The sequence below is a fragment of the Haematobia irritans genome, chromosome 2, assembly GCF_050003625.1.
Source record: "Haematobia irritans isolate KBUSLIRL chromosome 2, ASM5000362v1, whole genome shotgun sequence".
Lineage (NCBI taxonomy): Eukaryota > Metazoa > Arthropoda > Insecta > Diptera > Muscidae > Haematobia > Haematobia irritans.
In genome coordinates, this window is record NC_134398.1 from 109617818 (window position 1) to 109731744 (window position 113927).

At 36.1% G+C, this 113927-nt stretch overlaps 3 protein-coding genes and 4 long non-coding RNA genes across 8 annotated transcripts in view; 4 read left to right on the forward strand and 3 right to left on the reverse strand.

The window, feature by feature from the left end:
- Nucleotides 1–4928: 4928 nt before the first annotated feature.
- On the reverse strand, nucleotides 4929–6251 carry LOC142223734 (uncharacterized). The gene is made up of 2 exons (XR_012718879.1): nucleotides 5243–6251; nucleotides 4929–5175 (listed from the first exon to the last, which is right to left on the reverse strand). It is a non-coding gene; the product is annotated as an uncharacterized LOC142223734 (long non-coding RNA).
- A 3590-nt stretch (nucleotides 6252–9841) lies between these two features.
- On the reverse strand, nucleotides 9842–54641 carry LOC142226028 (uncharacterized). Of its 2 annotated transcripts, none has more exons than XR_012719578.1 (3): nucleotides 54553–54641; nucleotides 53925–54184; nucleotides 9842–10226 (listed from the first exon to the last, which is right to left on the reverse strand). It is a non-coding gene; the product is annotated as an uncharacterized LOC142226028 (long non-coding RNA). The 2 variants fall into 2 exon arrangements; XR_012719577.1 differs by lacking the exon at nucleotides 9842–10226 and adding an exon at nucleotides 16848–17057.
- nmd (no mitochondrial derivative) lies at nucleotides 14724–16227 on the reverse strand. The gene is made up of 2 exons (XM_075295880.1): nucleotides 15843–16227; nucleotides 14724–15729 (listed from the first exon to the last, which is right to left on the reverse strand). Exons 1-2 carry the CDS (start codon nucleotides 16022–16024, stop codon nucleotides 14796–14798), a joined length of 1116 nt encoding a protein of 371 aa, XP_075151995.1. The 5' UTR covers nucleotides 16025–16227; the 3' UTR covers nucleotides 14724–14795.
- Nucleotides 25705–26610, forward strand: LOC142223735 (uncharacterized). The gene is made up of 2 exons (XR_012718880.1): nucleotides 25705–26000; nucleotides 26085–26610. It is a non-coding gene; the product is annotated as an uncharacterized LOC142223735 (long non-coding RNA).
- LOC142223736 (uncharacterized) lies at nucleotides 50714–52006 on the forward strand. Its single transcript, XR_012718881.1, has 2 exons — nucleotides 50714–51412; nucleotides 51478–52006. It is a non-coding gene; the product is annotated as an uncharacterized LOC142223736 (long non-coding RNA).
- LOC142226026 (uncharacterized) lies at nucleotides 53757–55774 on the forward strand. The gene is made up of 2 exons (XM_075295884.1): nucleotides 53757–55225; nucleotides 55291–55774. The coding sequence occupies exon 1, from the start codon at nucleotides 53828–53830 to the stop codon at nucleotides 54164–54166; it is 339 nt and encodes a 112-aa protein (XP_075151999.1). The 5' UTR covers nucleotides 53757–53827; the 3' UTR covers nucleotides 54167–55225; nucleotides 55291–55774.
- A 57546-nt stretch (nucleotides 55775–113320) lies between these two features.
- The window catches only part of LOC142224972 (uncharacterized), a 1626-nt gene continuing 1019 nt past the window's right edge, over nucleotides 113321–113927 (forward strand). Inside the window, exon 1 of the mRNA XM_075294749.1 lies at nucleotides 113321–113927. This exon is cut by the window's right edge and continues 1019 nt beyond it. Coding sequence (XP_075150864.1) covers nucleotides 113321–113927 — 607 coding nt within the window.

Genomic DNA, 113927 nt, shown 5'->3' on the forward strand with positions numbered 1-113927 from the left:
TCCAACAGCATCTTTGAAAAAATACGGTCCAATGATTCCACCAGCGTACAAACCACACCAAACAGTGCATTTTTCGGGATGCATGGGCAGTTCTTGAACGGCTTCTCCAAATGCGGCAATTTTGCTTATTTACGTAGCCATTCAACCAGAAATGAGCCTCATCGCTGAACAAAATTTGTCGATAAAAAAGCGGATTTTCTGCCAACTTTTCTAGGGCCCATTCACTGAAAATTCGACGTTGTGGCTCGTTAGTAAGTCTATTCATGATGAAATGTCAAAGCATACTGAGCATCTTTCTCTTTGACACCATGTCTGAAATCCCACGTGATCTGTCAAATACTAATGCATGAAAATCCTAACCTCAAAAGAATCACCCTTTACAAGAATATGGGTAATATGAGTTATGTAGAATATAAAAAAAGTGTACAAATAATGCAAGAATTTATCCTCTGTGCGTTCTAGGAATCTTGTGATAGAATCGCTGTGTATTGGGATGGTCTGGATTATCGGATGTGTTTTCATTGATTATGGCGATTGATGACAAGTAGGTCGAACCAGACCAATGTGTATGTTTTTCCAAGTTATGCGCTTTACAGACTATCAGTTATTCCGGACGGAATGTCGGTGTTTGTAAAGAATCTTACAATGTGTCGAATCGGTACGACTTGTCGGCGATGACTAAATAATCGGTAAATGTGTTATCGATACCATAAACATGCAGCAATATCGATTATGCCTTCGGACTTAACTTATAATGTGTCCAATATATGGGATATGTCCGACACGAGCACTGTCGTCCGGAATAACTGTAAGCGCATTATAGATTTCTTTTAAAAGGTCATTTTCATGAGTGGAAAGTTTCTGCACGAACGTCGTATGGAGGTTAAACGCATATTCACTGAAAGGCTTAACTTCGTCGTAGATGTATTTATTGGAGAATTTTTTGTTCCGTGAAGCATAGTGTTTATTTATGCATCTCGGCAGTATTTTACGTTCAAAGATTTCCAAATCTTTGATCACTATCGGCGAGATTGTAAACCAGAAACCAGCTTGTGTTATTATTTAAGGTTTGTTGGTCCTTAGATCGACCTTGGAAACGAGGGAACAAACCTCAGCCCTCCAGACTAAAAAAACACGTTACGAATGCGGGAAAACAGTACCAACCTCCAGCGAGGATGAAACGAGTTCAGGAAACGTAGACAACCAAAGGCAAATGACACGGCGAACACTGGAAGTGGAATCGCTAAACTGGATTTACCTCCTAAGGAAAGAACAATTAGTTGCCGAATGTGAGAAGGCAGGAATCACAGCTGTTGGTTATACTGTGGATTACCTGCGGAAGCAATTAAGCGACCACATACGGAAGAAGCGGTTGCGCGCCTCATCAGAAAACCTCCTAATGGATTTAGAAACAGAAGTAAAAGCAATGGAGCAGAAGGTAATCACCAACAACCTTATACAAGAAGAAAGCCAGCAGCCAAAGAAACCCCCAATGTATCAACAAGACATCCGCCTCATAGAACCAACGCCAAATGAATATCCTGCACGGCAGGAACAGAATGCCCGATCTCAGCAGCAGGAGCAGAACGCTAACCTCCTGGTACCAGCACAGAGAAGACGAAATGAATTATCAGATTACGAGGTCATGAATATAGTCACACGTTAGAAGCTAACATACTCAGGTGGCGATGATCTACCTGAATTCCTGGAACGTTTCGAGGAGCTGGCTGAGTCTTATCACCAAAGATTATCTGATTTCCCAAGATGTCTAAATTCTTCCCCTTTTTTTCTAATAGGCTCATGAGTTTAGGTTCATACATGTATGAGAGAGTTGGAAAAAAATGGGTATGATGTTATGAATTTAAAAAAGAAAAGAAAATGAAGAATTTTCAATTTGGTTAATAGGCCTGTTTCTGCACTCTTTTCATGCAACATTTATGCCAAAAGAAATTACTTCAAGTAAATTGTGTTTATTTTTATTTTGTTGGGTCTTTATTGGTACCGTATCTTTACAAATTGCATTGCCATACAAGACATAATGATAAAAATGACAATTTTAACTGCTAAACTGGAACTTAATACCCACCTTAAGTCATTAAATCATTAAGATATGTCTATCATGCTCCCTGGTGTTCTTTCTGCGTTAAGTTTTCTACAGTTTTTCTGAGAAAATTGGAATTTTTTACTTTACACTTTTAATTTTGGTTTAAACTTATGAAACACGCACGTAGTAGCGGCCAATTCAAAATGTTTCCCTCTTTCAACTTTTTTATTTGCCAATTATTGTTTTTTATCTCTTTTTGTTCATGCTTTTGTCTAAACGAAACATTTAAGAGCCACAAATTGTTACACATTATTGGTCCCCCGAACACAACTATTTACACATATGATTGCTACGAATACAATTTTAAAGAGGAATTGGAGAAAATGTTGCAAAGAAACCTTCCAACAAGCAAAATAGATAACGAACGTGTGTGAAACTAAAGTCGTGCACTTTTATCTATTCAAGAACAAGAGGCAATTTGGACATCTTGTTATAATTACAACGTCTTTGCTTATCACATTCAGCTGGAACATCTGCTACCAACGCTGTTGGGAGTACTAAGGGAGAATGCTCTCAAATGGTATAGGGTAAAACGCTCAGAAATAACATCATGGGCACATTTCCGGGCAGAAGCAGAAAAATTCTTCTTGCCGAAAAGACATCTGTCTCGTTTGGAAAACACCTTTTACAACCGACGCCAGCAGGCTAGGGAAAAGGCGAAAGATTTTATTATGGCGATGCTCACTCTCGCACGGTAACACCCCAATCTATGAACAATGGACCATCTGGATCGCATATATGAAGGCCTACGTGTAGAATATCGTCATTACATACGAAGGGGCGATATAAAAACACTAGATGATTTAATAAGTCTTACTGAAGATTTTGAGATTCTCAAACGATGTAAAAGCCGCCAGGAACGCCCGCATACTTCACATATGGTCACCCAGGTATCAAATGGGCCGACCAAAAAGATCATGTGTTGGCGATGTAAGCAACTTGGGCACCTGCGGTTCTTCAAGATGCGGGCAGGATAATGTTATCTCGAAGGACTGTACATGCCAATCAGAAAACAACTATTCTGGGACTGCGCATCAGCGTTATTATATAGACATAAAAATCTAGGGCGAAACATTTACCGCTCTTATAGACACCGGGGCATCTTTAAGCTACATTGGTCAGACTGTACGAGATTTCTTGAGGAAGCAAGGAATCCAACGGATTCCCACTAACCGGATTGTCGAATTTATCATATAGATGTCAATTACAGTAACAAAATAACTGCTTTAGAAGTATCCTTCAAGCCCTCCTTCGCCGAACATATAATCTTAGGAATGGACTTCTTGGCGACACGACATTGTGAATTAGTTCTGGATGGATGGATTGTCACAAGACCTGGGCACGAGGTAGCCTACAATAGGCTGTACACAATTAATTCTCGAGAAGAGAAAAACGTAATAAGAGAACCACTGGAGAGGCAAGAGGCCACTTTTAACCAGAGTTCAGAGCGGAATAATGAATCCTCAGAATTGTCTTCAGTCGAAGCATTATCCGGTCCGAATCGCCCTAACGTCACCACTAACGAGCTAGATTACCCTGCCATTACATGCCGGGTGGGGAAAGTTAGGCTCCATCATATTCGAAAAATATCAATAATAAGACTCAACCGACCACAGAAAAACAAGAGAAATATTGTACACTCAGGCGGAGGGAATCGTCACGGCAAAGCCTTCCTCGGAAGGTAACAAAATTCAACGCCTTCGAGAAAGGCTTCTCTAAGCAGGGGGAAGATGTAACGCGACGCAATTATCCATGACGTACATTTTCCTTTGATATTAATAATAATAAGAATATATAATAATAATAATAATAATAATATAAGTTAAAGGGTTTCCCCGGCACTTACCGAAACAAAAAAGTAAGGCGCGACCAACTGCGCCAGAGAAACACCGGGAATTAAAGTTTTAAAATTAATAATTATATTTTTTCCAAAATAACAATTGCAATAATTGAAAATAATTAATCATTAACGCGACTAATCCGTGCGACTTCGTGGTGTAGCCAAGACTGCTCCCTCCTCCAAGTTCTCCCTGGCAGCAAACTTCATATTCGTGGTCTTCACCTGCTGATTGCTGCTGGTGTCCGATGGCATGGGAACGTTTACCTGCAACGTAAGCGTCTGGCATTCATGGGAACGCTTAAGTTGCAGCGTAAGCATCTTGTGGTCTTCTCGTGCAGACAATTATGCAGACACTGCGGAGTATATCTTGCCGTTAGTGTCGTCGGTATTGTTAACTCCTCCCTCTTTAAAAATCTGCGTCCCGCAGATCGTAGGATGAGCAGGGGAAGGATGCTGGCGAATATGACGTCATCGGTCAATGGTTCAATTATTGTTTCATTCGTGAATTTGTAATCACATTTGGCCGAACCACCTTTATGGATCCTGAAGAGACAGTGGTCCAGTGATAATTTGGTCAATGACGATTTTTGACAAACTGTGGAGTTGTTTATGCACACAAAATTTTTTTTTTTTTGATTTCAATCACGAAAATAGCGGATTCAATCATTTTTTTAATTGAAATGTCTTCAATCACGAAAATGATAGTATCAATCACCCATTTTGATTGAAAACCAACACGATTTTCAATTAAAAATTTGATTGACTTTTGTCACGGAATCAATTAATTGTGTGATTGAATCAATTAAAAACGTGATTGATTTTTAACATAAAATTCAATCACAGTTTTAATTGAATCAATTAAAATTTTAATTAATATCGCCACAAAAATCAATCAACTATTTGATTCATTCAATTAAATAATTGAAATTGGCTATAAATTTCAATCAAATAATTTATATATTGCGCCCCCAAAAAGAAAACATGTTTTTCTTATAAAACATATTCAATATTTTATTTTTTTAATTATGCAATAGACAAATAAATTTGGTTCTTGTATGTTGTGTTCTAACATACAATTACTATCAATAACAACCATAGGGTGAAAAAAAATAAACTATATCCCTTATAAACTATCTTCCTTATCATAATAACCATGTCAGCATGTTCCTTCTAATTGTAGATGCGCCTAGATTTCCAATAAATCAGCAGCCTGTAAGCTAAGTTAGTTTTTCTGAAAGTAAACAGAATAATTAGAAATTAATTTTGTTCAATTAAAAGTTAATTTTGGTAAACATTACCTGCATAGAATATCAAGTTCAGTTCTTAGTTCCAGGTTGCAGATTTATAATCTTCTTTTGCAGTTGTAGTCTTTTAGCATAAAAAGGTGTATTAAGGAGCTCGGTAATTTAATTTTAGTAACAATTGCTTTCCAAAATTTCCACACATTGAAATCGTCTATTAAAATTTGAACCAATCAAAGACAAAAATAATGGGAAAGGAATGTAATATTTGGTATTATATTGATGATGCTTTGCAAGTTCTGGAAATAGAAAAAATATCAATAGAAAGAAATAACTTTTTACCATTACATAATTCAGCTCATTAGTTTTATATCAGATATACTGCTCTCTACTTGGGTTCAAACTGAAAAAGGCAGGTAAAACAAAAATGCAATTTAATGCCAACGCTACTTCGCAACTTCAAGGTGAATCTTCCAAAAAACTCATACCGCTCTTGTTTTTAAGGAAGAAATTTATAATTTTAAAAGATCAATACGGTACCCACCTTTTGATTACAAACATATTCTTATATATTTGATAAAATGATGGAGTTGATGGGATTGATTGGTCATTTTTACGAAATAAAATTGGTCACTAAAAGAAATGAATAAAAAATATATTATTTTAGTCCGGTTAATGTAAACAGACTTCAATGGAAAACGGTATTCACATTTCACAATTTCTTACCTTCAATAAAAGTAGATTGTTTTCCATTTTTACAATACCACAAAACACAAACACAGCTAATTTCAAATGCGTTCTTTCATATATTTTTTCAAACCTTTACCACGTGGACATTTGTTGTTGCACACTTTATTTATTTCAACCCTTTGCTATGATTTGTTGTTGCGTTCAAAATATTTATGCACACATTTTTAATGCAGCAGACATAATGTCGCCAATAATGTTTTTCAATTTACACATTTCACAATTTCTTACCTTCAATAAAAGTAGATTGTTTTCCATTTTTACAATACCACAAAACACAAACACAGCTAATTTCAAATGCGTTCTTTCATATATTTTTTCAAACCTTTACCACGTGGACATTTGATGTTGCACACTTTATTTATTTCAACCCTTTGCTATGATTTGTTGTTGCGTTCAAAATATTTATGCACACATTTTTAATGCAGCAGACATAATGTCGCCAATAATGTTTTTCAATTTACGCGAAAAACAAAAACCCGACCGTTCGTTACGAGTTACTTCCACAGACTGATTTATTTAACATTATACATTGTTGAATAAATACCCGTTCTCTTGTTCTCTTTTCGCTCTTTCCATCGCTCAAAATTATTCAATTTCAATCACAAAGGTGATTGGATCAATCGCATGTGTAATTGGAAACGGAAAATTTTTCAATCACGTTTGTAATTGAAAATTATTTCCGAATTGATTAACAAATTGATTGAATCAATTAATATTTTAATTGGAAACGTAACAAATATCAATCATTTTTTTAATTGGTTTTTATTCGGATTTGATTAAATAATTAATTGAATCAATTAACATATTAATTGAATCCGTTTCCAAATTCAATTAAGTGTTTAATTGAAAAAAATTTGGTGATAGTTTTTTGAGTGTATGTACCAAATTTCAACTCACTCGGATGAAATTTGCTCCTCCAAGAGGCTCCACAACCAAATCTCGGGATCGGTTTATATGGGGGCTCTATACGATTATGTACTGATATGGACCACTTTTGGCATGGTTGTTAAATATCATATACTACCAACAGGTACCAAATTTCAACCAGATCGCATGAATTTTGCTTCTCCAAAAGGCACCGAAGGTCAAATCTGGGGATCGGTTTATATGGGGGCTATATATAATTATGGACTGATACGAACCAATTCCTGCATGGTTGTTAGAGACCATATACTAACACCATGTACCAAATTTCAGCCGGATCGGATGAAATTTGCTTTTCTTAGAGTCTCCACAAGCCAAATCGGGGGATCGGTTTATATGGGGGCTATATATAATTATGGACCAATGTGGATCAATTTTTGCATGGTTGTTAAAGATCATATGCTGACACCATGTACCAAATTTCAGGCGGATCGGATGAAATTTGCTGCTCTTAGAGGGTCTGCAATCCAAATTTGGGGGTCCGTTTATATGGGGGCTATACGTAAAAGTGGACCGATATGGCCCATTTGCAATACCATCCGACCTACAACAATAACAACTACTTGTGCCAAGTTTCAAGTCGATAGCTTGTTTCGTTCGGAAGTTAGCGTGATTTCAACAGACGGACGGACGGACATGCTCAGATCGACTCAGAATTTCACCACGAATATATATACTTTATGGGTTCTTAGAGCAATATTTCGATGTGTTACAAACGGAATGACAAAGTTAATATACCCCCCATCCTATGGTAGAGGGTATAAAAAGGTGGCATAATTCCCAACAGTGAGGCCTGTCGCACACAGACCCCAGGGAATAAACGTTATGTAGGTTTCTACAGATGGACAGGCTGGCGAAAAGATTACCTAATCACTGTAGTCCTTTTCAGGCTGAAATATTAGCAATAAGAGATATGGCGAATTGGCAGAGAAGTAATGTTCCATCTAATGTTGAAATTAATATATACTCAGACAGTCAACCTGCGATAAATCCTTAGACTCTGTGTTCCTTAACTCGAAAACGGCCATCGCAAATCGCTCAACGAGATGACTGAGCAGTACAATGTTCACCTAATATGGGTGCCTGACCACAGGAACATACCGGCGAACTGCAAGTGGATGAGTTAGCAAGGCAAGTGGATGAGTTAGCAAGGCTTACATATTCAAGGGGAAATCGAATCTGTTGCAAGCTCATATTGCGTGAAAAGGCTGTTATGATGAGTATGGTTGTAACGACACCAAGTAACTATGGCCCATTTAAACTTAAACCGCACACTAGAAATGCTAGTGTTTTCAAGATGTCAAATTTCACTTCTTCTTGTCCTGCATTTTGTGTAAGGCGTAAGCGAATTTTAGGGCTATATAGCTTTAGATTATTGGCGGACCTGGAAACATTAACTTAAGTAGTCTGTTAATGCTTTTGGAGCAGTCTGCTTGGTTCAACAGAAGAAAATAATCGAGAATAAATGGGGCTACTATTTGTTATCCGCAGCATTCCGGTCGCAATTATTAACCGATTTTGATGAAATTTGATGTGTGGCGTTTTTTGGCACAAGGACGAACGCTATTGAATTTGGGAAAAATCGGATCAAATTTAGATATAGCTCCAATATATATGTATCGCGCAATGGGGTCAGATTGCGTTCATTTACTAACCGATCCGCGCCAAATTTGCTACAAAGTAATCCAATTGACCACCCTTTAAGTATGACCAATTTCATCGAAATCGGCTCAGATTTAGATATAACTGCCGTATATATGTATCGCCCGATTTTCCCAAATTTGGCCATAAGTCTCTTAGTTATCAACCGATCTTACTCAAAGTTGGCCAAATCTAATTTTTTATAGTACTTACTATATGTGCAAAAATGAACCGAAATCGGTCCAGATGTAGCTATAGCTCCGATATATATGTATCGCTCGATTTTCGAAAATTTGGCCTTAATAGCCTTATTTATTAACCGGTCTTACTCAAATTTGGGTGAGATGTTTTTATTTTGGTTTTGGTCAAACAGTTTTTAACATTCATACATTAAAAGAAATTTAATTATAGTGGGCATAATTAACTATTCTGTTAAGGTTTTTCTCATTTGTATTGCTTAAATATTTACAATAATATTGCAAACAAATTTTCTATCGTGGCGGCCTCCATGTGCAGAAAGATATTGGCGGCGTTAGTTTTTTTTTAATTTGCTCAGTGATTTGTGCACCAAGAACACTTTGCGGAATTGAAGATGCCATATTTTTCATGCAATAAATTTGGTAAAATTCACTTTTCTTAGCCCATTGATTTTGTAAAAGTTATAATTTAATTACCTTATATTTTCAAAAAGACCTTTGATTTGTTTAGGAAAGCGGATAGTACTCACAAAAATCAAAGATAATTTTGCTTAAAACTTTTTTGTGTGACAACATTAGGGTTGTGTTCTGTTAGCACTGGATACCCTAAGCCGTGAAGGACGAAAAGAAAACAGAGTACTCGTTTATCCAGGACATCTCAAAAAATATGCAACACTGTCATCAGCTGTTTAAAAACAATTACAGAAAAGAAGTGAAATCTTGCATTTTTAATGTATGAAATGTTCAAATAGTAATAAATATTTACTGCCGCGATTATTTATGACACTGTACCACTTTGAATTTCATGTTTTTCGATAAATTAGTCACAATAAATTGCTAAAGAAGCGTCACTTTATCAAAATACAATCTGGCAACATCGGCGCGACTTGCACTGATGAGTTGTCCTGGATAGAACACCAGTGCAACAATGTTCTGGATAGTCCATACAAATGTTGCATCCAGTGCTAAAAGAAAACAGCCCTATTATACTTTCGAACACACTGAAAATCAGCTGACTAAAACTGTTATGGTCCTGGGTCATCCAATGCGCAAAAGCAGAGGAAAGAGGAGGCGAGTGATATTGGTCTGCCTTATTTCACCACCCGGCTATGGGTTTGACTCTCATCAGGACTATAAACAAAAAAAAATAAACCTACCAGTCTTACCTGTCACATCGTAACACACATTAGTCCAGTCACTTTAGGATGTTCGATGGTGTCATCCATAGGTCTACCCACCCCGTATAGGCTCAAAACCTATCCTTGGCTATCGATCGACCTGTATCTGCAATAGCCCCAAAATTCTGACCCCACGTAGGATTTAGGGTACATATGAGTTATCAATCATATTTCCCAAAAATAAAATAAAATCAAGGAATTAGTACCATAGAGTAATCAAAATATAACTTACATTTTCCGATCCTTTAATTTGAAGGATAAGTCATTCATTAATTCTGCAGCCACCTGCAGCTTGATCTAAGCTAGATCTTAGACATTGGTGTCAAACAATTTAATTTGTCTTTGATTCCTCTAGGTAAAAAGAGAATAATGAGATTTAAGTTAATAATTTTAAATACAATTTTCTTAGTACAATAATTAATTCATATTCAATTAATTTGATTGATATTAAATAAGAAAATAAAAAAAATAGAAAAGAAAAATATAGTAAGGACAACTATTTTAGTTTCTTTTTTTCCTTTAAGGTGGGTATTAAGTTCGAGTTTAGCCGCTAAAGGTGGGTATTAAGTTCGAGTTTTTTCACTGAAGTGAAAACTAAATCAGTAAAAAAAGGTATAAAATTATACATATTTGTTGCAGATTTTATTATAACTTGATGGGGAATAGCCTATAGCAAGTTTTCGCAAAGTTTATATTCCTTAAAAAGTATTATTAAAGAAAAGTAATCGTGAAAGAATGGCGATTTTAGCCGCCAAACTCGAACTTAATACTCACCTTAAAAACGTCATTTTTTCACGGTTACTTTTCTTTAATAATCCATTTTAAGGAATACAAACTTTGTGAAAATTTGCTTTGGGCTTTTCCCCATTAAGTTATAATAAAATTTGCAAAAAATATGTATAATTTCATGCATTTTTCTTACTGATTTAGTTTTCACTTTCGCGATTTTAGCGGCTTAACTCGAACTTAAGACTCACCTTTATGGTTGAATTGAAAGAATTGAATAGTAATCTGTCATCTCGGAATATGAAATGGAGGTTAGCTTCTTTAATGGAGGTTAGCACACGACATCAAGATCCTTTGGGTTTTAGGCATAGCGCAGGACTTCAAGCAAGATGTTATTTGTATTCAGGCTTCTTATCGATCACTGTCGCACTTTTTGTTGCATGTCCAGAATAATAATGTTCGTTCCGGGTTTAATACAAGCTATCGTGTCATTTCTCGGAATTATTTAGCAGATTAATATGGGCTGCTTACACTTTGGCCACGAATTGTAATAAAAGTTTAAAAAACGTGTGGCTATCTTGGTCGAATGATGTTTTAAAGTTTTACTGCAGTATCGCCTCTGCTTACAACCAATTGTGTTTTCAACAAGAAATGATTTCAAGGCTTGCAAACCCACTTGCCCAAAAGTTCCGAATCTTTTTGATTCTATTGGAGATAAAAATTCGATGTGCAGTGTTACTTCTCCTTCCACACGTGGTCCAAAATACTATGCCAATCATTGATCAATTTTCTCTATCTCTCATCTTTTTATGATAGTGTAATAGAAACCGTTATCACAAATTATTTTCTATCAAAACCTGTTCTTGAATTCGCCGTACAAAAGAATTAGTATACCAAAAGAAAATGTCAAAGTCCATGCAATTGTCCATTTTCAGTCGTCAGCTGGGCACAGTTGTCAGTGATGTCAATGTATCCTCAAACCATACCACTACAAAACAAACCCAAAATTTATACACCAACCAGAGAAAATTCCGGTTCAAATTTTAGATGGATTTTTAAAATCGTGGTTTCTGCCATATATAAGTGACTTTCCCAATAAAATTCGCAAATATTTATAAAAAACATATTCAAGTTTCAGAATCTGTTATTTATTTGTTATAAAAACTTCTAACTTGGCATACGATGGCTGTACACTAAGCCTACACAAAAGAAATGTTCGTGTACATTTTTCAGGTCTATGACGGTGTATAGTGTTGGCCAGAACACCTTTTAAGTGTGACATCGCACGAAAATTGGACATGTTTGTACCAGAACAGACACGATCATGGCTGAATAAGGAGGTTGAATCACGATAACAAAAACTACAAATTTCAATATGTTGTTTAAAATTTTAAGAAGTCAAAATCAGCTGATAAAAGAATCGTATGGCATTGGTAAAAGTGGCAATTATTTATTCTTTCAATTGTCCTGAAAAAATAATTCAAATCTAGAGAAAAATAAAGGTTCAAATTTAATTGTGTCACCTATGAGTGATTGTGAAGTGGATAATTCATCCGAGGAACGCCGATATGAGACAAATAAGACTATAATACCCACCACAGTTAACAATGGAAGTCAGTCAAATGGATCTTCGCCATCTATTAACAAAAACAGTTTATGATGCAGTTTAAAAACTGATGTGCGTGGTATTTTGGGTCTGGAATATGTTATCAAGATACTCAAGTCATCTTTGAACAATTCTCCAGCTATAAATGCGCGAGTTTGTTTGAGATGCCTTTGCTATGCAGTGTCATTTTGAGAGCTGCAATCACCATGAACATATGATTTTGACATCTTAAAATTTTGTCGAAATAAAAAAATTGTAATCATATGGGCCCATGATTTAACCTTCTTGTTCAGCCATGGACACGATTATTTGCACTAATACATACGTACAATTCGATTACAGGGATGTTACAATGATGAGTATTTAAACTTAACGTAAAACTAACGATAAGATCAAATCATATTCAAATACACTTCAACTATAAATTCATTATCCAACATATTCAGTCCATTGTGATACCACAGTGGTGAACTTCTCTCTTATCACTGAGTGCTGCCCGATTCCATGTTAAGCACAATGACAAGAGACCTCCTTTTTATAGCCGAGTCCGAACGGCGTTCCACAATGCGATGAAACCACTTAGAGAAGCTTTGAAACACTCAGCAATGTCACTGGCATTACTGAGGTGGGATAATCCACCGCTGAAAAACTTTTTTGGTGTTCCGTCGAAGCAGGAATAGGACCCACGACCTTGTGAGGGCATGCTAACCATTGCACCACGGTGGCTGAGAAAAATTAAGCCTTGATTTGTAATCTTAAATCTGTCTATTTTTACCGCTATTATTAAATGATTACTTTCAGTTTCAAGCAATTTTTATGATCAGTGCGCCTGCTATATCCTCAAGAAGTTAAATCCTTACCAAATGGACCGGTAAAAATAAATGCGATACAGATTTTTGAGGGTCTAAAATACCAGTATATTTACATTTTCCGGCAAATCGGACAAATACTACGATTACAAGAAGCCCAAGAAGTTAATTTGGGAGATCGGTCTATACGGGTGCTATACAGTGTTGCCCGCTTAGGGGTTTCCTCCCCAAATTTAGGGGTTTTTTCACGTTTAGGGGGATTTTTAGGGGTAACATTTATTTAGGGGGATTTTTGGTGGTAAAAAAAATATCTTAGACCTTATAAAGTATAGCAATTCTCAAGCAAATTCGGAACAATTCTGGCATGAATTATGAGAAAAAAGATGAGGGAAGTCAACAAGAAGATCCTAACTACAATCAAGTATGCAATAGCATTATTTTCGTTATCTTTTTTAAACGCTTCTGTTGAAAGGGCATTTTTAATATTTGACACAATTAAAAACAATCATATTTTAACTTAGCAGCTGAAAGCATTTTAAGAGTAAGCCTGCTTTTTAAATTGATATACATATTGTATTATTACATCCAAAGAAAAATAATTTCTTCAGGCACGAAATTTTAAACAAACGAAATTGTTTTTGTTATAAAGTATTTTCTTAAAGAGCAATTTTATTTTTTATTTACTTCAAAAGAAAATTTTTTCCGTTCAAATGAAAACTTAGTTTGTCTGAAATTTCGTTTCTCAGAAAAGAAAACTCATCTTTCAGTATATATATTTGTGTTAAATTTAATTTTTAAAGTGTATCACTACGGGATTTTTTTTTCACGAAATTTGGGACCCCTATTGTACTTTTTACATTCTTAAATTTTTTGGGAGTTCTTGAAAAAAGCCCAGACCAATTTAGGGGTTTTTTCTTAAGAATACCTTTAAATTTTCAATTTCAAGCAAATCAGATAGAAAATAGACGCCCAAGAACTAAAATCGGGAGATCGGTCTATATCAAAAATCGGTCTATATGGGGTTTATTCCAAAACATGGACCGATTCACCCCATTTTCGATACACCAATTTTTGGTCACAAAATACCTCTAGATTTTCAATTTCAGGCAAATCGGATAGTAAATACAGTTTCTAGAAGCCCAAGAAATAAAATCGAGAGATCGGTCTATATGGGGTCTATACCAAAACATGGACCGATACGGACCATTTTCGACACACCTCCATATGGTCCCAAAATACCTCTAGATTTCCAATTTCTAGAAAATCTGATTGTAAATACAGTTTCTAGACACCTAAGATTTTAAATCGTTATATATGGGGGCTATACCAAAACATGGACCGATACACCACCATTTTCGACACAGCAATTTTTGGTCCCAAAACACCCCTATGTTTTCAATTTCAGGCAAATCGGATAGTAAATACAGTTTCTAGAAGCCCAAAAATCAGTAAAAGCAGAATAACAATATAACTTTTATGGAAAAAATTGCTTTGTTTATATTTCCTTCCTTTAAAACGAATTATTAAAGAAAAACAACCATGAAAATGTCAATTTACCGACCAAATCTTTGATGGCATTTAGCATATATTTCTATTTTTTGCCTTTCCCTACTTTCAACCCAATATTGTTGGGATTCAATGGCAAACATCGCCGGAAAATAACTTACCTTTTTTAGGGCCTATATATAAAGTCTAACAAAATCGTAATTTCAAGCAGTAGCACCAAGCCAATGATTTTATTACTCAAAATTAATATAAATAGCCAAGTCCGTTCTATTATTAATCCAGGTCTATTCTATTCTCCATAAATAATTGACCAGTGTGAACTTTAGACTCCTGAATTTTATCGAAAGATCTGAGCAAATCATCCATTGTAATTGTAATTACACAATCCACATTTGATATTGTCTCTAAATTCTTCCGATTCGACAACATATATTGCCTCATCCTGTATACAGAAGCATTTCGACACATCTCTCTCAAATCGGACCCTGAAAAACCATTCGTTATTTTAGCAAGACGATTGAAATCTACACTTTCGTGGACACTTTCATTTTCCATAATTAACTTTAAAATCTTTAGCCGTTGCTCTACATTAGGCAGGTTGATATGGAATTGTGCCGGCATTCTCCGTATTATAGCTTTATCTAAATCTTGCGGTCTGTTAGTGGCTCCCATTACTAAAACTGTAGCATCAGTATTCGTATTTAGTCCATCCCATAACATCATGAACTGTGTCTTCATCATAGCTGTTGCTTCATGGTCATTGGAGCTTCGACTTCGAAGGAAAGAATCAATCTCGTCAATAAAAATTATACATGGCTGAATCTTTAAAGCTAAAGAAAATACTGCTGATGCCAGTTTTTGTGACTCTCCATACCATTTATCTGTAAGAATGGCAACATCTAAATTTATGAAACGCATATCGGCTTCCTTGGCTGTGGCTTTCGCAATCAACGTTTTTCCACAACCCGGTGGCCCGTGCAAAAGAACTCCTTTGGGTGCTTGCCAGAGTTTAGATTGGCTGAACAAATGCTTGTGTCGTATGGGCAACACAACAGACTCGCGTAATTCTTGTATTACGCTATCTAGGCCAGCTATGTCATCCCAAGAAACAGAGATGTCATTAGGTACTACAATATGGGAAGCAATCACTAACTCATAATCATTGAACTTATGTGAGTCTACGGCAAAATTTCCTTGATCACATAGTCTGAAAAACATACACATTAAAAACCATGCATACATTTCGGATGCGTCCTTCTAATTTTAAATAATTTAAGGACATCCGTATTTAAAAGTGAATGTAGAAAAATATCCTGGTACCTTTTAAGCTGCTCTTCCGCACGAGTCTTCGCCTTTTTCTTATTTTTGCTTGTAGGGTCAATTTGATCCATCATCCATTTCACTGAGTAATATGTTATCACCGATGCTATTGATACTCTCATTAGCATTTGAAACAAATCTCCTTTGGAGATTTGAGAACCATTCAAATTAAAATTATTCATTATGCTCTAAACGCTGAATGCACAAAAGAATTACTGATGGCATAATCGTATATAGCACAGTGATGCCAGAATTTTTGAAAATTCCCCACGCAACTTAAAAAATTCCTTCTTTTCCCCTATGCCCAGAAAATGTTTTCCTACGACAAAAAAACAAATAAGGAAAAATGTTGTAAGAATAGATTTTTTAAATTCAATTTCGTTACAAATATCCACACAAAGGGTTAAATATAAATCGTTTCGGAATTCAGTCTGTCATACTTAAGCGCTTTACAGAGTATCTGTTATTCCGGACGACAGTGCTCGTGTCGAACATATCCACCTGCGTGAAGATAGCGACGTCGCTAACTTTCGATAACAGGGTTATCAAACAAACAAAAAATAACAGGGTGACACAGAGACTACAAAAACTGGATTAATATAAGACGGACAGACAGAATATATAATGAAATTTATTTATTTCCGTGCTTAAAAACAACAATTTATAGACAGAATATGGTAGAGAACACCTTTACCTACAATTTGGAGTGCCACGTGTGCCTGTTCAATGTTATTTAGCTTGGTTATTACTGCCCTGCCAACATTTTTTGAATTTAGGGGCGCTTCTGAGAATCCCTACTACGTCGAAAACAATCATATACGACATCAAAAACTCGTCGGAAACGCGCCGTCACTATTGAGAAGTTGTACCACGCCAAGTTACTACGAAAAAGTTTCTCATGAGTGCAATTATTAGGTGCCTATTTAGATCAATTTCGAAGGACGCCAATAAGAACCCCGCAAACTATCAGAAAAAGTGCATTTTAAGGTAATTGTAGAAGAATCATTGTGGTCAAGTAAAACACGATTGTGTAGATGTTTATTGATTTGATTAAACATTTATAATTTCTTATAAAAATAACATTTTTCGGTTTATCTCATCACATTTAACATAATTTTTTGCATTAATAAAAGAATGATGTTGAGTTTTAAGTAGCAAGTTAAATATTGTAGCGTCTATCAGTCAGTTTGTTTATTTTCGATGGAGACAGCGTGCCTGGAAAAATATTTGAAAAACGATCACTTTATTCTATTTGGAAAGTCGCAAATAGTTCACCATATACCTTTCACAATTTTAAGCGTAATATCTATGTTTTCAGAACTTTATTTTCGCTTTTATTTAAATAAAATATAACAAGCTGGTTGCGCTTGGCGTTTCACAAAAAATAAAATGGCTCTTCTAACAGTAGTGATGGCAAAATACTTTCATGTACATTTTGTACTTTTTGATATGCTTCCCCCATCACAGTTCGCGGTGGTTGTGGTGACATTTACGAGTCTGTGGTAGCGATGAGGATGAAATGGAACTTTGAAATGCTGGCAGGGTGGGTACTGGTGGTCCTGACCACCCATGTGGAGTCCAGGAATGGACTTCGTACACAAAAGTGACAACGGAACTTGGTAGAGGACATCAATACCTACAATTTGATAGGTTAGGTTAGGTGGCAGCCCGATGTATCAGGCTAACGTAGACTATTCAGTCCATTGTGATACCACATTGGTGAACTTCTCTCTTATCACTGAGTGCTGCCCGATTCCATGTTCAGCTCAAGGACAAGGGACCTCCTTTTTATATCCGAGTCCGAACGGCGTTCCACATTGCAGTGAAACCACTTAGAGAAGTTTTGAGGCCTTCAGAAATGTCACCAGCATTACTGGGGTGGGATAATCCACCGCTGAAAAACTTTTTGGTGTTCGGTCGAAGCAGGAATCGAACCCACGACCTTGTGTATGCAAGGCGGGCATTCTGACCATTGCACCACGGTGGCTCCCAATTTGTTATACCACATGTATCTGGAAAACGCCGAGTGTAGAACAAAATTTTCCAGAAACTGTTGGACGCGCACTGGTGGTCAGGACAGTATTTCCAGCGCTGAGACCAGGAATGGACTTCGTACACAAAAGTGACAACGGAACTTGGTAGAGGACATCAATACCTACAATTTGGTATACCACACGTATCTGGGAAACGCCGAGTGTAGAACAAAAATTTCCAGAAACTGTTGGACGCACTGGTGGTCAGAACAGTATTTCCAGCGCTGAGACCAGGAATGGACTTCGTACATAAAAGTAACAATGGATATTGATAGAGGGCATCAATACCTACAATTTTGAACTTTTTATTCAACCGTCGAACTGAACGGATGTGATTTCTAATAGCGGAGGATTTCATCGTAATAAGTAAAGGGTGATTTGTTAAGAGCTTGATAACTTTTTTTTTTAAAAAAACGCATAAAATTTGCAAAATCTCATCGGTTCTTTATTTGAAACGTTAGATTGGTCCATGACATTTACTTTTTGAAGATAATTTCATTTAAATGTTGACCGCGGCTGCGTCTTAGGTGGTCCATTCGGAAAGTCCAATTTTGGGCAACTTTTTCGAGCATTTCGGCCGGAATAGCCCGAATTTCTTCGGAAATGTTGTCTTCCAAAGCTGGAATAGTTGCTGGCTTATTTCTGTAGACTTTAGACTTGACGTAGCCCCACAAAAAATAGTCTAAAGGCGTCAAATCGCATGATCTTGGTGGCCAACTTACCGGTCCATTTCTTGAGATGAATTGTTCTCCGAAGTTTTCCCTCAAAATGGCCATAGAATCGCGAGCTGTGTGGCATGTAGCGCCATCTTGTTGAAACCACATGTCAACCAAGTTCAGTTCTTCCATTTTTGGCAACAAAAAGTTTGTTAGCATCGAACGATAGCGATCGCCATTCACCGTAACGTTGCGTCCAACAGCATCTTTGAAAAAATATGGTCCAATGATTCCACCAGCGTACAAACCACACCAAACAGTGCATTTCTCGGGATGCATGGGCAGTTCTTGAACGGCTTCTGGTTGCTCTTCACTCCAAATGCGGCAATTTTGCTTATTTACGTAGCCATTCAACCAGAAATGAGCCTCATCGCTGAACAAAATTTGTCGATAAAAAAGCGGATTTTCTGCCACTGATTTTGGTAATAAAATTCAATGATTTGCAAGCGTTGCTCGTTAGTAAGTCTATTCATGATGAAATGTCAAAGCATACTGAGCATCTTTCTCTTTGACACCATGTCTGAAATCCCACGTGATCTGTCAAATACTAATGCATGAAAATCCTAACCTCAAAAGAATCACCCTTTACTTATTACGAATTTCACGTGTGGTGGAAATAATAAACCACCATGCAGCGAAATTCAAAGTCATCCACTGGGTTGCTAACTTCAGGGCCCAGTGGACGGGTAACGACTGAAGTTATAAATTTGGGCAGCGACCAAGAGTCAGGCCCAATTAGTCGACCTGTAGACGGGTCGACTGGCGGTGACACTTTGGCAAGTCGAACCTTTTCTAAGGTGACGACATCAAAAGGAGGCAATCCCTCTCGAAAGAGATTCAAGGAACGAAGAAATGCTTTGTTTATCCTAAAGAAATTAGGATCAGTCGACCCAAGCACGTTGTCGGCTAAGCAAAGCGATTCCTTAAAATGGGCTCAAGGAATTCTTGAAGCTGGAAAAAGGGAACGATCACCGGATGAGCTACCATCCTCTAAACGGGATCAAAGATCGTTTGCCTCAGTTGCAAAAGACAGCCTTGTGATGGCTATTATTAATAAAGGAGCATTGGACGGTATGATTCCAAGGCAAAAATGGGGGGAAATTGAGAACGCGATGTCTGGTGTCTACTCAGAGGTGCGAAAAAAGTTTCCCGGACCAAGTCCTCGACGGCAAGATGCTGGATGGTATCAAGGACGATATAAGTTAATAGCTTTTGCAGACCAGAGGTCTATGGATTGCTTTAAAGCTGCATTGATGCTAATTGGTGAAGTTTGGGAAGGAGCCGCTTTGGAGTTAGTCGATAAAAAAGACATACCGGCTAAACCTAGAGCACATGCATGGATACCGGCAAACCCTCCTGATCCTGAGTCAATACTAGAGAGACTAAAAGAATGTAACCCAGATCTTCCAACCGCCGATTGGAAGGTTGGTCGTTTGGATGAGGTGGATGGACCAAGACGACATGCGGTGTTTATATTAAACATAGAGTCGCTGCCACATCTAGCCCAGACCCAAGGACGCGTAAGTTATGGCTTTCATGATATCCATATGAAGGTATACAAAAGCGATCAGTCAAAGGATACCGAAACGGACAAGCCTCCGGTAGAGTCAGCAGTGAAAAAATCTCCTAGCGAAGCCGAAGGAGACATAAAACCTGCAGACTATGGCGAAAATCATATGCGGGAAGTTTCTACAGGCTCAAGCCTCACCAAAGCTGAACCGCGGATTGTTGCGAGAGTCACCGAGATCTGTGAAGAGGAAGCCCTTGATGACTCAATTGAAGCGGCTGATGTGACGGTGGTTGAAAATTTGGATGGTTCTACGGTTCCTCCAGATAAATCTTCACCATTGTAAGGCCGCTTGTGCTGCCTTAAAAGTTCTCCTGATGAAAGGAGACATAGATATAGTTCTTATTCAAGAACCATACATATATAAGAACAAGATCTGTGAATTAAGCACTCCGGGTTTCAAACTTTTGCATAATACCGGTAACGATATAAATCGGGCATGTATAATTGCTAAAAACGAACTAAACTTGTTTCTGCTTCCTTCATTGAGCAATGCAGACACTGTCGTAGCCAGTCTAGAGATATCCACATGCAAATATTGGGTATCTTCGGTCTACATGGGACATGATAGGGATATGCCACCTTGTGCCGTTAAGACCTTAGTTGAGGAGTCACTAAAAACAAAGACAAAACTCATTATGGGATGCGATGCAAATGCACATCATAGTATTTGGGGAAGTAGTGATACTAATGCAAGGGGAGAGTCGCTAATAGAGTTTATTTTGCGTACTAACCTGGTAGTTTGCAATAAGGGAGATGCACCAACCTTCGTCACCAGGAACAGACAAGAGGTTTTGGACGTAACGTTGACCTCTCCGGAACTGAATGATAAGATATCTGAGTGGCAAGTTTTGAGGGAACATAGCTTCTCAGATCATCGCTACATCAGTTTCAGATTGGCTGTTCGTACTTCAAAGACCATATTTCCGCCAAATGTTAGGAAAGCTGATTGGAATAGGTATAGGGAATCGTTCAATTTGATGATACCGGAAGTGCCGGAGACAAATATGAGCACTGTGCAAGATATCGAACACGCAGTGGAGCGGATTACTAAGGCCTTCAACATTTCACTGAAAGCTGCATGCCCTAGAGGAAAGCCAAGGGGAAAAAATCGGCCGCCATGGTGGACTACGGAGTTAAGTAATATGAGGAAATCCTGCAGGAAGCTCTTTAACAAAGCAAAGTCCACAAGAGCTCCGGAGGATTGGGACACTTACAAGATGAATCTGAGAGAATATAAACGAGAACTGAGAAGGTCTCAACAAAACTCTTGGGATGATTACTGTAGCAGTATTGAGAATACGTCAGAGGCTTCCAGACTACGGAAGGTACTAGCATCCACTAACACCGCTCCAGGTTTCATTAAAACATCGGAGGGAAATTGGACAACGTCCAGTGAGGAGACGTTGGAAGTACTTTTGGACACACACTTCCCTGGAAATCAGACGGTTGAACCATGTTCCGGCGGTGTAACAGAGGCTCAGCGATCATTTCCTATCGAGGAAATTGTGTCGGAATCTAGAATAAAATGGGCTTTAAATAGCTTTGGACCATTCAAATCCCCCGGACCTGATGGAATTACTCCGGCGGAATTACAAGCAGTGGCTGAAAGAATTATCCCCTGGTTGACGGTGATATATAAACAATGTGTAAACTTAGCATATATTCCAGAAAAGTGGAAGCTCACTATCTGTCAAAGAATACACAATCGTGGCGTTTCTAGACATCGAAGGGGCGTTCAATAATGTCCATCCGAGCTCGATATTAAATGGACTGAAAACTCTGAATGTTGATCCAGGTATACTTAGGCTGTTAGACGAACTTCTAATGAAGAGACGTATTTCAGCCACACTAGGGCAAGCAAACATACAAAGGTATGTGAACAGAGGCACTCCCCAAGGAGGAGTTCTATCACCTCTTCTTTGGAATGTTGCTATAAACAACCTTTTGGTTTCTCTAGAAAAAGAAAGGATAAAAGTAGTGGCATACGCAGATGATGTGGCGCTAGCAGTCAGGGGAAAATTCCCATCCACAATCAGAGATATTATACAGAGAGCTCTCCGGATGACTGAGAAATGGGCGAAAGATAATGGTCTTGGTGTAAATCCAGCAAAGACAGAAATAGTCATGTACTGCAAAGATCGCAAAACTCCCACGGTTAGGCCCATTTCCTTAGGGGGTACTGAAATTCCCTTTGGTGAGTGTGCAAAATACCTTGGCGTTATTTTGGACAGGAAGCTGAATTTTAGGCTTAATATTGAAGAGAGGGCGAGAAAAGCCACGGTGGCTTTGTACTCGTGCAAAAAGGCAATAGGGAAAAAGTGGGGACTAAGACCAAAAATTGTGCATTGGCTATACACGGCAGTGGTTAGACCTATAATGCTATACGGTGTTGTAGTCTGGTGGCCGGCACTTCAGAAACCGACTTGTTTAGATAAAGTTCAGCGTATGGCGAGCATATGTATCTCAGGCGCATTTAGTAAGACAGGAACAGACTCCCTTAATGTCATGCTACATCTATTGCCTTTAGACATTTTGGCCAAACAGTCAGCTGCAACAATGGCTGTGCGGTTGCGCGAGCTATCGCTATGGTCGGAAAAAATGTACGGTCATAGTTCGGTCCTCAAAGTAATGCCAGATGTGCCTAACGTAGTGGATTACACACTGGCAAAACCACTTTTCGACAAAAAGTTTGAAACTCTAATTCCCAACAGTGAGGCGTGGTGTACACAGACCCCGGGGAATAAAAGATATATAGATTTCTATACTGATGGTTCCAAATTGAATGGACAAGTGGGGTTCGGAGTATATTCTAAAGATCTGGAAATTCGAATAGCAAAAAGATTACCTAATCACTGTAGTGTTTTTCAGGCTGAAATATTGGCAATAAGAGAGGTGGTGAATTGGCTGAGAAGTAATGTTCCAACAAATATTGGCATTAATATATACTCAGACAGTCAACCTGCAATAAAATCCTTGGACTCTGTGTTCCTTAACTCAAAAACGGCCATAGACTGCCGCAAATCTCTCAACGAGATGGCTGAGCAGTACAATATTCACCTAATATGGGTGCCTGGTCATAGGAACATACCGGGGAACTGTGAAGCAGATGTGTTAGCAAGGCTAGGAACTACCTTACATATTCCAGGGGAACTAGAATCTGTTGGTATGCCTCTGGCCACCTGCAAGCTCTTACTGCGTGAGAAGTCTGTTATGATGGCCAATATTCGATGGGAAAATTGCAAGGGTTGTAACGACACCAAGCAAATATGGCCCCATTTCAACTTAAACCGCACACTAGATATGCTAGTGTTCTCAAGGCGTCAGATAGCACTCCTAATATCTGCTATAACGGGTCGCTGCCTGATAGGCGAATTTGCAAAAACTATAGGTGCGAAGTATAATGACTATTGTATAAGCTGTCATGACGTGGAGGAAAAGGAATCAATTAAACACCTCTTGTGTGAGTGTCCTGCTTTTTGTGTAAGGCGTAAGCGAATTTTAGGAGCATATAGCTTTAGATTACTGGCTGACCTGGAAAACGTTAACTTAAGCAGTTTGTTAATGTTTTTGGAGCAATCTGGTTGGTTCCACAAAAGTAAATAATAGAGAAGGTTCAGTGGTTTAAGACTAGAAGTGTCCATATGTAATAGGTACTTTTAGTTAAATGTGGTATCACAATGGACTGAATAGTTTAAGTGAGCCTGAAGTTTTATCGGGCTGCCACTTTAACCTAACCTAACCTAACTACCTACAATTTGGTATACCATGAGTATCTGGGAAACGCAGAGTGTAGAACAAAATTTTCCAGAAACTGTTGGACGCACTGGTGGTCAGGACAGTATTTCCAGCGCTGAGGCCAGGAATGGACTTCGTACACAAAAGTGATAACGGAACTGGGCAGAGGACATCAATACCTACAATTCGATATACGACATGTATCTGGGAAACGCCGAGTGTAGAACAAAATTTTCCAGAAACTGTTGGACGCACTGGTGGTCAGTACAGAATTTCTAGCTCTGAGGCCAGGAATGGACTTCGTACACAAAAGTGACATCGGAACTTGATACAGGACATTATTCCCCACAATTTAGAACAAAATTTTCCAGAAACTGTTGGACGCACAGGTGGCCAGGACAGTATTTCCAGCGCTGAGGCCAGGAATGGACTTCGTACACAAAAGTGACAACGGAACTTGATAGAGGACATCAATACCTACAATAAGGTGTACCACACGTATCTGGGAAACGCCGAGTGTAGAACAAATTTTTCCAGAAACTGTTGGACGCGCACTGGTGGTCAGGACAGTATTTCCAGCGCTGAGGCCAGGAATGGACTTCGTACACAAAAGTGACATCGGAACTTGATAGAGGACATTATTCCCCAATATTTTGGTGTACCACATGTATCTGGGAAACTCCGAGTGTAGAACAAAATTTTCCAGAAACTGATGGACGCGCACTGGTGGTCAGGACAGTATTTCCAGGGCTGAGGCCAGGAATGGACTTCGTACACAAAAATGACAACGGATATTGATAGAGGCCATCAATACCTACAATAAGGTGTACCACACGTATCTGGGAAACGCCGAGTGTAGAACAAATTTTTCCAGAAACTCTTGGTGCACAGGTGGTCAGGACAGTATTTCCAGCGCTGAGGCCAGGAATGGACTTCGTACACAAAAGTGACAACGGATATTAATAGAGGACGATATTCCCTACAATTTGGTATACCACATGTATCTGGCAAAGCCGAGTGTAGAACAAAATTTTCCAGAAACTGTTGGACGCACTAAAGAGCAAGACACAATTTGGGCGCGAAATTGTCAGCGCCTTATAAATTGTGAACGATGATAATTTGGACAAAAGTTTCCAAAGTAACATTTTAATAAGTGCTTTTTGTTTAAAATAACAAGAGGCGATTAGTATTATTAACAATATTTATGTCGCGACATTTAGTATTCGTTAACAATATTTATTTGGCGACATTTCGATCGGGTGCATATTAACCCTCTAATGCCCAATTCCGCCTTTAAGGTGAGTATTAAGTTTGAGTTTAGCCGCTAATTTTCACTAAAGTGAAAACTAAATCAGTAAAAAAAGTTATAAAATTATACATATTTGTTGCAGATTACATTATAACTTGATGGGGAATATCCCAAAGCAAAATTTCACAAAGTTTGTATTCCTTAAAATGGATTATTAAAGAAAAGTAATCGTGAAAAAATTACAATTTTAGCGGCTAAACTCGAACTTAATACCCACCTTTAGGCGGGCTTCGTTATATGAGGAAGCCTTTAGTAAAACACACCTTAAGCCAACAAAAAAAAAATAAAAAGAAAATTTAGTTAAAACTGTTCAAGAGGTTTTGCAGCATATACTGAATTTTACCGTATAATTTTTTCTTGTGTCGTTTTCTTGATTTTGTATCGTTAACATTGAGTTTTTGGTCAGCTGGCAAAAAAATTGGGGCATTAGAGGGTTAATAAAAATGAGTTTTGTAGGTTGCCTTGGTAACACTGCTAAAATTATAATAACAAAAGGTGAGTATTAAGTTCGAGTTTAGCCGCTAAAATCGCTAAAGTGAAAACTAAATCAGTAAGAAAAATGCATGAAATTATACGTATTTGTTGCAAATTTTATTATAACTTGATGGGGAAAAGCCCAAAGCAAATTTTCACAAAGTTTGTATTCCTTAAAATGGATTATTAAAGAAAAGTAATCGTGAAAAAATTACGTTTTTAGCGGCTAAACTCGAACTTAATACCCACCTAAAGACGAAAATGGCGGCGTAGTGTATAACAGATTGTTTGTTTATTGTGTGTGGAGTTATATGTAAACTGGTAAGTAATTTAAGTAGAGCAAATAATATGCATTATCTTTCTCAAATAATATGTATTATCCATCTCTTAAATCTTCCTTTGCAGAAAATCTTGAAATTTTATTAAGCGCTTAGAGCAAATGGTTGAACGTTCGATAAGAGCTGGTGATTTGGATATATTGCCTTTGATACTATTTTGGAACAGAAACTTTGTAGTGTTGAATTATCGCCACCTTCAGCGGGATTGGTGGAAAATTGAGCGTTAACCAACAAACAGAAGAACCTAATCAACGCATTGAACATATTGAAGAGTCTTTTGGTCGCACTAACGAACGTCACAATCATTTGAAGATAGTTTTGAAAATAAACCCACGGTCAGACGATTTTTCTTCAATTCCCCCACCACCACCTCCTTTAGAACTCAGTATGAGTGTTTTGGGTTATCAAGATATTATCAATGGTTCGTTGGCCCAATATTTGGCTTTGTTAAGTAAAATTGGAAGAGATTTTGGCAAACACGTCGAATTTGTGAAAAAAATGCTTTTGAGTGAGCTTTTCAGAAGTAAGCTGAGTACTATGTTCAGTTTTCATTATTTGATAAGACTTGATAAAAATATAATAGTCTTCATAAATATTTGTGTACTTTTAGCTTAGTGCTTTGGAGTAAAGGCCGAAACATAATGAAAAAAAGAAGGCGTATGCTTTAGCTTTTTTCTTTGCTCTAAAGCGGCTTTATTTTTTCCAACACACATAGAAAAGCGCAATGCTTGCTTCATAAACATAAACAAATTTATATTTCCAATTACAAACCTGGAAGCAACAAATGTTTCTAACGTCAAAAACAAAACAGCCTACCAAAGCCCAAAAAGTTAAAATATTTTAAACTTTTTTTTTGAAGCTTCGCCGCCAAGCTTACATTTGTTGTGTGCAGGCTCATATAATTACGTGTGCTTCAACTTTTTTCAAAGCAAAGAATATAGCGAAGAATTAAGCGGCATGTTCATTGTGTGTCGGCCTTAAAAACCGAACATAGTACTCACCTGTAGGTTTCACAAAAATATTAGTCCAAAGACTCCATGGGTGTTGAGGTTGTAAGTTCTAAATCGTCTGAAATGAATGTTTATAGTTTTTGTTGCACAACTGATATATTTGTTAGCCATATCCATACACTTGGTTTCTCGTTTTTATTTTACAGACGGAATTGCCTTTGCCAGAACAGTGTGACACCACAATTAGTGACAAGACATTGTAGTCTGTTTGTGTCGATAGCCTTGGTTAAGACATCAGACATCTGAGATATGCACACGCGCACTATCAGACTGAAGTTAGAGGTTCAATTAAAGCTTTTATTTTATAAAATAAGACTTCAACATAACTATACAATTAATTTGTAATAAAACAACTAAAAGTTATTCCACAATTGTAGGGAATAACGTCCTCTATTAATATCCGTTGGCACTTTTGTGTACAAAGTCCATTCCTGGCCTCAGCGCTGGAAATACTGTCCTGACCATTTGTGTGTTCAACTGTTTCTGGAAAATTTTGTTCTACACGGCGTTTCCCAGACACATGTGGTATACCAAATTGTAGGTATTGATGTCCTCTATCAAGTTCCGTTGTCACTTTTGTGTACGAAGTCCATTCCTGGACTCCACATGGAAAATAGTGTCCTGACCACCAGTACCCACTAATAACGTAGCTAAATAACATTGAACTGGCGCATGTGGCACACCAAATTATAGGTAAAGGTGTTCTGTACCATATTCTTTGTATAAGTCGTTGTTTTTCAGCACGGAAAACATACATTTCATTAAATATTCTGTCTGTCGGTCTTATATTAATTCAGATTTTGTCGTCTCTGTGTCACCGTGTTATTTGTTCGATAAATCTGTTAGCGTCGTCTCTATCTTCACGCAGGTGTTTTAATAACTGTAGGAAATTGAGCTACCTTTAAGTTAACAAATGGTTAGACAAAACTGGCCCTGTCGTACATGTAGTAAACTTTAAATTAATTTACAGCTAGCTATTTCGCAATTAGTAGTGGTTGACACTTCCCAATAAACACAAACGTTTGAAAAATACTAAAATTCAATAATTTTTCAAACATTTTTTCAAAGGATTAGGGTAATATTCAAGTTGAGAAATTGTTGAGAAAATCGCGTTCTCAATAAAAAACAGACATTACCCTCAACAGTAAAATTCAAAACATCAGCAGTAATTTCTCAATTGTAATCCTCAAATTGAAATGTATCGCTACTCAATAATTTCTCACAGTTTTCAATGTGAAACAAATTATAAATTAGCATTCTTGCGAATATTTTCTAACCACAATTTGTATGAAATTCAATCCCTGTTCTAACTGAAAGTCAACACTAAATTTCTAGGGATATTGTATAATTTATAATTTTTTTTCGTTAACAAATATAATAATATTAAAGATAACATTAATAATATATAAAAATAATATAATACAAATCAAAACATAATTATCTTATTAAACGTATTAATAAATAAAACTATCAATACAACTTTAAATATCTTAAAAATTTTTACATGTATAATTCGAATTCCTCCATAATGTTGGTGTCACATATCTATTAATTAATTTGATATGGATGGCAACCCACTCCATGAGTATCCAGAAGAGTTAGACAATTCGGTTTCTCTCACGCATACATACTAGCCATACATACAATTGTCATTACATATTGTAACGGTATACATTTATTTCTATTTGTTATATACTTGATGTTAACAATATGCTGATCTTAGAATCATTCCGTTTTGAGTACACGCTCACAAAAAATCGCTTCTGTAACATATACTCCCAAACATATTTTGCTTCAAGCATATATATTTTTGGGTATTGCCCAAACATTTATATGTTTGATCTCTTCCAATATATAATATGTTTGAAAGCATATTGGTCTAAACAATATATGTTTGGGTAGTCTAAGTTCCAAACATTTTGTATTTTTGCATCCAAATTCAATAATGTTGTCTTCCAAAAAACAATATGTTATTATGTGAACATATAATATGTTTGGAAGCATTTTGCACCCAAAAATATTATATGCTTAAAAAATTCTCCCAAACAATATTGTGCTCAAAATTTTATTTATTTATTTATATATTTACAATCATAATGAATTATGAAAATAAACCGGTAATATAGGTGCTAACAACAAAGGTTTTCGACCTGAATGCTCAAAATTTTGTTTCTGCCCAATTGTATATTCCCCCACATCTTTCTCACTTCCACGAGATTTTTTAGTTCTTAGCACCTTTTTCTGTAATACAAACATTGTAGAAGAAATTATTCAATTGTATGATTTTTTTTATTTTAATTTTACCTTTTGCCGGACGGGGATTCGAACAGCGGACCACACAGTTTGTAAGGATCAAAGAAATAGCTGATCAATTGCCCAAGGAAAAATAAAATGTTAATTTTGTAATAACAAGCAACAACCACCAACTTAATTCAATATCGCTCCCTGTTAAATAGCGCTCCAAGCTACTAAACACATATATGTTTATAGGTTATTTCTAAATTAATATATGTTTGCATCCAAGCATATTATATTTACAAACATTTTATGTCCCAAACATAATATGTTCTACATATTAACATATATGTCCCAAACATGTTATGCTAGTTTATGAACATTATATGCTTGCACTCAAAAATATTGTGTTTAAAAATTTGTGTTCCAAACATATAATGTTTATAGCCAAACATATGAAAAACAGTCTTTTTCATCCGTGTAGTCACGTTGAGAAGAAGCGTACTTAGGAAATAAATAAATATATTGTTCTACCAGTTAAATCATTTACGCCTTGTTATTTGCATAGTGGTAAGGACATAACAGTGGCGACGAGGACTGGTTTGTCTTTTAGTAACCACATTGGTAAAAAAAATATGGAAGCGGTACTCGAAAAATTCCTCGACAAACAGCAACAACAAATGGAGCAGCAATTGGCGCAAAAACTCATCTGTTGCATCATCAGAGGTGGTAAATGGTCCACCAACAAGCAGTGTGTTTGCCGCTCCATCAACAAGCTCAGAAGCAGTTATGATTATGATCTCTAAAAACGTGAGCGAATTTTCGTACAACCCAGAATCTAACCAAACTTTTGAAGCCTGGTTTTCTCGATACGAAGTGTTGTTCGGTGAAGATGCTGATAAACTTAACGATGCTGAAAAGGTTAGGTTTGAGGAAATTAGAACCCCAAGTGTTTGACAAATACGCAGATTATATTTTGCCAAAAAGACCACGTGACCTTGACTTTCAAACAACAATTTCTACGCTCAAAACCATCTTCGGAAGGAAGGACTCGCTTTTTAGCGAATAAATTGTTTCCATTATATAAAATGTGATGATGTTGATTACGTAACATACGGTGCAATGGTAAACAGGAATTGCGACAATTTTGAATTCGGGAAACTTAAGGAAAATCATTTCAAGTGTCTCATGTTTATTCGAGGTCTACAAAATCCTGAAGATGGCGAAATAAAAGCTCGATTGTTAATTTTTTTTGGAAACTGATACTGGAGGCACAATTACAATTGACAAGATGGTAAGGGAAATATAGTGTTACGGTCCAATCTATTATACATTGGTATCATCTAACAGTGTTTCACTCATTATCTTCTTTTGTATCTATTTGCAACAATGTAAAAATAACTCTCACTCTTACTCTCAATTCTCATCTATTTATATGCTTGCATCTTTTCGTTAACATACACATACACACATGTACATATATAAATGCTTTAACATATCTAGTTCTAAGCTTTGTATTGAGTAAATAAAAAACACTCTGCATTTTGAAGTAAAGAAGAACGCATCGTCGTTTCTCATTTGATTAGTACACCACAATTAATGGCGACGAGAATAAAAGAGTAAAACTTAATAAGTTAATAAATTAAATAATTTAACAAATAAAACAAAACAAACAGTAAAAAAAAAAGAAATGCCTGCCAAGATGGATGAAGCAAATCAAAGTTTTGCCGCTAGTCAAATTGCTGTGTTTCAAACATCGAATGTGACGGAATTTAATCCTAATGTGGAGTCATGGAATGTATGGAAAGAACGTTTGGACATACATTTTTGTGAAATAAGTTGCACGGATGACAATGTGAAGAAGTCGATTTTATTAAAATCAATTGGTGCCGTGGCTTATAAAATGTTACACAGTTTGTGTAGTCCGGATGCTCCTGTAACCAAGCGGTATGATGAATTGTGCATTATATTGGATACCCACTACACACCACCAACTATTGTGTTCAGTGAAAGGAAAAAGTTCCATGTGTCAACAAAACACGACAGTGAGACCGTGGCTGAGTGGTATGCCCGTGTTAAGACATTAGCTCTTAATTGTAAATTTGGTGCAAACTTGGAAGCCTTCGTTCTAAATCAATTTGTGATGGGTTTGCCAAATTTCATTTTCGAACGACTGTGTGAAGAGGACGAAAGTCTAACGGTGCAAGTGGCGTTGAGGAAGGCAATGATTTTAGAGACGAAGAACATGACAAAGGAGGCAGAGAGGGAACAAAGTTCAGTGAACCTTGTTCAAAAGCAAAAATTAAACTTCAAACATAACGGCAATGGCGGTAGTAGCAGAGGATATGGCAGCAGTGGTAGCAGAGGTAGTGGTGGCAGCAACAACAGAGGCAGTGGTAACAATAATAACAGAAGCAGTAATTTTAACAGCAACAGAGGCAATGGTCATAACAACAGAGGTGATGTGGAGAAGAAGTCTGCTTGTTTGCATTGTGGCTGGAAAAATCATAACTCCCAATCTTGTAGATACAAGGATAGTAAATGTCATGCTTGTGGGAGAATTGGTCATCTGGCTTCTGTGTGTCATAACAAAAAGAGAAGTGTCAATTTTGTTAATAATAATTTTGATAATTCTAATGATGATGATGCTAATGATGATTTATTTAATTATTCAATTTTCAGTGTGGCTGAGCGCAATTCTAGTGATGTGTATTCTCTTCAGATTGTTATTGATGGTGTTGAGCTTTGTGCTGTGTGTGATACTGGGGCTCCTTGTACATTAATGCCCGTTTCTTTTTATAAGGAGAACAACATTAAGAAAACACTTCGTCAATGTAAGGTACCATATGTAGACTACAGTGGTGACAAATTGAAGCTGGTAGGAGAGTATGATGCGTCGGTGACATTTCAAGGTAAAACGAAAAAAGTTGTTGTTGTTGTTGTAGATTCGAAAAATCCACCCTTGCTTGGACGTTCGTTTTTGCGATCATTTAATTTTGAATTGCTGCAAGTAAATAGTATTGATTCAAAGAATTCTTATACGGCGATCGTTGAACAAATTAAAAATGAATTTGCTGAAGTTTTTCAAGATAAGTTGGGCGAGTATAACGTCAACAAAATTTCTTTAAAAATTGCTGAGGACCCAGTTCCTGTTTTTTGTAAACCAAGACCTTTACCGTTGGCATGGAAAGGCAAAGTTGAAGAGAAATTGAGAGATTTGATAAATGCTGGTGTTCTGGAACCTGTTGATAATTCCGATTGGGGAACTCCATTAGTTCCAATTCTAAAGCCAAACGGAGATTTGAGAATATGTGGTGATTACAAAGTCACTTTAAACAAATTTTTATTGGATTTCAAATATCCTTTACCCAGAATTGATGAGATTTTCGCATCATTGCAGGGTGGTGAAATTTTCACTAAACTTGATTTATCTAACGCTTATAATCAACTTGTTTTGGATGATGATTCTCAATTTTTATGTGCGTGGAGTACACATATTGGTACTTTGAAAGTAAAGAGGTTGCCATTTGGAGTTAAAACGGCTGCGGCCATATTTCAAAAAACAATGGAAAATTTACTTCGTGATATTCCGAATGTGGTTGTTTACCAAGATGACATTACTGTCACTGGAAGGAACATGCAAGAACATGTCAGAACTTTGAAGCGAGTTCTTCGAAAATTACAAACTTCAGGTTTGAAATTAAATATTAAAAAATCAGTTTTTTTCCAATCCGAAATTTCCTATTTGGGATTTAATATTGATAAACATGGATTGCGTAAAAATAATGATCGGATTTCATCAATAATTTCGTGTCCCATTCCCAGAAATATTTCTGAGGTACGAGCTTTTGTTGGCATGGCGAATTATTATTCAAAATTTATAAATGATTTTTCAAAAATTATGTCTCCACTTTATAACTTATTGAGCAAAGATGTACCGTATGCTTGGTCGGACGAATGTCAAAAGTCATTTGAAGATATCAAGAAGTCAGTTACTTCAGATCAAGTTTTGGTTCATTTTAATCCTGACTTGCCAATCATTCTAACTACTGATGCTTCGAATAATGCAATAGCTGGAATTCTATCACACCAATTTTCTGATTCAACAAAACCAATTGCTTTTGTTTCACGTGCTTTAACGAAAAGCGAGAAAAATTACAGTACACTTGAGAAGGAAGCCTTATCTATTGTGTTTTGTGTTACAAAACTAAGGCAATATTTACTTGGAAATCATTTTACATTAAAAACGGACCATCGTCCTTTATTGGCTATTTTTGGTGGCAACAAAGGTTTACCTCTCATGGCATCAGCAAGAATGCAACGTTGGGCGTTAATCCTTTCTGGATTTAATTATTCCATAGAATATGTGAAAGGAATCCAAAATGAAGCTGATAGCATTTCGAGAATGCCCCAAGCAGAGATTCATTGTAATTACATTGAGAATTCTTACATAAATTTTATTGAACAAAATGAACGTGAATTTAAAATCAATTTTAAAGATATTTCTCGTGAAACAAGGCGTGATACAATTTTGTCCAGAGTTTCAGAATGTATATCTGGTGGAACTTTACAAAATTTGAGAGGTGATAACTTCACAACATATAGAGAAAAATACACTCAATTAACTGTTGAGTATGGTTGTGTTTTATGGGGTTATCGGACAATAATTCCCGAGAAACTTAGAAACAATGTTCTAAATGAACTTCATCGTTCTCATTTGGGAATAGTCAAAACTAAGGCACTTGCCAGGTCATATATTTGGTGGCCTGGCATCGATAAAGATATTGAGAATTTAATTAAAAATTGTCTACCCTGTCAAAAACTTCAGCCTAGTCCTGAAAAGAGTTCATTACTGCCGTGGATACCAAATGATTCGGTTTGGAGTCGGATTCACATTGATTTTGCTGGGCCAATCAAAAATTTCTACTTTTTAATCATTATTGACTCTTTTTCAAAATTTGTTGAAGTCTTCAAAACTAAAGATATGACAACATCGTTTACTGTTTCGAAGTTGCGAGAACTGTTTTCACGTTATGGTCTTGTGGATACGCTGGTCAGCGACAACGGCTCGCAATTCACTTCGCACGATTTTCAACAATTTTTATCTTTGAATGGAATTAAACACATATTAACTGCGCCTGGACATCCATCAACCAATGGACAAGCAGAAAACTTTGTTAAAACATTCAAAAAATCAATGTATGCAAATTTGGATCAAAATAAGAATGCAAATATTGATCAAATTTTATGTCGTTTCTTGATGGATTATCGTAATATGACACATTGTAGCACGGGTGAATGTCCAGCAAAAATTTTCTTTGGGAGAAAACTAAAAACCAGATTTAGTCTTCTCAAACCACCAACCAGTAAAGAAAAAATTATTAATGCACAAATGCAAAATATAAGATACCATAAAGGTCATCGAAATATCCAGTTTAGTGAAGGTCAGAAGGTTATGGTACGTGATTATCGTAATCCTAATAAATCCAGTTGGACTCAAGCAACTATAAAACAACAACTTGGACCTCAATCGTATTCGTGCATTTTATCACACAACAACTATATTATTAAACGTCATCTAGATCAAATTAGAGGACAACAAAAACAACAACAACTCATCGAAACTGATTTTTCTTCTGCACCCCCCACAGCAAGCAACTGTTCTTCTGGTGTAGCACAACAAGTAGAAAATACGGAATCACACACTAGAAGAGAACTCAGACCACGAGAGGGAGGAAGAGTAGTAAAGAAACCGAATTCTGATAGTAACAGCAACATAAACTTTAATTAGAAAATTTGGAATTTTATTAACAATTTTGTTACTATTATTTACACTCAGTTGTTATATATCTATATTTTTGTATTCATTTTGTTAAAATGTTACAAACAACTTTAGGAGGAGCATATAGTGTTACGGTCCAATCTATTATACATTGGTATCATCTAACAGTGTTTCACTCATTATCTTCTTTTGTATCTATTTGCAACAATGTAAAAATAACTCTCACTCTTACTCTCAATTCTCATCTATTTATATGCTTGCATCTTTTCGTTAACATACACATACACACATGTACATATATAAATGCTTTAACATATCTAGTTCTAAGCTTTGTATTGAGTAAATAAAAAACACTCTGCATTTTGAAGTAAAGAAGAACGCATCGTCGTTTCTCATTTGATTAGTACACCACAGGAAATACACAGAATAATCAGTTTAAAGCGCGATGCAGCTTCGGTGGAACAAAGTACTATGGTACACGCCGTTAAATACAAGGATCAGAATAATGTAAAGAAACAAATGTTCCACAACGACCGCCCGCGACGGCCATGTTGGCTATGGGGGGAGATGCATTTCGTTAAGAATTGTAAGTATGCGAACAATCCATTTGAACAATGCGGTGTCACGGGCCATAAGGAAGGGAATTGTCCTGGTTTGGGAGTTCAACGTTCACGAACTCAAAACAATTTTAAGAAAAAACGGAATCACCAGGTAATGCTTTTAAATAATATAATAAATTTCAAGGGAAATTTGTAACGGCGAACTTATTTGTGACCAAACACCAGCACCTCAATGTAATGGGGACAGATGTAATGGATTTGCTTGACATCTGGAATTATCCCATTGATTACATATGCAACAATATCAGCCTAAACGAAATAGAAGAAATAGTTTTCAAAAACGAACCATGTCATTGTGCTTCATTTCACGTTAACTTGAAGCTCAAAGAAAACGTAAAACCTGTGTTTAAGCCAAAACGGCCAGTGGCCTACGCTGCACTTACACAAGTGGAGGAAGAACTTGAGCGACTGGAAAAAGCTAACTTCATTGCACTAGTGAGCTATTCGAGATGGGCAGCGCCAATTGTGGTTGTTAAACGAGCAAATGAGAAAGTTCGCATATGCGGCGATTATTCAACCGGATTTAATGACTGCATGGAAACACACACATACCCCCTTCCTTTGCCGGATGATATTTTCGTCAACTTCAATAACTGCACCTATTTTTCACGTATTGATCTAACCGACGCTTATATGCAAGTAGAAGTTGACTCGCCAACGAAAGAGATTCTAACCATTAATACGCATAAGGGTCTTTACACATTTAACAGGCTCGGCCCCCGGAGCCTTCCAACAAGTTATGGACACAATCCTTTCCGGCATACAATATGCGTACCCATACTTGGATGATGTCATCGTCGCTACAACATCACTGGAACACAACAAACAGGCCGTGCATGAAGTCCCGCAGCTGTACTTACCTTGGCTACAAAGTTGACGGTAATGGTGTCAGACCAGATCCAGGGAAAATTTCAACAATTTTAAAAATGCCAGCTCCGACAAACATATCAGAGTTGCGTTCATTTCTCGGAGCTGTGAACTATTATGGGAAGTTTATACGGAAAATGCGACAATTACGAGCTCCTTTGGACGAACTGTTGAAGCATGACCGCGACTGGAAAAGGTCCTAGGATGCCCAAAATTCGTTTTCAAAATTTAAAGAAATTTTAGATTTAATGCTTGCGCATTATAATCCTAAACATCCCATAAAGGTTGCTGCGGATGCATCTACAGTTGGTATAGGGGCATATATATGTCATCAGTACACGGATGGCTCAGAAAAGGCAGTTTACCATGTTTCACGTTCACTAATGCCGGCCGAACGCAACTATTCACAAATTGAAAACAAGTAAGGAACAGAGAATGAAGCCGCCGAGTCGCGCCGGCCATTTTTTGCCAGTCGAAGCCGCCGCCGAATATGTCGGCTCATCTCGACTCAAATTTAGCCGCCAATTAATCAAAAATATTAGTTTAAATCAAAAACTTTATTAATAATTGTAGTAATTTTAGTAAAAATTTTGAGCCTTTCACCCCCAATCAATCTATCTCAAAGTGTTATAATAATTTTGCAAAAATTTACCTCAGAAAATTTGAATGAAATGTAAATTTGATTGTAAGATTGGTTGTACAACTAATCTCATTACCATTCGAATAACTTCAAATTGATTTTATAATGGATAAATGTCCGCCGCCGAAGAGACTTATTTATATCGGCTTAGCCGTCAAGCCGCCGCCGCCGGATGCAAAAATTTAATGTCAGCCGCCGCCGACAAAAATGGGTCGGCTTCATTCTCTGGTAAGGAAAGTCTAAAGTCGGGCGGGGCCGACTATATTATACCCTGCACCACTTTGTAGATCTAAATTTTCGATACCATATCACATCCGTCAAATGTGTTGGGGTTATATATAAAGGTTTGTCCCAAATACATACATTTAAATATCACTCGATCTGGACAGAATTTGATAGACTTCTACAAAATCTATAGACTCAAAATTTAAGTCGGCTAATGCACTAGGGTGGAACACAATGTTAGTAAAAAAAAATATGGGAAACATTTAAATCTGGAGCAATTTTAAGAAAACTTCGCAAAAGTTTATTTATGATTTATCGCTCGATATATATGTATTAGAAGTTTAGGAAAATTAGAGTCATTTTTACAACTTTTCCACTAAGCAGTGGCGATTTTACAAGGAAAATGTTGGTATTTTGACCATTTTTGTCGAAATCAGAAAAACATATATATGGGAGCTATATCTAAATCTGAACCGATTTCAACCAAATTTGGCACGCATAGCTACAATGCTAATTCTACTCCCTGTGCAAAATTTCAACTAAATCGGAGCAAAAAATTGGCCTCTGTGGTCATATGAGTGTAAATCGGGCGAAAGCTATATATGGGAGCTATATCTAAATCGGAACCGATTTCAACCAAATTTGGCACGCATAGCTACAATGCTAATTATACTCCCTGTGCAAAATTTCAACCAAATCGGAGCAAAAAATTGGCCTCTGTGGTCATTTGAGTGTAAATCGGCCGAAAGCTATATATGGGAGCTATATCTAAATCGGAACCGATTTCAACCAAATTTGACACGCATAGCTACAATGCTAATTCTACCCCCTGTGCAAAATTTCAACTAAATCGGAGCAAAAAATTGGCCTCTGTGGTCATTTGAGTGTAAATCGGGCGAAAGCAAAAAATGGGAGCTATATCTAAATCTGAACCGATTTCAACCAAATTTGACACGCATAGCTACAATGCTAATTCTACCCCCTGTGCAAAATTTCAACTAAATCGGAGCAAAAAATTGGCCTCTGTGGTCATTTGAGTGTAAATCGGGCGAAAGCAAAAAATGGGAGCTATATCTAAATCTGAACCGATTTCAACCAAATTTGACACGCATAGCTACAATGCTAATTCTACCCCCTGTGCAAAATTTCAACTAAATCGGAGCAAAAAATTGGCCTCTGTGGTCATTTGAGTGTAAATCGGGCGAAAGCTATATATGGGAGCTATATCTAAATCTGAACCGATTTCAACCAAATTTGACACGCATAGCTACAATGCTAATTCTACTCCCTGTGCAAAATTTCAACTAAATCGGAGCAAAAAATTGGCCTCTGTGGGCAAATGAGTGTAAATCGGGCGAAAGCTATATATGGGAGCTATATCTAAATCGGAACCGATTTCCACCAAATTTGACACGCATAGCTATAATGCTAATTCTACTCCCTGTGCAAAATTTCAACTAAATCTGAGCAAAAAATTGGTCTCTGTGGACAAAGGAGTGTAAATCGGGCGAAAGCTATATATGGGAGCTATATCTAAATCTGAACCGATTTGGATGATATTTTGCAAGTTTTTCGAGACTCATAAAATATTTGTATGTACGGAATTTGAGGAAGATCGGTTGATATACACGCCAATTATGACCAGATCGGTGAAAAATATATATGGCAGCTATATCTAAATCTGAACCGATTTTTTCCAAAATCAATAGGGATCGTCTTTAAGCCGAAACAGGACCCCGTACCAAATTTTAGGACAATCGGACTAAAAGTGCGAGCTGTACTTTGCACACAAAAATACATCAACAGACAGACAGACAGACGGACAGACAGACAGACGGACATCGCTAAATCGACTCAGAATTTAATTCTAAGACGATCGGTATACTAAACGATGGGTCTCAGACTTTTCCTTCTTGGCGTTACATACAAATGCACAAACTTATTATACCCTGTACCACAGTAGTGGTGAAGGGTATAAGGGTTTTTGCAGTTCAGAGGTTTCATAAGATGCTCTACGGACGTCATTTTAAATTAGAAACGAACCACAAACCTTTGCGTGATAAAAAATCGAATTGGGAACATAAATTATGACGTGGAGATAGTTTATTTTCCCTATTTTAAATGTATGAAGTCACATGTTAATCAGTTACGTTTTCGTTACGCTGAACCTAGCGGAGTAAGTGCGTGGTTGGATGATTTGAATCTCAATATCTCTGACTCGACAAGTAGCGAGAGTAATGGAACCACGGCCGCAGAGCGAGATGCAGAAACTCAAGAGCTAGAATCTCCTCGGCTACTGAAGTAAACACGTTACAGCCGCAAATTGAAAAATCATCCCAGTCGGGAACAACATTACCGAAGGTACACCAGTTAGAAGATCAAGTCGATTAAGACGTAGGCCAGATCGACTTCGTGATTTTGTAACCTAAAAGGGAGAAGTTATGGATGGCAACCCACTCCATGAATATCCAGAAGAGTTAGACAATTCGGTTTCTCTCACGCATACATACTAGCCATACATACAATTGTCATATGACAATTGTCATTACATATTGTAACGGTATACATTTATTTCTATTTGTTCTATACTTGATGTTAACAATATGCTGATCTTATGATCTTCCAAGAAAATAGCATCCTAATGATTATAGTTTTCTGCAAAACAATCGAGTTTAGTGATTTCCATTACATTTTCATTTCACTTTTTGTTTTTGACTTACCAATTATAAATTAAATTATAGTTTACTTTTTGGTTTAATTTCAGTCTATTGTCAAAAATATTTCATATTTTTGTATTTCTTCCAACTGTCCTTCGTGCCGTGGACAGTTGGAAGAAATACAAAAATTGTATTCAAATGTATTGAAAACCACAAAATTCGGTTTTCTCGAGAACGTTGGTGTCACAAAATATTTATAAAACTCATGAAAATTCGGGCAATTTGCAAGGAACGTGCTGGCCAAAGAGTTAGAATAAATTTCCAGCAATATGAATTCACAAAATAACAAATTAAACCGATGATGCGATGTAAATTAAACTATCGATGTGATGGGAATTATAACCCAGTAGTTCTTGATATGGGAAAGCATAAATACCAAGTTTAATTGGTTGCATTGTGATTTATGGAAACTTTCTCTTTTCGATAAGCCACTATAATTTTTCATCGATCAGCCTCCTAATGTTTCTAAGAATGCAGCATCCAAAGATTTTAGTTGTCTACAAAGAGATTTGAGTTTTGTGACTTCCTTAAAGTTTTTATTTCGTGTTTTATTTTTGTTGAAGATATTAATGTAGTGTTATGTTATGTTATCTTTGCTAGATTGCACTTAATTATATGGTTTGTTAAAGAAATATATGTTTCATTAAATTTCTATTTTTTCACTTCAATAAAATACGTCTACTGTAAAAGGTTATGGACCCAGGCAGTTGCTTGGAGATGAAAATAATAGTATAATTTTTTTTTTCAATAAAAAAAATATATAGTTTTCAACGAGTTGTAATTTTGATGTACATTACAAGCTGCCATGGATTTTTCAAAAATCTTAAAGCCGTTACAAAAGGAAGCAGACTGGCCGATGTGGAAAAGAAAAATTCGAGATATTCTCGACTACCACGAAGGAGCTTTTGGTGTAATAGATTGAAAGTTATTGTAGTCTATGCTGTTGGCAGAATATGCAACAGGGGAGCAGAAAAAAAATTTTAAATCCGTTATTGGTGAGTGCAAAATCGTTATTGGTGAGTGCAGTAAGTGATGAGATTTATGAGAAAATTATGGATCAAGAATCTGCAGCTGACACTTGGGATGCGTTGAAGGTACAGTTTGAAGCCTAATCCAAAGATCAGGTATTTAAAATTTGCATAGACTTTTTCTAATTTAATTGTAATCCAAGCTAGGATGTTTCAACGCATATTGCAAAGTTGAAGACATTATGGATGGAATTGAATAACGGCTTGAGGGCTAGAGAACAAAATGTTTTGCCAGATTTGCTCCTTATATGCAAATCTTGCCCAGCCAATTCGAAACATTTAAATCTAGCTGGATGATGTTATTAACGAATGAAGAAAAATCCGTTGATGACATTATTTCACAACTATGTATGTTCCAACGTAATTTGTGGAAAACACGAAGAAGAGAAGGTGAGTGAAGAAGCTTTAGCAACAAGATATTCAAAGTTCAAGAAGCCAGAAGAACCTCGTAATTTAACCAAGAAATCGGATACATGCAACTATTGTAAAAAGAAAGGTCACTGGGTTCGAGATTGCCGCAAATGGTTACGTGAAAAATCAAGAAATGTGAAAGCTAAATCAATGGTGCACGATACTTTACAAATACTTTGTGATGAAGTGAATGCGGTTCATGGTGATTGTACAAATAATTGGTGGATAGATAATGGTGCCACTCTCATGTCTGTAACAACCCAACATTTTTCGAGAATATGACAAGTTCAAGAATCCCTGTTTTATAAGAGCAGCAGGAAAAGAAGTTTTGGAGGCAGTTGGTAAAGGAACTATCGATATAAAATCCTATACAACAACAGAAATCGGACACTAGCTTTTGAAGATGTCTGGTACGTATCCAATATTTCTCGAAATTTATTTTCAGTACTAGCCGCGCAAATTATGTCGAGGGTATTTCTCTTAGGAGAAAAAAATAAAACGACTTTGAAAACTTAAGTTTTCAATCTTTATTCATTAACTTGAATCTTAAGACTAACTTAAAAACGCTAATTGGTTTTTAATATATTATTGTTAGTAGCGATGAATTCGATGACGATGTTAATATCGTTCATTGATCCATCGCCCTATTTAAATATTTTTGCATTATTATGCTGACATCGTTATTTTTGCCAGCTACAATAGGGTGGGAAGTACACATACGGATGTGAGGGTACGTAACTCCTCCCTCCCTTGTCGAAGAATTCTCCTGAATTCGATTCTTTATTTGTATCTTAATGTTTTTTTGTTTACATTGTAAATATAGTACATATACAAGTGTGGCGGTTATTGCTATAGGTATTATGCTATACATTATAGTACATTGGTAGATTAGTTCCTTTATTTCTTTTATATTTTCAATTTGTTGGAGTTCTATTTCTTTAAATGTTATTTGTTTTGGGAATTCGTTTGGTGTATTACTGTCATCTATAGTGATCTGTTCAATATACATATATTTTCTGTTGGTGAATGTTTTTTTCATTAAGCTTATTGTACAGTTTTCAAATGTGATTAGCATATTTTGTGAGCTATTTTTATATTCAAAGTTTGAAATGCAATTTTGTCGTGCTATGTTAATATCAATATTTTGTATTACAATCATATTTTCATGTATCTGTTCTATTCTTTTTGATAAATCATATACAGTTTTACAATTTTTTAAATATATACAATGGGATGTTTCTGTAAGCTCGTTAATCATTTTATTTTCCTCTTAAGTGTACATTTTATCCATTATTTTCAAAACTTTTTCTGTTGATGCGTCTATTTTATAATGATCTTTGTTAGTAATGGGTATGATTGTGTATTGTGTTGATTGTATTGTTCTTGTTGGTAGCTTAATTGCTAATATTAACGAGTCGTTGTAAATCATTAGCCCTAGTCTACATAGTTTTATTTTTAAGAAATCTATTTCATATTTGTTTATTTCTTCTGCTGTTAATATTGATGGATGAAGTGTATTATATTTAGCGGATGCTATGTTTTCTAGGATTTCGTCCACTTTGTTTTCTAGGAATTGTAATTTTAATAGTTGATCATGGTATGTAAGTCTACTTATAATATCATTATTATGGGTTTGTATTTGGTTGATAAATTTGGATATTTGATTTCTATCGTCCATTATTGTATCTTTTAAAATATTGATTGAATCATTAAATTTTGTGTTAATATCTACTTGTTTATTAATAGTGTTAATTGTTTGTAAATTGTTAATTCTGTTTGCGTTTAAGCTGTGTTCAATTTGTTGTCTGTCGTCATCGTTCATGGTTCCGAACAACCATTTATGAACATCCCCGACTATGTTTAAAAGGCCTCGTTTTTGTCTTTTTTTATTTGGTGTTATCGAACTAATTTTGGCTCTTATATTTTCTATTTGGGTTTTTAGGTGTTGTTTTGTATCAACGGACAGTGTTTTTATGTTATATTGTATATTGTCCAGTACGACATTTAGTTCGTTTGGGTGTATGATGTGTAGTATAAGATCAGTTTCGTTAACGATGTCCACAGTTCCTGTCGGGATCATGCAATATCCGTTTTTGGTTTGTATTGGGGTTATTGTTAGGGATGCCAATGTTAGAGGTGTTGTAATCGAGAGAATCATCAGAATTATGAATACCTGTGAATTTAGAAGGACGCTTTATATTAGACACATGGATGTTGGTGAGGTTCCTTTTTATAAATTTGGGTGTTTCCTTATGCCTGACGTTTTTATAATTTTTTATGAAACCCTCCTGTCTTTGTTCAATATATGTTTCTCTATTCTCGTTTGCTTTTTCTATGTGTTTTTGTTTTATGTTTTTGAGACGATTATATATTTTGTTGTGGTCAACCTTATGATTTTGAGCTTCGAAGGGTGTACATCCAATTGCACTGTGATAGTTATTGTTATACAAGATGATAGCTTTATTCATTTGCATAATAATGGGTATTTTTTCCTCAATATTTAGTGTTCTAATTTTTTCCGTTAAAGTATTATTAAGTCGTTCTGCGTCGGAATTTCCGGTGTGACTATTTGCTTTAGTAGTATGAAATTCTATATTTTCCGCTTTTAAATATTCTGTGACGACACCTGAGTTGAACTCATTATCGAAAACGAATTTTTTTATTTTTCCTTTTGTAGCAATAAACTCTTGAATTTTACTTAGAATAGTTCTTGCATTCCTGTCTGGTAGTGGGAAACATATTGCATGTTTTGAAAATTTGTCTATAAAAATGATAAATGATTGTTTGCTGTTTATATACGTATCAATATGGACTATTTCGTTAATTGTTTTTGGAGTTTCCGTTAATGAGAATTTATTTTTAATAGGGTTACGATCGTATTTTCCTCCGCTACATATGTCGCAGTTATTTATAATTGTGTGTATATGTATTCTTAAATTTGGGTTATAGATTATTGATTTAAGTTTTTCGTATGTTGCAACTATACCACAATGGCAACATTCATTCTTGTGGAAAAGGGCAATTTGTTTTTTTAAGTCGTCTTCATTTTCTATATCTCTAGCGAATTTAGTACATTTTATAAATTTAATTTTTGGGTTTGTAGAATATTCATTTTCTATAATTTTTGATACTTTATAATATTCATGATCATTGAGATCCGAGTATATTCCAACTTTGCCGCTTTTCAGTTCCCTTCGTAGTATATCGAGGGCCAAATTGTTATTAATGTCATCTTTTTCAATAAAGATTCTTTTATTTCCGAAAACTGTGGTTGTAGAGGTTACTTTTTTATCTGTAAGGATTAGCTGATGTTTAAATCTGTTGACGACTGTCTCTAAAATAGGTATACTATATCCTAGGTCCTCTTCTTGAGAATGGACGGTTTGAACTACCAATGATTCTGAGTCACTTTTGTCTCTATCTCCTGGTAATAGTTCGTTGCTTGGTTCTTCTAGATTATCGGTTCCGATTTCCTCGACGTTTATTTCGTCTTCTCGTATTCTGCTTAAAAAATCGGCGATGTAATTGGCTTTTCCTTTTATGTAGTCAAGGGAGAAATTATACTCCCCTAGATTTATAAGCCATCTTTGAAGTCTTGGGCTAATATCTTTGCCAGAGTATTTAGTCATCAGCCACTTAAGTGGTTGATGTTCACTCTCAAGATCAAATTCTCTACCATATACATATGGTCTAAAATATTTTACTGCCCAAACTATGGCAAGTAATTCTTTCTCTATTGTAGCGTAATTGCATTCGTGTTTGTTTAATGTACGAGATGCATAAGCAATTGGGTGTCCTTCTTGAGATAGAACAGCCCCTATTGCAAAATTACTGGCATCTGAAGTGATTTTAAATTTTTTCTGAAAGTTTGGATACCTTAGTATAGGGCTTTTGGTTACTAAATCTTTAAGTTTTTCAAATGAGACTATGTATTCTGGATCATTAATATTTATGGATTTGCCTTTTTTTAAGAATGTTGTCATTGGATGTGCTATTTTTGCATAATCCTTTATAAATTTCCTATAGAATCCTGTCATTCCGAGAAAGGATTTTATTTGTTTTACAGTACTGGGTAACTTTAATTTTTGGATGATGGAGACTTTATCGGGGTTTGGTTTTATTCCTTTAGCGGTCAATAAGTGACCCAGGAATTGTGTTTCTTTTCTTAGGAAATTGCATTTGTCTACTTGAATTTTTAGTTTAGCGTTTTGCAATACTTTAAATATTTTCTTCAAGGTTATCATATGCTCTTGAAGCGATGTGCTAAATATAAGAATGTCATCCATATAGACAACACATGTTTTGTTAATGTAGTCCTTAAGGACTTCATTCATTAGCCTTTGAAATGTGGAAGGGGCATTTTTCAGCCCGAAAGGCATTCGAACAAACTCATAATGACCGGAAGGAGTTGAGAAGGCTGTTTTTTTTTCGATCTTCTTCCCTGATTAGAATTTGGTGAAAACCCTTGGCTAGATCAAGAGTTGTAAAATATTGAGCTCTACCAAGTCTGTCTAGCAATGAATTTAGGTTAGGGATAGGGTATTTGTCATCCACTGTGAATTCATTTAGTTTTCTATAGTCTATAACTATTCTATATTTTTTTATTCCTGAATTATCCATTTTTTTCTCTACGATCCATAGTGGGCTATTATACGGCGAGTTACTTTTTTGAATTATATTTTGATTAAGCATCTCTTCAATTTGACGATTTATTTCAGATTCATGTATTTGTGGATATCGGTACATTTTTGCATATATAGGCTTATCTATGGTTGTTACTATTTCATGAAATACTTTATGTGTTGCTGATAGGTTATCTCCTTCTTTAAAGAAGAGATCTTTAAATTCATTCAGTAACTTTGTGGTTTGTAATGTTTCTTCTTTGTTGAGATGGCTCAAATCAAACTTCTCACGATTTTCGTGTTCTATTGTTTCAAGAGTACATATGTTGTTCATATATTCTGGGTATATATACTCTTCGAAGTATAATTTTTGATTTAATAGTTCTACGAATCCTACTTCAGTGTTTATTTTCGCTTTGAACGGTATAAGAAAATTTTGTCCTATTATGCCGAAAAAATTTTTATTAGAAAAGTCTATTATTTTCCATTGCAAATTACCTTCACATTTTAATTCTTTTGGAAAAGGGGTTACAATTACGTATTTAATTTCTTTGGTACCGTTAAGGGTTCTATAAATCCATGGACTTTTTATTCTAGTCATTGGGTAATCTTCTTTGAGAATACCCTGTTTTAGAATGCTAGTGGTTGAACCTGTATCAACCAGACATCTGACTTTTTGTTTTCCTATTGTTAGGGATATTATGGGTAGTTTTGCTCTTGAGGCAATATCAAAAAATTTACTTCGTTATTCGTTTCTACTTTTTCTTCTTCGATAGTGTCCACTTCCATATACACTGGTCTACTAATAGTACTACTATCGACGCTCATATAAGAATTTCTAGTTTGGTTAGATCCTTGTCTAGGAATATAGGTATTTCTTTGTTGGATATTCATGCTGTTAGTTTGTGTCGGTTTTTGTTGGTTAGTGTTGTATTGGTAGTTATGTTTTTGTTGGCTAGTGTTGTAAGTGTTATAGCTAGTTTTATGCTGATGGTTATTCTTTTGTTGGGTAATTTTTTGTTGGTAGTTATTGTATTGTTGGTTAGTGTTGTAAGTGTCATAGTTAGTTTCATGTTGATAATTATTATTTTGTTGGTTAATTTTTTGTTGATAGTTATTATTTTGTTGTTTAATTTTATGTTTGTAATGAATGGCTCTTGGGTCGTCCAAGGCCCCTATTTGTGCATATCTCCTAATCACTTCATTTAAACTACTATGTTGGTCTATATGAGACCTCAATGGTATATCTATTTTCTCGATTAAAACGTTTACAAGATCTTTATCAACCCTACTTGGTTCGTACATTACCGGTCTCGTTACATCGAACAAATAAACTTGACTTAGATCATATTTAGCTTTTTCAAAAAAATTAAATAATTCTCTTAAGGTTCTTACTTTAACTTGACGACAGTTATTGAAGATATCGCCATATGTCATCTTTGGTCTGTTGAAGTCTATCAGTTTGGTTTTTATTTGGTCCCACGTTGCATCTGGTCCTAATTCTCTAACATAATTTCCTGTCGCTCCCAATATTTTTTCGTTTATGATGATCGACGTTGCCAGTCTTAAAAAATTGTTGTTGTTCTTCGGACATAGGCTTATTATCGACTCCACCGCTGAAATAAAGGCTACTGTTGAGTGATCCTCATCTAGCGGCTTTAGCTGCCTAAACTGAGTTAAAATGTCCTTTGGGGATAGACATAACTGCTCCTGATCCCACTGCTGAACTTGTTGTGGTTGTTGTTGCGATTGTTGCTGCATTTGTAACTGTAGCTGGTTTATAATACTTTCTTGTCGCCTTATGACTTCTGCCATTTGTTGTATTCCATTTTCTTCACTCAAATTTCGATTTGAATCGAATTCTTCTTGCCTGGACATTTTGTTGGTATGTATTCTTCTTTTCTGCACTTTCGGCTCACAATATCAAATGTCTTTTTTTTGTTTTTTTTTTTTTTTTGTCTGTTATTTCACAGTGATGGTTTGGTTTAAAGCAATTTGTCACTTAAATTCTTTTCTGTTGTTGTTGGTTTCTTATTTCATTGTTCACAGTTGAATATTTTAATTTAAAACCATTTGTAGTTGCTTTTTTATGAAAATTGTCAATCGGTTAGCCGGTATATGTTTTGTTTTTGTTTTTCAAGCTTTCAATCGTTTTGTCGGTATATATTTTTTATGGTTCTTTTCAATTAAATTCTTTAGAATTTAATTTCCGTGACTGCGCCAATTATGTCGAGGGTATTTCTCTTAGGAGAAAAAAATAAAACGACTTTGAAAACTTAAGTTTTCAATCTTTATTCATTAACTTGAATCTTAAGACTAACTTAAAAACGCTAATTGGTTTTTAATATATTATTGTTAGTAGCGATGAATTCGATGACGATGTTAATATCGTTCATTGATCCATCGCCCTATTTAAATATTTTTGCATTATTATGCTGACATCGTTATTTTTGCCAGCTACAATAGGGTGGGAAGTACACATACGGATGTGAGGGTACGTAACTCGCATGACAAACGAAGAAACAGCGAGTTTACATTCACTCCAACGAAATGCAGTCTTTTGGTAAATAAGAAAGTCTTAGTGAATGGTGTCAGAGAAATTGGAGGCTCCTTATACAAAGCTAATATTAAAGCAATATGTGGGAATAAAGATAATGAAGTCAACAGTACAGATGCTGATTGCAGTTATATCACCAACGTTGGGGACATCAGGATAAGCGGCATGTACACTCTACAACAAAATGGGGGAAGTGAACGAGAAAATCGGACTGTGGTAGAAATGGCCCGAACTCTTAGATATTCCAATAAGAACGCAGAATTTCAGGATGAAATTTGGGCAGAATTGATGATAACACCCATTTATATTTTAAATCGTACTGTGAAGCCCTCAGTGGATGGTAAAAGCCCTACGAATTGTGGTTAACCCTTCGTTGCATGATTTAATTTGAGCAAGGATATACATTTTTTGGTATGTTAGAATTGTTGTATATGGAGTTATGATACGTAAACCAATTTTCGTTCGATTCTGATCACTGGAGGAAAAGTTACGTAATATTGCCTATATGCAATTTCATGTTGATAATCAATTTCTTTAGTGCACGTTGTTATCTCTGTATATCACAGGTAAAGGAGGAATGTGATCAGATCAAACATGTTTTAAGTGAAAAATTTTATTGTTGGGTGGGAAAATGGAAAGAAAAGAGGATGTCGAACAGAAACGTCATAGGAATCATTACCGGACACCTAGAGTTGGAGGCGCATCTGTGCCGAGTAAGAGCAGCGTATGATTGTGTATGCAGCCGTATTTTGACGAAAAAGAGACTTTGGAACTCTGTTTATGTGCTACGCTGCTACGCTTTTACAAGATATAGAAACCGCCATATCTTATATGATTCGGTTTGATGGAATAAAGAATTTGGAGCGTACCACAAGCTTAAAACTGGTTTTGGTATATGTCAGCTTATATGATACTCGGAAACCTGGACCTTCTTTTTTACTTAGGTTATGTATAATGGCGACCCAAAACTTAATTTTCACTTAGACTTTTGTTAATTATGATACCACAATATTGACCTTCTGTTTATCACTGAGTTCAGTTCGATTACATATTAAGCTCTATAAACGAGTTCGAATGGTCTTTCACCATAATGTGAGCCACTTTGAAGAGCTTTGAAACATCTTAAATTATCACCAACATTATTGACAGCGGATAGACCACCGCAGAAAATTTTTGAACCTATCTATCACGATGAATATACGTGTAACAATTACAACCCAGAAGGCAACAAAGGCTTTGAAGAACATGGACATGTGAAAATAACTTTTCCCTTTGCGCTCGCGGTAATTATTTGAACATACGTTGCATATATGTGAATTTCGAGTAAATCTGAATTTCTAGTTTCCATGGTAACTGTCAAACTAAAACATCTCAACTCGGTGTGAACGGTGAAATGTTTTGGAAAAACTAATGGGGAAAACGAGTCTACGACCTCGATTTATATCAAAATCCGTGTTTAAATCTCCATCATCATTAAAATATTCGTTTTTACATTCATATTCGTCGCTAATTTATGGCGTTTGTGCAATGATAGTTCATATCGGCTAAAACGCATGAAATTGCAGATATGATATCATTCATCGTAGAGCACTTGTAAATATAATTTGTATTATAAAACTATATATGTAGCGTTTAGAATAGAGTAAACTTTTCATTTTATATCTAAATTAAAAAAAAAATTAAGAAAGTTTCATAATATTAAAACAAATAATCAAAATACTTATTTTAATTTCGCTTTATTTAAATGAAATTGATACGATACTGGATAAAATCCTTATTAAATATAATCTACGGCTTCCAAAATGTTAATAACAAAAAAAATTATGGTAAAATATGTAAAAGAATAGGAGCTAGACAGGCAAGAAACTAACATTGCATATATGCAATGTCACGTAACGATGGGTTAAATAAGAAACCAAGAATGAAACATTTAAGGATTATAGGTTAGGTTAAAGTGGTAGCCCGATTAAGATTCAGGCTCACTTAGACTATTCAGTCCATTGTGATACCACATTAACTAAAAGTACCTATTACATATGGGCACTTCTAGTTTTAACCGCTGAACCTTCTCGATTATTTTTCTTCGCTGAACCAACCAGATTGTTCCAAAAACATTATCAGACTGCTTAAGTTAACGTTTTCCAGATCCGCCAGTAATCTGAAGCTATATGCCCAATAAACACAGGATGAGCGTTTTTCAAATGCAACAACTTTTCAGTTTGAGGGTAAATATAATTTTCAACATAAATTCAACTTGACTTGAAATAGCTCATCTTCAATACACCTTCAAATTGCTTGCGAATTACTTCCAATTTGCCAAAATGTTGACGAAATCTTTGAAAAGGTGTTGAAGATAATATGAGAAAACTTTGACAAAACACTACCCTAAAATGCAACGAAAAAACCATGTGGTTTTCAGTACTTATTTGTGCAACGAAGTTCGTGGTCAATTGCAAGAAATAAAAAAAAATGAAAAATTTTAGACAAATAACCAAATAGTTTATTAAAATAGGTAAGTGAAAATAATAAATGAAATAAAACTTTAAGGAAGTCACTAAATGTATATCTCTTTGCAGAAAACTAAAATTATGGATTCTACGTTCTTGAAAACATTAAAAAGCTGACCGATGAAAAAATGGTGGACAATTAACTGGAACTGCTTCAAATAGTTTATAATAATGGTACGTCAATATTAAAAATTAAATCAACACTTTAGAGAAGTCACTAAATTTAAATCTCTTTGCAGAAAACTAAAATCTTTGGATGCTACATCTTGCAAACATTAAAAAGCTGACCAATGAAAAATGAGTGGCTTATCGACAAGAAAAAGTTTCCAGAAACATTACAAGTGCAACCAATTAAAATGATTAAAAACAACAAATTGTTGAAATCAACAACTTCTGGATGAAAATGTGCATCAAATCGTCAGTTTAATTCATATGCTATTATCAGTTTAAAATGGATATTTTGTGAATTCCTTCTGCTGGAAATCAATTCTAACACGCGGTTCAGTACGTTCCTAATTTCAAATTGCCCGCATGTTAATAAATTTTAATGCTGTTTTATGACACCAAAAGGAAGGAAATTGAATTATCAATGCAAAAGTGTTTAAGATATTTAAAGTTTTGTTGTTTGTTTTTATTTTGTTCTTATTTGTTGATACGTTTAATAAGATTATTATTTATCAATTGGTATTGTAGTGTATTATGTAGTGTAGTGCATTATTATATATTTTATTTTGATGAAAATGAATAAATTATACAAAATTCATAGAATTTTGGCTTTGACTTTCAATTTGAAGTGGGGATATCATTCATACAAATTTAGGTTGAAAAGTATTTGCAACGATGTTAATTTTGAATTTGACTCGCATCGAAAATTGTTTGACAAATTATTGAGTAGCGATGCATTTCAATTTGAGGATAACACTTGAGATATTATTGCTAATGTGTTGAATTTCACTGTTGAGGGTAATGTCTGTTTTTTGTTGAGAACGCGATTTTCTCAACAATTTCTCAACTTGAATATTACCCTAATCCTTTGAAAAAATGTTTGAAAAATTGTTGAAATTTAGCATTTTTCAAACGTTTGTGTTTATTGGGTGCTCCTAAAAGTTGATTGCGCTTTACACAAAATGCAGGACACTCACACAAGAGGTGTTTAATTGATTATTTTTCCTCCGCATCATGACAGCTCATACAATAGTCATTATACTTCGCACCAATAGTTTTTGCAAAATCGCCTATCAGGCAGCGACCCGTTATAGCAGATATCAGGAGTGATATCTGACGTCTCTAGAACATTAGCATACCTAGTGTGCGCTTTAAGTTGAAATGGGGCCATATTTGCTTGGTGTCGTTACAACCCTTGCAATTCTCTCATCGAACATTTGCCATCATAACAGCCTTCTCACGCAGTATGAGCTTGCAGGTAGCTAGGGGCATACCAACAAATTCTAGTTCCCCTGGAATATGTAAGGTAGTCCCTAGCCTTGCCAACTCATCCGCTTCGCAGTTCCCCGGTATGTTTCCCCGGATTATAGGATGTGAATGCTTCGTACATATTCCAAATCAAAGAAGGAGTAAAATGGATGTAAGGCCGTGAAAGGTTACTTAGTTGGATATGATGAAGATGAGAATTATCGCATATACGTGAAAGAAACCAAAGACTTAATATTATCAAGAGATGTAAAATTTAATGAACAAGATGGTCCCATATATAATCAAGATTATCCTATATATAAAGAACTACAAAATTCCGAACTCGATGGACGAAAATCAAACAAAAGGAATAGAGATCCTGAGGACTATTCTGATGATAACGAACATATTTTGAAACGTCTAAGAGATCGAACAATAATATCGAACTCAAACTATGCAAATTTCGTTATGATTTCTCAAAAAATAGAAAGTGCAAAGTGCTCAATGGAAATCTGCGATGGACTCTGAAATTCAATCTCTTCAAGATAATAACATGGGTTTTAGAAAATCTCCCTAAAGGTGCCAAAGCTCTACCTTCAAAATGGGTGTATAAAGTAAAAGCAAATCCTGATGGCAGCATAGACAAATACAAAGCAAGACTTGTAATCAAAGGCTTTATCCAAAGAGAAGGTATCGACTATGATGAAACGTTTAGTCCAGTAGCAAAATTGGGAACAATAAGAGCTATATTAAGTATAGTAGCAACGCAGAACATGCATCTCTCGCAGTTTGACGCTCAACTATATTTTTATATGGAGAATTAGAAGAAACCATCTATATGAAACAGCCAGAAGGATATGAAAACCAAAGTAATCGTGTGTGAAAACTTAAGCGAAGCCTCTATGTATTGAAATAAGCACCTAGATGTTGGAATCGCAAATTTGGAAATTATCTAGTAAAACTCATTGACTGGTAGCTGCTACTGACTCGAAAGATTTGAACATATTCTTAAATGAATTGAAAAGATAATTCAAAATTGTTTGCAAAGAAGCAAACTACTTTTTGGGACTTGAGGTTAAAAGAACTGAAGAAAACATAACGATAAATCAAGAAGCTTATGCAAAAAAACTGTTAGAAAGATTCAATTTTCAAGATTGTAGAAGTGTTACAACACCAATGGTTAAAAGTTCTGAAATTTCTAAATCTTGGGAAGAAAGTGTACGTGAATCTACATTTCCATATAGACAAGCTGTTGGTGGTCTTATGTACTTACTGCTTGGTAGTAGCCCTGACTTGGCATACAGCATCGGATTTTTATCAAGAACTTTGGAAAGCCCATCATCTGAAGATGTAATGCGTGTAAAAAGAGTTTTTAGATATAACAATCCAAAGTTGGAATGTTTCAGTGATGCTGATTTCGGCGGATGTATGAAAACTGGTAGATCAACCTCTGGAGTTATAATTGAAATTGCTGGTGGTGCAGTTCTTGGTTCAGCCAAAGACAATCAATGGTAGCAACGTCAACAATGGAAGCTGATATAGTTGCGGCAACAGAAAGAACAAAAGAAATAATTTGGTTAAGTCATTTGTATGCTGAAACATTAATTATAAAGAAGTTCCTACATTACAAGTGGATAACTTAGCTGCTGTTATGACTAAACCACTGCAACCTTTGAGGCTTAAATATCTTCCCGAAAAATTGGGAATCCGGAATACTAACATCACATAACAAGGGGTTGAAGAAGATATTAATGTAGTGTTATGTTATGTTATTATTACTAGATTGCACTTGATTATATGGTTTGTTAAATAAATCATATAGGCACTTATTTTTAGCATTTTCAATTCAATTTCTATTTTTTCACTTCAATGAAATACGTCTAGTACAAATTTTTAATTACCAATTATTACAAAATATTTTGAGTAATTTCAGTTGATTATCAAAAAATTCCACATTTTTGATTTCTTCCACGAACTTCGTTGCACAAAGTAGTATTGACACCATGTGGATTTTTCGTTGCTGTTATATCGGAATGAATCAATCTGGCAACTACATTTTATGTATCATCCCAATAAACACAGGATGAGCGTTTTTCAAATGCAACAACTTTTCAGTTTGAGGGTAAATGTAATTTTCAACCTAAATTCAACTTGACTTGAAAACAGCTCATCTTCAATACATCTTCAAATTGTTTGCGAATTACTTCCAATTCGCCAAAATGTTGACGAAATCTTTGAAAAGGTGTTGAAGATAATATGAGAAAACTTTGACAAAACACTACCCTAAAATGCAACGAAAAAACCATGTGGTTTTTAATACTTCTTTGTTCAACGAAGTTCGTGGTCAATTGGAAGAAATAAAAAATGGAAAATTTTACACAAATAACACCAAATATTTTATAATAATAAGTAAGTGAAAATAAAAAAATGAAATAAAATTTTAAGGAAGTCACTAAATGTATATCTCTTTGCCGAAAATTAAAATTATGGATTATTCGTTCTTGAAAACATTAAAAGCTGACCGATGAAAAAATGATGGACAATTAACTGGAACTGCTTCAAATAATTTAATTGGTAAGTCAATATGAAAAATTAAATCAACATTTTAGAGAAGTCGCTAAATTTAAATCTCTTTGCAGAAATCTAAAATCTTTGCATTCTTGCAAACATGAAGAAGCTGACCGATGAACAATGAGTGGCTTATCGACAAGAAAAAAGGAAATATTTTAAAGAGCAACCAATTAAAATTATTAAAAAGTTGATATTATTCCATATCATTAACTTCCAGATGAAAATGTGGATCACATCGTCAGTTTAATTTACATCATATTTTAAGCTTAAAATGGATATTATGTGAATTCCTTCTGCTGGAAATCTATTTTAACCCGCGATCCAGCACTTTCCTAATATCAAATAGTGCAGTTTTGTGACACCAAAAGGAAGGAAAACGAATTGTTTGTTTTTATTTTGTTCTTATTTGTTGATATGTTTAATAAGATTATTATTTATCAATTGGTATTGTAGTGTATTATGTAGTCTAGTGTATTATTATATATTTAATTTTGACGAAAATAAATAAATTATACAAAATTCATAGAATTTTGGCTTTGACTTTCAATTAGAAGTGGGGATATCATTAATACAAATTTCGGTTGAATAGTATTTGCAGCAATGTTAATTTTTGAATTGACTCGCATCGAAAATAGTTTGAGAAATTATTGAGTAGTGATGCATTTCAATTTGAGAATAACACTTGAGAAATTATTACTAATGTTTTGAATTTTACTGTTGAGGGTAATGTCTGTTTTTTTTTTTGAGAACGCGATATTCTCAACAATTTCTCAACTTGAATATTACCCTAATACTTTGAAAAAATGTTTGAAAAATTGTTGAAATTTAGCATTTTTCAAACTTTTGTGTTTATTGGGATATGATTTCATTATTATTCGACATTGTAATTTCAACATCTTTGAGCGCGAATCAATAAAGGCTTGGTGAAAATTATATTATAAAACTCATAACATTTTGATTGTTTTATTCGAATATAACATGGTGCCAGGTGTTATCGGAACCAAATAGATAAAATGGCTGAAAAAGATTTTATGGAAACCCAGATGAGGGTGATGGAGAAAATGATGGACCAATTGACTGCAATGCAACAAGGTGTTCAGCAGAGGCACAAATACCTATGCCGAAACCACTTCAGATAACCTGGTATATATACCCCGGAATATACCCCGAATAACATACCCTATTCAAAATATATGTCAAAATATTGAAATAAGTTTCATAGAAAAAAAGAATAAACAAAGGCTTTTAAGAACATGGACATGTGAAAATAACATAAATTTTTTTCCCTTTGCTCTCGCGGAAATTATTTGGACATAGGTTGCATATTATGTGAATTTTTAGTAAATGTGAATTTCTAGTTTCCATGGTAACTGTGAAACTAAAACATCTCAACCCGGTGTGAACGGTGAAATGTTTTGGAAAAACGAATGAGGAAAACGTGTCGGTGGGAACATAGCATAAGGCAAATTGGACAAAACACCCAAGAAAAAGTGACCCAACCGTGGAAGAAAATGTAGGTTTATTTTAGAAAATTTTAACTAAAATAGTTTTCTAATTGCAACATGTAACAAATAAGTTACTACTTTTTGTCAAATTGAAGAAAAATATTTAAAAATAATTATTTTTTTTCTGTTGTTTAAGAAAACTTCATATGTTGGAAGAAAAAATTGGATTTAAAAATTGTTAAAATGTCTTTAGCGCTGTACGAAGTTCGAGACAGTTACAATTTTAGTAAAATTTACTCATTACTTATGAACTCAATTTAAGCAAACTTCTGCCATTTTAGGAAAATATGAACTATTTTATTTTTTAGTAAAATTGCGCACTATATTTGTATACAACTTTTTTTCTTATTTTTAGTTCACGTCATTAAAGTTAGCAAAAAATTATTCAAATAAGGAACATTTACTCATATTGTGCAAAATAGTGTTTGGAAAATAACGAGTATTTGATTACAAGTACTCGTTACTGACTAATTTTTTGAGTACTCGTTGCTATTAAAGGAGTCTCCATATCTTCAATATCGTTTTATTTCTTCTTCTCACAGTAAGCAAAGTGGTAGATTGGAAGCAAACATTTTGAGTTTTGGGAAAATATTAATTAAAGTTTTGGAAAATCGGTTTTCCCAGTTAAAATGACCAGAAAAAGCAAACTTTGGCTTCACCTCAAAAAAAAGTGTAGGTGGGTATTAAGTTCGAGTTTAGCCGCTAAAATCGTTATTTTTTCACGATTACTTTTCTTTAATATTCCATTTTAAGTTTTTCACCAAAACACTAAATTAAAAGTACAAAAATATATATGAAGACGATAACATTTTTATCAAGTCTCTGCAAATTATGGATGGAAAAGATGCAAGGAATTGATTGCAAATAATTTTATATTTCTAAATTAGTTAATTAAAAAAAGTAACCGTGAAAACAAGATGATTTTCAGCTTGAAAACGGAACATAGTACTCAGCTTAAAGCTGAGTACAAACTTTGTTGAAATTTGCATTGGGCAATTCCCCATCAAGTTATAATGAAATATGCAACAAATATGTATAATTTTATGCCTTTTTTACTGATTTAGTTTTCACTTTAGTGAAAAAATGACGATTTTAGCGGCTAAACTCGAACTTAATACTCACCTTATTACAGAAACTGAAAAATGTAACATATTTCTTGTAAAGGATTGCATTTGCCACTTGGTAAGAACGATTGTAATAGTGACAAAATTTGCATTGTTTCCAATTCACTGTTGATTGCAAACAATGTTTCATGCGAATAGTATGAATAATAATGTCGTTGACATCAAAACTACTTTTTCGTAGAAGGTGCCAAGCTTATTCAAAACCCCTTGAAAGATTTCAACATTGGCTCTCATCGTAAAAATGAAATTGGAGGATATCTGTTTCTAACGCGACCTGTATATCTAAAAAAGCACATTTTATAACACTTTAAAAAGAAGACAATTTTATTAAAAATTGCCCAAAATGTCTTTTTGTACCTGCATGAAAATAGCGACGTCGCTAACTTTCGATAACAGGGTTATCGAAAAAATAACAGTCGTCTCTGTGTCACAGACGACAAAAACTGAATTAATATAAGACGGACAGACAGAATATTTTATGAAATTTATGTATTTCCGTGCTTAAAAACGATTTATACACAGAATATGGTAGACAACACCTTTACCTACAACTTGGTGTGCCACATGTGCCTGTTCAATGTTGTTTAGCTTGGTTATTACTGGGTACTGGACACTATTTCCCATGTGAAGTCCAGGAATGGACTTCGTACACAAAAGTGACAACGGAACTTGGTAGAAGACATCCATACCTACAATTTGGTATACCACATGTATCTGGGAAACGCCGAGTGTAGTACAAAATTTTCCAGAAACTGTTGGACGCACTGGTGGTCAGGACAGTATTTCCAGTGCTGAGGCCAGGAATGGACTTCGTACACAAATGTGACAACTGAACTTGGTAGAGGACATCAATACCTACAATTCGGTATACGACATGTATCTGGGAAACGCAGAGTGTAGAACAAAATTTTCCAAAAACCGTTGGACGCACAGGTGGTCAGGACAGTATTTCCAGCGCTGAGGCCAGGAATGGACTCCGCACACAAAAGTGATAACGGAACTTGGTAGAGGACATCAATACTTACAATTCGGTATACGACATGTATCTGGGAAACGCAGAGTGTAGAACAAAAATTTCCAAAAACTGTTGGACACACTGGTGGTCAGGACAGTATTTCCAGCGCTGAGGCCAGGAATGGACTTCGTACACAAAAGTGACAACGGAACATGGTAGAGGACATCATCCCGAAAGACAGCCCTAATTTTTATTATTAATTAAAAATATATTCACTTGAATATAAAAGAAGAATGTTTTTATTAACCAGACAGCTAACCACAATTTAGTGAGTTAGTTTTTGACAGGGCACTATTGGTTACCTATTTACTGACTACTTAGTAGCTTTTGGCTGAAGCTTATGCAGAGATGAGTGAGTACTGACCAGCAAATGAAGACGCCGAGTCGCGCCGCCGCTAGTAGAAGCCGTCGCAAAGCAAAATTAGACAATTCATCAAAAATATTGATTTAAATCAGAAAAATTTATTAATAATTATTGTATTTTTTGTCAAAATGTTTAACTTTCCACCCAAAATCCGTCAATATCAAGTTACTATAATAATTTTATCTAATTATACAATTATTTTTCGAGCTTTATTAGATTAAGATTAAGGAACATGGTTAATATGTTTCGGTTCGGGCGAATGAACCTTTCCACAGCCTTTAGTATAGATCTGGCTGGGAGAGATAAACTCAATTTTGGGTCCTTTATGCTAACTCCTTATGGAGAAAACATTTGGGAATTTTTCCTCTTACAAATTTTTCTTCCCAAATGTTTTCTCCATAAGGAGTTAGCATAAAGGGCCCAAAGTTGAGTTATCTCTCCCAGCCAGATCTATACTAAACGCTGTGGAAAGGTTCATTCGCCCGAACCGAAACATGTACAGTCCAGGCGTGTATAGATTGGTATCTGGCGTTTTCTTTTCAATGGCTCTATTAACCATGTTCCTTAATCTATATCTGTCCATAAAGCTCGAAAAATAATTGTATAATTAGAGATAATGCATTTGGACGTCAATTTTCTGTTTCGGTATCAGGCTAACATGAAATATAATTATAATAATTTTACAAAAATTTAGCTCAGAAAATTTGAATGAAATGTGATTGTAAGATTGCTTGTACCACTAATCTCATTACGATTCGGATAACTTCAAATTGATTATATAATGGATAATTGTCCGCCGCCTAATAGACAAATTTATATAGGCTTAGTCGTTAAGCAAAAAATGAGTTTCAGCACCAGCGGATAAATATGGGTCGGCTTCATTCTCTGGTACTGACTAGTTCCAATGTCAACACGTGTTAAAACTGAATATCCTATTCAGTTATTTACATGGAAGTGAGTGAGCTTTTGAGTCACCTGTGATTCTCCTGCCGTCAAATGAGTAGCTGACTACCAAAAACACTAACTTTAAGTTCGCTTGTATAGACCAACTTTAAGCTAACTACTATGCAATGCAGAAGTTACGTTAATATACAACACTTCTCTAACGGCACTCATTAAAAAAACTCATTAGAAAAACAATACCGCGTGCTATCGCTTCGTTGAAAAATTATTTCTTAAAATAGAGAATTACTGAAAAAGTATAAAGTGTTTTAATTTAATAATTAATTAAAAAAAATTAATCTAAAAACTAAACTATATTAAAAATTATTGTGTGTGGTTGTTTGAATATTTCTTACAAAAGAACACGAAGGGTGTTAGTAATAGTCATTTGAGAAGGCTTTTTAAAAAAGAAAGGGTTCTGTACTCCAGAAAACTGTACTGTTATATTTGAAGTGTCTTATAAGTTTTTATATGAATAAATGTTTGTTTTATTAAAATTGTTGTGTGCGCTCTATGATCAGAGGTTGTATGCGCCCCATGTTTTTGGTGACATACAATTTTTGGGCGATAATTCACTATAACATATGACACTAGTTGGCAACTCGAGAGGACCAGATGTTTTATTGTGTTTTTTTTTTGAGGACAGAAATAAACGAAGGAAAACACAGGGAAAAAGGATGAATGAAACTTTTGGAAAAATGGCTGACTTCCTTCGAAAATTTCTTTCTCTTCGATTTTGCAATTGGAGCTGACTGGTTGGTCTCGCGAAAAGATTTTCTGAAAAAGTTTATGGTTTATACGAGACGCGAAATAGTTCATGTACATACCTTTTGCGGAATGCCTTTCGAGGAAACATATGAGTGTTGACGTAAAAAGTGAACGATGTCACTGATTTATTGCGATTTTAAGAACATTATGATATTTAACGTAAATAAAGTTACTCTGAATGTGGGTACACAATTACCAAATATACGTTTAGACATTGCATTTGGCGCAATAACTATTTGGAACGTAATATACACAGTGAAAACAAACCTTGACGTGCACAAAACTCCGTTCGCGACATCATAACGAACATTTGACCACCAGTTGCCATCACTACTCCAATTCACCGTGGGAGACGCTGCATGCTAGCACAATCCACAGCGACGTGTTCATGGTACCACATGAATGACCATTTATTACAGCTACTTTGGACGGACAGACAGACTCCAAACCATAGACCATTATACCTATATTTGTAGGAGTGGCTTTATTAGTATCTTATAACAACATTACAACCAACATTTTAGATTTTTCTGAATTTACTCACCTTTTGACGTTGTAGGTTTTATATATATATATATATATATATATATATATATATATATATATATATATATATATATATATATATATATATATATATATATATATATATATATATATATATATATATATATATATATATATATATATATATATATATATATATATATAGATATAAAGGGTGATTCTTTTGAGGTTAGGATTTTCATGCATTAGTATTTGACAGATCACGTGGGATTTCAGACATGGTGTCAAAGAGAAAGATGCTCAGTATGCTTTGACATTTCATCATGAATAGACTTACTAACGAGCAACGCTTGCAAATCATTGAATTTTATTACCTAGAAAAGTTGGCAGAAAATCCGCTTTTTTATCGACAAATTTTGTTCAGCGATGAGGCTCATTTCTGGTTGAATGGCTACGTAAATAAGCAAAATTGCCGCATTTGGAGTGAAGAGCAACCAGAAGCCGTTCAAGAACTGCCCATGCATCCCGAAAAATGCACTGTTTGGTGTGGTTTGTAGCTGGTGGAATCATTGGACCGTATTTTTTCAAAGATGCTGTTGGACGCAACGTTACGGCGAATGGCGATCGCTATCGTTCGATGCTAACAAACTTTTTGTTGCCAAAAATGGAAGAACTGAACTTGGTTGACATGTGGTTTCAACAAGATGGCGCTACATGCCACACAGCTCGCGATTCTATGGCCATTTTGAGGGAAAACTTCGGAGAACAATTCATCTCAAGAAATGGACCGGTAAGTTGGCCACCAAGATCATGCGATTTGACGCCTTTAGACTATTTTTTGTGGGGCTACGTCAAGTCTAAAGTCTACAGAAATAAGCCAGCAACTATTCCAGCTTTGGAAGACAACATTTCCGAAGAAATTCGGGCTATTCCGGCCGAAATGCTCGAAAAAGTTGCCCAAAATTGGACTTTCCGAATGGACCACCTAAGACGCAGCCGCGGTCAACATTTAAATGAAATTATCTTCAAAAAGTAAATGTCATGGACCAATCTAACGTTTCAAATAAAGAACCGATGAGATTTTGCAAATTTTAGGCGTTTTTTTTAAAAAAAAGTTATCAAGCTCTTAACAAATCACCCTTTATATATATATATATATATATATATATATATATATATATATATATATATATATATATATATATATATATATATATATATATATATATATATATATATATATATATATATATATATATATATATATATATATATATATATATATATATATATATATATATATATATATATGTATATATATATATATATATATATATATATATATATACAAATATAGGTATAATGGTCTATGGTTTGGAGTCTGTCTGTCCGTCCAAAGTAGCTGTAATAAATGGTCATTCATGTGGTACCATGAACACGTCGCTGTGGATTGTGCTAGCATGCAGCGTCTCCCACGGTGAATTGGAGTAGTGATGGCAACTGGTGGTCAAATGTTCGTTATGATGTCGCGAACGGAGTTTTGTGCACGTCAAGGTTTGTTTTCACTGTGTATATTACGTTCCAAATAGTTATTGCGCCAAATGCAATGACTAAACGTATATTTGGTAATTGTGTACCCACATTCAGAGTAACTTTATTTACGTTAAATATCATAATGTTCTTAAAATCGCAATAAATCAGTGACATCGTTCACTTTTTACGTCAACACTCATATGTTTCCTCGAAAGGCATTCCGCAAAAGGTATGTACATGAACTATTTCGCGTCTCGTATAAACCAGAGAATGAAGCCGACCCATTTTTGTCGGCGGCGGCTGACATTAAATTTTTGCATCCGGCGGCGGCGGCTTGACGGCTAAGCCGATATAAATAAGTCTCTTCGGCGGCGGACAATTATCCATTATAAAATCAATTTGAAGTTATTCGAATGGTAATGAGATTAGTTGTACAACCAATCGTACAATCAAATTTACATTTCATTCAAATTTTCTGAGGTAAATTTTTGCAAAATTATTATAACACTTTGAAATAGATTGATTGGGGGTGAAAGGCTCAAAATTTTGACTAAAATTACTACAATTATTAATAAAGTTTTTTGATTTAAACCAATATTTTTGATTAATTGGCGGCTAAATTTGAGTCGAGATGAGCCGACATATTCGGCGGCGGCGTCGACTGGCAAAAAATGGCCGGCGGCGACTGAAATCGGCGGCGCGACTCGGCGGCTTCATTCTCTGGTATAAACCATAAACTTTTTCAGAAAATCTTTTCGCGAGACCAACCAGTCAGCTCCAATTGCAAAATCGAAGAGAAAGAAATTTTCGAAGGAAGTCAGCCATTTTTCCAAAAGTTTCATTCATCCTTTTTCCCTGTGTTTTCCTTCGTTTATTTCTGTCCTCAAAAAAAATAAACACAATAAAACATCTGGTCCTCTCGAGTTGCCAACTAGTGTCATATGTTATAGTGAATTATCGCCCAAAAATTGTATGTCACCAAAAACATGGGGCGCATACAACCTCTGATCATAGAGCGCACACAACAATTTTAATAAAACAAACATTTATTCATATAAAAACTTATAAGACACTTCAAATATAACAGTACAGTTTTCTGGAGTACAGAACCCTATCTTTTTTAAAAAGCCTTCTCAAATGACTATTACTAACACCCTTCGTGTTCTTTTGTAAGAAATATTCAAACAACCACACACAATAATTTTTAATATAGTTTAGTTTTTAGATTAATTTTTTTTTAATTAATTATTAAATTAAAACACTTTATACTTTTTCAGTAATTCTCTATTTTAAGAAATAATTTTTCAACGAAGCGATAGCACGCGGTATTGTTTTTCTAATGAGTTTTTTTAATGAATGCCGTTAGAGAAGTGTTGTATATTAACGTAACTTCTGCATTGCATAGTAGTTAGCTTAAAGTTGGTCTATACAAGCGAACTTAAAGTTAGTGTGTTTGGTAGTCAGCTACTCATTTGACGGCAGGAGAATCACAGGTGACTCAAAAGCTCACTCACTTCCATGTAAATAACTGAATAGGATATTCAGTTTTAACACGTGTTGACATTGGAACTAGTCAGTACCAGAGAATGAAGCCGACCCATATTTATCCGCTGGTGCTGAAACTCATTTTTTGCTTAACGACTAAGCCTATATAAATTTGTCTATTAGGCGGCGGACAATTATCCATTATATAATCAATTTGAAGTTATCCGAATCGTAATGAGATTAGTGGTACAAGCAATCTTACAATCACATTTCATTCAAATTTTCTGAGCTAAATTTTTGTAAAATTATTATAATTATATTTCATGTTAGCCTGATACCGAAACAGAAAATTGACGTCCAAATGCATTATCTCTAATTATACAATTATTTTTCGAGCTTTATGGACAGATATAGATTAAGGAACATGGTTAATAGAGCCATTGAAAAGAAAACGCCAGATACCAATCTATACACGCCTGGACTGTACATGTTTCGGTTCGGGCGAATGAACCTTTCCACAGCGTTTAGTATAGATCTGGCTGGGAGAGATAACTCAACTTTGGGCCCTTTATGCTAACTCCTTATGGAGAAAACATTTGGGAAGAAAAATTTGTAAGAGGAAAAATTCCCAAATGTTTTCTCCATAAGGAGTTAGCATAAAGGACCCAAAATTGAGTTTATCTCTCCCAGCCAGATCTATACTAAAGGCTGTGGAAAGGTTCATTCGCCCGAACCGAAACATATTAACCATGTTCCTTAATCTTAATCTAATAAAGCTCGAAAAATAATTGTATAATTAGATAAAATTATTATAGTAACTTGATATTGACGGATTTTGGGTGGAAAGTTAAACATTTTGACAAAAAATACAATAATTATTAATAAATTTTTCTGATTTAAATCAATATTTTTGATGAATTGTCTAATTTTGCTTTGCGACGGCTTCTACTAGCGGCGGCGCGACTCGGCGTCTTCATTTGCTGGTCAGTACTCACTCATCTCTGCATAAGCTTCAGCCAAAAGCTACTAAGTAGTCAGTAAATAGGTAACCAATAGTGCCCTGTCAAAAACTAACTCACTAAATTGTGGTTAGCTGTCTGGTTAATAAAAACATTCTTCTTTTATATTCAAGTGAATATATTTTTAATTAATAATAAAAATTAGGGCTGTCTTTCGGGATGATGTCCTCTACCATGTTCCGTTGTCACTTTTGTGTACGAAGTCCATTCCTGGCCTCAGCGCTGGAAATACTGTCCTGACCACCAGTGTGTCCAACAGTTTTTGGAAATTTTTGTTCTACACTCTGCGTTTCCCAGATACATGTCGTATACCGAATTGTAGGTATTGATGTCCTCTACCAAGTTCCGTTATCACTTTTGTGTGCGGAGTCCATTCCTGGCCTCAGCGCTGGAAATATTGTCCTGACCACCTGTGCGTCCAACGGTTTTTGGAAAATTTTGTTCTACACTCTGCGTTTCCCAGATACATGTCGTATACCGAATTGTAGGTATTGATGTCCTCTACCAAGTTCAGTTGTCACATTTGTGTACGAAGTCCATTCCTGGCCTCAGCACTGGAAATACTGTCCTGACCACCAGTGCGTCCAACAGTTTCTGGAAAATTTTGTACTACACTCGGCGTTTCCCAGATACATGTGGTATACCAAATTGTAGGTATGGATGTCTTCTACCAAGTTCCGTTGTCACTTTTGTGTACGAAGTCCATTCCTGGACTTCACATGGGAAATAGTGTCCAGTACCCAGTAATAACCAAGCTAAATAACATTGAACAGGCACATGTGGCACACCAAGTTGTAGGTAAAGGTGTTGTCTACCATATTCTGTGTATAAATCGTTGTTTTTAAGCACGGAAATACATAAATTTCATAAAATATTCTGTCTGTCCGTCTTATATTAATTCAGTTTTTGTCGTCTGTGACACAGAGACGACTGTTATTTTTTCGATAACCCTGTTATCGAAAGTTAGCGACGTCGCTATTTTCATGCAGGTACAAAAAGACATTTTGGGCAATTTTTAATAAAATTGTCTTCTTTTTAAAGTGTTATAAAATGTGCTTTTTTAGATATACAGGTCGCGTTAGAAACAGATATCCTCCAATTTCATTTTTACGATGAGAGCCAATGTTGAAATCTTTCAAGGGGTTTTGAATAAGCTTGGCACCTTCTACGAAAAAGTAGTTTTGATGTCAACGACATTATTATTCATACTATTCGCATGAAACATTGTTTGCAATCAACAGTGAATTGGAAACAATGCAAATTTTGTCACTATTACAATCGTTCTTACCAAGTGGCAAATGCAATCCTTTACAAGAAATATGTTACATTTTTCAGTTTCTGTAATAAGGTGAGTATTAAGTTCGAGTTTAGCCGCTAAAATCGTCATTTTTTCACTAAAGTGAAAACTAAATCAGTAAAAAAGGCATAAAATTATACATATTTGTTGCATATTTCATTATAACTTGATGGGGAATTGCCCAATGCAAATTTCAACAAAGTTTGTACTCAGCTTTAAGCGAAAATCATCTTGTTTTCACGGTTACTTTTTTTAATTAACTAATTTAGAAATATAAAATTATTTGCAATCAATTCCTTGCATCTTTTCCATCCATAATTTGCAGAGACTTGATAAAAATGTTATCGTCTTCATATATATTTTTGTACTTTTAATTTAGTGTTTTGGTGAAAAACTCGAACATAGTACTCACCTTAAAATGGAATATTAAAGAAAAGTAATCGTGAAAAAATAACGATTTTAGCGGCTAAACTCGAACTTAATACCCACCTACACTATAGATATATATATATATATATATATATATATATATATATATATATATATATATATATATATATATATATATATATATATATATATATATATATATATATATATATATATATATATATATATATATATATATATATATATATATATATATATATATATATATATATATATATATATATATATATATATATATATATATATATATATATATATATATATATATATATATATATATATATATATATATATATATATATATATATATATATATATATATATATATATATGAAAGAAGAGTTTTCTTTTCTGAGAAACGAAATTGTAGACAAACTATGGTTTTCTTTTGAAGTAAATAAAAACTAAAATTTGCTCTTTAAGAAAATACTTTATAACAAAAGATAATTTTGTTTGTTTAAAATTTCGTCCCTGAAGAAATTATTTTTTCTTTGGATGTTATAATACAATATGTATATCAATTCAAAAAGCAGACTTACTCTTAAAATGCTTTCAGCTGCTAAGTTAAAATATGATTGTTTTTAATTGTGTCAAATATTAAAAATGTCATTCAAAGCGTTTAAAAAAGATAACGAAAATAATGCTATTGCATACTTGCTTGTATTTTGGATCTTCTTGTTGACTTCCCTCATCTTTTTTCTGATAATTCATGCCAGAAGTGACCCAATTGCAGTCAAGTGACCCAATTTCTTTTTTTGAAAACGAGAATTATCGTACACATCAGTCAATTTGAATTACAAAAAGGTGTAGATGTATAGAGTTTTATAAGCTTTTACAATATTTGGAAAGGAAAGAAAACAAATTAAAGCTAAATTAAAAAATCACTCAATTGCAGACGTAAAAGAGCCCGTGAATTCACTTGAGATGTCTATACCCTCCTTGGTCTATGGTAGTACCTTTAGTAGTTTTTTCATGGGATGAAGCATAAAAGGTTTGCACATCGCACACAATTTCTTGTTTGAACACAATCTCAAAAATGTATGCTGGAAGCAGATTATGTTTGGGAGTATATTTTACAAAGGCGATTTTTTTGAGAGTGCAGTATTGATTTTTAGCGGTTAAACTCGAACTTAATATTCAACTTTAGTTGTAATAACTTACACCCACAGAAGAAATCATTGTTAATAAAATTGCATACTTTATTCTAGTTAATGAACTATTTCTTACTACTTTCACTTTAGGAAATCCTTACTGAAATGGCTAATTTAAATTTCAGTTTTTTTACATTATTTTCAAAGGCACTTTTTTCTGGGTTTAGTCACGAATAATAGATACATGATTCTCCCGACCATGTAATGGTCTTAAATTCTATTATTTAAATAATAGAACATGTTCGTCTTATTTGAGGACTATCTAAATACTTATTAAAATACACAACATCAACCGTCGAACGGAACGGACGTGTTTTTTAATAGCGGATAAAATCATCGTAATAAGTACCTACTACGAATTTCAAGTGTGGTGGGATATTAGGCCACCATGCAGAGAAATTCAAAGACATCCACTGGGTTGCTAACTTCAGGGCCCAGTGGACGAGTATCGACTGGAGTTATAGATTTGGGCAATGACCAAGAGTTAGGCCCAATTAGTCGACCTGTAGACGGGTCGACAGGTGGCGACAATTTGACAAGTCGGACCTTTTCCAAGGTAACGGCATCAAAAGGAGGTAATCCCTCACGAAAGAGATTCAAAGAACGCAGAAATGCTTTGTTTATCCTAAGCAAATTAGGATCAGTCGACCCAAGCACGTTGGCGGCTAAACAAAGCGATTCCTTAAAATGGGCTCAAGGAATTCTTGAGGCTGGAAAAAGGGAACGATCACCGGATGAGCTGCCATCCTCCAAAAGGGATCAACGATCGTTTGCCTCAGTTGCTAAAGACAGCCTTGTGATGGCTATCATTAATAAAGGAGCATTGGACGGTATGGTTCCAAAGCAAAAATGGGGGGAAATTGAGAATGCTTTGTCTGGCGTCTACTCACAGGTGCTGGAAAAGTTTCCCGGCCCAGATCCTCGACACCAAGAGGCTGGTTGGTATCAAGGACGATTTAAGCTAGTCGCATTTGAGGACCAGAGGTCTATAGAATGTTTTAAAGCTGCTCTGATACTAATTGGTGAAGTTTGGGAAGGAGCTGCTCTAGAGTTAGTCGAGAAGAAAGACATACCGGCTAGACCAAGAGCACATGCGTGGATACCTGCAAACCCTCCTGACCCTGAATCTATTTTAAATAGACTGAAACAATGCAATCCAGATCTTCCAACAGCTGATTGGAAGGTTGGCCGTTTGGATGAAGTGGATGGGCCAAGACGGCATGCGGTGTTTATATTGAACACTCAGTCTTTGCCACATCTAGCAAAGTCCCAGGGCCGTGTATGTTATGGCTTTCATTATATCCAAATGAAGGTGTATAAAAACGATCAGCTAAAGGATTCAGAAATGGACAAGCCTCTGTCTGAATCAGAAGTAAGCGGATCCTCTTGCGAAGTCGAGGGGGATACCAAGACATTTGAAGACATGGATAGATACCGTATGCGTGAGGAGGCTTCTACTGCCTCAGAACTCACCAAAGTTGAACCTATGGTTATTGCGAGAGTCACCGATATCTCTGAAGAGGACATTCTTGATGACTCGATTGAAGCGGCTGATGTGACGGTTGTTGAAAATCTCGATGGTCCCACGGATCCTCCAGATAAATCTTCATCATTGTAAGGCTGCATGTGCTGCCTTAAAAGTTCTCCTGATGAAAGGGGACATAGATATAGTTCTTATTCAAGAACCATATGTTTATAAAAACAAAATATGTGAATTAAGTACTCCGGGGTTCAAACTATTGCAGTTAGTGGTAATGATGTAAATCGAGCCTGTATAATTGCTAAAAACGAGCTCAACTTGTTTCTGCTTCCTTCAATGTGCAATACAGACACTGTCGTTGCCAGTTTAGAAATAGCCAAATGCAAATATTGGGACATGAAAGGGAGATGCCTCCATATGCCGTTAAGACGTTAGTGGAGGAGTCACGGAAAACAAAGACGAAACTCATTATGGGATGCGATGCGATGCGAATGCACATCATAGTATATGGGGAAGTAGTGATACTAATGCAAGGGGAGAGTCGCTAATAGAGTTTATTTTGCGTACTAATCTGGTAGTTTGCAACAAGGGAGATGTCCCAACCTTTGTCACTAAAAACAGGCAAGAGGTTTTGGACATCACCTTGGCCTCGCAAGAACTGAATGAAATGATATCTGAGTGGCAGGTTTTAAGTGAACACAGCTTCTCAGATCATCGCTACATCAGTTTCAAATTTGATGTTCATATCACCAAGATCATATTTCCGCCAAATGTTAGGAAAGCTGACTGGAATAGGTATAGGGAATCGTTCAATATGATGATACCGGAAATAACAGAGACAAATATGAGAAATGTGCAAGATATCGAATACGCAGTGGAGCGGATTACTAAGGCCTTCAACATCTCACTGAAAGCTGCATGCCCTAGAGGAAAGCCAAGGGGGAAACATCGACCACCATGGTGGTCTACGGAATTAAGTAATATGAGGAAATCCTACAGGAAGCTCTTTAACAAGGCAAAGTCCACCAGAGCTTCTGAGGACTGGGACGCTTACAAGAAGATTCTGAGAGGATACAAGCGAGAACTGAGAAAGGCTCAGCATAACTCTTGGAATGATTACTGCAGCAGTATTGAGAATACGTCCGAGGCTTCCAGACTACGGAAGGTTCTAGCATCCACCAACTCCGCTCCAGGTTTCATTAAAACATCGGAGGGCAATTGGACAACGTCCAGTGAGGAGACGCTGGAGGTACTATTGGACACACATTTTCCTGGAAATCAGACGGTTGAACCATGTACTGGCGGTGCCACAGTTGCTCAGCGGTCGTTTCCTGTCGAGGAAATTGTATCGGAAACTAGAATAAGATGGGCGCTAAATAGCTTTGGACCATTCAAATCCCCTGGACCTGATGGAATTACTCCGGCGGAGTTACAAGCTGTAACTGACAAAATTATCCCCTGGTTTTCGGTGATATATAAAGGATGTATCAACTTATCATATATCCCAGGAAAGTGGAGGGAAACAAAAGTCGTCTTCATACCTAAAGCGGGAAAAGCCTCTCACTCGAGGGCGAAGGATTTCCGACCAATCAGCTTACCCTCATTCCTACTTAAGACTCTGGAGAGGATGATAGATATTTTTCTTAGAACTAGCATCGATTCAAGTTTTTTCTCGAAACGACAGCATGCATACTCGAAGGGCAGGTCTACTGAGACCGCACTACATGAACTAGTAAGCTTTATTGAAAGCTCACTATCTGTCAAAGAATACACAATCGTGGCGTTTCTAGACATCGAAGGGGCGTTCAATAATGTCCATCCGAGCTCGATATTAAATGGACTGACAACTCTGAATGTTGATCCATGTATACTCAGGCTGTTAGACGAACTGCTAATGAAGAGACGTATTTCAGCCACACTAGGGCAAGCAAACATACAAAGGTATGTGAACAGAGGCACTCCCCAAGGAGGAGTTCTATCACCTCTTCTTTGGAATGTTGCTATAAACAACCTTCTGGTTTCTCTAGAAAAAGAAAGGATAAAAGTGGTGGCATACGCAGATGATGTAGCTCTGGCAGTCAGGGGAAAATTCCCATCCACAATCTGAGATATTATTCAGAGGGCCCTCCGGATGACTGAAAAATGGACGAAAGACAATGGTCTTGGGGTAAATCCCGCAAAGACAGAATTAGTCAGGTACTGCAAAGATCGCAAAACTCCCACGGTTAGGCCTATTTCCTTAGGGGGTATTGAAATTCCCTTTGGTGATTGTGCAAAATACCTTGGCGTTATTTTGGACAGGAAGCTGAACTTTAAGCTTAATATTGAAGAAAGGGCGAGGAAGGCAACTGTAGCTTTGTACTCGTGCAAAAAGGCAATAGGAAAAAAGTGGGGACTAAAACCAAAAATTGTGCATTGGCTATACACGGCAGTGGTTAGACCTATAATGCTATATGGTGTTGTAGTCTGGTGGCCGGCACTTCAGAAACCGACTGGTTTAGATAAAGTTCAGCGTATGGCGTGTTTGTGTATTTCAGGCGCATTCAGCAAGACAGGAACAAATTCCCTTAATGTCATGCTGCATCTATTGCCTTTAGACATTTTGGCCAAACAGTCAGCTGCAACAACGGCTGTGCGGTTGCGCGAACTATCTCTGTGGTCGGAAAAAGGTTACGGTCACAGTTCTGTCCTCAAAACAATGTCAGATGTGCCTAACGTAGTGGATTACACTTTGGCGAGTCCACTTTTCGACAAAAAGTTTGAGACTCTAATCCCCAACAGTGAGGCGTGGTGCACACAGACCCCGGGGAATAAAGAATATATAGATTTCTACACTGATGGCTCCAAATTGGATGGACAAGTGGGTTTCGGAGTATATTCTAATGATTTGGAACTTCAAATAGCGAAAAGATTACCTAATCACTGTAGTGTTTTTCAGGCTGAAATATTAGCAATAAGAGAGGTGCGAATTGGCTGAGAAGTAATGTTCCAAAAAATGTGGGCATTAATATATACTCAGACAGTCAACCTGCAATAAAATCCTTGGACTCTGTGTTCCTCAACTCGAAAACGGCCATCGATTGCCGCAAATCTCTCAATGAGATGGCTGAGCAGTACAATATTCACCTAATATGGGTGCCTGGCCATAGGAACATACCGGGGAACTGCGAAGCCGATGAGTTGGCAAGGCTAGGGACTACCTTACATATTCCAGGGGAACTAGAATTTGTTGGTATGCCCCTAGCTACCTGCAAGCTCATGCTGCGTGAGAAGGCTGTTATGATGGCAAATGTTCGATGGGAGAATTGCAAGGGTTGTAACGACACCAAGCAAATATGGCCCCATTTCAACTTAAACCGCACACTAGATATGCTAATGTTCTCGAGACGTCAGATATCACTCCTGATATCTGCTATAACGAGTCGCTGCCTGATAGGAGATTTTGCAAAAACTATTGGCGCGAAGTATAATGACTATTGTATGAGCTGTCATGATGCGGAGGAAAAAGAATCAATTAAACACCTCTTGTGTGAGTGTCCTGCATTTTGTGTAAAGCGCAAGCAACTTTTAGGAGCATATAGCTTCAGATTACTGGCGGATCTGGAAAACGTTAACTTAAGCAGTCTGCTAATGTTTTTGGAACAATCTGGTTGGTTCAACAAAGAAAAATAATCAAGAAGGTTCAGCGGTTAAAACTAGAAGTGCCCATATGTAATAGGTACTTTTAGTTAATGTGGTATCACAATGGACTGAATAGTCTAAGTGAGCCTGAATCTTAATCGGGCTGCCACTTTAACCTAACCTAACCTATTAAAATACATAGTTTTCGAGACAATTTCATACATACACAGAAAAAAAGCATGCCCGGATCGAAAGATTTGGTCTTTACGCTAATGAGTTTGGTATTGATTATTATTCAACCGTCGAACGGAACGGACGTGTTTTTTTTAATAGCGGATAAACTCATCGTAATAGGTACCTACTAAGAATTTCTGGTGTGGTGGGATATTAAGCCACCATGCAGCGAAATTCAAAGTCATCCACTGGGTTGCTAACTTCAGGGCCCAGTGGACGGGTATCGACTGGAGTTATAAATTTGGGCAATGACCAAGAGTTAGGCCCAATTAGTCGACCTGTAGACGGGTCGACAGGTGGCGACACTTTGACAAGTCGTACTTTTTCTAAGGTAACGACATCAAAAGGAGGTAATACCTCACGAAAGAGATTCAAGGAACGCAGAAATGCTTTGTTTATCCTAAAGAAGTAAGGATCAGTCGACCCAAGCACGCTGTCGGCTAAACAAAGCGATTCCTTAAAATGGGCTCAAGGAATTCTTGAGGCTGGAAAAAGGGAACGATCACCGGTTGAGCTGCCATCCTCCAAAAGGGATCAAAGATCGTTTGCCGCAGTTGCTAAAGACAGCCTTGTGATGGCTATCATTAATAAAGGAGCATTGGACGGTATGGTTCCAAAGCAAAAATGGGGGAAATTGAGAATGCTATGTCTGTCGTCTACTCACAGGTGCTGGAAAAGTTTCCCGGTCCAGATCCTCGACACCAAGAGCCTGGTTGGTATCAAGGACGATTTAAGCTAGTCGCATTTGAGGACCAGAGGTCTATAGAATGTTTTAAAGCTGCTCTGATACTAATTGGTGAAGATTGGGAAGGAGCTGCTCTAGCGTTAGTCGAGAAGAAAGACATACCGGCTAGAACTAGAGCACATGCGTGGATACCAGCAAACCGTTCTGACCCTGAATCTATTTTAAATAGACTGAAACGATGCAATCCAGATCTTCCAACAGCTGATTGGAAGGTTGGTCGTTTGGATGAAGTGGATGGACCAAGACGGCATGCGGTGTTTATATTGAACACTCAGTCTTTGCCACATCTAGCAAAGTCCCAGGGACGTGTATGTTATGGCTTTCATTGTATCCAAATGAAGGTATATAAAAACGATCAGCTAAAGGATTCAGAAATGGACAATCAGAAGTAAGCGGATCCTCTTGCGAAGTCGAGGGAGATACCAAAGTTGAAGACATGGATAGACACCGTATGCGAAAGGAGGATTATATTGCCTCAGAACTCACCAAAGTTGAACCTATGGTTATTGCGAGAGTCACCGAGATCTCTGAAGAGGACATTCTTGATGACTCGATTGAAGCGGCTGATGTGACGGTTGTTGAAAATCTCGATGGTCCTACGGATCCTCCAGATAAATCTTCATCATTGTAAGGCTGCATGTGCTGCCTTAAAAGTTCTCCTGATGAAAGGGGACATAGATATAGTTCTTATTCAAGAACCATATGTTTATAGAAACAAAATATGTGAATTAAGTACTCCGGGGTTCAAACTATTGCAGTATACTGATAATGATGTAAATCGAGCCTGTATAATTGCTAAAAACGAGCTGAATTTGTTTCTGCTTCCTTCAATGTGCAATACAGACACTGTCGTTGCCAGTTTAGAAATAGCCAAATGCAAATATTTATTAGGTATCTTCGGTCTACATGCGACATGACAGAGAGATGCCTCCATGTGCCGTTAAGACCTTAGTGGAGGAGTCACTGAAAACAAAGACGAAACTCATTATGGGATGCGATGCGATGCGAATGCACATCATAGTATATGGGGAAGTAGTGACAAGGGGAGAGTCGCTAATAGAGTTTATTTTGCGTACTAATCTGGTAGTTTGCAACAAGGGAGATGCCCCAACCTTTGTCACTAAAAACAGTCAAGAGGTTTTGGACATCACCTTGGCCTCGCAAGAACTGAATGAAATGATATCTGAGTGGCAGGTTTTAAAAGAACACAGCTTCTCAGTTTCAAATTTGATGTTCATATCACCAAGACCATATTTCCGCCAAATGTTAGGAAAGATGACTGGAATAGGTATAGGGAATCGTTCAATATGATGATACCGGAAATAACAGAGACAAATATGAGAAATGTGCAAGGCCTTCAACATCTCACTGAAAGCTGCACGCCCTAGAGGGAAGCCAAGGGGGAAAAATCGATCACTGGTGGTTTACGGAATTAAGTAATATGAGGAAATCCTGCAGGAAGCTCTTTAACAAGGTAAAGTCCACCAGAGCCCCTGAGGATTGGGACGCTTAAAAGAAGAATCTGAAAGGATACAAGCGAGAACTGAGAAAGGCTCAGCATAACTCTTGGAATGATTACTGCAGCAGTATTGAGAATACGTCCGATGCTTCCAGACTACGGAAGGTTCTAGCATCCACCAACTCCGTTCCAGGTTTCATTAAAACATCGAAGGGCAATTGGACAACGTCCAGTGAGGAGACGCTGGAGGCACTATTGGACACACATTTTCCTGGAAATCAGACGTTTGAACCATGTACTGGCGGTGCCACAGTTGCTCAGCGGTCGTTTCCTGTCGAGGAAATTGTATCGGAAACTAGAATAAGATGGGCGCTAAATAGCTTTGGACCATTCAAATCCCCTGGACCTGATGGAATTACTCCGGCGGAGTTACAAGCAGTAACTGTCAAAATTATCCCCTGGTTGTCGGCGATATATAAAGGATGTATCAACTTATCATGTATCCCAGGAAAGTGGAGGGAATCAAAAGTCGTTTTCATACCTAAAGCGGGAAAAGCCTCTCACTCGAGAGCGAAGGATTTCCGACCAATCAGCTTGTCCTCATTCCTACTTAAGACTCTGGAGAGGATAATAGATATTTATCTTAGAACTAACATCGATTCAAGTTTGTTCTCGAAACGACAGCATGCATACTCGATGGGCAGGTCTACTGAGACCGCATTACATGAACTAGTCAGCTTTATTGAAAGCTCACTATCTGTCAAAGAATACACAATCGTGGCGTTTCTAGACATCGAAGGGGCGTTCAATAATGTCCATCCGAGCTCGATATTAAATGGACTGACAACTCTGAATGTTGATCCATGTATACTTAGGCTGTTAGACGAACTGCTAATGAACAGACGTATTTCAGCCACACTAGGACAAGCAAACATACAAAGGTATGTGAACAGAGGCACTCCCCAAGGAGGAGTTCTATCACCTCTTCTTTGGAATGTTGCTATAAATAACCTTCTGGTTACCCTAGAAAAAGAAAGGATAAAAGTGGTGCCATACGCAGATGATGTGGCTCTGGCAGTCAGGGGAAAATTCCCATCCACAATCAGAGATATTATTCAGAGGGCCCTCCGGATGACTGAGAAGTGGGCGAGAGACAATGGTCTTGGGGTAAATCCTGCAAAGACAGAATTAGTCATGTACTGCAAAGATCGCAAAACTCCCACGGTTAGGCCTATTTCCTTAGGGGGTATTGAAATTCCCTTTGGTGAGTGTGCAAAACACCTATGCGTTATTTTGGACAGGAAGATGAACTTTAAGCTTAATATTGAAGAAAGGGCGAGAAAAGCAACGGTAGCTTTGTACTCGTGCAAAAAGGCAATAGGAAAAACGTGGGGACTAAAACCAAAAATTTTGCATTGGCTATACACGGCAGTGGTTAGACCTATAATGCTATATGGTGTTGTAGTCTGGTGGCCGGCACTTCAGAAACCAACTTGTTTAGATAAAGTTCGGTGTATGGCGTGTTTGTGTATTTCAGGCGCATTCAGCAAGACAGGAACAAATTCCCTTAATGTCATGTTGCATCTATTGCCTTTAGACATTTTGGCCAAACAGTCAGCTGCAACAACGGCTGTGCGGTTGCGCGAGTTATCGCTGTGGTCGGAAAAAAGTTACGGTCACAGTTCGGTCCTCAAAAAAATGCCTGATGTGCCTAACGTAGTGGATTACACTTTGGCGAGTCCACTTTTCGACAAAAAGATTGAGACTCTAATCCCCAATAGTGAGGCGTGGTGCACACAGACCCCGGGGAATAAAGAATATATAGATTTCTACACTGATGGCTCCAAATTGGATGGACAAGTGGGGTTCGGAGTATATTCTAATGATCTGGAACTTCGAATAGCGAAAAGATTACCTAATCACTGTAGTGTTTTTCAGGCTGAAATATTAGCAATAAGAGAGGTGGTGAATTGGCTGAGAAGTAATGTTCCAAAAAATGTGGGCATTAATATATACTCAGACAGTCAACCTGCAATAAAATACTTGGACTCTGTGTTCCTCAACTCGAAAACGGCCATCGACTGCCGCAAATCTCTCAATGAGATGGCTGAGCAGTACACTATTCACCTAATATGGGTGCCTGGTCATAGGAACATACCGGGGATCTGCCAACTACCTTACATATTCCAGGGGAACTAGAATTTGTTGGTATGCCCCTAGCTAACTGCAAGCTCATGCTGCGTGAGAAGGCTGTTATGATGGCAAATGTTCGATGGGAGAATTGCAAGGGTTGTAAGGACGCCAAGCAAATATGGCCCCATTTCAACTTAAACCGCACACTAGATATGCTAATGTTCTCGAGACGTGAGATATCACTCATGATATCTGTTATAACGGGTCGCTGCCTGATAGGCGATTTCGCAAAAACTATTGGCGCTAAGTATAATGACTATTGTATGAGCTGTCATGAAGCGGAGGAAAAGGAATCAATTAAACACCTCTTGTGTGAGTGTCCTACATTTTGTGTAAAGCGCAAGCAACTTTTAGGGGCATATAGCTTCAGATTACTGGCGGATCTGGAAAACGTTAACTTAAGCAGTCTGCTAATATTTTTGGAACAATCTGGTTGGTTCAGCGAAGAAAACTAATCGAGAAGGTTCAGCGGTTAAAACTAGAAGTGCCCATATGTAATAGGTACTTTTAGTTAATGTGGTATCACAATGGACTGAATAGTCTAAGTGAGCCTGAATCTTAATCGGGCTGCCACTTTAACCTAACCTAACCTTGATTCCGAGCTAAAGAAGCGGAGAAATGAAGTAAGGATACTTTTAAGAAAGAATTGTCTATTAAATTTAAGTTTTGCGTACTTGATTCTAGGCAGCAAATTTTTATTTATTCGTTTTTTCTGTTTTTTTCATGTGCAATTAAATTCCTTTAAAAACGTGTTAACGACAACTTAAATTTTCAAATTCAGACTCGACTTCAAGTAGAAATTATGCTATGTCTCAATTAAAAATCGTCTTTAAAATAAAGTGTTGAAAACGTCTCCTATTTTTAAACGCTTTTTTGCTTTGTTGTCAAGATGCAAAAGACAGCAATTTTAAAACAATTTCTTAAATTTTTAAGAATTTTTCACAATTATTAAAGACAAGTTGATCTTAGTCAAACTAAATTTTCTTTTATTTTAAGATACCCATTTTTTATTTGAATCACTTAATTGTAAGAAAACAAGTAAGAAAAGTCCCTGCACCACTTTGTAAATCCACATTTTTGATACTATATTAAATCCGTCAAATGTGTTGGGTGCTATAATCTATAGACTTAAAATTTAAGTCGGCTAACGCCCTGGGATGGTACACTATGTTAGTAAAAAATATGGGAAACATTTTAATCTGAACCAATTTTGAGGCAACTTCGCAAAAGTGTATTTATGATTTATCGGTCGATAGATATGTATTAGAAATAAAGGAAAATTTGAGCCAGTTTTACAAGTTTTCGACTTAGCAGTACGATTTTATACGAAAAATGTGGGTATTTTGGCCATTTTTGCCCAAATCGGAAATACATATATATGGAAGCTATATAGAAATCTGAACCGATTTCAACCAAATTTGACATGCATATTTAGTATTTTAATTCTACTCCCTGTGCAAAATTTCACATAAATCGGACTACAACTTTGACCTCTGTAGTCATATGGCGTAAAATCGGGCGAAAGATATATATGGGAGCTATATCTAAATCTGAACCGATTTCAATAAAATTTAGCACACTACTAATTGTACTCCTAGTGCATATCTAAATCTGAACCGATTTCTTCCAAAATCAATAGGGTTCTATTCTGACCCAAAACAGGAACTTGTGCCAAATTTGAAGGCGATTGGACTTAAACTGCGACCTAGACTTTGATCACAAAACTGTGTTCACAGACAGACGGACGGACGGACAGACGGATATGGCTATATCGACTCAGGGACCCACCCTGAGCCTTATTGCCAAAGACACCATGTGTCTATCTCGTCTCCTTCTGGGTGTTACAAACATATGCACTAACTTATAATACCCTGTTCCACTGTGTGGCGCAGGGTATAAAAACTACTTTATAGAAAAGTTCATCGTATTTCGGACAAGGAAAAAAGCTTTATATCAGGATGGTGTATCAGTTAGATTCTTGAGACTCATTCTACAGCACGTCGTTGGTGTTATGACACATATTTTCAATCACTGCATAACGACGTCCCACTTTCCTAGTATATGGAAAGTTGGCAGAAATATACAGGTGGCAAAGATGACATCACCTATTGGCCCCAATGATTGTAGACCCAAAGTATTCTTTCAGTTTTGTCAAAGATCTTCGAATCTATTCTATCTTCCCAGATTACTAAATATCTGAATGAGAATATACTTTTGTCTCCATTTCAATCTGGATTCCGAGAGGCACACAGTTGCACTACAGCGCACATTGGGCCAAATGACCGAACTCTCACGCATAAAATCAATTTTTGAACTTGTGAAAATTAAATATTTGGTGGTACGAAAAAGTTGACAACACATTACGAAAAACAAATCCAAAATGGTAAAACAATATGGCAACCCGTTTGGCCGTCTCAGGCCGACGAAGTGGCAACTCTTTGCCATTGATTTTTTTCTTGAATTCATAGTTTAGCAAGGTGCTTTAGAGATTTTGCTGGTAAAAAAGTGTTTAAAGTTATAAACTTAATTTAAAATGTAAAATTTAAGTCAAAGTATGTACTTTTAGTAAAAATTAACAGCGATGGTAAATATTGTTTGGTTATTTAAGAAAAATGTGTGACAAAAAGCATATTTTTTCTTTGCTAAATATAATGTATGTCCCATGTTTTCTGGAGTAGAACTTACTATATTGGAACGTATTGGTTGAGTTTTATACTGCGTTAGAAAGGTTGAGATGTTGTCTTTCTTGCAAACATAAATTTGTCTGCTTATAAGTGCTAATAAAGCTACCCTGTTATAATTATGGTGTTACAATCAAAACGCAGAAATTATTAAATATTGGATAGAAAACAACTCCCAGTGCTGTAATAATAATGCAAAAACATTAAAAAGTGATAAGTCTACCATCAAGAAAAAAGTAAAATAATTGTGTAGGGAAATAGAATGAAGTAGCGTTACTTTGTTTAGTAGAAACATCTGGACAAAACAATGGTAACGAATGAGAAATTTAGGTAAATCTGCAATATCTACCATATCATTAATAATAGGTATATAAAATAAAATGTCGTCCTGGGTGTCTTACTGTAACTGATTCGTCGACACAAGTTCAGTTACAAAATATGCTTAATCATAAAGCTAATATTTACATATAGACTTACATATAGCAGAGTGTCAAGGTAGTGACACGTACAGAAGTAATATGATCACTGCAAACATGTTTCAAGAACAAAATGTTTTTTTTGGACTGGGAACGCAAAAACGGTATCTGAACATTTTTTAACGAATATGTTCCCATTTCAACATAGTGTTGCAGAAATAATGGTATTTGAAACTTTTAGCTAAAATGAGCGATTGAATTAAACTAAAATTGCTGAAATCATATACACTTTACGGCAGTGATCAAGATGGAGCAACAGTGAGCATCAGCTCTAATCTAGATTTTCAGTTACTACATATTGAAATATTTGATTTGGTGTATGATAAATGTGGTTGAGATACGTCCTCCATTAGAAAGTGGGCGTGGCAGTGGCCGTATCGGTCCGAAATGTTGATCATACTTTATTCTCATCCCCAGTGGTACATGTAAAAAAATTTAGAGCTCTAAGCGCTTCCTTTGGGTTGAAATACGCCCTTCATTTTAAAGTGGGCGTGGCAATGGGCGGATCGGTCCACATTTTTATCATAATTTATTCTCATCCCCAGTGGTACATGTACAAAATTTCAGAGCTCTAGGCGCTTCCTTTGGGTTGAAATAGGCCTTCATTTTAAAGTGGGCGTGGCAGTGGGCGGATCGGTCCAAAATTGTAATCGTACTTTATTCTCATCCTGAGTGGTATATGTACAAAATTTCAGAGCTCTGGGTGTTTCCGTTGATTTAATGCGTCAAAAACTTGTCATTTGGCCCACTGTGCAGCGGTACTAAAGGTCATGGAGGATCTATGATCCGAATATGATCAACGCAATACTTCGTTGATGTGTTTCCTGGACTTTACGAAGGCTTTTGACAGAGTGAATCACAGAATATTATGTGAAAAACTCAAGTACTACTTTGGTTTCGGTGAGTCATCTCTTAGTCTTATGAGGAGTTACCTCTCTGATCGAGCTCAGGTGGTTGTAAAGGGTGATTCTTTTGAGGTTAGGATTTTCATGCATTAGTATTTGACAGATCACGTGGGATTTCAGACATGGTGTCAAAGAGAAAGATGCTCAGTATGCTTTGACATTTCATCATGAATAGACTTACTAACGAGCAACGCTTGCAAATCATTGAATTTTATTACCAAAATCAGTGGCAGAAAATCCGCTTTTTTATCGACAAATTTTGTTCAGCGATGAGGCTCATTTCTGGTTGAATGGCTACGTAAATAAGCAAAATTGCCGCATTTGGAGTGAAGAGCAACCAGAAGCCGTTCAAGAACTGCCCATGCATCCCGAAAAATGCACTGTTTGGTGTGGTTTGTACGCTGGTGGAATCATTGGACCGTATTTTTTCAAAGATGCTGTTGGACGCAACGTTACGGTGAATGGCGATCGCTATCGTTCGATGCTAACAAACTTTTTGTTGCCAAAAATGGAAGAACTGAACTTGGTTGACATGTGGTTTCAACAAGATGGCGCTACATGCCACACAGCTCGCGATTCTATGGCCATTTTGAGGGAAAACTTCGGAGAACAATTCATCTCAAGAAATGGACCGGTAAGTTGGCCACCAAGATCATGCGATTTGACGCCTTTGGACTATTTTTTGTGGGGCTACGTCAAGTCTAAAGTCTACAGAAATAAGCCAGCAACTATTCCAGCTTTGGAAGACAACATTTCCGAAGAAATTCGGGCTATTCCGGCCGAAATGCTCGAAAAAGTTGCCCAAAATTGGACTTTCCGAATGGACCACCTAAGACGCAGCCGCGGTCAACATTTAAATGAAATTATCTTCAAAAAGTAAATGTCATGGACCAATCTAACGTTTCAAATAAAGAACCGATGAGATTTTGCAAATTTTATGCGTTTTTTTTTTAAAAAAAATTATCAAGCTCTTAACAAATCACCCTTTAGTAAGTGGTCTGGAATCCCGTCTTAGGGCAGTCTCTATGGGAGTACCGCAAGGTTCAGTGCTGGGCCCATTTCTGTTTAGTATTCTTAATAATGACGTATTCTCGGTATGTAAGTATACCGTATATGTACATAACTAAGGAGGCATTGGCAATAGATGATACCGTCGGGATGTTGAATGAGGAGCTGCAGTTAGTGTGGGATTGGGCGAATTCAAATGGTTTGTCTCTCAATCCAAACAAATGTTCGGTTTTACCTATAAGTAGATACCATATTGATACACTGTTAGAAAAATATGTTTTTCATATGTTCCGATATAAACAAAATGTGTTTCGGGCACAATTTTAAAACACAATATATTTAAGTGCAAACATGTAATGTTCCTAAACTAACACTAAATGTTTGGGACATCTATGTTAATATGTTAGAATATATTATGTTTGTGGCATGAATGTTCCATAAAAATCATATGTGTGAATGCAAACATATATACATTTACAAATTTCGACTAAACATACATATGTTGTGATATTTTATTCAAAGCGACAGAGAGAGTATAGAGAATATTATGTGAAAAACTCAAGTACTACTTTGGTTTCGGTGAGTCATCTCTTAGTCTTATGAGGAGTTACCTCTCTGATCGAGCTCAGGTGGTTGTAGTAAGTGGTCTGGAATCCCGTCTTAGGGCAGTCTCTATGGGAGTACCGCAAGGTTCAGTGCTGGGCCCATTTCTGTTTAGTATTCTTAATAATGACTTATTCTCGGTATGTAAGTATACCGTATATGTACATAACTAAGGAGGCATTGGCAATAGACGATACCGTCGGGATGTTGAATGAGGAGCTGCAGTTAGTGTGGGATTGGGCGAATTCAAATGGTTTGTCTCTCAATCCAAACAAATGTTCGGTTTTACCTATAAGTAGATACCATATTGATACACTGTTAGAAAAATATGTTTTTCATATGTTCCGATATAAACAAAATGTGTTTCGGGCACAATTTTAAAACACAATATATTTAAGTGCAAACATGTAATGTTCCTAAACTAACACTAAATGTTTGGGACATCTATGTTAATATGTTAGAATATATTATGTTTGTGGCATGAATGTTCCATAAAAATCATATGTGTGAATGCAAACATATATACATTTACAAATTTCGACTAAACATACATATGTTGTGATATTTTATTCAAAGCGACAGAGAGAGTATAGAGAATATTATGTGAAAAACTCAAGTACTACTTTGGTTTCGGTGAGTCATCTCTTAGTCTTATGAGGAGTTACCTCTCTGATCGAGCTCAGGTGGTTGTAGTAAGTGGTCTGGAATCCCGTCTTAGGGCAGTCTCTATGGGAGTACCGCAAGGTTCAGTGCTGGGCCCATTTCTGTTTAGTATTCTTAATAATGACTTATTCTCGGTATGTAAGTATACCGTATATGTACATAACTAAGGAGGCATTGGCAATAGACGATACCGTCGGGATGTTGAATGAGGAGCTGCAGTTAGTGTGGGATTGGGCGAATTCAAATGGTTTGTCTCTCAATCCAAACAAATGTTCGGTTTTACCTATAAGTAGATACCATATTGATACACTGTTAGAAAAATATGTTTTTCATATGTTCCGATATAAACAAAATGTGTTTCGGGCACAATTTTAAAACACAATATATTTAAGTGCAAACATGTAATGTTCCTAAACTAACACTAAATGTTTGGGACATCTATGTTAATATGTTAGAATATATTATGTTTGTGGCATGAATGTTCCATAAAAATCATATGTGTGAATGCAAACATATATACATTTACAAATTTCGACTAAACATACATATGTTGTGATATTTTATTCAAAGCGACAGAGAGAGTATAGAGAAAGAAATAGAGATGGAAACCGGGAGAGTTGACGAAAGATATCAACATAACACAGCGAAAGAATCAAAAGAGAACAATTTCTGTGAAACCGCTTGTATGTTGTTTCGGAAAACTGTTTTTGTTCTCGCACCACAAATTTCATTTTTGGAAAATGTATTTATGCTTTTTATGTGTGTTTGTTGTTCTTTTTGTGAACATGACTCGCTTTGTTTGGCCATAGAACAACAACGAAACAGCCAAACACACGTGTATAAATGAAATGGAGCAAAAACTGCGAAAAGAACTTGCCTAATTTAGCGATGGAAGCAATAAAGAGATATTTCCAAACGTGCATATTTTAAATATTTTGGTCACTTTGCCAGTTACTCAGGAATGGAAAATACAATTTTTAAGAAATTACAAAAAAGGTATTTTTTGATCGGAAAGGTACTTGTTACTAAATTTCAACAAAAATTTCACTTGAATATTATTGTCAAGAGACTGAATTTTAAAGAAAATAAAATTTTGACAAAATTTTCTATATAAATAAAATTTTGCAAAAATTTTCTATAGAAATAAAATTTTCCATTCGTTTTGTTATTGTTGGTTTTGATCTTAAGCATTGTTGTTTTTTTGTTGCAGCTTAAAATCATACATTGACTAAACTACTATTTGCAGCAAAACTGTCAACCAATTATCAGAATAAATTCAGGCAGTTCATTAAACCCAACAATGAACCACACTTGAACCCTCCGAAAAAAGGTTTTGTATGATAGCCGGCTTATGCCGAAATAATTTTGCAAAAAAATTCTATAGAAAAAAAATTTTGCAAAATTTTTTCTATAGAAATAAAATTTTGCAAAAATTTCCTATAGAAATAAAATTTTTACAAAATTTTCAATTGAAATAAAATTTTGACAAAATTTTCTATAAAAATAAAATTTTGCAAAAATTCTATATAGAAATAAGATGTTGACAACATTTTCTACCGAAATAAAAAATCGATAATATAGAATCGCATTCTTTTTTCGACTAAAACATTCTTGAAGTTTAATAAAATCCTGTTTTTGACTATGTCTTTTACAAAATCGAGATTTTCTTCCCACATGAACATGTCTGTTTTGCCATATTTGTGAAAGACTATTAGCAAATAAGGTTGATAAAGACTTTCTCAAAATATTAAAATATTTTGTCAAAGCTATTGTACCATAAATCTGATATCGACTCAAAAATGTCTACACAAAAGGTACTAAATCATTCGCGGGGGTACTACGTTACTGACCGGGGTGAAAAAGTTTTGAAAAAAGTACTATAGTACTGCATTTTCCATCCCTGCAGTTACTACGTGCTCATCCGAACGCTCATTTTCAACAATGAAGAGATTCATGGCTGAACAAGAAGGTTTAATCATGGGGCCATATGATTACAATTTTTTATTTCGACCAAATTTTAAGATGTCAAAATCATATGTTTATGGTGATTGCAGCTCTCCAAATGACACTGCATAGCAAATGCATCTCAAACAAACTCTCGCATTCATAGCTGGAGAATTGTTCAAAGATGACTTGAGTATCTTGATAACATATTCTAGACCCCAAATACCACGCACATCAGTTTTTAAACTGCATCATAAACTGTTTTTGTTAATAGATGGTGAATATCCATTTGACTGACCTCCATTATTAACTTTGGTCTCATATCGGCGTTCCTCGGATGAATTATCCACTTCACAATAACTCATAGGTGACGCAATTAAATTTGAACCTTTATTTTTCTCTGGATTTGAATTATTTTTTCAGGACAATTGAAGGAATAACTAATTGCCACTTTTACCAATGCCATACGATTCTTTTATCAGCTGATTTTGACTTCTTAAAATTGTAAACAACATATTGCAATTTGTTGTTTTTGTTATCGTGATTCAACCTCCTTATTCAGCCATGGAAGAGATTAAAGACGTATCTTAGAAATTCGACTAGCGAGACTAGACTCAAAGGATTGGCATTAATGTCGGTTCATCGCCGAATAAATGTGCCGACTGAAGAAGTCATTGATTTATTTGCTGCCCAAAAAGCCCGTCGGCTCAATTTAATATTATAAAAATATTGTATACATACCTATGCATAATTAAAAATTTCTACACATGAGATTATATGAATATTTTTTTTTCAGTTGAACCACCCCCCCCCCCCCCCCCCCGAATTAAAATCCTGGCTACGGCATTGCACGTGGCAAACAAATGTATGTTTCTGTTAAATAATGTTATGTTTGCATGGGCTCGTAGGCGCTGCAATCTATGCTATATAAATGTAACTTATAACGATAATTATCTACTGGTGACTATAACAGCTACGTAGTCCAGTGGATAGTGTGTTGGCTTACGAACTGTATGGTCCTCGGTTCGATTCTCGGTGCAGGCGAAAGGTAAAATTTAAAAAAATTTTAAAAGTGAATAATTTCTTCAACATTATTTGTATTACAGAAAAAGGTGCCAAGAACTAAAATATTCCGTGGAAGTGAAAAGTACGAGTATGTTAGACAATGAGCACAATCGTCTTTGAGCACAATTCTTCCAAGCATGTAATATTTTTGGACTCAAAATGCTTCCAAACATATAATATGTTCACATAAAAGAAACATATTAATGTTTCGGCAGTAGCCAATAATATATGTGCTTCCTGCAAAATATGTTTGGAACATATGTTAAAGAAGCGATTTTTTTTGAGGGTGTACGGATAATTTCCCAATACTCAAACTTAGTTGTTCGAATCTGGAATATGTTAGGAAGGCGGGGGTACTTGGGGTTTTACATTAATTCATCTTTGACGTGTAAGGATCATATAAATAGTGTCATATGTAAGGTATACTGTTCACTTCGTAAATTGCGTGTTCCATCTAATCATACATCGACAGAGCGGTGTATGATTAGACTTAAATTTGTCATTCAGTTGATTCTGCCTTTAATAACTTATTCTGCCGAAGTAAATAGTAAGCTTGACGCTGGTTCAATGCATAAGTTACTGGTATTGTATAATAATGCGATATGGCGCAAATTGATTCTTGGTATTGACCTAGAGGATTATTTGTCGTATAGGAATTTGGTTTTCTTGTATAACCTAACCTATATGAGAAAATAGTTTTTGGTTACTCAACGAGATGTCAGACTATTATAATAGCAAGATCCAGGTTTACCAACACCAGCAGATTTTTTTGCGTTAACTCGATCAAATTGTGGAATTCATTACCGCAACGTTTAAAAAATGTAACAAGAAAAAACAGTTTTAAGTTTGAAGCATTTCAATATCTTTTAAATTACTGAGTTAATGTTATGTATTCATATAATTTGCAGTTTCATCTATAAAATACTTGATAGCCTGCAGCTGATATTCGCTAACTCCGCTCGTAACATTGCGATTTAACTCGAAAGGATCTCGCAAAACAATGGGTTTCGTCAAGTCACTATCGCAATTCCTATACCTTCCTTTTTTTCTCTTACTTGCTTGATATTTCTAAAAATACATATAACATAGACCAAATTTTAAAATTTTTAATTCTAAAATTTTATTGTTTTATTTAATAAATATAAACCTTTATTGTTATTTAGCTTAGGATTTGATAATAATGACATACTAATTCTTACAATTAAATTACAATTAATGACTTTCTTTATGATGTATACATTGAACTAAAAAAGAAATACTTTCTTATTGTTCTAATGTTATAAATAAATAAATAAAAAAATAAAATCAGAGAAATGCGTCTTCTATTCTAAGCAAAAAACGCATTCGTAGTTTAAAGACATGAAATCTTTGGTCTCACATTCAATCAATTGTTGATCCAATCTCATTTGCGAAAAATAATGAGACATTGACTCCACCATACCATAAACCGCACCAAACTGTCACGTTGAGGATGGAGAAGCTTCTCAACGAAGATTCTATTTGCTAAATCTCAAAGAACAAACCTGTTTTCTTTTTTTTTTCCTCTGACTCAAAAAGGAAATTAATCTACTAATAGCAATTTACCATGAACTAATTTTCAGCATCGATGTTCGTCAAAAAACTTTGTTTGTTCGAAGAAATATGTCTTATGGCCTGTTCCTGTATATCGAACGAAAACTCATTCGAAAGAAAGGCAGTCACTCGAATTCGTATGAATTTGGGTTTTTCTATTTTTGAAAGTTCGTTTCGTTTGTAGGAGAATACATTGATTATCCAAAATGAGTACTTTCAAATTTTTGGCCTGAGAATTCAGTCAAATGTTAACAATGTTTTTACTTTTTTTCTTGACACTTATTGTATATGTTCGTTTATTACTCGACAACAAAATATGAAGTGACTTGCCTTTCGAAATAGAAGAACAAAAACCAATTTTCTTTCGTTTGGAATACGAAAGAAACCTTTCGTTCGATATACAGGAACAGGCCATTAATATTTGCAAGTTTTGTGTACACTCAAAAAAAGTGAACAATCTATTTCACTAAAGCCAATTTAACATTATTTTAGTTCATCGAATTATTATGTTTGGAGAAAGTTTCCTTTACTCTAATATATTTTTGCGTACGTTAGTTAAACGAACTAAAAAAACGGGAAAAAAATATACACAAATTAAGCATAAAGATATACTAAATTCGTATTTCTCACAAAATAGTTTATTATATATTTAAATTTGTAAATTTTGCTTTAAATGCTTCAACAAGTGAAAAAAATTAATTATGTCTTATAAATGTTCTTAAATTTGTCGAAAAATATTTACTTATTTTTGTGATATCGGCGTGATGCCTGCGTTTATAATACTGTTTAGTTTTCTAAAAATATTTAAAATATTTTGCTGCAAGTAGAGGATGCTGATGAGGAATGTGGTAATTCCGAAACAGCTGTACATCCAACCATCTTGCAGTCTATAGGGCTTTGCCCAAATAAATTTGACAAGCATACTTTTCCTCTGTTGGTTAAGCTACACTTGTAGTTTAGTCAATGCATGGCTTTAAGCTGATATCAAAAAAAAAAAACAAGTATATACGGCCGTAAGTTCGGCCAGGCCGAAGCTTATGTACCCTCCATCATGGATTGCGTAGAAACTTCTTCTAAACACTGCCATCCACAATCGAATTACTTAAGTTGCGGTAACGCTTGCCGATGGCAAGGTATCTTTAAACCATACGTGGTATATATTAAATCAAAAAAGATCGATGCAATACGTATATAATTCAGTTTGACAAAGTAGACATAAAATTTTGACAAAATTTTCTACAGAAATAAAATTTTAACAAAATTTTCTATAGAAATAAAATTTTCACAAAATTTTCTATAGAAATAAAAATTTTGACAAAATATTCTATAGAAAGAAAATTGTGACAAAAAATTCTACAGAAATAAAATTTTAACAAAATTTTCTATAGAAATAAACTTTTGATTAAATTTTCTATAGAAATAAAATCTTGGTAGATTATTTGTGGCTCGAGTGGCAACCATGATTATGAACCGAATAAAATTTGAACAAAATTTTCTCTAGAAATAACATTTTGACAAAACTTTCTATAGAAATAAAATTTTGACAAAATTTTTTATAGAAATAAAACTTTGGTAGATTATTTTTGGCTCTAGTGGCAACCATGATTATGAACCGATATGGACCAATTTTGGTGAGATTGGACCAATTTTGGTATGGTTGTTAGCGACCATATACTAACACCACGTTCCTAATTTGAACCGGATCGGATGAATTTTGCTCCTCCAAGAGGCTCCGGAGGTCAAATCTGGAGAACGTTTTATATGGGGGCTATATATAATTATGGACCGATATGGACCAACATTGTTACATTGTTGGACGTGTTTTCAAGTTGCTCCAATTAAAATTAAAATTTCATTGTGAATATCTCGCTTAACTTGTTCTAAAACCGGTGCTTAACGTGATCTAAAGCTTTTGCATTCTGTTCGACATATTTCGTTTGAGCTGTTTTGTGTTGAAAGCTGTATTTTTATAAAGTTTTATAAAACTGCAAACCATCGAAAGCAATACAAATATTTCAGTTTTTGTTGTTGTTTCGAGGTTTCTGTAAACAAAGAGAAAAGGCGCTTTGACCTGTGAGTACACAAATTAGAAACGTCAGCTTACTCCTCACTCAATAGTGTTGGCCAGCGAAACGTCATTCCACTGTTCTCCTTCTGTTTTGATTGATAAAAGCTCACTTCAAAAGTTTTTCTGTGGTTGTTGATCAAGCTAAGTACTAATCACTGGTTGTTGAAATAGCTAAGTACTGAATTTGCTAACCTAAACTCAACTCTGATTTTGTATATGCCTAGAAGTATACTTTGGATTTTACGTATTAAATTTCACATTTGATTTCAAGTCTGAATCATATATTTATTCATTGCGAAATTGTTGGAAATATATTTGCATCCACATTCTTGTCTTTGACATATTAAGAAAAATTGAAAAATGGCTTGCCCTATACCATCGTGTCGTATCACTAAATTGGATGAACAAATGATTTCGTGCTGGATTTGTTCAACAAGTTACCATTCAAAATGTGCGCAATTAGCAGCACGCACAATTGACAACTTACGTGAAGATAAGGGTCTGCGGTGGTGCTGTGAAAAGTGCAAACATATTGATGGCGAGTTTTTACCTTTTTTAAAAACTGTAGAGCTAGACTCGATGATATTTCGAGGGATTTTGATTTGATCTCAGATCGCTTTAAAAAATATAAGAATATTCTTGATAATTCTTCAAACTTGGACATAGTGTTACAATCACCAACTGAAAACTCCAGAAAAAGGAAGAAATCTAAATCTAACAAGAATTCATCTAACAATGAGATTGAAACAATTTCTCCGACACTAGTTAACACCAATAATAATATTCACGATTCAGAGACTGTTGTCATTCCTACTAACAACGCTGAAACTGCACCTTTACCTATTCCACCTATTATTATTACCCCGTCGCATTCGAATTCACTGAACACTGGAACAGTAGTGGCACCAGCTACTGTGTTAACTGATACTAATTCATTCTTTTCTCCTTTTAATACACCTACAAATCAATCGCCTGCTGGTTCAGCTCCAAAACCTTTAAGGGTCTTACCCCCAATGAAAACCATTTTTGCTGCCCGTTTTGCTCCAGAAACAACTGAGGATGATATTCATTTCTACATAAAATCAAAACTGAATGCAAATGTAGACATTAAGGTATCTAAACTGCAATTTGTAGAGAGGAGGAACAAGTCGTCATTCAAAATTTTCGTACCTGAGGACATTTTTGACACAGTGGTCAATCCGGAATTTTGGCCTTACAGAGCTGTGGTGCATGAATTTGTTTTTAGAGATAGAGTAGCCCGTTTACCTGCACGTCCCGTTGAGCAATCAAAAAACTGAATAAAACCCTGTCTGATACGAATTTTACTTTAGTTTATCAGAATGTTAGGGGACTTAACACAAAATTATGCAACCTATATACGGATAGCTTTGGCTTTGATTATATTTACTGAAACCTGGCTTCAAAGTAATATCTTAAATACTGAAATCTTATGCGACAAGTACCAAATTTATAGATGTGACCGCACAACTGGTTTGAAGAAATCTGGTGGCGGCGTCCTAATTGCTGTTTCTTCGAAATTTGCTTCATCAAAAATTGATATTCCAAATGAACTTCAAATTGAATATATAGGAGTGAAAATAAGGTGCGGCCATAATTCATTGTTTGTGACTTGCTCCTATATTCCTCCTGGTTCTTGTAACGATGTTTATAATGCTCATTTGACTGCTATCCAATCGGTCCTATCTACTGCGAGACCCTCTGATTTGATTGTTTTGTCTGGTGATTTTAACATTCCATCTATTACATGGAAATATTGTGAGGAAATGAATTACTCCGTACCAATGCTAAGAAATGGATATCAATCTGAATTTGTTGAAAACTTGTTAAAAGATGGTCTTTTTCAAATTAGCAACATACAAAATTCGAATAATAAATTACTTGATTTATTTTTTACAAATGAACTAAAAGATGTGTTTTTATCACGCGTCAATGCCGTTGTAAATCCTGAAGATGTTCATCATCCCACTGTCTGTATGGATATAAATATGTCTTTTTCGAGATCTATGCGAAATAAACTCGTATTGAAAACTGATAAAATATTCTCTTTTAATAGAACTGATTATGAAAAACTGAACTCATTACTATTAAATGTGGATTGGAATAAAATTTTACCAGCGAGAAATCTTGATGAATCAATAAATACATTTTATGAAACTTTGAATTCATTCATAGCCCAATCTGTTCCATTAATTCGAATAACTTCTCACACTGGTCCACCTTGGAATGACAGTAAATTACGAACTTGAAGAATAGAAAGAATAAACTTTATAAAAAGTATAAAAAATCTGGATCTGTGACTGACTATGCAAACTACTCAATTGCTCGTTCAGAATACAACCTGTGGAATAAACAATCCTATAACAATTATTTATCGAAAATTAAAAATGAACTGAAGCTTAATCCAAAGTCATTTTACAGATTTGTTAATTCTAAACGTCAATCAAATGTGTATCCAAGAACCCTTCACTATGGTGCTGTTGAAGGGGATGATAATGAATCTATATGTAATTTGTTTTCAAAGTTCTTTGCAACAACTTACTGCCATAAGGATTTCAAGCAATCTGATGCGTACCCATATAAAATACAGGAATACTCGACATTCACTACTCCATTTATTTCTCCTGATATTGTGATGAGTTATATGGAAAAGATAAAATGTTCATATCGCCCGGGCCCTGATGGGATTCCCAGTAACATCCTCAAATATTGTGCTCATTCTCTTTCGACTGCTCTTTCATTTCTGTTTAATGAATCTTTGCGCACAGGTCACTTTCCTACGTTGTGGAAGAATTCATTTATCATTCCGCTATTTAAAAATGGAAGCAAGTCAGATATTACGAATTATAGAGGCATTGCTAAATTAAGTGCTATTCCAAAACTGTTGGAGAAAATTATTTCTGATAGTTTGAATCATCAAGTCTCCTCTCTTCTATCGCCTAAACAACACGGCTTCCGTAAATCTTGTTCGACCATAACAAATATCTTGGAATTGACTACAATGGTTAATGAAGGCTTTAGAGATCGTTTACAGACTGATGTCATTTATACTGATTTTAGTAAGGCGTTTGACAAAGTAAACCATTCACTTTTACTGTACAAACTGCATCGCATGGGCTTCAGTGAATTAATGGTATCCTGGTTTGAAAGTTATCTAAAGAATCGTACACAATTTGTAGTATTTGATAACATTATTTCAAAATCAATACATGTGCCTTCTGGTGTTCCACAAGGCAGTCATCTTGGCCCTCTATTGTTCTGCTTATTTATAAATGACCTTCCATCAGCCATTAAATATGGTTACACTCTCATGTATGCTGACGATGTTAAAATTATAAAGGTTATTCGGAATAGTGATGACCAATCCTTACTCCAATCTGATCTGAATAGCATGTACAGATGGTGCTCATCAAATATGATAGAACTGAACATAAGGAAATGCAAGCATATCTCTTTTTATAGATTAAATTATATCGACACGAATTATAACTTGAATGGCACAACGCTTGAAACTGTTGAATCCTTTAAAGATCTTGGAATACTTTTGGATCGCATGCTAAATTTTAGATCTCACATTTCTATGACTGTAAATAAGGCCTATGGATCATTTGGATTTGTCAAGCGCTGGAGTAAGGAATTTTCTGACCCATTTGTTACAAGAAACTTATATATATCACTTGTGCGTCCTATCCTGGAATATGGATCTGTAATTTGGGACCCACAGTACCAAATTCATTGCAATCGTATTGAATCTGTTCAGAAACAATTTTTACTGTTTTGTTTACGTCGGAATAACTGGACACCTCAAACCTTGCCGTCTTACAAAGAAAGACTATCGCTCATCAAATTACCTACACTGAAAAGTAGACGTACCATGCTGAATATCTGTTTTATGGTTGATTTAATTAACGGAAGATTTATATCTGACTTCCTTATTAACAGCATATCATTCAATGTACCCTTTAGACCTACCCGCAACTTTGAACTGCTCCACATTGAATACTTTCGAACGAACTTTGAAAACAACGATCCACTTCGCCGTCTTTGTAAAGAATTCAATAAATTTTATTATTATCTTGATTTGTCAGAAGAGAAATACAATGTAAAGAAAAAGATAACATTATTATTAAATACTTGATATATTAACAAACAATATGTATATAATGTAATATATTACTGTTAGTCTGTAAGGGTTTAATCCATAGATGAAAATAAAAAAAAAAAAAAAAAAAAAAAAAAAAAAATCTGGCACGGTTGTTAAAGATCATATACTAACACCATGTTCCAAATTACAACCGGCTTGGATGAAATTTGCTTCTCTTGGAAACTTCGCAAGCCAAATCTGGGGATCGGTTTATATGGGGGCTATATATAATTATGAACCGATGTGGACCAATTTTTGCATGGTTGTTAGAGACCATATACTAACATCATGTACCAAATTTCAGCCGGATCGGATGAAATTTGCTTCTCTTTGAGGCTCCGCAAGCCAAATCTGGGGATCGGTTATATATAATTATGGACCGATGTGGACCAACTTTTGCGTGATTGTTAGAAACCATATACCAACACCATGTACCAAATTTCAGCCGGATCTGATGAAATATGCTTCTCTTAGAGGCTCCGCAAGCCAAATCTGGGGATCGGTTTATATGGGGGCTATATATAATTATGGACCGAAATGGATCAATTTTTGCATGGTTGTTAGAGACCATATACCAACACCATGTACCAAATTTCAGCCGGATCGGATGAAATTTGCTTCTGTTAGAGGCTCCACAAGCCAAATCTGAGGGTCCCTTTATATGGGGGCTATATATAATTATGGACCGATGTGGACCAGTTTTTGCATGGTTGTTGGAGACCATATACCAACACCGTGTACCAAATTTCAGCCGGATCGGATGAAATATGCTTCTGTTAGAGGCTCCACAAGCCAAATCTGAGGGTCCCTTTATATGGGGGCTATACGTAAAAGTGGACCGATATGGCCCATTTTCAATACCATCCGACCTACATCGATAACAACAACTTGTGCCAAGTTTCAAGTCGATAGCTTGTTTCGTTCGGAAGTTAGCGTGATTTCAACAGACGGACGGACGGACGGACGGACGGACATGCTTAGATCGACTCAGAATTTCACCACGACCCAGAATATATATACTTTATGGGGTCTTAGAGCAATATTTCGATGTGTTACAAACGGAATGACAAAGTTAATATACCCCCATCCTATGATGGAGGGTATAAAAACAACAATAACGATTGAAGAGAAGCCAACAATAACAAACAAAACGAATGAAGATAGAGGAAGCACGCTCAAAAACAAACCCAGCCAAATACATTCAAATCGATGATTTGAGTTTGGCAAAGGAAAAGAGATATGCTGGCAAATTTGTTTAGGCAGTAGCCGACTATCAAACCCTTTTTCGGGAGGTTCAAGTGTAGTTCACTTTGGGTTGAGTGAATTACCCGAATTTATTCTGATAATTGGTTGATAGTTTTGCTGCAAGTAGAGGATGCTGATGAGGAATGTGGTAATTCCGAAACAGCTGTACATCCAACCATCTTGCAGTCTATAGGGCTTTGCCCAAATAAATTTGACAAGCATACTTTTCCTCTGTGGGTTAAGCTACACTTGTAGTTTAGTCAATGCATGGCTTTACGCTGAGATAAAAAAAAAAACAACAATAAATATTTAAAATTTTCTAAATTTAACCAAAAGTTTTCTTCCTGTTGGGTTCACTGTTTTTTCAGTGTACTAAAATTTTGTTTTCACAATCTTACATCTTAGTTCAATATTTTTTCAATCCGTTTAACTAAATCGTTTCATCATAGATTTCCACAACATAAACGGCAAAAAATTTTATATGGTCTCTACCAACCATGCAAAAATTGGTCCACATCGGTCCATAATTATATATAGCCCCCATATAAACCGATCCCCCGATTTGGCTTGCCGAGCCTCAAAGAGAAACAAATTTAATCCGATCCGGCTGAAATTTGGTACATGGTGTTGGTATATGGTCTCTAACAACCATGCAAAAATTGGTCCACATCGGTCCATAATTATATATAGCCCCCATATAAACCGATCCCCAGATTTGGCTTGCGGAGCCTCTAAGAGAAGCCAATTTCATCCGATCCGGTTGAAATTAGGTACATGGTGTCAGCATATGATCTCTAACAACCATGCAAAAATTGGCCCACATCGGCCCATAATTATGTATAGACCCCATATAAACCGATCCCCAGATTTGACCTCCGGAACCCCTTGGAAGAGCAAAATTCATCCGATTCGGTTGAAATTTGGTACGTGATGTTAGTATATGATATTTAACAACCATGCCAAAAGTGGTCCATATCAGTCCATAATCATATATAGCCCCCATATAAACCGATCCCGAGATTTGGTTTTGGAGCCACTTGGAGGAGAAATTTCATTCGAGTCAGTTGAAATTTGGTACATTGTGCTAGTATATGGCCGTTAACAACCATGCCTACTACGTCCATATCGGTCTATAGTAATATATAGCCCTCAGATAAATCGATCCCCAATCACACAAAATTTGGTCCATATCAAGTTCATAATTCTATATAGCCCCCATATAAGCGACCCACATATTTCAATTCTGGCTCTCTACGTACCGTGCAAAAGTCCATGTCGATTCGTAATTTTTGTAGACTTACCTATACATAACTTTTTTCTCTAATATATAAGAAGTTTTAAGATACCACAACCCAAGTAATTCGATTGTGGATGACATTCTTTCGTAGAAGTTTCTACGCAATCCATGGTGAAGGGTACATAAGATTCGGCCTGGCCGAACTTACGGCCGTATATACTTGTTATGTATTCATATGTATATTTCATGTAAGGATTTTCAAAATTTGTTCTTTTTAGCACCATGATAAACGTGCATATTAATTTGACATGACCTATGAAGTGTCGCCGTTGCGCCTTTAAGCATGTACGCAACTCGTTCGAACACATCATCGGCGAATGGCAATAATGCATGTTATATGTGCAGTCTTAATTTGTTTTTTTTGATATTACATATAAAAAAAATTTTATGTTGAGCATGCTTTTTAACTTGTCAAGGCCTATGAAGTACCGCTATTTCGCATTTAAGCCTGTACGCAACTTGTTCGAGCGAATCATTGGCAGATGACAATAAAGCATGTCACAACTGATATTCTAATTTGATCGTTATATTCATATTCGTAATTTCATTCATTCATTTTCCATTCTTTTGTAAAGGCATTATCTTGTATTCTCATGGTGTCCACGAAGATTTGAACCCCTGCGCCAATAGACGCTTACCACTAGAATTTAGGACGCCATTTGTTAAGATATGCCTATGTTTTAATGCTGTATTTTTGAAAGATATTTATTTTCTTATGTATTTTTTGTATGTTTATAATCTTTTTGAGCTTATTTCTCATGGGACCCATTTGTTAGGGTATTTTTCGAAATATTAAGAAGTGAGAAAGAAGAGAAGAAAAAGGAGAAATTATGTATCATACTTATAAAGGCTTACGTTTAAGGAGATTTTCTCTTTACTTTTAAATTAGGTGATAATAAATTCTTAATATTCTGTTTGTGAATCCTTCTTCCACTCTTTGTCAGCACCGTTACCCTATTATTTTTGGCAACTATTTCTTTCCTATAGGCCGGTATGCACCTCTAGCGAAATTTTCGGTAGCAAAAATTTATTTAAGTCTACAACAAAAAACAGGGCTGTGTACACAAATTTTAAACCAGCTAATCGCTTTTAAAAATTGTTAATATATGTTCCAAATATTCCTCAAATAAATTGTTTATTATTTACAGACCTTTTAAAACTTTTACGCACACAATGATTGTAATAAATTAAATGTTTGCTGCCAAAATATGCTTTTGACAACCCTGTTATTTTCATTAGAGGTGCGTACCAGCTTACGAAATTGAACGCTACCGAAAATTTCGTTAGCATAAATAGCAATGCATTTCTTATGGGAATGAAAATTTTCGCTAGAGGTGCATACCGGCCTTATACAAAGCCTTATTTTTACCTTTAATTGTCTTTATTGCAACGTATATCTCACGCCCTCTTTTATATTTCTTCGGACTTTGCCGCTTCTCATTAACTTTCAAATTTCGAGCCGCCATTTTGTTCTTCAAAAGGTGTCTGATATCCTTATTGACCTTTGCTTGTTGAGATAATAATTTTTCAAAACTCGCCCCTTTAATCCTATTAAAGAATAAATCCCTGGGTCTTTTCTTTGTTACCGAATGTATCGTGTTATTATTTATAACGATCGACACATATTTCGATCAATTCCTTTACCGACAAGTCCGGGTATTATACCCTCCACCATAGGATGGTGGAGGGTATAATATATTAACTCCCATATAAACCAATCCCGAATTTTGGTACGTGGTGGTAGTATATGATATTTAACAACCATGCCAAAAATTTCATCCGAGTCAGTGGAAATTTGGTACATTGTGCTAGTATATGGCCGTTGACAACCATGCCTAACTAGGTCCATATCGGTCTATGGTTATATATAGCCCTCAGACAAATCGATCCCCAATCACACAAAAATTGGTCCATATCAAGTTCATAATTGTATATAGTCCCCACATAAGCGACCCCCATATTTCATTTCTGGCTCTCTACGTATCGTGCAAAAAGTCCATATCGATTCGTAATTATTTGTAGACTTATCTATACATAACTTTTTTGTCTAATATATACCACGTATGGACTAACTCACAATTTAGAAAACGATGTTAAGAAGTTTTAAGAAACCACAACCCAAGTAATTCGATTGTGGATGACATTCTTTCGTAGAAGTTTCTACGCAATCCATGGTTCAGTCCTCAGACATCTGTATATTTCTACACCCTCAAAAAAATCGCTTCTTTAACATATGTTCCAAACATATTTTGCAGGAAGCACATATATTATTGCATACTGCCGAAACATTAATATGTTTGTTTTATGTGAACATATTATATGTTTGGAAGCGTTTTGAGCCAAAAATATTATATGTTTGGAAGAATTTTTCCCAAACACGATTGTGCTCATTCCCTAACATACTCGTAATTTTCACTTCCACGAAATTTTTTAGTTATTGGCACCTTATTGGCACCAACACACTATCCACTGGGCTACGTAGCTGTTATAGTCACCAGTAGATAATTATCGTTTTAAGTTACATTTATATAGCATAAATGTAAATCAAGTGTGGTTTATTATGGTATATATATATATATATATATATATATATATATATATATATATATATATATATATATATATATATATATATATATATATATATATATATATATATATATATATATATATATATATATATATATATATATATATATATATATATATATATATATAATCACGCTAACTTCCGAACGAAACAAGCTATCGACTTGAAATTTGGCACAACGAGTTGTTATTGATGTAGGTCGGACGGTATTGCAAATGGGTCATATCGGTCCACTTTTACGTATAGCCCCCATATAAACGGACCCCCAAATTTGGCTTGCAGGCCTTCTAAGAAAAGCAAATTTCATCCGATCCGGCTGAAATTTGGTACATGGTGTTAGTATATGGTCTCTAACAACTATGCAAAAATTGGTCCACATCGGTCCATAATTATATATAGCCCCCATATAAACCGATCCCCAGATTTGGCTTGCGGAGCCTCTAAGAGAAGCAAATTTCATCCGATCCGGCTGAAATTTGGTGCATGGTGTTAGTATACGGTCTCTAACAACTATGCAAAAATTGGTCCACATCGGTCAATAATTATATATAGCCCCCATATAAAGCGATCCCCGAATTGGCTTGCGGAGCCTTAAGAGAAGCAAATTTCATCCGATCCGGCTGACATTTGGTACGTGGTGTAAGTATATGGTCTCTAATGACCATGCAAAAATTGGTCAATATCGGTCCATAATTATATATAGCCGTCATATAAACCGATCACTAGATTTGACCTCCGGAGCCTCTTGGAAGACCAAAATTAATCTGATTGAGTTCTGATTGAGATTTGGTACGTGGTGTTAATATATGGCCTCAAACACCCATACAAAAATTGGTCGAAATCGGTCCATAATTAGATATAGCTCCCATATAAACCAATCCCCAAATTTGACCTCCGGAGCCTCTTGGAAGAGAAAAATTCATCCGATCTGGTTGAAATTTGGTACGTGGTGGTAGTATATGATATTTCACAACCATGCCAAAAATTTCATCCGAGTCAGTGGAAATTTGGTACATTGTGCTAGTGTATGGCCGTTAACAACCATGCCTAACTAGGTCCATATCGGTCTATAGTTATACATAGCCCTCAGATAAATCGATCCCCAATCACACAAAAATTGGTCCATATAAAGTTCATAATTGTATATAGTCCCCACACAAGCGATCCCCATATTTCAATTCTGGCTCTCTACGTATCGTGCAAAAAGTCCATATCGATTCGTAATTATTTGTAGACGTTTTTGTCTAATATATACCACGTATGGACTAACTCACAATTTAGAAAACGATGTTAAGAAGTTTTAAGAAACCACAACCCAAGTAATTCGATTGTGGATGACATTCTTTCGTAGAAGTTTCTACGCAATCCATGGTGGAGGGTACATAAGATTCGGCCTGGCCGAACTTAAGGCCGTATATACTTGTTCAGTCCTCAGACATCTGTATATTTCTATGATGATAGAATGCAATCTTTCAACCTGTCCGTTTACCTCACTGCGTTGCGAAGGCGTAAGGTATATCTGGATTCCCAGTGATCTAATAAATGTTTCTATTAATGGGCTAATGAAGCTGCTCTCATTATCCGTAACAAGGATCCTGGGTGCCGTAAAATAGTGCAAAATCTTAACTAATTTCTTCCTTACCTCCAGTAGTGACCTGTTCCTTACACTGAAAAACTTCGCAAATTTCGTAAACTTGTCAATACACGTCACAAATTTTTGACCCTGAATCTCCATAATATCCATATGAAGGATTTCACATGGGTACCTTGGATCCGGAGTCTTCTGATGGTGTGGTCTTGAAGGCTTCCTATCATATTTACAACGATTACAAACATCGCAACTGGCTCTCCTATGCTCTGACTCAATTATTTCAAATTGGCGTTCTTTCGAGGTAATGTCTGTCACCAGCTTCTGTGTAAATCGTATCCTGTATAGTGAGAAATGATCAATATAGATTTCTTGTATTCGCCAAGGAGGTTTTCTGGTACCTTGATCCCATTCACCACATTAGGTTGCAGTCTTTCTTTTAACGTGGTAACTAGTGTAGCTTTGTCCCATTGCCTTGAGGATACGAAATGTCTCGTATATCCGCGATGTGGTTCCTCATCTGCTGACATGTCGTTTCCCTCGCGTATAATAATTGGATTCCTAAAGACATTGATCGGCGTTTCCACGTGAGGCACTAAATCTGAGGCATCTTGCTCGGCGCTATGGATTGTGGCCGCAGACGAAGTATTGCCATCTTGCCCTTCTGACGCAGTGACGTAGACTTCCTCTGTCTTATTAAGTGATCGGGAAATATAAGCTATCGGCTTGTCCTTGCATATTTCCCCCTGCGACAGGACTGCACCTATGGCATAATTAGACGCATCAGTAGTCAAATTAAATGGTTTGTCGTAATCCGAAAACGCTAGTATCTCGGCAGAAATCAACATTCTTTTCAAGGAATCAAATGCCTTCAAGGCTTCCTCGTCCAAATCAATAGGAACATTTCTAGACTGGTTTGCCTTAACCTGGGCATTTTCCCCTCGGGTAAGATTAGTAAGTGGTTTTGCCACCTTCGCATATTCACGGATAAATCTTCTATAACACGAGGTCATTCCCAGAAAACTGTTTAGTTCTTGCAAGTTAGCAGGTGGGACGAGGTTTTCTATGGACTTAACCTTCCCCCGATCGGGCATTATACCTCTGTCCCTGCTCGGGCGCCAGTTAAGGGGAGTTTCCTTGAAGAGTTTAAAAAAATAAATTGCTAAGCGCGACCACTGCGCCGATAATAATTCACACCAAAATTTCTTACAATGAATCTTTATTTTAATTATAATACGATAGTTTAACAATCCAATATATATATCTATATATATATATATATATATATACATATATATATATATATATATATATATATATATATATATATATATATATATATATATATATATATATATATATATATATATATATATATATATATATATATATATATATATATATATATATATATATATATATATATATATATATATATATATATTTTTTTTTTTTTTTTCTGGTATTTTTTTTTTTGGTGTGAATTATTATCGGCGCAGTGGTCGCGCTTAGCAATTTATTTTTTTAAACTCTTCAAGGAAACTCCCCTTAACTGGCGCCCGAGCAGGGACAGAGGTATAATGCCCGATCGGGGGAAGGTTAAGTCCATAGAAAACCTCGTCCCACCTGCTAACTTGCAAGAACTAAACAGTTTTCTGGGAATGACCTCGTGTTATAGAAGATTTATCCGTGAATATGCGAAGGTGGCAAAACCACTTACTAATCTTACCCGAGGGGAAAATGCCCAGGTTAAGGCAAACCAGTCTAGAAATGTTCCTATTGATTTGGACGAGGAAGCCTTGAAGGCATTTGATTCCTTGAAAAGAATGTTGATTTCTGCCGAGATACTAGCGTTTTCGGATTACGACAAACCATTTAATTTGACTACTGATGCGTCTAATTATGCCATAGGTGCAGTCCTGTCGCAGGGGGAAATATGCAAGGACAAGCCGATAGCTTATATTTCCCGATCACTTAATAAGACAGAGGAAGTCTACGTCACTGCGTCAGAAGGGCAAGATGGCAATACTTCGTCTGCGGCCACAGTCCATAGCGCCGAGCAAGATGCCTCAGATTTAGTGCCTCACGTGGAAACGCCGATCAATGTCTTTAGGAATCCAATTATTATACGCGAGGGAAACGACATGTCAGCAGATGAGGAACCACATCGCGGATATACGAGACATTTCGTATCCTCAAGGCAATGGGACAAAGCTACACTAGTTACCACGTTAAAAGAAAGACTGCAACCTAATGTGGTGAATGGGATCAAGGTACCAGAAAACCTCCTTGGCGAATACAAGAAATCTATATTGATCATTTCTCACTATACAGGATACGATTTACACAGAAGCTGGTGACAGACATTACCTCGAAAGAACGCCAATTTGAAATAATTGAGTCAGAGCATAGGAGAGCCAGTTGCGATGTTTGTAATCGTTGTAAATATGATAGGAAGCCTTCAAGACCACACCATCAGAAGACTCCGGATCCAAGGTACCCATGTGAAATCCTTCATATGGATATTATGGAGATTCAGGGTCAAAAATTTGTGACGTGTATTGACAAGTTTACGAAATTTGCGAAGTTTTTCAGTGTAAGGAACAGGTCACTACTGGAGGTAAGGAAGAAATTAGTTAAGATTTTGCACTATTTTACGGCACCCAGGATCCTTGTTACGGATAATGAGAGCAGCTTCATTAGCCCATTAATAGAAACATTTATTAGATCACTGGGAATCCAGATATACCTTACGCCTTCGCAACGCAGTGAGGTAAACGGACAGGTTGAAAGATTGCATTCTATCATCATAGAAATATACAGATGTCTGAGGACTGAACAAGTATATACGGCCTTAAGTTCGGCCAGGCCGAATCTTATGTACCCTCCACCATGGATTGCGTAGAAACTTCTACGAAAGAATGTCATCCACAATCGAATTACTTGGGTTGTGGTTTCTTAAAACTTCTTAACATCGTTTTCTAAATTGTGAGTTAGTCCATACGTGGTATATATTAGACAAAAACGTCTACAAATAATTACGAATCGATATGGACTTTTTGCACGATACGTAGAGAGCCAGAATTGAAATATGGGGATCGCTTGTGTGGGGACTATATACAATTATGAACTTTATATGGACCAATTTTTGTGTGATTGGGGATCGATTTATCTGAGGGCTATGTATAACTATAGACCGATATGGACCTAGTTAGGCATGGTTGTTAACGGCCATACACTAGCACAATGTACCAAATTTCCACTGACTCGGATGAAATTTTTGGCATGGTTGTGAAATATCATATACTACCACCACGTACCAAATTTCAACCAGATCGGATGAATTTTGCTCTTCCAAGAGGCTCCGGAGGTCAAATTTGGGGATTGGTTTATATGGGAGCTATATCTAATTATGGACCGATTTCGACCAATTTTTGTATGGGTGTTTGAGGCCATATATTAACACCACGTACCAAATCTCAATCAGAACTCAATCAGATTAATTTTGGTCTTCCAAGAGGCTCCGGAGGTCAAATCTAGTGATCGGTTTATATGACGGCTATATATAATTATGGACCGATATTGACCAATTTTTGCATGGTCATTAGAGACCATATACTTACACCACGTACCAAATGTCAGCCGGATCGGATGAAATTTGCTTCTCTTAAGGCTCCGCAAGCCAATTCGGGGATCGCTTTATATGGGGGCTATATATAATTATTGACCGATGTGGACCAATTTTTGCATAGTTGTTAGAGACCGTATACTAACACCATGCACCAAATTTCAGCCGGATCGGATGAAATTTGCTTCTCTTAGAGGCTCCGCAAGCCAAATCTGGGGATCGGTTTATATGGGGGCTATATATAATTATGGACCGATGTGGACCAATTTTTGCATAGTTGTTAGAGACCATATACTAACACCATGTACCAAATTTCAGCCGGATCGGATGAAATTTGCTTTTCTTAGAAGGCCTGCAAGCCAAATTTGGGGGTCCGTTTATATGGGGGCTATACGTAAAAGTGGACCGATATGACCCATTTGCAATACCGTCCGACCTACATCAAAAACAACTCCTTGTGCCAAATTTCAAGTCGATAGCTTGTTTCGTTCGGAAGTTAGCGTGATGTCAACAGACGGACGGACGGACATGCTCAGATCGACTCAGAATTTCACCATGACCCAGAATATATATAAAGGGTGATTTGTTAAGAGCTTGATAACTTTTTAAAAAAAAAAACGCATAAAATTTGCAAAATCTCATCGGTTCTTTATTTGAAACGTTAGATTGGTCCATGACATTTACTTTTTGAAGATAATTTCATTTAAATGTTGACCGCGGCTGCGTCTTAGGTGGTCCATTCGGAAAGTCCAATTTTGGGCAACTTTTTCGAGCATTTCGGCCGGAATAGCCCGAATTTCTTCGGAAATGTTGTCTTCCAAAGCTGGAATAGTTGCTGGCTTATTTCTGTAGACTTTAGACTTGACGTAGCCCCACAAAAAATAGTCTAAAGGCGTCAAATCGCATGATCTTGGTGGCCAACTTACCGGTCCATTTCTTGAGATGAATTGTTCTCCGAAGTTTTCCCTCAAAATGGCCATTGAATCGCGAGCTGTGTGGCATGTAGCGCCATCTTGTTGAAACCACATGTCAACCAAGTTCAGTTCTTCCATTTTTGGCAACAAAAAGTTTGTTAGCATCGAACGATAGCGATCGCCATTCACCGTAACGTTGCGTCCAACAGCATCTTTGAAAAAATACGGTCCAATGATTCCACCAGCGTACAAACCACACCAAACAGTGCATTTTTCGGGATGCATGGGCAGTTCTTGAACGGCTTCTGGTTGCTCTTCACTCCAAATGCGGCAATTTTGCTTATTTACGTAGCCATTCAACCAGAAATGAGCCTCATCGCTGAACAAAATTTGTCGATAAAAAAGCGGATTTTCTGCCACTGATTTTGGTAATAAAATTCAATGATTTGCAAGCGTTGCTCGTTAGTAAGTCTATTCATGATGAAATGTCAAAGCATACTGAGCATCTTTCTCTTTGACACCATGTCTGAAATCCCACGTGATCTGTCAAATACTAATGCATGAAAATCCTAACCTCAAAAGAATCACCCTTTACTTTATGGGGTCTTAGAGCAATATTTCGATGTGTTACAAACGGAATAACAAAGTAATATACCATCCTATGGTGGAGGGTGTAATACCCGGACTTGTCGGTAAAGGAATTGATCGAAATATCTGTCGATCGTTATAAATAATAACACGATACATTCGGTGACAAAGAAAAGGCCCAGGGATTTATTCTTTAATAGGATTAAAGGGGCGAGTTTTGAAAAATTATTATCTCAACAAGCAAATGTTAGGTTAGGTTAGGTTAAAGTGGCAGCCCGATTAAGATTCAGGCTCACTTAGACTATTCAGTCCATTGTGATACCACATTAACTAAAAGTACCTATTACATATGGGCACTTCTAGTTTTAACCGTTGAACCTTCTCGATTAGTTTCTTCTGTTGAACCAACCAGATTGTTCCAAAAACATTAGCAGACTGCTTAAGTTAACGTTTTCCAGGTCCGCCAGTAATCTGAAGCTTTATGCCCCTAAAATTTGCTTACGCCTTACACAAAATGCAGGACACTCACACAAGAGGTGTTTTATTGATTCCTTTTCCTCCGCATCATGACAGCTCATACAATAGTCATTATACTTCGCCTATCAGGCAGCGACATTATACTTCGCCTATCAGGCAGCGACCCGTTATAGCAGATATCAGGAGTGAAATCTGGCGTCTCGAGAACACTAGCATATCTAGTGTGCGGTTTAAGTTTAAATGGGACCATATTTGCTTGGTGTCGTTACAACCCTTACAATTCTCCCATCGAACATTTGCCATCATGACAGCCTTCTCACGCAGTAAGAGCTTGCAGGTAGCCAAAGGCACACCAACAGATTCTAGTTCCCCTGGAATATGTAAGGAAGTTCCTAGCCTTGCTAGCTCATCTGCTTCGCAGTTCCCCGGTATGTTCCTGTGGCCAGGCACCCATATTAGGTGAATATTGTGTTGCTCAGCCATCTCATTGAGAGATTTGCGGCAGTCGATGGCCGTTTTCGATTTGAGGAACACAGAGTCCAAGGATTTTATTGCAGGTTGACTGTCTGAGTATATATTAATGCCAATATTGCTTGGAGCATTACTTCTCAGCCAATTCACAACTTCTCTTGTTGCTAATATTTCAGCCTGAAAAAAACTACAGTGATCAGGTAATCTTTTCGCTATTCGAAGTTCCAGATCTTTCCAATTTGGAGACATCAGTGTAGAAATCTATATATCTTTTATTCCCCGGGGTTCGTGTACAACACGCTCACTGTTGGGAATTAGAGGCTCAAACTTTTTGTCGAAAAGTGGACTCGCCAAAGTGTAATCCACTACGTTAGGCACATCTGGCATTATTTTGAGGACCGAACTGTGACCGTAACTTTTTTCCGACCACAGCGATAGCTCGCGCAACCGCACAGCCGTTGTTGCAGCTGACTGTTTGGCCAAAATGTCTAAAGGCAATAGATGCAGTATGACATTAAGGGAGTTTGTTCCTGTCTTGCTGAATGCACTTTGTCTAAACTTGTCGGCTGGTAAAGTGCCGGCCACCAGACTACAACATCATATAGCATTATAGGTCTAACCACTGCCGTGTATAGCCAATGTACAATGTTTGGTTTTAGTCCCCACTTTTTCCCTATTGCCTTTTTGCACGAGTATAAAGCTACCGTTGCTTTCCTCGCCCTTTCTTCAATATTAAGCTTAAAGTTCAGCTTCCTGTCCAAAATAACGTCAAGGTATTTTGCACACTCCCTAAAGGGAATTTCAATACCCCCTAAGGAAATGGGCCTAACCGTGGGAGTTTTGCGATCTTTGCAGTACATGAGTAGTTCTGTCTTTGCAGGATTTACCCCAAGACCATTATCTTTCGCCCATTTCTCAGTCATCCGGAGGGCTCCCTGGAGGGCGCTAGCAGTCAGGGAATTTTCCCCTGACTGCTAACGCCACATCATCTGCGTATGACCAGGTCGTTTATAGCAACATTCCAAAGAAGAGGTGATAGAACTCCTCCTTGAGGGGTGCCTCTGTTCACATACCTTTGTATGTTTGCTTGTCCTAGTGTGGCTGAAATGCGTCTCTTCCTTAGAAGTTCGTTTAGCAGCCTAAGTATACCTGGATCAACATTCAGAGTTGTCAGTCCATTTAATATCGAGCTCGGATGGACGTTATTGAACGCCCCTTCGATGTCTAGAAATGCCACGATTGTGTATTCTTTGACAGATAGTGAGCTTTCAATAAAGCTGACTAGTTCATGTAATGCGGTCTCAGTAGACCTGCCTTTCGAGTATACAAGCAAAGGTCAATAAGGATATCAGACACCTTTTGAAGAACAAAATGGCGGCTCGAAATTTGAAAGTTAATGAGTCCGAAGAAATATAAAAGAGGGGGTGAGATATACGTTGCAATAAAGACAATTAAAGGTAAAAATAAGGCTTTATATAGGAAAGAAATAGTTGCCAAAAATAATAGGGTAACGGTGCTGACAAAGAGTGGAAGAAGGATTCACAAACAGAATATTAAGAATTTATTATCACCTAATTTAAAAGTAAAGAGAAAATCTCCTTAAACGTAAGCCTTCATAAGTATGATTCATAATTTCTCCTTTTTCTTCTCTTCTTTCTCACTTCTTAATCCTTCGAAAAATACCCTAACAAATGGGTCCCATGAGAAATAAGCTCAAAAAGATTATAAACATACAAAAAATACATAAGAAAATAAATATCTTTTAAAAAATACAGCATTAAAACATAGGCATATCTTAACAAATGGCGTCCTAAATTCTAGTGGTAAGCGTTTATTGGCGCAGGGGTTCAAATCTCCGTGGACACCATGAGAATACGATAATGCCTTTACAAAAGAATGGAAAATTAATGAATAAAATTACGAATATGAATATAATGATCAAATTAGAATATCAGTTGTGACATGCTTTATTGTCATCTGCCAATGATGAACAAGTTGCGTACAGACTTAAAGGCGAAATAGCGGTACTTCATAGGCCTTGACAAGTTAAAAAGCATGCTCAACATAAATTTTTTTTGTATGTAATATCTGACAAAATGGAAAAAGAAATTGATAAAATGGAAAAATAATTGAAAAATTTATACCCAAAAAACAAATTAAGACTGCACATATAACATCCATTATTGCCATTCGCCGATGATGTGTTCGAACGAGTTGCGTACATGCTTAAAGGCGCAACGGCGACACTTCATAGGTCATGTCAAATTAATATGCACGTTTATCATGGTGCTAAAAAGAACAAATTTTGAAAATCCTTACATGAAATATACATATGAATACATAACAAGTATATACGGCCGTAAGTTCGGCCAGGCCGAATCTTATGTACTCTTCACCATGGATTGCGTAGAAACTTCTACGAAAGAATGTCATCCACAATCGAATTACTTGGGTTGTGGTATCTTAAAACTTCTTAACATCGTTTTCCAAATTGTGAGTTAGTCCATACGTGGTATATATTAGAGAAAAAAGTTATGTATAGGTAAGTCTACAAATAATTACGAATCGACATGGACTTTTGCACGGTACGTAGAGAGCCAGAATTGAAATATGTGGGTCGCTTATATGGGGGCTATATAGAATTATGAACTTGATATGGACCAATTTTTGTGTGATTGGGGATCGATTTATCTGAGGGCTATATATTACTATAGACCGATATGGACCTAGTTAGGCATGGTTGTTAACGGCCATATACTAGCACAATGTACCAAATTTCAACTGACTCGGATGAAATTTCTCCTCCAAGTGGCTCCAAAACCAAATCTCGGGATCGGTTTATATGGGGGCTATATATGATTATGGACTGATATGGACCACTTTTGGCATGGTTGTTAAATATCAGATACTAACATCACGTACCAAATTTCAACCGAATCGGATGAATTTTGCTCTTCCAAGGGGCTCCGGAGGTCAAATCTGGGGATCGGTTTATATGGGGTCTATATATAATTATGGGCCGATGTGGGCCAATTTTTGCATGGTTGTTAGAGATCATATGCTGACACCATGTACCTAATTTCAACCGGATCGGATGAAATTGGCTTCTCTTAGAGGCTCCGCAAGCCAAACCTGGAGATCGGTTTATATGGGGGCTATATATAATTATGGACCGATGTGGACCAATTTTTGCATGGTTGTTAGAGACCATGTTCAAGAACGCAGCTTCATTATATCATTACGCTGCTATATTATATAGCATAAATATAATTAACATTAAACCCATAGTAAACAGCATTTACGCTGCTATATTATCAAGCATATATATTTAAATATTATTTGCATTGTAAGCAGCAGAAGTCAATTGCCGACCAATTTAAATAAAGAATCTAATTTCACCGTCAACAATTGGACAGGTTGTCGACTTCTGCTGCACTAGTTCATTAACACTAATATCTAAGTCAGCATAAATATTACTTAAGTCATTGAAATAGCATAGGCTAGATGTACGGTACATGTTAACTTAGTATATCGATTAATCATCAGTTATTTAGTATAAATAACGTGAATGAAATAAAACATTATGCTAGAACAAATTTGCATTCTACATCATTCAAATCAACATACGGTTCAAGTACCCTATGTCCCATCTACAACTGTTCTTGTTTTGTACTTGAACAATATTAGGAAAAGAATATTCCCTGAATATTCAAAATTATACATTGGTGACCCCAAAAAGAAAAAATATATTAATTGATTTCGAGTTTCCCCCCACCAGTGGTAAGGAACTCAAAGGAATTCATTAATCAGAGCACGCAGTCGATATTGAAGTCTTCCCGTACCAGCGAAATTCAAAAATGGAAAACCTAGAGAATTTGATAATCCGTCAAAAGGAAAGGACAGCAAACATAGAAAAAGCGGTAGCCAACATAAAGAGAACTCCACACGAGCGAAGATCTGTGGAGTATTACACAAAAAAAGAAGATTTAATTGCTCAATGGAAAGCCTTTGACACAGCGGAAAATATACTACGCAACAACCCGATGTTGAGCGAATATGACCCGTATATTGTCGAAGACATCCATAAATCAATAGGAATCGTATACAATACAACTATTGAGGAAGTAGAGCAGCTAATTAAAGGTCTGAGCAGGCAAACGAAGCCATTGCCAGCAGAACGAGGAGCAGGGTTTACCGCAGACAACCCATCCACATCCACTTCATCATTACTAGTAGATCAAGGAGCTGGTTCACCCCTAGGCAACCAATCTTCATCATGGTCCAGCTGTACAAACAAAATTCATGGATTGATAAGACGTCAAGGAGCACTTAAATTATCATTGAAACGTCTAATTCAATGTAACGCCGAAGGAATTACCAGTCCAATCTCTATCTGCTATAGACAGATTATGGCAGAAGATCGAGACTATCCATTTGGACATTTGGGAAATGTGTGCTAACCCGGCGGCTGAGGGTTATGACAATGAAGACTATGAAGCCTTAGAAGAGAACGTAGCAATTCAGATAGCGTCTCTTTCTAAAACACAATCAAGCGAAAGCATAACCTCGGAATCAGTGCAGCAAGCAAAGGGTAGTTCCAACCTACAGCTACCAAAGATATCCATACCAAGGTTCAATGGAGATTGCCTATAGTGGCAACCATTTTCGGACATATTCTCGAAAATGATACATGAGCAAGATATTCCGGCAATCCAAAAGATGTGGTATCTCAAGGCCAATTTGAGCGGGGAAGCAGAACGATTAATACGTCACCTGGATCTCACTGAAGGGAACTACACAACGGCATGGAACATGTTGAAGGACAGGTACGTCCTTCCTAGTATCGCGAGTCCTAGTATCCACAATACTTCAAAAATTGTTTGGCTGGGGAAACTTAACGGCCGAGTTCAAATCTCTGAAAGAGTTCCACGACGTCCTCAACGAAAGTCTGTCTGCACATTGGGATCAACAAAAACATTGGGATCAACATCGACAACTGGGACCCGGTACTTTTACATGTGTTGGTCAAAAAATTGGATCGCCAAACACACATCATGTACGAACAATCGCTGGAAAACCCCACAGAGCTACAGATGTTAAACAATTTCCTGAAGGTTTTACGAAACCGCTTCCAAGCACTTGAAGCTGTTGGTGGAAAGGACAAGGCAAAGCAAATTGCAACAACAACAACGTACAAATAAAGCGGATGTCCCCTGTGTGCGGAAGGCCATCCAATATATTACTGTAAACAGTTCTTGGCAATGAACATTGCGGATCGCCTTAAGTGGGTACAAAAGAAAGGGTTTTGCGTAAACTGTATTAAACCCGATCATCGTTCCAAGGAATGCACATCCAAGACATGCACTAAGTGTTCATGTAAACACAATTCGCTGCTGCATCTTGAAAAACAACAAATTGCCAGCAACAAACCCTCACAATCTAATAGTGAAGCATTACGCTCAACCTCAGTGGCATCAGCGAACGCTCGCCCGGCAAGGATTCTACTCGCAACAGCAGTAATAGAAATAACAGCCAACAATGGACGATCCGGAAAATTCCGAGCATTGTTGGACTCAGGATCCCAAATCAACATAGTCTCCGAAAGACTAATTAAAGCCCTATCCATTCAACCAGAACGAGCAACACTAAGTATTCAAGGAATTAGTGGAAGACAAGCTACACAGCGGGTAAACGTTAAATTCGAGTCACTCACAAGCAAGTTTTCATCTAGGCTGGAGGCTTATGTTCTCCCAAACATAATACCACATCAAACTAGTGTATCGTTCGACATTTCATCCTGGTCTATTTCCAAAAACATAATGCTGGCACACCCATCGTTCCAAAATTCGGCAAATATTTATGTGTTAC

What these genes read in the sequence shown, in the direction of transcription:
- nmd (XM_075295880.1), bottom strand. Translation starts at nt 16,024, where the DNA reads ATGAATAATTTTAATTTGAATGGTTCTCAAATCTCCAAAGGAGATTTG. An exon ending in GCGGAAGAGCAGCTTAAAAG is followed by an intron (nt 15,730 to 15,842) that starts GTACCAGGATAT and finishes TATGTTTTTCAG; the next exon opens with ACTATGTGATCAAGGAAATT.
- LOC142226026 (XM_075295884.1), top strand. Translation starts at nt 53,828, where the DNA reads ATGGTTAAAAGTTCTGAAATTTCTAAATCTTGGGAAGAAAGTGTACGT.